We start from the raw sequence: 115,269 nt of genomic DNA on the forward strand, positions 1-115,269 counted from the left end.
TGGCTGTCGCGGGTTCCTCCCAGGGATGCCGACCCGCGAGGCGCAGGCCAAGCGAGGAATGGCAGGGCGCGAGGCTGACGCGCGACTTCGCTCCTGAGTCGAGGCCACGCCCCTCCACGTTCCCGCCACGCGGTGTCAGGCAGAGAGGGCGTTAGGAAAGGGCTGTGCAGCGAGGGCCCATGGGCATGCGCACCTGAGACAGGACAGCGTCGCAGCTCCGCACGTGCTCCAGTTCCCGCGCTCAGAGTACCAGCCAATCAGCTCTCGCTCCACTACCCGCCTTTTTCTCAGGCCACGCCCCTTTGCATTGCCCCGCCCCCTGACCATTCCCCTTGGCTAGTAGCGGGACTTGACAGGTCTCCGGAAGAGTGAGATGCCAGTACTCCCCCTGCTGGCCCTCCTGTGCCCCAGTCCCGCCCTTTCCCTTCAGCGCGGGGCTAAAGACCATGGTGTGACAGGCACCTTGCTCAGGCTGGTAATTTTGACAGCTTTCCTTGAAATAAGCCTTTGTAGACCTGAAGGAGATGCCAGTTCCTGTAAATGCAAACAAAGTAACCTTTTACGTGTCTGTGTGTGGGTCAGGTCTTGCTATGTAACCCAGGCTTGCCTAGTACTTATGATCCTCTGCCTCAGGGGCAAGAATGAAAGGAGTGCACCACCATATCAGACTACAAGCTATACTATTCGTTATTTTTAATATTATGTATATTAAATATTATGTATACATGGGCGCGTGTGGCGGGGGTGTGTGCATTTCAGTGCAGGTGTCCCCCAAGGCATCAGATCCCCCTAGAGCTTGAGTTACAGACAGCTGTGAACGGTCCAGTGTGGGTGCTGGAAGCAAATCCAGGTTCTCTGCAAGAGTGATATATGCTCTTAACTTCTGAAAAAATCTTTCCAGGCTAAATTTGTTTATCTTTATTTTTTGACATAGGGTGTCATACATAACTCAGTATGTAGGTAGACCAGGCTAGCCTCAAACTCACGAAGATCTGCCAATCTCTGCCTCCCGAGTGGTGGGATTAAAGGTGTGCACCACCACGGTCGTCCCGAACAGTACAATGTAAGTAAAGGCCCCTGCTGCCAATCCTCAAGACCTGAGACTCATAGTGGAAGGAGCGAAATCAACTCCTGAGAGTCGTCCTCTCGGCTTCACACCCACTCAGATAAAGAAAACAACATTCTCATATACACGAACACGGGGACTGTGCGGACTCTTCAGACATTTTCTAGCCCCCAGCAATGACAAGTACCTGGGGTAAACTCTCTCGGCTCACAGTACTTTCCATTCATGATGTGGACAGAGGGGCTTGATCTACAATCACCTTAACTTTAGTAATTTGGGATTATTCTTACGAGGGTTGTCCAAAATGGTCAAAAAGCATGAACTATTCACACAATACTGTGCTAGCGCCTAACCAAGGTGCGTGCATAAATCCGTAAAGACTCCTGCCCTTCTGGATGCGCTGATCTACCTGGGATATAAACCGTCTCATAGTGCCAGGGCTTTCCTCGATCCAATAACTTATTTTTCCCATTTGGGAATTAGGAGGTGGTGGTAGGTGAAAGTGGTGAGGTGCGAGATGGAGGTGAAATTCGAATGGGAGGGAAAGTCTGGGAAAACTCATTTATTGATTGATTGATTGTTTTTTGAGATAGAGTTTTTCTGTATAACAGCCCTAGTTTGAACTCGAACTCACAGAGATGCAAATGCCTTTTCTTCCAAGTACTGGGATTAAAGGCATGAGCCACACCATATAATATTTAATAACAGCATTTAATATTGTTAAATAACATATTATAAATTGTTAAATAAACCAATAATTTTTTTTTCTTTCTCAACTCTTTATCCGTCACTAACATTCCTTTGAAGTAGCCTTAATTCCCTTTTCAAGGGCCTCGAGCCAAAATGGAGACAGCTGGACTCTATTTCCCAGAGAGCCTTGCTGGTGAATTGTCTGCGCCTGCGCAGGTGTGTGTGTGTGTGTGTGTGTGTGTCTGTGTCTGTGTCTGTGTCTGTGTGTGTGCGTGCGTGCGTGTGCGTGCCCTTTGCCTCCTGGGAATTCGAGTCGTTCTATTTCTCGGCCCGCCTATTTTTTTTCCTACTCCTCCTCCAAGGTATAGTGCTGCATGTTGGGAGCTGTAGTCCATGGCCGCCCGTACTCCAATTCCCAGAGGGCTTCGGGGCGAGAACCCGGAAGGGGAGGCTGGAGAGGAGCGAGTGGGGGAAACCCGCGTAGTCGAGCGAGCTGCAGCGCGGGGAGATGGTGAGAGCCCCAAGCTGGGTCCTGCGGGTGTTCGAGAGTATGGGCGCGGGTTTCGGGGCCTAGGTTCGAGGGGAAACAAACTGAGGCTAAAGAAAGGGCTGGGCGTGGGGAGATCGCTGTGGGTGGGGATTGAGAGGAACAGGAGCCCGAGGGAGTAGAAGAATGGGGCTAGGGAGGGGTCTTGGAGATGCAGAGAGTCGAGCTTTGGAATTGACTATTAGGAGGATTCGGAGCTGGGGGAGTGAGACTCCGAGTTGGGAGTCCTGGCTGGACATCTAGGCAAGAGACCCTGAAGTGGGTAATTTCGAGAGAGGTTAGTTAGCCTGGTGTACATGGAAAGGCATGAGAGTCGGGGTTAGAAGAGTGAAGGGAGAGGCTAACCGCGGATGCAGTTAGGTTGAGTTCTCTGACAGCGAGATGGGGCTGCAAGGCAAGTTGAGGAGGTGGGAGGTAGAAGTCAATGAGGGTGAAGGTTAGCTTTTAGGACCAGGAGGCGTTGTAGGGTGCGTGAGTTTACTAACGTGGCTGTCTATATCGTGCCTTAATCTAACCAGAAACTCCCGATGAACTAGACAATCACGTAACTCTGGGCTGATATGGCCAGAAAGGGTCCGTCGAGACTACCTTTAGCATCCTTCCAGCCCCGGTGGCATCAAATAGTGGCTTGTGTGGGCCATCCAGCCTTCAGATTCATTATTCTGCCCCTCCTTTGTGACCTAGGCAAGTCTCTCTGTAAACCTCTGTGCCCTTATCTCATGATGAGAACAAACAGGCCACTGTGAAGATAGCTAAAGGGAGGCTCCGTAAAAATCGATACTTTTGGTAGGAAAGTTAAGTCCCAGCCTCAGAGCTATCGGTGGGAAGCTCCTGTCAGGAATGTTGACTGGGTTAGAGTTGCTTCCTAATAGAATCCCTACTTTTCAGTTCAGCCCTCAGACATTTTCTCAAAACCTGACACCTCCATCCCTACCTCTTACTGCCAATTTTTCCAAAATACCTGATCTTGGTTTTAGCTGTTTGTACTAACTTAAATGTAGGTGCTCCGTTTTATAGAAAAGAAGCAGGGGCAGAGAGTTTAAGCAACTTTCTTGTTGTCGGCCAGCATTAAACGGTAAATCTAGAATTACTGTCCAGGTCAAAATCTGCTTTGGTTGCTTTAATCCAGTCCCCTCTGCTTATAGTGAAGTAAGATATGGAGAATAGAGACACCGGCCAGAGCAGCAGTCAGACAGAATTGAATCCTTTTGTGTGACCTGGGGCAAATCTTAGGACTATGCAGCTATTAAATGAGATCCATAAGCTAGGTAGGCTGGAGAGTTTAGGGAGCTAATGTTTGGGAAGTGCTTAGAGTTCACAGTACACATTTGTTGTTGTCTTGAGACTCACTATGTAGCTCAGGCTGGCCTGTATTGATTTTCTTGCCTCAGCATCCAGAATGCTGGGATTACCACCCCAGCCCAGATACTATTTGTTGTTGTTTTGAGGGTCTCATGTATTCCAGGCTAGCCTCAAACTCTCTGTGTAGCTGAGGATGGACCTGAACTTCTGATCCTCCTGCCCTACGTCCTAATTTCTGGGATTATAGGTGTGTACCACCATGCCTGATTTATGCTGTATTAGGGATCCAGCCCAAGACTTTGTGCACGTTAGACAATCGCTCTACCAACTGAGCTGCATCACTGGTCCATGTTTTTGTTTTTAAAACAAATGGGAAACATCAGATAAAGAAAATAGATGAGGGACTGGATGGTGGTGGCGTTCGCACTCGGGAAGCAGAGACAGGTGGATCTCTGTGAGCTCGAGGCCAGCCTGGTCTACAGAGTGAGTTGCAGGACAGCCGGGGCTGTTACACAGAGAAACCCTGTCTCAAAAACAAAACAAAAGAAAACAAGAAAACAAACCAAAAAGAAGAAGATAGAGGAATCAGTGAGGGAGCATTGGGTATGTTGTCTCTTTGCTCTCAAGTTGCCCCCTCCCCCTTATCTGATTTTTCTAGTTCCACCTATTCCTGGGTTTCTAAGTCTAAGCAAGACTCCCAGAAAGGTGCTCAGAAACTCAATCTGTCTCCAGCTAAATATTAATAATTCACTTGCCCAGTCTGGCCCAATTCCCAAGTCTTCCAGTGAGTTAGAAATACTGCTGACAACTGAGTTAGGGTTTTGCTTGATTTGACTTGATTTTTTCTTTTCTTTTTTTTTTTTTTTAATTTATTTATTATGTATATAGTGTTCTGGGCACCAGATCTCATTATAGATGGGTGTGAGCCATCATGTGGTTGCTGGGAATTGAACTCAGGACCTCCGGAACAGCAGTCAGTTCTCTTAACCTCTGAGCCATCTCTCCAGCCCCGAATTTTTATTTTCTTATTGTCATTGTTGATGGTGGTATGTGTGTGCTTCTAACATTTTAGTCGTGGCAGGAAAGGGGCTTCCCTAAAGACTTTAGCAACTTTGTAATTCACTTTGAAACAATTTGGGTTTTTTTATTTTTTAATCTTTATTTTTTTATTTATGTGTATGTTATAGGGGACAGTGTACTTGTGCCCCAGAAGAGGGCAGATGGATGCTCAGGAGCTAGAGTTACAGGTGATTGTGGGCTGCCTAATGTGGATGCTGGGAATTGAACCCACAACCTCAGAAGAGGAGCAAGCGCTGTTCAGCTGTCTTAGCAGCCCAAGCATGGGTCATTTGCTTGGGGCCTTTAGTTTATAAACTCAGTGACTGATAGTCAAGCCTACAGCTAAAAGCTCTGGTGTCTGCTGGAGCCAAATGGCATGCCATGACTTTGGCTGAGCTTCATTCCCACTCTTGGTCTCAGTTTTCTTTTTGTTTCTTTCTTTTTTTGAGACAGGGTCTCTCTATGTAGCCTTAGCTGTTCTGAAACTTCATTTAGACCAGGCTGGTCTCAAACTCACAGAGATCCACCTGTCTCTGCCTCCCAAGAGTGGGGATTAAAGGCATGGTTCACCATACCTGGTCTCCATTTTTTTTAATATGTAAAATGGGACCACACTTAGCCCATGATATTCCCCTAAGGAACTAACAATAAGGCCCTGTGTTTAAAATGCCTGTTGCATTTTGCTCTCAACAAGTATGACAACTTGGGGTTTTCATTCTTTCAAGAAAATACATTTCTGCTCGTTGTGATGGCACAACTGATGTGGAAGTGGGAAGAGCTGAAGTTGGAGGCTAGCCTGGGCTACATATGATCTAGAAAGGAAGGAAGGAAAAGGGAGGTAGGAGGGGAGAGGATGATTGCCATCTGAAAAAGATGGGAGTTCATTTAAAAATTTTTGTCTATACTTATAGTGTGTACTATGGGAAGTGGAAGTCAGTGGGCATGGGTTTTCTCCTTCTACTGAGTGCATTCCGAGGATAGAAGTCAGGTTGGTCAGCTTGGCGGCAAGGGCCTATACCCATGAATTACCTTGCTAACTTGGGATTCACTCCGTAAGTGGCCAGCTCCTCCACCAGGTGCCAGAGGATGTAGGCAGCCTGGCCTCTGCCCTCCAGATCTCCCTGTTTTCATAGTGCCGGGGCGCTGTTCTCAGCACCGGGGCTCTGTGCTCCATGTGCAGTTTTCAGGCTTCAGTTCCTCTGATGCTGTCAGTGTCGCCCCGTCTCGTGCTGTCGCCCCGTCTCGTGCTGTCGCCCCGTCTCGTGCTGTCGCCCCATCTCGTGCCTGGCCCTTGCAGCGCTGTCATGCCCTACGGGATGTGTGTCCTCCCCACCCACCCAAACCCTACCCTGAGAACTTTTGGCATTGTCTCTCTGCTCTTTTATTTTTCAAGACAGGGTTTCTCTGTGTAGCTCTGACTGTCCTGGAACTCAACTGTAGACCAGGCTGGACTTGAACCCACAGAGATTCACCTGCCTCTGCCTCCCGAGTGCTGGGATTAAAGGCGTGCGCCACCACCACTTTTTCTTAAATTATCTGAACACCTATTGGTTTGGGGTAAAGCGAACATCTCTCACTTGTTCCTGTCCCTGTGTGTTACAGCTGGGTGAGCTGACACTTTTCCCCCCATACCCTCCATTTGTTTGTCTTAGAAAAACAAGTGACATTTCCAAATTATTTTGCCTCCCCCACCCCTTTGTTTCCATTTGTTTCGTGAGGTACATTCTAACTTCATAGCTTCACTGCTCTGAGACTCAGTATGTAAGTACACCAAGCTAGCCCAGGACTCAGAGAGATCTGCTTACCTCTGCTGACTGAGTGTTGAGATTGTATGTGTTTTCTGAAATAGGGTCTCATTATGTAGCATAGGCTGGCCCCAAACTTTTGGTCATCCTGTCCCAGCCACTACTGTGCTAGAATTATAAGTCTGTGCTGCCACACATAGTGATTGCTTTTTTTATTTCTTCTTCTAAGATAGGATCTAATGTAGTTCAGGCTGGGGCTGAACTCACTGTGTAGTGAGGATGACATTGATTCTCCTGCCTCTGCGTCCCAGGAGCAGGGATCAGAGACTCCAGGTACCATGCTCTTTTGGCTTAAAAAAAAAAAAAAAAAAAAAAAAAACTTACATTGAATTTCAGCCTGTGCCTGTCTGAGGCTTTCTCATAGCACATTTGTGTGTATCTGTGTGTTTGTGTACGTGTATGTGCCAGCAAGCATATCTCTGTATCTGCAGTGGCGGGGTTACAAATGTATCCCACCATGCCCTACTTTTTACATGATGGTAGGGATGAAGTCCAGGTCCTTATGTGGTGTGGGAAGTTCTTCTGTCTATGTTTTGCTTTTATTCGTTAATGAATAAAGCTGTTTCAGCCAGTGGCTTAGCAGAATAGGGCAAGGTGGGAATTTCAAGCAGATAGAAGAGAGAGTAGGCAGAGTGAGCGAGAAGCCATGTAGCCGCCACAGGAGACAGAGGCTTGCGCCGTAGCCTGTTGAAACTTTGCCGGTAGGCCACTACCTCGTGGTGATGCACAGATTAATGGAGATGGGTTAGTTCAGGATATAAGAGCTAGCTAAAAATACGCTTAAGCTATTGGCCAAACAGTATTGCAAACAATATAGTTTCTGTGTGACTATTATGAGTCAGGGCAGTTGGGAAACGAACTAGCAGCCTCTGCCAACACTCATGCCTGTCTGTCAAGCACTTTATAGACTAAGCTGCCATTATTTATTTGTACTTAAGTGTTTTGCATGTTGACCTGCATTTGTGTATGTCTGTACCATGTCTAGGCAGTGCTTGCAGAGGTCAGAAGAGGGCGTCCAGTCTGCTGGAACTGGAGTTAAAAATGGTTGTGAGCTGCCTTTGTGGGTGCTGGGAATTGAACCTTGGTCCTCTGCATGAGCAACCAGTGCTCTTAACCTCAAAGCCAGCTCTCCCACCCCGACCTTTTCCTGACTTTTTTTTTAAAAAAGCTTATTTTCACTTTATGTGCATTGGTATTTGCTGCATTTATGTCTGTGTGAGGGTGTCAGATAGTGGAGTCACAGACAGCTGTGAGCTGCCATGTGGGTGCTGGGAAATGAACCCAGATCCTCGGGAAGAGCAGTCAGTGCTCTTAACCACTAAACCATCTCTCCAGCCCCCCTTCCCTGTTGTTTTAAGGCAGGGTTTTACTCTGTGTCCTGTTTGGCCTTGAGCTCTCCAGGATCTTCTTGCCTTGGCTTCCAGAATGTTGAGTTTTCAGGCATCCAGTATCACATCTGCCTCTAAAGTCACTGTCACCTTTGTTTTGTTCCACTTGTGACGGCATGTTACTGGCTGCGGTGGCAAAGCCGTCTTCCTCCTCAGAGCGCAGCTTTGCTGGTTTGCTTGTGGTATGTCCCTTCATGCGGAAGAGGATATGGCCTCCTCACAGCCTCACTCACTGCTCAATTTGAGATCAGAAGCTCACCCTCCATCCAGCCCAGCCCCCTCCCTCGCCTGTGCGTTTATTTCTACCTGGAAACTGCCATTGTGTTTATTTTCCCTTTATCCAATCAGTATGTCAGCCCCTTGAGGACAGAAATTTCTGTCTCCTGTTCCTTGTGTCTCCAGTGCCTGGAACTACACCTGTCACAGTGTAGGTTTCTTTTGGACAGGATCTCACTGTATAGCTCTGGCTCGCCTGGATTCACTGTGTGGATCAAGCTAGCCTCAAACTCACAGAGATATGCCTGCCTCTGTCTGGCCCACAGTGCCAGGATTAAAGAATGCACCACCACACCTGGCTACAATATGTTTTTGTTGTTGTTTTGTTTGTTTTGAGGTAGGGTTTCTGTGTATAACAACTCTAGCTGTAGACCAGGCTGACCTCAAACTCACAAAGATCCATTTGCCTCTGCCTCCCAAGTGCTGGGATTATAATGTGTATAGATGTTTTACCTTTGTGTATGCCTGCACACTATATGTGTGTTGTGCCCTGAGAGGCCAGAAGAGGACACTGGATCCTCTGGAACTGGAATTGCAGGCAGTTATGAACTACCAAGTGAGTGCTAGGGACTAAACCTGGGTTCTCTGCAAGAGCAACCAGTGCTCTTAACCACGGAGCCACCTCTCTCTGTTAAATGAATAAGCAAGGCTCAGGATCCTGCAGTAAGGGGCAAGTTTCCTGGTTTATTTTTTGTGATTCCTGGAGATCAGTTTCATTTCAGAATGTGAACTAAAGAGGACCGCTCTGGTATGATTATATATATACACTTGTGATCCCAGCAGTGAGGTGGCTGAGGCAGGGGGATTGCTTGGAGTTCCAACACAGCCTGAACTCTCATAGTGACTTTCAGGCTAGCTTGGGTTGCAGAGGGAGGCTCTGTCTCAAAACCAATAAGAAATATTTTATGTATATGAGTGGATTTTTGGGTTTTTTGTTTGTTTTTTGGGGGGTTGGTTTTTTTGTCTGCATATGTGCATGTGCACTGTGCATGTGCCTGGTGCCTACAGAGACCAGAAGAGGGCACCAGACCCTCAGGAATTGGACCCAAGGACAGTTGTGAGCCATCCATGTGTGTGTTGGGAACTGAGCCTGGATCCTTTTCAAGAGCAGCCAATGCTCTTAACTGCTGAGCCATTTCTCCAGGACCCTGCTTTACTTATTTATTTCTATTCTGGGGATGGAATTCAGGATCGTTTGTCTGCTAGGTAAACATTCTAGCACTGAGCCGCACATTGGTAGATTCTAGGCATGTGCTGTACTGCTGAGCTGCACCCTCGCCTTCTTTAGGAGGCAGGTTGCCCCAGTAGTTGCCCAGCCTGGCTTTGAACTTGTGATCCTCCTTTCTCAGCCTCCCAGAGAGCTGGAATTATAGATGGGGCCATCGGGCTGGCTTCGAAGTTGTTTCTGACTAATAATCTTCAGGGCAGAGCTAGCCAAACCTTCCGGCATCTAGAGATCCTGGAAGCAGACAGAAACCAGGTTAGGTGGCCTCCCTGTGTCCCTGTTTCCCCACCTAAAGGACACCAAAAAAGCTGGTTAGCCCTCCACACCTCAAGTCTTAACATTGTAGGACTAGACTGAGGATGGTGTGGTAGCTGAACCTCAGAGGGAGAGAGGAGAGCTGACACGCAGGCCAAAAGCAGGAGGGGGGAGGGGCGTGGGTAAGCAGCTTGTAGACCCTGAGGCCTCCAGTGAGCTACTCACAGATCCAGGATAGCTACAAGAAGAGATCCCAGTCACAGGCTGGAAGGGAGAGAGCCTCTCATCTGCCCAGCCCACTGCCATCGAGCAGTGACGGGGACAGGTGTTAGAAGCAGGATGGTGAGGAAGAGGTCAAGGATAGCCTGGGAAGGCCCCTGAGGGGGGGGGATGGGATTTTTCAGGGTAGCTGGTTGGAGTGGCCAGCTATTCAGATGTCTCCAGGAGTAGACACGTAAAAGCTGGCCAGCAATCAGGCTGTCCACTCATCCAGACAATGCATTGCACATGGTAACCTGGGCGGTCAGTGAAATGCACAGCTGCAGTCAACCACCCTGAGGTAAGGACCTAGAACCTGTGTTCCTTGCTTGTTCCCAGGGGCTGGCACGTGATGCCATGCTTCAAGGCAAGCACTAGGGAAAGAAAGCTGCATGCCAGCCAAGCCAGCCAAGCCAGCTATGGTAGTGCATGTCTGTCATTCCAGTCTTGAGGAAGCTGAGGCAGGAGCACCTCCAGTTTGAGATGAGCTTGTGCTATGTAATGAAACAAAGGGAAACGCCAGCCCTTACGCTTTCATTTTAATAAGGAGAGGCGGACAGCACACTTTATAAACGAAGTGTTTAGTACCGTGGATAGTGACAGACAGGAAGGAGAAAAGCCAATGAGGATTGAGTTTGTGTTCTGTTGGACAGAAGCTGTGGACTTGGATCAAAGACTTCCCAGAGGTGACTTCTGAGCCAGTCCTGAAGGAGGTAAAGGGTGACAGGGAACAGTGAGTGTGGTGACCTGGAGGACTGAGTGATACCATCCGTGCCCAGGGAGTGTGAGCAATCTGAAGAGCAGAGGCTGCTGCCCACTTTGTCTGCCTGAGTTTTCTTCCTAGTCTTTGACACAATAGGAAAATAAGACACGGATGGGCTGGGCTCAAGAGGCAGCTCAACATTAAGAGCACTTGTTCTTGCAGAGGACCTGAGTTTGGTTTCCAGCACCCACGTCAGGTGGTCCATAGCCGTCTGTAACTCTAGCTCTAGGAGATCTGACACCCTCTTTTGACCTCCTTGGGCACCCTTACCTGTGCACATACCCACATACTGACACACATATGCAGATTTTAAAATAGGTCTTAGATCCATTTTAAAAAGAAAGAGAAAGAAAGAAAGAAAGAAAGAAAGAAAGAAAGAAAGAAAGAAAGAAAGAGAACGAACACAGTGTGGGGAGATGGCTTAGCGGGTAAAATGCCTGCTCTGCAAGCCTGAGGACCTGGGTTCAGATCCCCAGCACCCACCTAAGAAGCCAGGCACAGCTATGTGCATCTGTGACCACAATACTGGAAGGATGGCAGGCAGAGACATTTTTACTCGAGTCTCATTGTCGACCTAATAAAGCTACGACTGATCTTGGGTTTCAGTGAGAGATCCTGCCTCAAAAACCATGTGCGGCCCATGGTGATGGTGGTGCATGCCTTTAATCCCAGCAGTCAAGAAGCAGGAGAATCTCTGAGTTCGAGGACAGCCAGTCTACACAGAGAAACCTAGTTTCGGGGTGGGGGAAAAGACATATGCTGAGTGATCAAGACACCTGATGTTGATCTCTGTCCCCCACACACACTCATGTGCATTTCCAAGCACACTTACACACTCCCACACAAACACATTCATATGCCATACACAGACCCCAAATAAAGACGTAAAAATGAGACACACTGGTTGTGCAGCACGCTTGGGCTTCCAGTGCTCAAGAGGCTGAGGCCAGGCTGACTACAGAGTGAGACCCTAGAGAGAGAAGATGGGGGGAATAAATGAGTTCGTTTTAAGTGCTGTGCCACTAACTGCATAAAGTGGATGTCTTTCCCCTTCCCTCTGAGCTATTTCTTGTGAGCCCAGTGTCATCCCTGTATCCTGTGCATCCAGGGCCAGCCTGGAGGAGGACCTCTGTGCATGTCAAGGGCAAGGTTTTGCAGAGAACTCTGTGTATCAGGGTATGGGAATGTGCATTCTCTAATTATTGGGGGGCACTTAATAAGGGTGCAGAGTGTGTGGCTGTCCTATCAGCTTCACTTTCTCAGGCAATCTCCTGTGACAGGCATGTTTGTGGTTTCCATTAAAATTGTGGATTATAGGGTTGGAGAAATGGTTTAGCTGCCCTTCCAGAGGACCTAAGTTCCCAACACATCAGGTGGCTCAGAGTGCCTGTAACTCCAGCGCCCTCAACTGGACTATGGATGCCTGCACTCAGATGCACATACACAGTCACACACACTTAAAAGTAGTAAAAATAAATCCTTAAAGTTGGAGATTTGTGAAGCTCGTGGCTCTTGTAAAAAAAAAAAAAAGCCATAATGTCCTTACCCGCTAAACATCTCTCCAGCCACTTGCACTGCCCTGAAAGCCATCTTTGGGTTTGTCTTGAATCAGCTTGGCATAGGCCAGAAACAACGCAAGGTGTCTGTAATTTTAAGATAACTTAAAAGTCATTATTGTGTGACTTCCTGTTGTTTTCCTGTAGTGAGTGTAGAGGTTTGAAGAGCCTCGTAGGAGACTGGACAGGTTCCCAAGCCTTAGCCTTGATTGTCAAGTTAGTGACTATGGGGAGCAGTGACCAGTCCAGGGTTAGCCTTTGTTCTTTGATTTTGAATTTGGCTTTTGAAACAAGGTCTGATGGGGGGGGGGGGGGCTGAACTCCTGGTTCCCCTAGCTTTATTTCCTAAATGCTAGCTTTCCCCCACCCTTTTTAATATGTGTTTTGCCTGCATGCGTGTCTGTGGACTGCATGCATGCAGTGCCTGCAGCGGTCAAAAGAGGATGCCACGTCTAGAACTGAACTTAGAGGCTGCCCTGCGGGTGCTGGAACCAAACCCAAGTCCTCTGCAACAGCAGCCAGTGCTCTTAACCGCTGAGCCATCCCTCCAGCCCCTCGTTTGTCTGTTTGTGGATTTGAGGGAAATTTGTTGTTGCTGTTGTTTTGCTTATTCTTCCGTTTTTGTATGATTTTATTTTTATTTTACGACAGTGTGACACTATATAGCCCAGGATGGCTTAAAAAAAAACTTCCTGCCTCAGCCTCCCAGACTATTGGAACTACAGAGGTGTGGTGTGTCACCCCCGACTTGCCTGTTTGTTTTAAAGACTAGGTGACTAAGGCTCCGGGTGTCCCACCGAGAAACCTTTCCATCGCCACAACTGTTAAGCAAAGCCAGGTTCTCGGATCTTTCTCCCCTACGCTTCTTTCTGCCCGAGTCAGCGAGTCCCCGGCCCTGTGGCCCTTTAAATCTCTAGCGTCCGTCAGGGCTCCTGTTTCAAGGGAACGTTGGATAGTTCTCCTCGCCTTGAGTGTGGCAGTCGGTGTCCCCGCCGGATTCTCCATCCGGCAGTTCTGGACTATGGGAATTGGTCCCTACTCCCTTACTTCGGGCTGTTTCCATCCTGCCCGCCCCCTCCCGTCACCTCACGCCTACTCCTGTTTTCCAAGTCGGGCCCCTTCGCCATTGCCTTCCTTATATGGGCACGGCTCTGAACCGTGGCCGCTCATTGGCTGGGGCCGTCACGCGCGCGTCTGTCAACAAAGGGGCGGGGCGGGGCGCGTCGCGCGCCAGCCCGCGCGAGGGGGTGGGCCCGCGGGGCTCCGGTGCGCATGCTTGTGGGCAGCCATTCTCCCTGCCGCCTGGAGGAGGCGCTGCGGTAAGCGCGCCGGGGGGCGTGTCCGGTTTTTTTTGGGGGGGGGGAGGTCGCCTGAGGGGGTCGGAGGATTCAGTCGAGGAGGAGGCCGGTCCAGAACTTGGGGGCACCTTTTTGCATTGAAACGTTTAATTGAGTGCTTGGGAAAGTTGAGGGGGTGGAGGGGATGCTTTAGGGGTCCCGGGAGCTAAAGAAACACCTTGGGCTGGGGTTATTTTGTAACGTCGTAGGCTTGGTTGTGTTTTAGAGGTGTCCTTTGGGGTTCGGGGGCCAGAATGCCTGGGCTTGAGTCCTTCCTCTCCGTGTGACCTAGGACAGGAGGGCGCTTTCCTTTCTGTGGCCCGTCGGCAAGCGGGAGCTGCGAAGACTGCGCGCTCCCGGGTTCCGCAGAGCAGCGATGTCGGAGCAGTGCCTGGGAGCCTGCTGGAGCGTGCGGGACACGCGACTGCTGTTGTACCACTCGGTTTCATTAGGGACTGCTGACATTTATTTGATTTGGGGTTCGTTTTAAATAGGGTATTTTTATGTCTGAGTTCTTTCAAGGTTCGGGAGCTCTTGGGGAATGAAGGGGTAGAATAAGGATCGGAGTCGGGAATGAGCGGAGGATGTCAGGAGACCCGAATCACCTGTGAGATTCGGGTATTGCTGTGTGTCTTCGATGTCTGAAAAGTTATTTGTGATTTGGCTTCTCTGTGCTGGAGGGCGTTTTGATTTATTATTTTGGTTTTTTTTTTAAAGTTTTATATGTATTGTATTGCCTGTGTGTGTATCTGTGTCCCACATATGTGTCTGTTGCCGGCGGAGAACAGATGGATCCTCTGGAACAGGAGTTACACAGAGCCACTCTGTGGGTGCTGGGAACCACACTTGGGTTCTCTGCAAGAGCAGCAAGTGCTTTTAACTGCTGAGCCATCTCTTCAACTCTCATTCTTATTTATTTATGGGCCAGGGTCTCTAAGTAGCCCTGGCTAGCCTAGGACTAGATACGTAGACCAGGATGGTTTTGAACTCAGAGATCCACAAGCTTTTACTTCCCGAGTACTGTGATTAAAGGCCGGCACCTTGCACCACTTAGATTTGGGGGTGGGAGGAACAGGATTTTTTTTATATAATACTGCAAACCCAGAATCTATCCTCCAGTCTCATGCCCCAGCCTCCCAAGTGCTGGGATTACAGACATGTGCCACCAGGCTTGGTAAGGTCTTGAGGAGGGGGTTGAAATTTTAAAATAAAATTTGAAAAAGAATACTTGGGGGTAGGACATGAAGATTCTGGAAATGAGGGAGAGGTTGGGTAAGGGGTCTTAAGGTTGGGGTTCTGTTACTGATGACAGTATTTGGAGCCGAGTTTTGAATGGCATCTGCAGGTCCCTAATATAATAGTGTGTCAGATTTGCCTAGATTTAGAGCGGGCAGTCCATCCTACAGCATCAGCTAATTCTTTTCTTTTTTGGGGGGGGGTGGGATTGGATTTTTTTTTAAATGTATACAGTGTTCTGCACTGCATGTATGCCTGCGTGCCCTAAGAGGGAACCAGATCTCATTATAGATGGTTGTGAGCTACCAGGTGGTTGCTGGGAATTGAACTCAGGACCTCTGGAAGAACAACCAGTGCTCTTAACCTCTGAGCCATCTCTCCAGCCCAGCTCTTTCTATAAAAGACCAGGTAATGAATTATTTCAGGCCATACAATCATTGATGCAGTTCTGCTCTTGTAGAATGAAAGCAGCCATCATTTGTTTCCATAGAATTTAATTTACAAAGATAGGCAGTGGGCTGGGCTTAATTCTTGGCTTGTAATTTGCTTACCTTTCTGTTTCATTGGCATGTTCAAGTTTATTTTGTGAAGGGATTTTTTTTCTTTTTGTTTTCTTTTCCTTTTGTTTATTTCTTTTTTGGACAAGGTCTGGCTATGTAGCCCAGACTGGCCTGGAATTCTCTATCTTGTTGCCTCAGCCTCCCCAGTTCTGGGATCATAGGCACCCATCATCTCCCCAGATCTGGGATTATAGGCACTCAACACCATGCCCTGGTGGAGGGTTGTTTTCATGTTGCCATGTCTGGAAGGAGATGGGCCAAAGATGCAGGAGACTAAGCGTCTGCTACCTACTGGTAGTAGAAAGTGGGACAGAAAGTGCTGCCATCAGACTCATTAACAAAACTGCCTCCAGATTAGCTGATGTGTGCAAAGTCTTGCAGAACAAAAAGAAAAATCATTATTAAAGGTGCTCTCAGCAGATGCTGCAGCCTAGGCCTGTGATCCCGGAACCTGGGAGGCTAGGAGCCTGACAGCTGGGGCTAAAGAGTGAGATCCTGTCTCAAAGAATAATCTCAAAAAAGATGAGTATAGTGCCTGCATCACACTTGTATTCCCAGAATGAAACAGGAAGATTGGATTGCTGAGTTTAAGACGAGCCTGGGCTATAGGAGACCAAGTCTCAAAAAGAACCGTCGTCATACTTAAGAACCTTATGACCCAAAACAAGTGGAGAGTAAATTTCTTAAGGGTTTGTCTGGTTCTGGCTTCAGATTTTCCTCCCTTGCCTAATCATCTTACCCCTCTGTGTGTACTCTGGCTTCTGTGGACAAGGCTGGGAATGTCTGCCTTTTCTGGAACTGGCCGCTAGAGGTACAAGTGTAAGGAGGAGCTTGGTTGGTCTGCCTGGTACTTTCACTGAAGGTTAAGGCCAGGCCAGGTCACGCCTTTAATTTCAGCATTTGGGAGGCAGAGGCAGGTGGATCTCTTGAGTTCCAAGCCAGCCTGGTCTACAGAGTTACTTTCAGGACACCAAGGCTACAAAGAGAAACGCTGTCTCAAAAAAACAAATATAGCCGGGCGGTGGTGGCGCACGCCTTTAATCCCAGCACTCGGGAGGCAGAGGCAGGCGGATCTCTGGGAGTTCGAGACCAGCCTGGTCTACAGAGCTAGTTCCAGGACAGGCTCCAAAGCCACAGAGAAACCCTGTCTCGAAAAACCAAAAAAAAAAAAAAAAAAAAACAAAAAAAAAACAAATATATAAAGGTTTGGCTGCATCCCTCTGCTTACCTGATTCGTGACTGGGCTAGGATTTTATTTTCTTGGCCATGCTAGAGACAAAATCCTGACTGGTAGAGAGGCTGCCTCGAGCCATAGCCCTAACCCTTACTAGGTAAAGTCAGGCAAGTGTTGTTGCTGTACCATAGAACCATGCTCCTAGCCCTTTACTGGGGGATTCCAGGCAGTGGCTCTTACCAGCCATGCCTCTAGCCAAAGAAGAGAGTTTGAGAGTATGTGTGTGTGTGTCTGTCTGTCCGTTTAAGATGGGACTCATGTAGCCCAGGATGGCCTTCCACTCCTGACCTTACTCCTCCCTTGCTGGGATTCAGCTTGCACACTGTACTGTCTGCGACATACAGTTCTCAGTGCTCTAATTTGATTTGTCCTTTGTGCAGAAGTGAAGATTGGGTGGTCTTGGGAAGAAAGGCAGTAACCTCAGTGCTCCGTTGTTGGTTGTTTTTATACTTTTTACTCTTGGGGGCCTGCCGCCCAGCTCCAGACAAATACATAGAGGCTTATTCTTACGAATGCCCAGCTTTAGCTTGACTTGTTTCTAGCCAGCTTTTTAAACTTGAATTATCCCAGTTACCTTTTGCCTCTGGGCTTTTACCTCTCTCTATTTCTGTGTACCTTTTTGTTGTTGTTGTTTTTGTTTTTTGAGACAGGGTTTCTCTGTAGCTTGGAGCCTGTCCTGGAACTAGCTCTTATAGACCAGGCTGGCCTCGAACTCACAAAGATCTGCCTGCCTCTGCCTCCTGAGGGCTGGGATTAAAGGCGTGCGCCACCACCGCCCAGCGCCTGTGTACCTCTCTTTATCTTGCTCTGTGACTTGCTTGTGTAGGTGGGTGGCTGACCCCTGGAGTCCTCTTCTCCTTGTTTTTCTCTTACTACCTGATCTTTTTTCTTTCCAAGATTTCTCCTATTTATTCTCTCTGTTCACCAGCCCCACCTGTCTTTCTCCTGCCTTGCTCTTTACTAGACCAATATTCCACAACAGTGTTTCAACCTTCTATGTCTCCAGGTGGCATGTGGAGCTCCCTACTACCAACGTCCTGAGATTGAGTGACTACCTGCTATTTGCCATCATCTCCCAGCATGGACAGGGGCAGCCTCCTGCCCTTCCAGCTCTGGTGCCCACGGCCCTTTGGCACATATTCCCAGAACCAGCCACGCCCACCTTCCACAGCCCTCAAGCCGCCAGCCTGCTCTGACACAAGCAGTGGAACTGAGCCTGACCACGGACCTGCACACTCAGAGAACACACCACCTACCTTGGCTGCAGAAGCCCCCACCTCCCAGCATGCTCCACTTCTCTCTTCAACAGCTGCTGGCGATGAGGGTCGAGTCCTGCTGGACACGTGGTATGTAATCAAGCCTGGAAACACAAAGGAAAAGGTGGCCTTCTTTGTGGCCCACCAGTGTGGTGGAGGTAGCCGGGCTAGCTCTATGAAGGTCAAAGGGCACTGGGGCAGTGATAGTTCCAAAGCCAAGAGGAGGAGGCGCTGCCTTGAGCCCACCAAGGCTCCTCCAGACCCAGGGGGCAGAAGAGGAGCCCCTGCCACTGAGGGGGCCCCCACGACATCCGGAGATGATGTAGACCTGCTCTCCGTAGCGGAAATGGTGGCCCTGGTCGAACAGAGAGCTGCCTTGGCCCTACAGAGTTACCCACGCCCCACCACCCCAGCTCCGGTGGTCTTTGTGTCAGCTGAGCAGGGGGGACCAGCCAAGGGGTTAGGGTCAGAAAGACGATCTGGTGGTGGTGACTGTAGCCGAGTTGCTGAGGCAGTGGCCCACTTTGAGGCCCAGCGGGACAGCCCTCCAACCAAGGGTCTCCGCAAGGAGGAGCGGCCAGGTCCTGGGCCTGGTGAGGTGCGGATCGCTTTCCGCATCTCCAATGGCCGAGAGCCCTGTTCGCCAGATGGCAATGTACCTACTTGGAGTGGAGGCCAGCCTGGTAGTCCCTACCCTGGTAGTCCTGGTCCTGGGGCTCGAGCCAAAGACAAAATCACCTGTGACTTGTACCAGCTTATCAGCCCCTCCAGGGATGCCCTTCCCAGCAACATGGAGTTCCTCCTGGCCAGGGCAGACGAAGCCAGTGAAGGTGAGACACCAACCCCGGCCAGGCCTGAGGATACCCCCCCAGCCCCTCCTCCACCCCCTGCCAGGGACTGTGGAGCATCAGGGTTCCATGTGGATGTGGTAGTGACAGGTGTGGTGGATGAGTGCATCTTCTTTGGCAAAGATGGCACCAAGAACGTAAAGGAAGAGACTGTCTGCCTGACAGTGAGCCCTGAGGAGCCACCCCCACCTGGCCAGCTCTTTTTCCTCCAGTCCCGGGGTCCAGAAGGGCCGCCTGAGCCTCCCCCAGCTGATACACCAAGCACAGTGCCAGGTCCCGACGATTCAGAGGGCACAACGGACACTTCCCTGTGCCGCCTGTACCGGCACGTGTCGCATGACTTCCTGGAGATTCGCTTCAAGATCCAGCGACTTCTGGAGCCACGGCAGTACATGCTGCTGCTGCCTGAGCATGTGCTAGTCAAAATCTTCAGCTTCCTGCCCACCCGAGCCCTGGCAGCCCTTAAGTGTACCTGCCACCACTTCAAGGGCATCATCGAGGCTTTTGGTGTGCGTGCCACGGACTCACGCTGGAACCGGGACCCACTCTATCGTGATGACCCTTGTAAGCAGTGCCGCAAGAGATATGAGAAGGGCGACGTGTCACTCTGCCGCTGGCACCCCAAACCCTACCACCATGACCTGCCTTACGGACGTTCCTACTGGATGTGCTGCCGCAGAGCCGATCGCGAGACACCAGGCTGTCGCTTGGGCCTGCACGACAACAACTGGGTGCTGCCGTGCAGTGGAGTGGGAGGGGGCCGAGCTGGCCGGGAAGAGGGAAGGTGAAGCCTGGGGAGGAGGGGACACCTGCTATACCTAACCCCTTCCCGCTTTGCTGGGAGCTGGGGACCAGGACGGAGTCACCAGCCAACACGTACCAGTCCATCCAGTGTTGATCTCCTGCTAGAACTGGGACCAGGTTTGGGGGTCAGTGGGTAAATACCCTGGCTGACCCCTGTTGGTTTTCTACTCTTCAGAGCCAGGGCCATGGACCCTCAGAGAGGGTTGTGTTTTTTGTTTTTTATCAGCATCTCAATTGCGCCTCCATCAAGCCCCAACCCCATCCCTGAGTCTCTCCACCCCAGGGACCCACCAGCAGGGAGCAGATGGCAGCTAATTTTGGTACCACCTGAGGCATTCCTCAAGCTGGCCCTCCCCATTATGTGCCTCCCCAAGTTCTTTGCTCACCCAAAGGGCTGCAGTCTCTAAGGTTGACACCTCCAGGCCATTAGCTCACAACTGAAGTCAGCACTTTTTGGAGGCAGGTAGCCCACCATTTCTAGATGTTTTCCTCATTAAATAAAAAAAAAATGATTTCTTCTGAACTACCAGTCTCTCCCTCCCCCACCCCAGGGAAAGTGGGTGAGATCCCCTCAAGTATAGAGATCCCTCTTTAAGCTCTTGTCACTGACTCCCCAGTAAAGCTGTGAAGCCCCTTGCCTCAGAGGGCAAGGACAGTGGGTCTGAATTCCAGGTGATCTTCCTTCCACATGGGGTACTCAGTGAGGCATTTGGGTCTCTACACCGTCCTCCCCACACCTTTTGCTTGGGTAGGCCTTGATTTTTAGGCAGTTTGGTCCAAGATCTTTTTTTTAATTTATTTTTCTATTGGTTTTTCGAGACAGGGTTTACTGTGTAGTCCTGGCTATGCTGGAACAAACTCTGTAGACCAGGCTGGCCTCAGACTCAGATCTGCCTGCCTCTGCCTTTTGAGTGCTGGGATTAAAGGCCTGGGCCACCCACCACCCGGCAATTCAAGATCTTTTTGTTTGAGGTTTTTCCTCTTTTGGGGGTTTTTATTTTGTTTGTTTTCTCTTTCATTGTGGTTCTGAAAGCTTCTAGTGTGTGGCATCTGACCGATTTTGAATTGGTCCTTTCTATAAAATCAATATTTATAAAGCAGGGCCAGACTGGTCTGTGTGATGTTAAGGGAGGGGATTTGGTAACAGAGACATCCATAGGTCTGTGCTTGGCAGGGTGGGAAGGAGAGGAGTAGGGGTCCCCACCTCAGTCCCTCTGCCTGGGAGTATTTAACACTCCTGTCACCTCTCACTTAGTATTTTTAAGCATCTCGAAATAGTAGTGGCTTAAACAAGATCATTTTTACTTCTCTCAAGAGTCCAGTGTTGGGTAAGTACGTGACCCTCATCATTCCATGGTGCTTCAGCAGTGACCCTCATCGCTGTGGTCTATGACTGCAGGAATTCCTGCTGTCCCTATTGTGCAGGAAGGGAAGTCCCCTTTGTGGTGGAGCTGCTACACGGGGTGTGAATACTTCTTATTCATCAGAACGCCACAGCTCCTTATCTTTATATACAGATATGCCAGGGATGCAGTTCAAGTTAAAAACAAGGTTTTTCCATTCTCTATTTTTTGCATGTGTGTGAGATGTGTGGCTAGTTCTTTTGGAACATTTGTTTAATGATGCAAAGATATGTTGCATTCTTTTATGTTGCATTTGTTTAACTTTGAAGCTATATTGCTATGCCTGTTTAAAACACCCGATTGGTCTAATAAAGAGCTGAATGGCCAATAGCAAGGCAAGAGAGGGATAGGTGGGGCTTCCAGGCAGAGAGAATAGGAGAAAAAGAAAGAGAAAGGGCAAGGAGCCAGAAAAGAAGAACAGTATGCCAGGGGCCAGCCACACAACCACGAAGTAAAAAGGAAAGAAAGGTATATAGAATGTATATAGAAAGATAAAAGCCCAGAGGCAAAATGTAAAAGAGAAGTGGGTTAATTTAAGAAAAGCTGGCTAGAAATAAGCCAAGCTAATGCCAGGCATTCATAAGTAAGAATAAGTCTCTTGTATTTATTTAGGAGCTGGGTGGCAGGTCCCCAAAGAGTTCTTTATTAGACCAATCAGGTGTTATAGGCAGGCAGAGTAACACGGCTTCACAGAGTCAAACACAACATAAAAGAATGCAACAAATATTCCACAGCATAAACAAGTGTAACACATCTTAAACTAATTTTCCACATCAGGACAGGTGTACACATGGTACAGCACACATGTGCAGGTCTCTCCTTCCACTGTAGGTTCCAGGGATCAAGCTGAGGTCATCAGGCTCATACACCAAGTACTTCTACCCACTGAAGCCTTTTCACAGGCCCATAAAATTCATTTCACGTCACCTCATGTGCATAATCTGGTGCTGTGTGTGTGTGTGCTGCTGAGGATGGAGCCCAGAACCACACATGCTAGGTAAGTGCTCAACCACTGAGCCACACCCCATCCCCTCACTGGGGGATTCTAGGCAGGGGCTCTACCACTGAGCCACACCCCAGCCCCTCACTGGGGACTCTAGGCAGGGGCTCTACCACTGAGCCACACCCCCAGCCCCTCAACTGGGGGATTCTAGCAGGGGCTCTACCACTGAGCCACACCCCCAGCCCCTCACTGGGGGATTCTGGGAGGTGCTGTAGGCGCTAAGCTATATTTTCAACCCATTTTGAGATAGTGTCTCACTAAATTGCCAATCCGACTTAAGCAGACTGTGTCATCACACTTGGCTCTAATGTCCTGAGTTATGGTTCAGGTTCCCATGAAGTCTGCAGTTCACCAGGAAAACCAATGACACCCTCATTAACACTCCATCTTACTGAGATAAAAGGGTGGCTTCGCAAGTTCTAGGTGACTGAGCTGCCCTTCAACCTGGTTCCCACCACCTACAGTTTTCCTCAGGCACGTTTGCTAAGCAACTAACTCTGCATTCACCAAACTGGCCTTAAGGTGCTCTAAATACAGTTGATGAGATTCCCACAAATGTTTATTACATTTCTGTGTTTTGGGTTTTGGTGGTTTATTGAGGCGGTTTTTCTGTAGATAAGGCTGGCCTTGAACTCAGAGGTCCAGCTGTCTCTGCCTCCAGAGTGGTGAGATTAAAGGTGAGTGAACTCCAAGACACACACTCTGTTGTTATTCTTGTCCCAGCCCCTCTGATTGGTCCTGGTTCATTGGGTTTGGGGCGGATCTTGGAAGCCTGTTTATTTACATGGACTTGGTAAACCACTCTTGACTGGCTAGGGCGAGGAAGAAACAAACCTGTTAAACCGGGCGATGGTGGCGCACGCCTTTAATCCCAGCACTCGGGAGGCAGAGGCAGGCGGATCTCTGTGAGTTCGAGACCAGCCTGGTCTACAGAGCTAGTTCCAGGACAGGCTCCAAAGCCACAGAGAAACCGTCTCGAAAAACCAAAAAAAGAAAAAAAGAAAAGAAAAGAAACCTGTTATACTAGCACTCAGGACTCAGTAGGAAGGTTGTGAGTTTTTGGCCATCCTAGACTGCACAGTTCCAGGGAAGTCAGGGCTATACAGTTAGACCTTTTCTTAAAAATAGTGCTGGGTATGGTGACTTGTACTTTTAATCCCAGTGGAGGTGGAGGCAGGCAGATCTATTGATCTATTGTGCCTTCATGGCAAGCTTGTTCTACAAAAGGAAACGGTGCTCTGGGGTTGACTGGATTTAGGGGGTGTAGTCTGTTCAATCCATTCCCAGTCTCAAACCCAGTATTCCCAAAATATCATCTGAGGCAACTTCATTTGAAATACCTCCTCATAAAGGGGTTCCACTGTGAGATACTTCGAGAACCACTTCATTCTCTCTAAGCCAGGAAGATCTCACCTTCTGAGTGAGGAAACTCATAGAATGTCATTTCCCAGTGGGAACTGTGGCCTTTCTTCCCCCTTAACTCCTGGGTCAAGCAGAACGTGGAGCTCTAAGCTCAGTCCCATGAGTCTTCATTGCTGTCCTCAGGCCCATGCCCCATAGGAGAGTCAGAACAGAACTGGGTCCATGCAGTAGCAAGGCTGCCATTCTGACAAATGAGCTGACATAAAACATTAGCCACACAGGATTCATTTGGTTGGTGGTGCTGGTCCAGGTGCCAGCCCATGACACATTATTTGGTTCCTGGGAACTTCCAGACGAGTCCATTTACTTCAGGACAGAAGCCAAAACTGTTTCTTTGACTGTATCATACCCTCAGTGTTCCTAGCATGTCCTTGAAATGCAGTGACTTGAGATGGTTGTAGCAGACAGCTGAGGTGAGTCTGGCTACCCTGCACTGCTCAAGGTGCCCCTGTCATGTCCCCAGCTCGGTGTAAGATCCTTCCAAGGTATCAATCTGCAGGCTAGAGTCCCAGGTACTCAGCCAGAAACACAGCGAGGATGCGGCTCAGGTTGTGCACAGTGGGCGGGTGAAGGTTGGCCTCGGTGTCAGCAGGTGTGTGCCACACAGCAGGGAAGGGCGTGGCGATGAGGTGGAGCACGGGGACCCCTGGAGGGGACAGGAGATTTAGCCACCAGCTGCAACCCACAGCTGCTACAGAGCATCCCCCTCAACCCACAGACACGGAAGATAGGGCTAGCCCTTTAAAACCTCTCAACCAGCCAGGTGGTGGTGGCATACGCCTTTATCCCAGCACTCGGAAGGCAGAAACGGGCGGATCTCTGAGTTCAAGACCAGCCTGGTCTACAAGAGCTAGTTCCAGGACAGACTCCAAAGCTACAGAGAAACCCTCTCTTGAAAAACCAAATAAATAAACCTCTCAACCTGCTGGGTAGTATGCCTTTAATCCCAGCACTTGGGTGGCAGAGGCAGGCCTCGTCTACAAGAGCTAGTTCCAGAACAGACTCCAAAGCTATGAGAAACCTTGTCTTGAGAAACAAAAAACAAACAAAAAACTTCTCAACCCTCGACCTTGGGCATGCTAAGCAAGTGCTCCACCCCTGAGTTACATCCTCAAGTCCCAAAGAATGATTTGAAATGTGAGAGAGAATACGTATTGTTTAAGAAAATAATTAGAGCCAGACGTGGTGGTGCACATCTTTAATCTCAGCACTTGGGAGGCAGAAGCAGGTGGGTCTCTGTGAATTCAAGGTCAGCCTGGTCTACAAAGTGAGTTCCAGGACAGTCAGCTTCCTAGTGAGACCCTGTCTTTATTTATTTTTTGTTTGGTTGATTTTGGTTTTTTTGTTGTTGCTGTTGCTTTAATTATTTATTTGTATTTTATGTACATTGGTGATTTGCCTGCATGCATGTCTAAGTGAAGGTGTTAGAATCCCTAAGCAGGAGTTACAGACAGTTGTGAGCTATGGACAGGGTGCTGGGAATTGAATCCAGGACCTCTGGAAGAGCAGCCAGTGCTCTTAACCACTGAGCCATCTCTCTAACCCTTTTTTGTTTCTTTTTTTTTTTTTTTTTTTTTTTTTTTTTGGTTTTTCGAGATAGGGTTTCTCTGTGGCTTTGGAGCCTGTCCTGGAACTAGCTCTTGTAGACCAGGCTGGTCTCGAACTCACAGAGATCCGCCTACCTCTGCCTCCCAAGTGCTGGGATTAAAGGTGTGCGCCACCACCGCCCGGCCCCTTTTTTGTTTCTTGAAACGGGGTTTCTCTATGTATATCTGGCTATCCTGGAGCTAGTTCTGTAGAACCAGGCTGGCCTCAAACTCACAGAGATTCACCTGCCTCTGCCTCCTGAGCACAGGATTAAAGGTGTGTGCCACTACCCAGTGAACCTCTCCTATATTTCATTGGGATCCTGATCTTTGTATATTTCCCTGTGTAAGCACAGAAACAGGTGATCTGAGGCCCATTGGACACGCAGTTCCTCCCTCCCTACACCTACCTGTAGAAGCACTCACTGAAGGAATCAGTGAAGAAATGGAATAATGCAAGAGGCAGCACGGTGGCTTGCTGTGCACTGGGCTCAGCTCTGAGTCAAACCTTGATGTGTATTTGCATATTCGTGCCCCCCATTCTCCCCACTTTACAGATGAAGAAATCAAGGCTGACCACTTGCCAGCAGGCCCTAGCCCTGGGGAGGAGGCTTCCTTGTAGCCCTGGCCCCAGAAAGTACCTCTGCGGAGGAAAGGGATGTGGTCATCTTCCACAGGGCCAGGGGGCTCTCCCGGTTGGAAGTACATCACTTCCTGTGGATGAGACTGCAGCAGGTTCAGACGGTGAAGGCGCTTCTCTGGAGGGGCAGGATTGGAGAGCAAGAGTAGTCAACAGTCAGAGATATCACCCCAAAACCAGTGTATATATGTGTGCACCACGTGCATGCAGTGCCTCTGGAGGCCAAAGAGGTCATCAGATCCTCCAGAACTGGAGTTACACTTGGGAGTTCCCATGTGGGTGCTGGGACCCAGGTCCTCTGGATAGGCACATGCTGTCAACTGGTGAGCCACATCTCCAGCACCATGTTTCTTTCATGGCAATTCCCTGCTCCTAGTCTCATTTATTCCTTCTGTCTCGGAAGTAGACGCCTCTATTTCTTCATTTCTTCTTTGTCTATGTGTGATTGGGAGGGTGTGCGTGTAGAGGTCAGAGGACAACTCTGTGGAGTCAGTTTTCTTCCTCCACCTTTACACGGCTTCTGGGAACTGATTCTGGCTGCCAGCTTTTGAGGCAAGCACCTTTACCCATTGAGCCATGTTGCTGACCCCAATGTCCCTAGTTTTTTAATTATTTATTCATTTTGACATTTTTGTAGAGAGAGGCTTTCACGTACCTGTGCTGGCCTCAAACTCTGTGTGCAGCTGAGGATGACCCTTTATCCTCCGGCCCTACAGCTACCTCCCAAGTGCTGCATGCACCACCAACATAGGCTGATACAGACTTGCCTAGAATTCGCAATCCTCTTGCCCCAGCCTTCCAAGTGCTGGGATATAGGTGGACACCACCAGGCAGCTTCTTCTAACATGGAACTCACTATGTAGCCCAAGATAGCCTTCAACTTGCAGTCTCCTTGCTTCAGCTTCCTGAGTATTGAGATTTCAGGCATGCACCGCCATGAGGACCAGTTCACAACTATGCTCGTCAGCATTATCACCATACTTATTTTATATCTAAGAAATAGAGGTTTGCCGGGCAGTGGTGCGCATGCCTTTAATCCTAGCACTTGGATGGCAGAGGCAGGAGGATCGAGAGATGAAGTGTCTTGCCCAGGCAGACTCTGGGTTTGAAACCAGGCTAGTCTCACAGTCTCACACACGAGTTCTACCGCCACAGTCACTACACTCAACTTTCACAGATAAGTTTGTTTCTGCCCTCATTTCTCAGCCCAGGGCTAGGGAGGGAAGACTGAATGAGTACACAGAGGTCAGGTGCTCGGCCTACCCCGGCCTTGGCCTACCCTCCTTACCAATGCTCCTTAGTCGTTGGAACCAGCGGGCTGTGCGGGGGAAGTGACTGAAGAAGATTGGACTGGGTGCTCCCAGAAGATCAAGAAGGACAAAGAGTTCCTGGGGGAAGGAGTCCAGGACTGGAGGCTGCTGAATCTGTCCGATGCTACTGACCCTACCCTCCTTCCCCACTCCCTGCCTCCTCCTCCAGAGCCCAGAGGAATGGATCTTACAATAGCCTGGATCCTAGTGGGGCCAGGGCTGTGTGGTATAGACTCCATGATCTGAGCTAAGTGCCGGGAGCCATAAAGGGAGTCCCGTGGTCCCCACTCCTTCAGCGCCTCCTCCCCATCCAAGAAGAGCAGCTGCAGGGTCACTGGTGCTGCCTGTGGAAACAAGCAACCAAATCAGTGCCAACCCTTGGCATTGGTCCATCCACATGACCTGCCTATTTGCACAGCTGGGATGGGACAAATCAAGTGTTCGCGTTTATGCAGTGTGGTGACAGAAGTCACAAGTTGAATCAGGAGGGTTCAAATCCATGCTTTTAAGTGGCTGTTAGATATGGTAGCTTTGTTTGGTTTTGAGATAGTCCAATATAGCCCAAGCTGGCCTAAAATGTCTATCCCTCTTGATTCCCTATCTAGGATTACAGGTGTGCAGCATAATGGCTGTCTTTTGTTTTGTTTTTGCGCTGCTAGGGAATGGCTCTAGGGATGCCCATTTGCTGGAGATGCACTGTACCACTAAGCTACACCCCAGCCCTCTCATTACTTTTTTTTTTTTTTTTTTTTTGGTTTTTCGAGACAGGGTTTCTCTGTGGTTTTGGAGCCTGTCCTGGAACTAGCTCTTGTAGACCAGGCTGGTCTCGAACTCACAGAGATCCGCCTGCCTCTGCCTCCCAAGTGCTGGGATTAAAGGCGTGCGCCACCACGCCCGGCTCATTACTTTTTGAGATAGAGTTTCACCAAATTTCCTAGGCTACCCTTGAGATCACTCTGTAGCCCTAGCTGACCTTGAACTTCTGCTCCTCAGGCCTCCATGTCTGGAGGAGCTGGGATTACAGGCCTGTGCCACTGGTGTTAGCTCAAGTTCTTCATCTATGAATGGTGGTAATAGTCCTATTCACAGGATCACATTTGAATCCAGGTCTGTAAGAACTGAATGAATCAGCTCTTGTTGTTATTACGTAAGCCCAGTTGGGCTAGACAGGCAGACCCACCCACAAGGGAATAACTGTACAATGAAGCAAGACGGGGACCGGGACAAGATCTAGTTTCTTAGGGCCTAGAGGCTGGCTGCAGGGTGATCTGGTTCAGAGGGGCCACTGGGTCTATCAGGCAGAGGGATGTTTGCACTGAGGGTGAGTAAGTGAGAGTTGGCCTGGCAAAGAGAGAACAGTGTTCTCAGGCAAGGGGACAGCCTGGACCAGAGGGGTTTGACAGGAGACCAGAAGAGTTAGCAAGATCCACAGATTTCTGGCTTTGTTATATCACAGGAGTACTGGGGAGCCAGAGAAGGGCTTTGAGGGAGAGAGAAATATAATAAAGTTTGTGTTTTCGTTCATTCCACAGATTCTACTGATGTCCGACTTTACTCTGACTCTGGGAGACAGATCAGGAAGAAGCCAGGTCCATATGGTCACGGAAAGCGCTGTGACTATGGAAAATGGGTCGTCAGTGCCATAAGGAATGGGAGGTGACAGGAAGATATTTGGAGGTAGTCTGAAAGGTTTCTTTGTAAAAAACAAAAAAGACTGTTGGGGAGCCCTGGGGAGGGGGTTATCTGAGAAAAACATGATCTGTGCAGGGCAAACAGCAAATGCTAATGAGGTGAAAATGAAGTCTGTGGATTGAAGGGACACAGAAAGGGGTGTGGCTACAGTGGAGTGATGAAGAGACAAAAACTACTAGACCAACAAAGTGACTCTGCTTAGAGTTAGGGAAGGACGGGGAGGGGGGGGGAGGGAGGGCAAAAGTATGCATCCCGTGGACCCTCAGGACTCTGCTTAGAGTTAGGATGGGGGAGGGGGCAACAGTATGCTTCCCGTGGACCCCTCAGGACTCTGCTTAGAGTTAGAATGGGATGGGGGGATTTCTGGACACAGAAGGGCAGGATTTGCCATTTAAGACATAGAAAGATCCCTGTGGGAGGCTGGGGTTGTAGCTCAGTCGACAGAGGACTTACTGAGCATCCATGAATACCTGGGTTCAGCATAAAGAAGACATGGTGGTACATTGTTGCATTGTCTTAGTTAGAGTTTCTATTGCTGTGAAGAGACACCATGTCCACGGCAACTCTTATAAAGGAAAAACATTTCATTTAGGCTGGCTTACAGTTCAGGTTAAGTTCATTATTGTCATGGTGAGAAACATGGTGGAGTGCAGGCGGACATGGTACTGGAGAAGGAGCTGACAGTTCTACATGTTGATCGGCAGGCAGCAGAAGTAACTGTCACACTGGGAGGATCCTGAGTATAGCAAACCTCAAAGCCCACCTCCACAGTGACACACTTCCTCCAACAATGTCATACCTACTCCAAAGTCACACCTAATACTGCCGCTCTTGGGGGACCATTTTCTTTCAAACCATCACATTCCACTCCTTGACCCCCAAAGTCTTGTAGCCATAATCATATTGCAAAAATGCATTCAGTCCAATTTCAAAAGTCCATATTATAACAATCTCAAACGTATTTAAAAATCTAAAGCTCAAAGTTTCTTCTGAGATTCATGCAATCTCTTAACCGTAATCCTTCAAAATCAAAATCAAAAAGCAGATCACATACTTCCAACGTATAATGGCACAGGATATACATTACCATTCTAAAACATAGGGAAGGGAATATAGGGAAGAAATACTAGACCAAAGCAAGACCAAAACCCAGCTGGGCAAGCTCCAAACTCTGCATCACCATGTCAGATATCAAAGCGCTCTTCGGAGCTCCAGCCCTTTCAGCTTTGTTGACTGTACCATACTTTTTTCTCCCAGGCTGGTTCTACCTTCTGTTAGCAGCTCCCCTTGGCAGGTGTCCCGCAGCTCTGGCATCTCTAACATGTAGGGATCTCCAAGGCAATCAGGCTTTAATTTCACAGCTTCACACAATGGCATCTTTAGGCCTCCATGCAGGGATGCCCCTGACACATGCCTGGCCTCAGCAGCTTTCCTTGGTCCCAGAGGAAAGTTCCCTAGCACTTTTCTTCTTTTCTTGACTCTAAAGCTAGAACCATGTGGCTGAAGCTGCCAAGTTCTGCTGCTTGCTGGTGCTGGAACATGGCCGCCTTGTTCAATTACATCTTCACCAGCTTTCTGTTTCCCCTGGTTTCCTTCACTGCCTAAGCTTGGCTGTCCTAAAACTCACTCTGTAGACCAGGCTGGCCTCAAACTCCAGAGTTCTGGGATTAAAGCTGTGTGTGCACCATCACACCTGGACCTAAACTGCTCTTTAATTCCCTCTCACAAGCTAGAAACTTAACTGGGTGGCATTTTCCCCTGAGGTCCCCACTCTTGCTGTGGGATAATGCTTTTGTACGCTGTAAAGATTTGACACTTGTATTAGTTTAATAGAACACTTATTGGCCAGTAGTCAGGCAGGCATATAGGCAGGGCAACCAGACTGAGAGAATTCAGGGATAAGGAAAGGTAGCAACAGTTACCAGCCAGATGCAGAGCAAACAAGATGAGAATGCCTCACTGAGAAAAGATACCAAACCATTTCACTCCACTTATTGTATTTCTTAATCTGTTTATCTCCTTGAATACAGGAATTAGTTTCATTCCATTTCCTGGTCCCCCCTTTCTCCTCAATCTGTACATTTTGTATTTTTACTTGCTCAGCTTGCTCCTTTTCAATATAAATTTTCCTAAGAGTCAACACAAGTAACCACACAACAGAATCTATACTGGGCTGTTTTGAGATTTCCTCTGCCAGTGGAATTAATCTAAAACTCTTCACTTTAACCCTAGGCAGACTCTTTGGACAAGGGCAGAAAGCAGCCACATTCTTCACCAACATCTCACAAGAACAATCTGTAGGCACGTAGTATATTTTTCTCCTTTGAAGCTCCTGAGCCAGGCCCCACACTCGGCACCACTGTCCTCCATGCTCCTCCTAGTCTGGCTAATTAAGTGGTGCATAAAGCATCCACTGCTTTCCTAACCCAAAGTCCCCAAAACAGAGTCAGGCCTAGCATAGCAATGCCCCAGTCCTGGTGCCCCAGGGAGGAAATACCGTGGTTTGAAAAAAAAAATGGCCCCATGGGGAGTGGAGGTGTGGCTTTGTTGGGATAGGTATGGCCTTGCTGGAGGAAGTGTGTCACTGTGGGGGTGGGCTTTGAGGTCTCCTGTGCTCCAGCTACACTCACTGTAGTACATGGTTCACTTCCTGTTGCCTGCAGATCAAGATGTAGAACTCTCAGCTCCTTCTCCAGTGCCTGTCTACCTACATGCCACCATGTCACCTGCCATGATGATAAGGGACTAAGTCTCTGAAACTGTAAGCCAGTTTTCTGTAATTACAGAAAAATTAAATGTTTTTCTTTATAAGAGTTGCCATGGTCATGGTGTGTCTTCACAGCAACAGAAACCCCAACTAGGCCATGCATGTATGGCTGTAATGCCAGCACTCAGGAGGTGGAAGCAAGAGGATCAGAAATTTAAATTCATTATTGAGTTCAATGCTCGTGTGGCCTACATAAGACCTGGTAGGGGTGGGAATCCTTGTGTCTCAGTTCATATGTTGGAAAACAAAAATATCAGTGGGGGTTGGAGAAAACAAGGGTGACAGTGGGGTATGTGGCCACCTGCCACCCCACTGCTTGGAAGGGTGATGCAGAAGAATGGCTGAGTTCAAGGCTAGCTTGGGCTCCATTCTAATGAAACCCTATCTCAGATAAAATGACAAAAGCAAGGGAGGATGTGGGCTAGGGACAGGCAACCCTCCCCCACTCTCACCTGCTGCTTGACTCTGCTCAGCATCACATCGAAGGCCTGGGCTAGCTCCAGAAGCAGGGCACAGGGAACAGCTGAATCTGTGGCCCCCACAAAGGGGGGGGACCCAGGAGGGAAGAACTTAGAGTCATAATGGCAGGCAAGGGTGAGGTGCCGGGCAGCTCCCGGATCAAGTGTGGCCACCACGTTCCCGAAGTCCAGTGGCCCCAAGGGTGTTGAAGCTGTGAAAGGGTCCAGTTCCACATGCCAGCCTGCTGACAGGGATCGCAGCGTGGCCTCCAGGAACTAGTGGCAAGAGAGAGGTAGGAGGGTGGACAGGGACTGGGGAGGAGGTGGGGAGAAGGGTCTTGTGACTGGAGCCACGCAGAGCAGTCTGGGTGGCTAGAAAGTCCCACTTTGGATTAAGTTTCCCTTAACAAATGCTTCTGCTGAGGAACAACTGCGTGCCAGATGTGGGATGACCACACCTTTTCCCCCCTTCTTTTTCTTTGCTTGTTTTTCTTTTGGTTTTTTGAGACAGAGTTTCTCTGTGTAGCTGTGTCGCTATGGAGCTTGTCCTGGAACTCACTTTATACTCCAGGCTGGCCTCAAACTCACAGAGATCTGACTACTTCTGTCTGCCAAGTACCGGAATTGAAGGTGTGTACCACCACCACCCAGCTAACAAAATTTATGGCTCACTACATAGTCCAGGCTACATACTTGCTGTGTAGCTGAGGCTGGTCTATGACCCCAGATCATGCTTCTGCTTCCTGGAAGGATTATAGACCCAGGCCATCACCACAACCAGCTCAGACAGTGTTCTCTCTCCCCCCCCCTCCTTCCCTCCCTCCCTCCTTCCCTCCCTCCCTCATTCTCTCTCTCTCTCTCTCTCTCTCTCTCTTCCACCCTCTCCCTCTGGATCTGTCTGCCTCTCTCCATGGTGCTGAGGATGGACCGAGGGTTTCCTGCAAGCCGCTTACACAGCCACAACCCTACACTGATGGACACTACAGCAGTCTTCTACCAGTTGAGCCACACCCCCACCTCACAATGGAGAATTCTGAGCAAGTGCTCTCCTGTTGAGACATGCTCTGACTTCCTCTTAAAAAAACTCTCACTATGTGCCAAGTCTGTTCTAGGATCCCTATGAAGTCAACAATGTGAGTGAATGTCCCCATTCTGCAGATGAGGAAACTGAGTCCCAGAGAGGTTAAGAAAACTATGCCAACTAAGATGGATCCTAAGTACAATATCTAAAACAATGCTTCACCACCCACTCTGAAGCCAATCTTGAATTCTAACTACAATGGAATATCCCCTGGGACTCAATTTCCCCATTTGTATAGCGGAGATCATATTACTTCCGACCTCACTAGACAATACATTGCTGTACCTAATATAAAGTAAGCATTTGGTGGGAGGGAGTTGTATAGTTTGGGAACTGCCTCTTGGCTGTTCCGGGATCTTAGATGCCTGAGTTCCATTTCCTGGAAGGTTGGGGAAAGGAGTTTAAGGATTGGAAATAAGACCCTTTACCTTTCTCACTTGGAGATTGCCAGGACTACCCGGGGGTCGCACAACCAACAGGGGACGCAGGAAAGTTCCCCAGAGACGCTGCGGATCCAGCTGCCCTACCACCCTCCGCAGCTTGGCTTCTGGAAGGCTTCCAATCAGCGCGGCCTTGGTAGGGAAATGGGATGGGGAAAAGAAAAATGAAGACAACCCCATTCCCACCCTTTCCGGGGCGACGTTGCCCCCTTGGGTTCCCTGACTCTTCTTGGCGATGCATCAAAGACTTGAAGGATAGATATACCCTAGATTAGGAAAAAGTCTTCAAAGCAAATATGGTTCATCTTACTGCAGTTCTGACGGGAAAAACGAAAACCGGGTGATGGAGACTCTTCTAAATAGATGGCTTGGAGCGTAGAACTCAGATCTACCAGTGTTGCTATGCTGACCCTTCATATTCAGAAAGTGCTATTACAAAACAAGCCTGAAGCCTTAGTCTGTTGGAAAGGGACATGGGTTCAAATGATGGAAAAAGAGATAGCACCAGAGGCAAGGGCCATACAGCCACGTTAACGTGAAAGTCTATACGAAAGGAAATGGAGGAACGACGGTGTCCGGGCCCCAGCCAGACCTCACCCGCAGATCCCGGTTCCGTGACAGCTCCTGAACCCCAGGGTGCCATCCGTTCCAGACGATGTAAAAGGCCAAGCCCAGGGCCAGCGCAAACAGCAGCAGAGGCAGGAGCCGCACTCGCGGTATCAGGCGGCGCTTGGAAAGAGAGGGTGGCTGCATGAGGCCCCGATCCCCGGGTCGCTGTCGGGGCCGCCCGCGGCTCCCGAGACTCATGGCAGCTTTGCCCTGAAACCAATCCCTGGACTGTAGTTTGAGTTTAGGCCAAGATCCGCCCCTTGTAGATTACAAAAACCAATAAAAAAGGAGAGTGGCTGCGTCGTCCCGCCAGATGATTGCGATTGGTTGGACTAAACGTCGTACAAACCAAAAGGCAGCGCGGAAACCGCCCCATGGAAGAGAAACAGCCAATGAGTTGCGTCTGACTGTGCGTGATGCCACGCCCCCTACGATGTCACTCAAGAAACACATCAAGGAATTGTGGCTCAATCAGGGAGTCGATTGGTTCTCCAGAGACCACGCCCCCAAGGCCAAGAGTCGGCGGGTGTTTGGAAACGGTGCTGCGTGCCCGGTCCTCCTAGACTGTCGGACAGGGAGCTAACTCGACTCAGGCCCCCCTTTATTTCCCTCTCCTAGTCGAGCGCAGACCCCTACTGTGCTCCTCAATGGCCTCGGATCCTCTAGGCATTTTCTAAGGCGGCGCGCAGCAAATTGGTCACTATGAAGATAGGGCACGCCCATCCCCGCTGATGTGGAGTACGCAGGCGCCGACGGAAGTGAGCCGCAGGAGGCGGAAGTCCCGCCCTCCTCTCGCTCTACTCCGGAGATCTGAGCAACGCGCTGACGGCGGGAGTGATCTGCAAGCGAAACCTCCACCATGTGAGGCCGGGCGGGGCTTCGGCAGGGTCTGGAAGGTGGAAGGGGACAGTTTAGCAGATTAACGGTTGAAGTGGGGTGCTCGTAGCTGGGGGATGAGTTCCTCAAACAAAAGTAGTGTCTTTTCTCTTGAGGTGTTTGAGAACAGGCGTGGGGCCTTGGACCATCATGAGTTCCGGAGGTGGACAGCTTTGTTCCCTAACGGGCGTGGGACCCTCCTAGGTACTAAGTCTTGTGAAAATGACTGTAAGAGGAAAGCTGAGCCTGGTGGTACATGCCTAGAATCCCAGGCTGATTCTGAGGCAGGAGGTTGCGAGTTCGTGGCCAGCCTTGGGCTTCATAGCGAGACCGTTTCCAAAAGTAATAGTAATTTTAAATGGGAGTGGTCTTATGGATAAAGAGCTTGGCGGGAGTTATAGGGAATTCTCTTAAAAATAGTGAAAGGCTCTCTGAAAAACAATAGTAATGGTGAGGGATTTAACCAGGATAAATCAGACAGGTGGCTTTTCGACCTAATCGAGAGAGACCGTCAGAGTAGCTAGCTACTGAGGTTTGGTGTGTTTATTGAGCAGATGTTACATAGCCTGTTTATAGGTTAAGACACATGGTGAGTAAAAGACCCTTGCCACCAAGGGAAGAAAAAGAAATCTCAGTGGGCCTTGTAAATGGAATGGGTTAGGAAGACCATAATGAACAGGTATGTACAGCGTGTTAGATGATCGAGTGTGAAAGAAGAAGTTGAGTAACTAGCTCAAAAGGACACCCCGAAAGCGCAGTACCTGGGCTGGAGTTATAGGACATAGTACTTGGCTACTATGGGCGCTGGGTTCAGCCCTCAGCGCCACACAAACTGGGCCTAGTGGCACAGGCTGTAATCCCAGCACTCTTGAGGCAGAGATGGAGAGTCTAAGTTCCAGGCCAGCCAGGCTTACACGGTGGGATGTTGTGGGGGTCCCTGGAGAGAGATGATGGAAGTTGAGCCCATGGATAGAAATGGCCAGGTTCTGGATACGTTGTCAAGGCAGATAACAAGATTTTGAGAAAAGAATCCAGTGCCGGGCATGACAGTGAACCCCTGTAATGTCAGAGTTTGGGAGGTGGAGTCAGGAGAACTGAGAATTGAAGGTCATCCTTAGCTACATAACAAGTTGAAGGCTAGCCCGAGCTATAATGAGATCCTGTCCCCACAACAGAAATTAGTTTAATAGTAGAGGTTTAGCTTAGCCCACTGAGCGGCCGTCAGTGAAGCTGTGAGGGACACAGGTGGAAGAGGTTTGGAGGTTGATGAACTGGAGCAGGCCAACTTGGAAATATCTCACTCACCTCCAGAGAAAACTGAGCCAGGGAGGGTGTTTGGGGCCGGGTTGAGAAGACACTGGACAGTGGCTTTGACCGCTCATGCTCCCAATGTCAGCCATCTCACCCATGGCCTCTCTGTTTAGGAGTCTCCTCAATAAACCCAAGAGTGAGATGACCCCAGAGGAACTGCAGAAGCGGGAGGAGGAGGAATTCAACACAGGCCCCCTCTCGGTGCTCACACAGTCGGTCAAGAACAACACACAGGTGCTCATTAACTGTCGCAACAACAAGAAGCTCCTGGGGCGGGTGAAGGCCTTTGACAGGTGAGTGCTGGCTTAGGGAGGACGGGTCTGAGGAGCCTGAAGGAAAAGTGATACCAGCAGTAAGCTGGACATGGTGACAAATACTTAATCTCAGCATGAGTTAGAGGCCAGCCCTGAACAATCAAAAATAAAAAATCAGAAAATAGATGCCCCCCTCCCCTTTTAATTGTTATTTGAGACAGGGTTTCTCTGTGTACTCCTGGCTGTCCTTGAACTCAGAGATCCGCCTCCTGAGTGCTGGGGAAAAAGGTGTGAACCACTTCCCAACTTAAATTTGTCTTCTGTGTATATCCCATATGCTGGATTACAGGCATGGGATACGCCATCCTACCTAGTTCGTTGCTATATATATATGTACGTGTATATATATGTATACCACTACCTTATGTGTGTATATATATATGGTACATACATATATGGTAGTGAGTCACCTTATGTCCACTCATCTAGTCATATGTGTCTATCATTGTACTTTGTGTATATTTGCAAGCATTTCTGGGAGGAGCTGATCCAGTGTAAACACATGGCTACCTGGCTCCATGAGGACAGGATGGCACAGCACTGGAGTGCATGTGTTGGGAGCCTAACCCCCGCGCCCTGGGACCCCGTGGGTGTGGAGGGAACAATTGTTCTCTCCTGCTGCTTCCCTAAGTCCTTAAGAGTTGATGGCAGAAGTGCAGCCATTTTGGTTGCCTTTACTCCGCCAGGGTGATGCTTCAGAAATGCTGTATTCATTCATCAGTCTTCACATCCACCCTGTGAAATAGAGTGTCTCCATTTCAGAGAGGGGGAAACTGAGGTGGAGAGGGGTCAAGGCCTTTGTTGAAGCCTCAGTTAAGAACTGAGCTGAGCGCTGGCAGTGGTAACATGCGCCTTTAATCCCAGCACTCAGGAGACAGGCAGGCGGATCTCTGTGAATTCGAGGACAGACAAGGCTACAGAGAGAAACCCTGTCTCAAAAAAAGAATGGACAGCCGGGCGGTGGTGGCGCACGCCTTTAATCCCAGCACTAGGGAGGCAGAGGCAGGCGGATCTCTGTAAGTTCGAGGCCAGCCTGGTCTACAAAGGGAGTTCCAGGAAAGGCTCCAAAGCTACAGAGAAACCCTGTCTCGAAAAACCAAAAAAAAAAAAAAAAAGAATGGACAGAGATGGCACCGGTAGCCTGCCCCATCCTCACCCTGGAGCATAGATGCCTGCTGCTGGTGGGCTCACCCAGGCAGAGGTGTGCACTAAGAACGCCCCCTCTCACTCCAGCCTCTTCCCCGCCCCTACCCTACCAGGCACTGCAACATGGTGCTGGAGAATGTGAAGGAGATGTGGACTGAGGTCCCCAAGAGCGGCAAGGGCAAGAAGAAGTCCAAGCCTGTCAACAAGGACCGCTACATCTCCAAGATGTTCCTGCGCGGGGACTCAGTCATCGTGGTGCTACGGAACCCGCTCATCGCCGGCAAGTAGAGTAGAGGCCTCTTTCTTCCATGAGAGCCTGCTCCCTGCCCTGCCGAGCCCTGCCCAATGGGATGGAAATAAAACCCTGTGTTTTTTGTTGTTTTGTTTTCAATGGTCTTGTCTGCCTTTGGGTTTCGTGAACTGGGGAGACTCTGGGGTGGAGAGAGAGTCAGGCTGTCATGGGCTGGGCACGAGGACAGAACCGTGAGTAGGTGAGGCACGTCTCTGCCCCACCTGTGAAGGAGACAGTTTAGGCAGAAATGACCTTAATTTATCTTTTGTGTATTGTGGGCAGAGGGTCTCTAGTAAATTTGGAGGGAATGCAGTGGGAAAGGGTGGCCCTTTATTTTAAGAGGATTATGGAAGAACCCTGACTTGTTCTAGGCTGTACACAGGGCCCTCTGTTCTGTCTCTATCTCTGTCCCCACTCCTTCCAGGTAATTTCAAAACAAGGTAGATGCAGGAGATCATAGGCCTGAGTTCGGGATAGCTTTCCTTCTTTAAAATACATATGAAACATGTACAGGTGTGTTGCTTGCATATATGTCTGTGCCTGGTGCCCTCAGGCCAGAAAAGGAAGGTTGGATCCTAGGAAGTAGAGTTACAGGTGGTGGTGAGCAGCCATGTTGGTGCTGGGAACCAAACCTGGGTCCTCTGCAGGAGCAGCCAGTGCTTTAGACTGCTTACCATCTCCAGCTACCTATCTGCCCTTGTGAGCCCTGTGCGGGACTGGGAAGCCTGTAGCAGGGAAGACCTGTGGTGCTTGGTCCATAAAGATCTGTGTTCATTGAGTGGCTGCCAGAAAGAACAGTCTTGGTGTATGCACAGGAGGACGATAGGTGGCCTCTGGCACTGCTCTGAAACAGAGCCTCTCATTGAGCAGAATTAGGCTGGCAGCCAGCAAGCTCCAGCATCCGTCTGCACCCCATGCTGTGGGTGTGTGTATCAGTTTTGAACTCAGGTCCTCATTTTATACAAGTGCTCTCCAGTTCTTCCATTCACTTTTTGTTATGAGACAGGGACCTTCTCAGGAAGTTTCCCAGGCTGGTCTTTTTTTTTTTTTTTTAATTTACTTATTTATTTATTTGTTTGTTTGTTTGTTTATTTATTTATTATGTATACAGTGTCTGCATGTATACCTGCAGGCCAGAAGAGGGCACCAGACCTCATATTGATTGTAGTGAGCTACCATGTGGTTGCTGGGAACCTAACTCAGGGACTTCTGGAAGACCAGCCAGTGCTCATAACCGCTGAGCCATCTCTCCAGCCCCCCAGGCTGGTCTTTTTTTTTTTTTTTTTTTTCTATTTTCTTTTTCAGGCTGGTCTTAAAGTTGCAATCATCCTGCCATAGTCTTCCAAGCAGCCAGGATAACAGGCCTGTGTCACCAGACTACAGAGGTTGTTCAGGTGAGACCGCTGAGATTCAGAAAGGGCATTGACCTGCCCCAGAGTCACCCAGCTAGAGAACAATCACGCTGCATCAAGAAGGCAGCTGGGGCTGGTAAAATGACTCAGTAACTACTGAGCTTAGTGCTCAGCACCCACTCCTGGCAACTGCCCATAACTGCAGGGCCCGGGGATCCAACACCCTTTCTGGCTTCCTTGGGCACCTACACATAAATACACATAGATTAAAAATAGATCTTTATGGGAAGTAGAAAAAGACAAGATCTCCTGAGTAAATTGGGAGCATGGAGACCTTGGGGTTGAAGGGGAGGGGAGATGCAGGGAGGGGAACAGAAAGATGTAGAGCTCAATAAAAATAAAGAAAAAAGCAATTTAATATAAAGAAAATAGATCTTTATGCCAGGTTGGTGGCTCATGCCTTTAATCCCAGCATTTCGGAGGTACGGGCAGGCAGAACTCTAGGTTCAAGGCCAGCCTGGTCTACATAGTGAGTCCCAGGACACCCAGAGCTACACAGAGGAACCCTGTCAAAACACAAAAGATCTTTATGGCCTATCATAGTGGCATATGCCTTTAATCCCAGCTCTTGAAGGGGGCAGTGCAGAGAATTCTCCGCGAGTTCAAGGCCAACTTGGTCTACATAGTTCTAAGACAACCAGGACTACAGTGTGACCATGTCTCAAAAAAAAAAGACCAACAAAACTGCCTAATAAACAGTATAGTACACTAAGATGAAGGCAGGCATGGTGGTGCATGCCTATGATTCTCACAGCTTGAGAGACTGAGACAGAATTGCTACAAGTTCAAGGCCAGCAGAGCTCTACATGGTGAAGTCCAGGTGAGCCAGGCATAGTGAGACCATCTTAAAAAGAAAAGGCTCTGTTGGAAGTGCATTCAGAAAGGAGCTAGCCTGGGCTCCCCCTCCACCTTCTCCCACCTGATGGGCACCCATGATGCTTTGGCCAGTGAAGGTGGCACCTGATCTCCCATGCTCCTCAAGGCGCTCTAGGGCTGAGGAGAAGCAGGATCAGCGAGGAGAGAGCTCTGCTCCAGGAGCACTGCTCCCCACTTGGCTCCTTCCAGTTTGTGCTGAGAACCTGGGATTGGTGCCTCCAGACCCACAAAGGGCACTTAGTGTCTCAGCTGGCCTTCCTGTGGAGTCCCCCACCATCATCGCAACAACCTCCTTCGCACGGGAAGCAGGCGATGGTGTCGGGAGGAGACAGCTAGGCACTCTGCATGGTGACCTAAAGAGCTGCGGAGGGAGCTGGGTATGACTGCTGGGCCTTTGCACCCGAGTGTTCTTGTCACCCAGGACTAAATTGAGAGACCCTGTCTCAAAACAAAATAATAAAAGTCATGCGGCCAAGCTGGTGGGCAATCTTGGTCCACACAGCTGCCCTGAAGCCTCCTTCTTTCACCCAGGAACAGTTGGATCAAGCCTTGAGGCCACAGGCGCAGCTGCAGTCCTGCCCTGTTGCTCTGAGCGCTACTTAGCAGACATGGGAAACTGCTAACCTGCCTCTCAGACAGCAAAGGTGTCAGTTCTGGGCATCTGGCTGCCCAAATCGCATGTTGTGGTGGGAGCATGTGTGTGCGTGTTCACATGTGAATGGGTCCATGTGCACACAGTTGTATGTATGGAAACCCAGGCTCCCGTGGGAAGCTTCCTCAGTCACTACCACATATGTGGGTGCTAAGAGTCGAAGCTCAGTCCTTGGACTTGCATGGCTAGCACTTCACCCACTGAGCCGTCTCCCCTGGCCCTTTCTGTTTTTGACAAGGTCTTGTTACATAGCCTAGGCTGGCTTTAGAGTGCTCCTGCCTAGACTTCCTAGATGGTCGAATTACAGGTATACAAATTAGTTTTGGGGAAAGGATGTGATCTCACTTTAGCCCTAACTGCTCTGAAACAGTTGTGCCTCCGCCTCTGATTGCTTTTGAGTAGTCCTTCAGGGGATGAGAGCCATAGAGGTGGTCCCAGGGACTGCCCCAGCCAGAAAGGATGGGCCTCAGGCGAGTCAAGCAGTGTGGCGTACAGGTCCCACAAAAGGGAGCAGTACAGACAAATTGGGAATTTAGCGGCAGATAATACAGTAGCCCAACTAAGAAATGCACTAGGCTGGTTCCTGCTGCTTTTGCTGTTTGTGTGAGACAAGGTCTCCATAGTTCAGATGTCCAACTTGCTTCCGTCAAGATGACCTTAACACACCCTCCTCCCAAGTTTTGGGGTTACAGGTGTCCCACGCCCTCTCCCAGCTCTGCTATTTGTGTTGCCTTCCTAGAGAAGCAGCAGGGTCACACACAGAGATTTAATTTGTACATGTGTCTTAGTTTCCAATCAAGGGCACAGTGGGAACGTGGCTCCAGTTGAACCTTATTCATCTGTGGCAGACAACGTCACATGCATACCCTGGTCATCTGCCTTTCCAGCCTGACCTTCATCTCCCACCCCATATAGAAGCAATTGATTCTCATGCTTGCTTTGCTAGGGCCTCTACCCCACCAGAAACCAAAGCCTGGGGTGTGGAATGAAGTGTCAGCGATGGGGCATGTCTTTCTGGGGACCCTGGGGAAAATACAGCACACCCTACTAATTGAGAAGGCCTGCACGTGCAGATAGACCAGCTGCAATTAGACTGCTTCCCCAACTTTCTCCCTGTCCTCTCTGGGAGGTGGTAGAGTTTGTCCAGCAGAGGTTCCATGTTTAACCCTCAGTGACCCAGGCTCCTCTTGTTCTGCTGCCAGGCTTCTCCAGATCCTAAGTTCAGCCTAACACAGGCCAAGAGCACTTCACTACACCCCCACCCCAAATAAAGAGCCCTTTGATCTCCCTCCTTTTGTCTTGGCATTCTCCTTTGATCCCTCTCCTGGGATCCATCAACAAATCCTTCTCACCCCTCTGCTGGTCCAGCCACCTGCATTCCCCTCACTGGGCTCCCAGTTTACATCCTGCCCCTGATGATCTGTTCCTGTGGAGCAGACAACTGTGTGGGAAAAGCCAAGGAGCTAGACCCTACTGCTAACTGGAGAGATGGATTCAGTTGCCCCCACCCCCATGGAGGCTGACAACCATCCTGTCGGAGGGGAGCTTCTGTTCTCCATGCGTATGTAAGTGCTGCATGCATGTGTGCACAGACATCCATGCAGGCATAAACGGTTGTACGCATAAAAAGATGAAAATCTCCGGTGCAGCTGGCATGCAATCCCAGTTTCTGCACCCCTGCCCACTTTTCAGTCTGCAGGCCCAGCATTTTCCAGTCAAGCCACGGAAGCCCTTCTCCATCCTTCCCGTTCCCAGGGCCTTTTCACATGCCATTCTGTCTTCCTGGAATCTTGTCCTCAGCTCTTCAAGTTGTCTCCACTTCTTTGAAGCATGGCTTAAAAGCGTCTCATCTTCACAAGTGGCCTCCCTGTCAGTTGTCCTAAACATCTCGATTCTTTTCATAAGTCATTCCACAACAAATATATACACGTAGGGACCTTGTCTTTCTTCTCTCGGGGTTCCCCAGTATTCCCCACACAGGAGCTGGTACACAGTAGGCACTCAATACAAGCTACACAGACACGGGAGTCCCGTTACCTAGCAGTAACTTTCCAAGACCTCATCTCCAGGCATGTGCAGCGACCCAGAGGGCAAGGAGCCGCCAATGGGGACCTCCCGGGGTGCAGAACGCAAGGGCAGGGCCGGAGGGCCAATCTCCACTTGCGGACGGGGGTGCTCATCGCGGAGACTGAGATGCAGGAGGCAGTGACGCCAACCTCGGCGGATCTCCAACTGCACCTGCAACGCAGGACGCTCAGGACGCCACCGTTCCCGGAGCGGCCGCCAGGGGGTGCGGGTGGGCCGGCCTCTCCTACCTCTTTGTTGATGAAGCAGTAGAGCAGGCTCACCAGAAAGCCCTGTCAGAATAGGAGAGATCAGATCGCTGCTGTGCACTTGATCCCAGCCGCCCTGATCAAGGTACCGAGTACACTTGCTCACTGGCTCCCAGCTCCCTGCATTGGTCTGCCCAGGGGCTGAGAACTGGGCCCAGCAGTTGAGGGTCCTGAGTATGGAAACCGATTCCCTGCTTTCTACATTTGGGGCAAGCTACTTAACCACTCTGTGCCTCGATTTCTTCGCCATGAAAAATGAAGGTGGTGGTTGTCAGAATTGAGGTATTTATGTGTAAAAAGATGTAGTGCAGCCGGGCGGTGTAGTGCACTCGCAGGCCAGGTGAATCTGAGTTTGAGGCCAGTCTGGTCTATAGAATGAGTTTCAGGATAGGAAGATATAGTGCTTAGCAATAATAATGAATTAGTTAATTAATTAATTTGGACTGATTAGTTAATTAATTAATTTGGACTGTAGAGATGGCTCAGCCATTAAGAGTTCTTGCTGCTCTTCCAGAGGATCCAGGGTCAATTCCCAGCATCCCACATGATGACCCTTAAACATCTGAAATTAATCAGCCACCCCCTTCTGGCCTCTGTGGGTACTGCATGCACATGGTGCACAGACACGTGTAGTTAAAACATCAATACACAATAAATATATAAATATATTTTAACTAATTAATTATGGGGCTTGAGGTTTGCTCGGTAATGGAGCACATGCTTAGCCAGCTGGAGACAATGCAGGTTTGAGCCCCATACTAGCTTAAATTAATTTTCAAGCCAATTATGAACATAGGCTGTTAGGGTGGCTGGAGAGATGGCTCAGTGGTTAAGAGCATTGACTGCACTTCCAAAGTTCTTGAGTTCAATTCCCAGCACCCATTTATAATGGGATCTGAAGCCCTCTTCTGGCACGCAGGTGTACATGCAAATAGAGCCCTCATACACAAAATATACGAATAAATAAAATCTTTTTAAAACTCCTTCTTTAAAAAGATATTTCTTATGCCAGGTAGTGGTGGTGCACACCTTTAATCCCAGCACTTGGGAGGCAGAGGCAGGTGGATCTTTGAGTTTGAGGCCAGCCTGGTCTACAGAGTGAGTTCCAGGATGGTCTTGAAAAACCAGGCTGGCCTCGAACTCACAGAGATCCACCTGCCTCTGCCTCCCGAGTGCTGGGATTAAAGGCTTGTGCCACCACCGCCCAGCCCAAAAAGATAATCCTTATGATATTCTACAATTCTATCAAAATCTAATTCAAATCACATACCTCCTCTTCCAGGAGAAAAGAAAAACAAACGCTTAGGGAATTGGCCCCTCTTGATTCTGCTCTGCAGCTGGAGTCACCTCACCTCTGTCCATCACACTAGCTGCCCTCTGGCCTCAGGGATGCCCAAGATGTGTGACTGGCTGTGTTTCCCACAGAAGGGGGGACTAGCGTTTGTGGTTGTAGCTCAGTACATAAGTGTCCATCTGCTCTTGCTTCCTTTAGTGGATGCACATCCCCCCAAGGGAGACTGGTACTGTGCCCACTTTCGAGAGGAGAAGACTGGGGCTCAGTGGGTCTATCAGGGTAGGGTAGCATTAAAATTGGCCTCCCATCTGGAACGACCTACTTTCTTAAATCCTGTACTTTAGGCTTGTCTCACTCTAGCCCCATCCAAAGGTGAAGAAAGCCTTGAAGTCAGAAAGTGCCAACTAACTAACTCTGCCCCAGCCCAGTCCACCCCACAGCCCTTGCTCCTCACCCCCGTCCCCACTTCCTTACCTCTGCCCCAGCCCAGGATAACCCTAGTTAGGTGTTTTCTGTCCTATGCTTACATGATGAAAGCCTGAATGAATGCATGAGTAAATGAATGGATGGATGGATGGATGGATGGATGAATGAATGAAATACCATGGGTGCATTCCAATCAGTAGCTGCTCAGGTGGATGATAGTAGCGCTATGCCCTGGTGGAAAGAAAGGCCCCAGTTGGGAGGGAGGAACCCATGCACCCTGTCTGAGCACCTGAAAGGAACTTAGGAAGATTTCAAAGGCCAGTTTGGCAAGGCGCAGGGCGCCTTCAGCCTGTTCCTCCATCACGGGAGCAAACACCACCTCGTGGACACCCAGCAGGGGCACCAGCGTCAGCGTGGACCGAGCCAGCCTGGGAAGAGAAGCTGTGGTAGTCTTCACAACCCTATCCCTGAATCTGGCCTCGTTTGCCTCCCCACTAGGGCCCTCACCTTAGTCGGTAGTCGGGGCACCGCATCTGCCGTGTCCTCAGCTTTGACAAGAGGATGCCAAGGATGCGGATGAAGATGAGGAAATTGATCTGTGAGGAGAGAGAGACTGAGCCAGAAGCCATTAGAGGTTGGCCTTCCGCTTCCCCAGAATGGGAAATCCCTGAACACAGCCTGGAGTGGGCGATACTGGCCCTACCAAGATGGTTATTAGGATGGGGGTGCGAATGATCCACCAAATGGCTTTGACTTCGTTGCGCTCCCAGCACCTGGAGGAGGCAGGGTAGAACTGAGATACACAAATCTCCCCACCCCCAGCCACATCTAATCAGGCCGGGTCCCTAACCAGGCCCTGCCCACCCTCTTTAAGGCCCACCCACATTTCTTTAAGACCCATCCCACCCTGCTTTTCAGGAGACCTCCTAAGTCACCTTCCCCAGCACCTAGCCTCTTTAGACCCCGCCCACATTCTCCACCTGGTCCCGTTTCCACCCTCCCCGCCCTGATCCCACGTAGCTCCGCCCACAACCCAGACCCCGCCCCTAGGCCCTGCAACTCACCGCGTGTTCTCCAACAGGTACCTGACGATCACCCAAGGAATGACGAAAAGCACGGGGGCCCCTGTGCAGACCCCGATCCCCGCCCCCCACCCCGCCGCAGCTGTCAGCGTGCACACGAGCCCCTTTCCAGGCCCAAGACCCGCGGAATTCTTCAACGAGGGGGTGGGAGGGGAAGGCAACGCGGATCGGTGGGACAATGGGGGAGGCGAGATGCACTAGGCTGGAAAGAGGGTTGGAGGGCACGGAGTTAGGGCTCACCCCAGCCAAGAAGCAGGTAGCAGCGGAAGTTGCCCTTTTCTGAGCCTCCTACGATCACCAGCAGATGGTGTAGGTACACACCCTCCACCAGCAGCCAGGTGTAGTTGGCACCCACGCAGTACTGGGTCACGATCTGGGCTGTGCGGCAGGCAGCCAGAGCCTAGGGAGCCATCAGACAAGAGAAGTCAAGGCAAAGAGGTATCCCCAACTCTTTTACCAGCAGCCTCATCTCTATTTTATTGTTTGTGTGTATTCCTTCGTGTATGTGGTAGTAGGCCTTGAACCCAGGGATTCCTGGTTGTTAGGCAGGGGCTCGACCACTGAGCTAACCCCAACCCCTCACTGGGGGATTCTAGGCAGGGGCTCTACAACTGGGTTACATTCATTACTCTTCTCTTTGAGTCAGGATCTCAATACATTGTCCAGGCTGTCCTTAAACTTGCTCTGTAACCCAATAGGGCCTTAAAATGTCAATTCTACTCAGATTCCCACATTCCTAGGACTACAAGAGCTTCTGACCAGACAGGGCTCATCTCCATCTCTTTCTTGCTTTCAAATGTTTTCCTATGGGTCCCCAGCAGATGGTTTATCTCACCTTATTCACTTTCTGTTAAAGACTCTCCCACACCGACACCCTAAACAACTGGCATTGTCTAGTTCATCTCCACAGTGGAGTACCCATAGAATCCCAATAAATAGCCTTTGCCGCACTAGCTCCTAAGAACTGAACTCCTGGGGCTGGAGAGATGGCTCAGAGGTTAAGAGCATTGCCTGCTCTTCCAAAGGTCCTGAGTTCAATTCCCAGCAACCACATGGTGGCTCACAACCATCTGTAATGGGGTCTGGTGCCCTCTTTGGGCCTGCAGGCATACACATAGACAGAATATTGTATACATAATAAATAAATAAATATATAAAAAAAAAAAAAAGAACTGAACTCCTGCATTTAAGAGCACTGGCTGCTCTTCCAGAGGACCCGGGTTCAGTTCCCAGTACCTACAGTGCAGCTCACAACTATCTATAACTCCAGTTCCAGGGGATCTGACACCCTCTTCCGGCCTCTGGGGGCACCAGACATGCTCTTGGTGTGCACACATACACACACACATTTACATATAATACATATATTTAGGCAAACAGTCACATACATAAAATAAAAATAAAAAATTTAAATGCTGGGCTATGTGACCACAGGCGCACGAAGAGCAGAACCCTTTCAGGAGTGGGTTCTCTTTGTCCACCACGTGGGTTCTGGGGATTGAACTCGAGTCATCAAGCTTGCTCTCCAGTGCCTTTATGCACTGAGCCATCTAGATGTGCTTTTTTTGTTGCTGTTACTTAATGTATAGAGGTGTTTGCCTGCATGCGTGCATGTCTATGCATCGCATGAGGGTCAGAAGAGAGCACAGATCCCCTAGAACTGGAGTTAGATGGTTGTGAGCTGCCATGTGGGTGTTGGGAATCAAACCAGGGTCCTCTGCATGAGAGGTCTGTGTGCTCTACCACTGTGCCATTTCTCCAGTCCTGGATGGATGACGCTCAGTCTTTCATTTCATTTTCCCGGCACTGGGCTCACCTCCAAGACCCTCACATTTCTTTAAAAAAATATTTTTTAAAAATATTTATTTATTTATTATGTATACAATATTCTTTGTGCATGTATGCCTGAAGGCCAGAAGAGGGCACCAGATCTCATTACAGATGGTTGTGAGCCACCATGTGCTTGCTGGGAATTAAACTCAGGACCTTAGGAAGAGCAGGCAATGCTCTTAACCGCGGAGCCATCTCTCCAGCCCCCTAAAAAATTATTAAGTCCTATTTTTATACATCTGTTGACAGCCCTGAGTTTCACCTCCCTATTCAGGAACAAATTGGTACCTTCCAAATCCCCCTCATTGGATTTTTGGTTTTGGTTTTTTTTTTGAGACAGGGTTTCTCTGTAGCTTTGGAGCCTGTCCTGGAACTAGCTCTTGTAGACCAGACTGGCCTCGAACTCACAGAGATCCGCCCGCCTCCCGAGTGCTGAGTGCTGGGATTAAAGGCCTGCGCACCACCACCGCCGGCTTCTCCCCATTGTTTTTTTTCCTCCCATCCTGCTCCCATACCCTCGGCACACAGTGATGAGGAAAGGTACGCTCGCAGACGGGAAACGTCTTGGTCCCCCCAGGAAGGAGGAGATGGAGTACCTGGCTCCACAGGGTAAGAGTCTGATCCTCTGTGTAGCGGCCCAGTGCAGGCAGCAGCCGGTCTCGGGTGAGGATGGCCGCTGCCCGCAGCATGAAGGACGTGAACAAGTTCATGTGGATGTAATTACGAGTGCAGTGTAGCCGCCTGGAGGATTGGAGAGACGAAAGGGCTGAGAGTCCCTGCAGAGCTGTCCTCAGTCATCCAGAGGCCCTTTCACCATCCCCTAGCCCTTCCCCTAGAGCCACCCCCTCTCCCAACTTAGTGTGTAAACTGAGGCCCACCACACCCAGGCTGGGGGCGCACCTGAACAAGCTTAAGATGAGGAGGGCTAGCACGAGCGTGGCCAGGGACAGGGAGTAGCCGACTGTATACACGACCTGCAGGCGCTCCAGGATCAGCCTTTGGTCCTGGTGGGGACATGGAAGGCCAGAGAAGTTATGACTCTTCCAGCTGGTCTAGAGTAGAAGGCAGGGCTGCCCAGCAGGCTCCCCACCCCTGGCCATAGCCTGTTCCCTATGGGAAAGTGCCGCTTTGTTCTCTGTCCTTTCAAAGTGAAGCATCCTGATTTTCTCCTTGAAGCACCACTTGTGCTATTTTTTTTTTTTTAAACAGGGTTTCTCTGTAGCTTTGGAACCTGTCTTGGATCTCACTCTGTTTAGACCAGGCTGGCCTCAAACTCACAGAGATCCGCCTGCCTCTGCCTCCCGAGTTGGATTTTCATTACTAACAACCCAGAGTTCTACTCTGTAGAAAGAGGTGTCAAGTTGGGCCTGAAGCTCCCGAGGTCTTTTTGGTTTGCAGCTCTCCCCAGACACCCTAACCTGAATCCTTCATCTCTTCTCACCTGAAAGGCCCCATTCGTCTCTGGACTCTCACACTGGGTGTGATCTCTCCATGACCCCCACTGGCCATCACTGCCACACTGACGGAAGACGTAGCCTGAAGCCACTATGGGAACATAAGGGATGGGATCAGAGAAAGGGGCATGGAGTGGTTCACCACAGTAATCTTGACAACTGGGAGGTCGAGGCAGGAGGATTGCCATGAGTTCAAGACCAGCCTGGGCTCTGGAGTTGGCTCTGCAGGTAGAGTTGTTGGTAGAGCCTGGGACCACAAGGTGAAAGGATTACTGTAAATTGATCTCTTTTTTATTTTATTTTATTTTATGTGCATTGCCATGAGTTTTTCAGATCCTCTGGAACTGGAGTTACAGACAGTTGTGAGTTGCCATGTGAGTGCTGGGAACTGAACCTGGGTCCTCTAGAAGAGCAGCCAGTGCTCTCAACCATCATCTCTCCAGCCCTAAAGTTGATCTCTTATCGTCATACCTCTTAGCATGTGCATCCACCATACACACAATAAATTAAGACAGGAAAAATTAAGTGTGTGACAGAGCCCAGAGGACACAGACATTAGGAAACACCAGGTTTGACAGACAGGGTCACGAACGGGAGCAGGAGGGGTTGGGTGAGCTGCCCGGCACCTCACCGTGGCGATACCAGGGCAGATACCAGGGGCAGGGCACCTGGGCAGTGGTGTTGGCGGCCGTGTAGTCCCAGCAGACGTACGTGTCGAAGGACCCGTTACAGACCACGCCTGAGGGAGAGGGCGACAGAGCCAGAGGCTAGAGTAGAGGGCGGTCCTAATTTTTCTTTCTTACACACCTCCAGGATGCTATCCCCTTAGAGGCCACAAGCTCCTCTCACCAGACCTCAAACCCTTGCCTGCTCCCAGTCCCGTTGCAGGCTCCTTCCACCAAATAAAGCCCAAGCCCTTATCATGATTATTTCATCTAGAAAGTTCAGTTATCAAGCTCCACCCAGACCCAGTCCATTGGAGTGCAGGGCCCCGCCCACGACCCTTCCTACTTCCCCTCCCTGGAACTGGCTCTGTAGACCCAAGCTGGCCTCGAACTCACAGAGATCCTCCTGCCTCTGCCTCCCTAGTGCTGGGATTAGGATTCTTTTATTAAACTGAATCCAACCCGGGTCATCACCGCTTACCCGAGCCAATCCCCACCCCACACATCCTCGAAATCGCCCAGATTTTTCTCTTCAGCCGCCAGCTCCTTCTCTCAGCCCCCCCCCCCCCCCAGCCCTCTAGTCACACCTGAGGGAGGATCTGCAGCCTCCAGGGCCTCCTGGCACTCCCTGCCGTAGAGCTCCCAGCGCTGGTACAGCTCCCCCGTCTGTCTCTCAGAGTCTGTCTAAGAGGAAAGGGAAGGGAGGAAACCCCCCTCGACGAGGACAACCCCCTTCCAGGCAGCATGCTCGGTTGGGAAGGGTCAAAAGCACTCATTTTTAGAGATCTGGAGGGGCCGTCCAGTGTTAGAAATCTTTTAGATAAAAAATAAATAAATAAATAAATAAAATAAAAAAAAAGAAAGAAATCTTTCAGATGGTATCGGGGTGCCTAGAAAACCGCCAATGGATCTGATATGGAAGACGGCAAACTTTTCAGAGAATCAGAGGAGGGCGGTGGGTGGACCCCACGGGAGGACTTGTGAGGGAAAGTATGAGCAGAAACTACCAGACTGCAGCTTGGGGACGGGCAGCCTCAAAACTCTCCTTGTGATAGGGGAAGGCTTAAAACCCTCCCGGACCACCGGTGTCTCTCTAGCTCCTCACCTCCGCCTTCTGGAGTGGCAGTCCCCACAGACACAGCAGCAGAAGCCGAAGCCTCAGGGGCATCCTTGAAGGGTGATGGAGACTCCGGCCACTCGGAGGTGGTTGGGTTGGAGGGTCCCGGCGCAGAATCAACACTTCAGCTTCAGCCAGCGTTCACCTGCCAGATGCACATAGAGTCTGAGGCCACCCCCATTTCCGCACGTGAGGATTTGGGGTGGGGCAGTACTAGGCGCGGCCTGCAGTGGTTAAGTGGGGCTGGGATCAGCTAAGCGATTCCCAGGTCCTCCTAAGTGTTGCTGAGGCAGCCAAGGTAGAAGGGAGGGGTGTTTGCTGAGGGGCCTGTTGCCCTAGAGCCGTGACCGGCAGAAACGTCGGTGTCACCCAGAGGCTAGACAGGAGAGACTCGGGAACGTGGGACCTTCTGGCGGGTGTGGGGATGGGAGGGATAGAAACCATCAGTCAAATCTAGAAGGGAACTTGAAACGACCTTTTGAGTTCCCATCCTCCCAGTGCAAAGCGTTTTTAAAATTAGATAGAAACCCATCTTCTAAAACTTTCTTGGCTTTGGATATATAAAGCCCAGAGTCAAAGAGACAACGTTTTCCCAGCATCCAAATACTGAGACATTAGATTGGGTTTCTGACTTTAGCGTGCTAAACGCTCTCTGAAAATTTTTCAACCGCAACCATTACCCACCCCCACAATGCGAAAGTGGGGTTTCAAGAGGGAATCTCAGACCTCTAGAAGAGAGAGAGAGAGAGAGAGAGAGAGAGAGAGAGAGAGAGAGAGAGAGAGACTCAGGGACAATGAGAAGCGCAGGAGAACGGAGAGCAAGTAGCAAAAAATTACAGAAAAAAAAATGTGGGCTGGGAGACAGAAAGAAGTGAGTGGGGACAGAGAACAGGGAAAGAGTAGAAATAAGCCCATCAGAGAGGCAGAAAGAGACAAAGGTAGAGATAGAGAAACAGAGGCAGGGAGAAATAGACCCAGGGCAGGGTCTTGATGAGGACCCCTTACCTGTGTCCAGTCCCTGCTCCCAATCTCCTGCCCTGCCTCGCCAGCCTGAGCTCTGCAAGAGGTGACGGGCGCCCAGTAGCCTGGGGTGTTGGAGGGGGGCGGGGCCAGGGCGGAACAGGGAACGGGAACGGGGAGCTCCAGGGAAGAGTGGGAACTGGGGAGCAGGCACGTTTATCACAGCCACTCTGTGTCACGTAGGAGCAGCCACACAGTTATGGTCCGCCGACTCCCGCCCCCCCCCCCCCACCGCCCCACTCCAGCCACAGAACACACTATCCCATTCAGCCATTCACACAGTCTCTCACAGGATTCCAAACGCGGAGCAGGAGAACGGCAGAGACTCGGAGTGTGACTCTGTGAGTAACAAGTTCACTCACAGCTACATAAGCGGGACACGCTGAGAGAGCCAGCCTTTCGGGCCGTGGACATTTCACAGATATGCATCCAATAGTCCTAACACCATGGTCTTTCTGTTGTCATTCTTTGGTGGACGGATATGTGTGTACATGTTCATGTGTAAGGGTGTGAGGGCCAGAGGACAACCTCTGACGTCATTCCTGGGTGCTGTCTACTTTGTTTTGGTTTTTCAAGACAGGGTTTCTCTGCGTAGCCGTGGCTGTCCTGGAACTCACTCTGTAGACCAGGCTGGCTTCGAACTCACAGAGATCCTCCTGCCTTTGCCTCCAGAGTACTGGGATTAAAGGGGTGTGCCATCACATCTGGCAGGTGCTGCCTACTTTGTATGTATGCATATATATATATGTGTGTGTGTGTGTGTGCCCAAATGTCCTCACAAATGTGGATGCCAGAAATCAACCTCTGGTGCCCTTTTCAGGTGCTGCCCACCCTTCTTTCTGAAAAAAAAATGCACATATACATACACATACATACATATACATATGTATGTATGTGTATATATATATGAGACACACACACACACACACACACACATATATATATATATATATATATATATATATATATATATATATATGAGACAGGTTTGCCTGGCAGTGGTGGCGCATGCCTTTAATCCCAGCACTCGGGAGGCAGAGGCAGGAGGATCTCTGTGAGTTCGAGGCCAGCCTGGTCTACAGAGCAAGTTCCAGGACAGGCTACAAAGCCACAGAGAAACCCTATCTTGAAAAAAAAAATATGAGACAGGGTATCACTGTTAGACCTGGCTGGCCTGGAACTCACTCTGTAGACCAGGCTGGCCTTGAACTCACAGAGATCTGCCTGTCTCTGCGTCTCCAGCACTGGGATTACAAACACACTACCCAGCTTTACTTGCTGCTGAGAATCAAACTCAGGCTCTATGTTAAGGTGCATCGCAAGCACTTTACCAGCTGAGCTATCCATGGCCCCAATCCTTAACTCGTTAGCTTTGTTTTAATTTTATGTGTATCTTGCTTGCATAGATGCTTGTGTACCACATTCATGCAGTACCCAAGGAGGCCAGCACTTTCCAGCCCTGTTTTCTTTGTTTGCTCTTCCTTCCTTCCTTCCTTCCTTCCTTCCTTCCTTCCTTCCTTCCTTCCTCCCTCCCTCCCTCCCTCCCTCCCTCCCTCCCTTCCTTCCTTCCTCTTTTCCTTCCTCTTTCTGTCTCTCTTTCCTTTCTTTATCTCTCTCTTTTTCTTTCTTTCTTTTCTTACTTTTTTTTTTTTTGGTTTTACAAGACAGAGTTTCTCTGTATAACAGCCCTAATGTCCAGAAACCCACTCTGTAAGCCAGACTGGCCTAGAATGCACAGATCCGCCTGCCTCTCCCTCCCAAGTGCTGGGATTAAGGCGTGTGCTGCCGCCACCCTGCTGTTTGCTGTTTCTTAATAAAACAGAGTCTTACTATATAAACCAGGTGTCCTCCAACTTTGGATCCTCCTGCCTCAGTCTTTCAAGTGCTGAGATTCAGATTTAAATTGCAAAGGCGTGTGCAACCACGTCTGGCTCCCGGGAACACTATCAATAAATAGCACAGACACCACACTCAATAGAGCGCGTCATGTCAGATTTGTGGCCACTAGTCTGTATCCCCCAGGAGGACAGGAACTGGACAGCTGAGACATTACCCAGAGCAGGACCTCAAGCAATGAGTGTTCAGGACACAAATGTGTGTGTGTGTGTGTGTGGTGATTCACACAGCCGTTCAGTCATCTCTCAAACCAAGCTGTAAGTCACACACAGTGTCACACACATCCACAAACACTGTCACCCTGTGACACAGATTACAGCATCCCAGAGTCTACACCACTGTTCTGGCCACACTCACAAACCTCAGACATCCCATGTAGGTTCCGGGGATGGAATTCACGTCATCAGGCTTGATGGCCGGCAACTTTATTCACTGAACCATCTTGCTGGCCCATGTCACCTTTTTCATTTTTTTTTTTATTTTGTGAGAAAGGATGCTATATGGTCCAGGCTAACCTTGAACTCATCTTCCTTCTGCCTCCTATTGCCAGATGCTAGACTTTCACCTGGGGGTCACCACTTCCAGCTGGTCACACAGCCAGTCATACCTGCCCACACACTATGATTCCCACTGCCATACATTAACACGAAGTCTTATGTGGTCCCATGGTTACAAGAACCTACATATCACCCATGTTTTTACAATCTCTACTTCTGGGATCTTCCTTCACCCCAGATACAGGGAACATCTGTCCGTGGAGCGTAGGATGGGGAGACTTGGAACCAACTATGAGAACTCGGTGTCTACATCTCCCCCAATACACACCACCAGTTCAGGCTGCTCTCTTGGGATCTGTGTGATAAGTAGGACAGAGGCAAGCCTGCCCATTTTGCAGAGGACAAGCTGAGGCCCAGAGGCCCCAGGAAGGGCAGGGGGTGGCCTGAGGTCCACATCAGAAGCAGGGAGCAGGGAGCATGGGGAGGGTGAGGGTCCCTACCGCCTGGCCCCTGGGGGCCTCTGTGCTCTCTGCTCCACATTCCTGGCGCCATGTGGATCCTGGGAAAGTATCTGTTCCTGAAGTGGAGCGTGAAGAGGGTCTGAGATTGACGAGTACCTCGTGGACAGCTGGGGCTGGGAGATCCTCTCGGGCTTCAAGAGAGCGAGGGCATGAAGGTCACTGGACTGGAGAGAGAGGAAGGAGTGGGACTGGGGTGCTCAGAGGGGCAGTAAAAGAGCCCAAGTCCCAGAAAGATAAGGAGGGGAAAGATAAGAGGCCAGATGGTGGTGCACACCTTTAATCTCAGCACTCGGGAGGCAGAGGCAGGCAGATCTCTGGGAGTTCATGCCAGCCTGGTCTACAGAGTGAGTTCCAAGACAGTTAGGGCTACACAGAGAAACTCTGTCTCGAATTCCCCCAAAAAGAAGAAGAAAAGGAAGAGGAGGAGGAGAGAGATGAAGGATGGGGAGAAAAAGAGCTTGGTGTGCAGATTGGGGCAAGAAATCCTGAGTTTGAGGTCAGCCTGTACTCCGTAATGAGACAGAATTTCAGAGAGAGAAGGGGAGAGAGAAAGGATGGAGGAGGGGAGGGAGAGGAAGAGGAGGAGGGAGAGAATGTGGAAGAAGAGGAAGACGGGAAGGGAGAAGGGAGGAAGAGAGATGGGACAGAGTGAGCCTGAAAGATGGTCTTGAGGGGGCAGAGACCCCTCCTCCACACCCTCCTTGAGAAGCTATAGTAAGGTGCCCACATTCCTGTTAGTCACCCCTTCCCCCATGATCCTGTAAGTAACACTAACGAAACTCACTGAATCACGGCAAAGAAACCCACAGCAACACGCAAGCAGAGGGAAGATGGTCAGAAACAGGAAAGACGTGAGTCAGGAGACAGGGTGAATACAACCAAAACACATTATATGGACATGCATATATATATATATATGTGTGTGTGTGTGTGTGTGTATACACATAGCTCAGTGAGACCCACTGTGTATGATTAACATCTGCTAATAAAAATCTTAAAAGGGGCTTGTGAGATGGCTCAGTGGGTAAGTGTGCTTGCATGCTGGCCACCAAAGCTGACAGACGACCTGAGTTCAATCCCTGGACCCCATATGGTAGGAGAGGATGAACCCACTCCCTTAGCTTGTCCTCTGACCCCCACTCGTACACAGTGGCAGATCCACAATGGCACACAGACACAAACAGATAAACAAACACAAATAAATATATGTATATTCAATTTCCAAAGATGTTCCTGAAGACAGAGAGGCGTCCTCATGCCCTCCCCCCATTGTCCACTCTAAGTGAACACAGGGCAGGCATGTAGGACAGGAGGGAGAGGAAGGGACATCTGTTTAGGACCTTGACTGGCTCCTGCCCAGCCCTATCCTCTGTCTAGGGTCCTTGGCAATCTCTCCTGAGCTACTCAGCTGCTCCCAGGCTGCACCATGCTGCAGCAGCCCACCCTTCACCGCCCGCCCCCCCCCCAGGAGACTCAGGCCCTGACTACACTCTGCTTGCTTCTCCAGCATACTTGGCTCTTCCGGTCTCTAAATATAGCCTGTCTCTCCCAGCGGCCAGCCTATCTTCTCTCTGCTGGTCCTCCCCACTCTTCTTTCTGTGCTTGCTCTCTCTCCCTCCCTCTCTCTTCTTCTCCTTCTCTCTTCTCCCTCTCTCCTCTAAATCCCACCTGTCTAGGGGAGCATGACAGAGCATCAATGCCAGCACTCTGGAGGCTGAGGCTAGGGGAGCCCTGTGAGTTCAAGGCCAGCCTGATCTGCATAGCAAGTGCCAGGTCAGCTAGGGCATCATGGGGAGACCCTGTCAAAAGGACCAAACAAAGCCCCTGGATCTCTCCTTTCTCATTTTCTCTAAGCCCACATTCAGGGTTTCTCTCTTTTTGAATGTAGGTACTTTTCTCTCATACGTCTCTTCAGTCTCTCTCTCGACTTCTCGGGTTTTTTCTATCAGTCTTCCTCTTGCTTTGAATCAGTCTCTTTTTTGCTTGTCTTCTTATTGTATTTATTATTGCTATTATTGTTGCTGTTCTGGTCCTTGTGCATGCTAGACTAGTACTCTAACAGCGAACCACACCCCAGCCCCTCACTGGGGGATTCTAGGCAGGGGCTCTACCACTGAGCCACACCCTCAGCTTCTCACTGAGGGATTCTAAGCAAGGACTTTCCAATTAAGTTATAACTCTTTTTTTTTTTTTTTTTTTTTTTTTTTTGGTTTTTCGAGACAGGGTTTCTCTGTGGTTTTGGAGCCTGTCCTGGAACTATTGTAGACCAGGCTGGTCTCGAACTCACAGAGATCCGCCTGCCTCTGCCTCCCGAGTGCTGGGATTAAAGGCATGCGCCACCACCGCCCAGCTAAGTTATAACTCTTATCTCCCACCACCCCAACATACTTATAGCCCAAGATGACCTCAAAATCACCTCAGTCCTCAGCCCCCTCTCCTGGTACTGAGATTCCAGGCATTAGCTATCACAATTCATTCGTCTGCTTTAAAATCTGCTTTATTTAATTTTGCATCCTGGGAATGCAGCCCAGGGTCCCATAAAAGCAAAGCAAGCTCTCTGCTTCTAAGCTCCACCCTGGGCCTATTCTTGTCTTCTAACTTCCCTGAGTCTCTCCTTCCCTTCCTGCCTTGTCTCTGGGTGTTTGCTTCCCTCCATTGTTCCTGGTCCTGGCTTTCCTGGCTCAGAGCAGTGACCAAATAGTGCCCCAACTTTGGAAGTGACAGTAGGGGAAACTGGAAAGCCTGTCTTCTCCCCACGGGGCTGCCCAGCCAAGCAGAGCTGGAGGGCATCAGGCAGGAGCCTGGGGTGCTGGCAGATGGTGCAGGGGAAATGAGGCAGAGAGATATGGAGAGAGGAGGCGCCCCGTGGGGCCTGAGGCCAGGAATGGGAGGGAGAGATGACCCCTGAGGTTGAAGACTACAGAGGTATGGGACTTGAAGGATAGAGAGTTAGTGAGAAGCAGAGAATGTAATAGGGGCACGAAGACACTCTCAGGGAAACATGGTCACTCACTTGAGGTGCCTCAGAGAGAAGAGAGGCCAGGAGGCCAGAGTCAGAAAGAGGGTTTCACAGTGACAGAGAGCTAGAACCTGGGATTCTAACTCGGCCGCACACAAGGGATCCCTGGAGGAAGGAATTCATGGCAGGAAAAATGGAAGACAGAAGAGACCCAGAGAGACAATATCAAGAGCTTTGGGATGTGACTCAGTGGATAGCGTGCTTGCCTAGCGTTGGTGAAGCCCTGGATTCGATCCCCACCAACAAGCAAACCAGCTAGTGCAGATAATCCCAACTCCACAGGGGTAGGGTGAGGGTGGAGCCGGGAGGGTCAGAAGTTCAAGGTCATCTTTGACCACTTAGAGTGTTCAAAGACAGCCTGGCCAACACTTTTTCAGTCTCAAGAAAAAGTCAAGCTCTTTTACCGGGACCCGTCAACATGGGCCGCGTCCGCACCAAGACCGTGAAGAAGGCGGCCCGGGTCATCATCGAGAAGTACTACACGCGCCTGGGCAATGACTTCCACACCAACAAGCGCGTGTGCGAGGAGATCGCTATCATCCCCAGCAAGAAACTCCGCAACAAGGTAGCCGGCTATGACATGCATCTGATGAAGAGGATTCAGAGAGGCCCTGTCAGGGGTATCTCTATCAAACTGCAGGAGGAAGAGCGAGAAAGGAGGGATAATTACGTTCCTGAGGTCTCAGCCCTGGATCAGGAGATCATTGAGGTGGATCCTGACACCAAGGAGATGCTGAAGCTTCTGGACTTCGGCAGTCTCTCCAACCTGCAGGTCACTCAGCCTACAGTGGGGATGAATTTCAAAACACCGCGTGGAGCCGTTTGAGTCTGTTCTGTCATTTTCAATAAATCTGAAAATAAAAAAAGAAAAAAAAAAAAAAGAAAAAGTCAAGGGTTGACTGAATTTCAAAGAGATAGGATATCAGAAACAGGAAACCAGGGAGATGGGGACCAGGCCAGACAGAAACTCAGAGGGAGGGCACCCACCGAGAGGGAAGGACAAAGAGACAGAAATATGACAGCATCCAGAGAGGGACGACAAGGAGAGACAGAGTCCAAAATGACAAGACTGCATCAATGCCCCAAAGTCAAAATCCGAGGGAGTTGAGGCAGATGCAGTCAGCTCCCCTTAGCCTCTTCCGGTCCTGGGGGTTGCCGGTATCCATAGTGACCGGCCCAGATCCCCAATACAAATATTGTCCAGGCCAGAAGCAGCCGCAGGGCTGTGTTGACATAATGTCGCACTGGGTAGGGTGGGGGCCCTAGAGGCCAGAATGGCGGGCAGAGAAGAGCGGCTCTCAACTGAGGCTTTGTAGATAGATAAAGCCAGCCTCTCTTCACTTCCAAATCCCCCAGTAAACTTCTCTTCACCCCACCCCAGAGGCTGAGTCCAACTATCCCGTACTGCCCCCTGGTGGCGGTGGTCGAGGCTGGGCGGTCCCTACAAGCATGGACGTGGAAACCTCGGCTGAGGGTGTAGTCCAGATCAAACTTCTCAGAAGATGAGGCAGGAGGATTTGTAGACACTATATTCCACATTCTAGATGAAGACGCCCAGAGAGGGGAAGCAATTTGCCTCAGGAAAAGAGCTCATGTACATTGCCAGAGAGTGCACCTGACGGCCAGTTTCAAAATGTAATTTCCAGACTGTGAGAAAGCACATGCTCACCTGGAGAAGAAATTAAAAAAAATAAAAATAAAAATAAACATTCTATCTATCCCACCCGCCTCCTCCAGCGCAGCGACCTCCTCCGAAGCCTGTCAAGGTCCTTGACGTCTCCCTGCGAAAGTACTTAGGAGAGAACAAACTCCTTTAGCTGTACCCAGACCCAGCACACGGAACACTTCACACCCAAATGGCCATCCAAACTGCTCTTCTCTTCTGGGAAATGGATCTCCCTCCCTCTGCCATAACCTACCAACCTCAGTTCCAGGCCTTACTCCATTCTCTATGCCCAGGATTTGCTCCCCTCCCCCACAACATGGAGCCCAAAATTCAAACTCTCCTAGGCCCCCAAAGTGCCCTTTCAAGAGGGCCCTACCCATTAACACAGTATTATTCCGTTGTGTTTTGTTGTTTTTGTTGTTTTTAAAGTTTCTATTGCGTTTATTTATTTAGGTTTTTTTCAAGAAAGGGTTTCAAGAAGTCTTGGCTGTCCTGGAACTCACTCGGTAGAGCAGGCCGGCCTCAAACTCAGAGATCCGCCTGCCTCTGCCTCCCAAGTGCTGGGATTAAAGGTGTGCGCCTCCATCGCCCAACTTATTGATTATTCTTAATTATGTGTGTATGTGTTTAAGCATGTGTTCCAAAAGTCCAAAGGTGTCAGACCCTTATAGACCTGGGCTTAGCAGGGGGTTCTGAGGCAGCTCACACTCAGGTCCTCTAGGAGAGCAACAATTGCTCTTGACCTCTGAGCCATTTCTGTAGCCCCTCATTATCTTTGGCTTTCTCCTAAGACTAAGTCAAAGGTAAAAATCTTCCTTAACAGATTTTTTTTTCTGTCCAGAAATCATTCAACTATGGGCACAAAAACCTCCTTTTTGTCACTTGTGTCTCTTATCACTCTCAAAGAGAAGGTCCTTGGTGCACAGACTTTAAGCCAGGCTGGCCCTCCCTTCCTAGGTATCTCCCTAGCACTTACCAGGACCGGAAATTGTCTTGCCAGCTCTGAGGCTGCTTCTTCAAGGTGTAAAATGGAGATGATCGTGACCAATGGGTGAGAGCTGACAGGTGACTGCATGGCACCTGCTGGCCGTTATATACTCAATGTGTGGTGTATAGTTAGTACTAAGGATGTGTGTGTGTGCATGTGTGTGTGCATGTGCGTGTGTATGTGTGTATGCATGTGTGCGTGTGTGTGCGTGTGTGTGTGTGCGTGTGCATGTGTGGTGTTGGGAATCAAACCCAGGGCATCAAACTTGCTAGGCAAGGCAGGGTCTTTACCACTGAGCCACACCCCAGCCCCTCACTGGGGGATTTTATGCTGTTGCTGTGTGGATTAGTCATGCCTCCAGCCCTTAGTCTTTAGAGGCAGTCTCTTTATGTAGCCTGGGCTCATCTTGGACTTGTGATCCTCCTCCAGAGCGCTGGGGTCATAGGTGTGTGCCATCATACCCGACACTCAGGAAGCATGTTGAATGAGGGGAGGAGGTTGGCATGACTATATACATCACCTGAAACTGAGGCTCAGGCTCATACAATCGGAATGTGGCAGACATGTACCCAAATATGAATAAACCTGGTTCCTAAAGCTTGCTGTGTGCCCAGAAGTGAATCCCCTTCTGCTCTCAGCCTTTCTCCTCTTCGCGGCGTCTGGGCTCCACTAGTAAAGGACCTTGCTGTTGAGCTTGAGGACCTTGCCCGATGACCTGAGTTCAGTTCTGACTCCCACAATTTGTTCTCCAACACCCACACGTGTACATGCACACAAGTGAATAAGTGTACAAATCAAGAACAAAAATATTGTCTGGAGGTTGGATCTTGTGGTATATGCCTGGAATCTCAACACTGGAGTGGTTGGTGGTTGGAGACAGGAATATGAGACTCATTAGAGCTTGTAGAAACTCGAACTCAACAGAGAGCCACCTGCCTTTTCCTCCCGAGGGCTGGTATTAAAGGCGTGCATCACCACCACTAGCCAGGCTGAGCTCCCAATCCCCCCTCCCCGTCTTAAAACAAAACAAAACCAGAAGTGAAGGGGCAGCTCAGGCCTGTAACCCCCAGAATTTGGGAAGTGGAGACAGGAGAATAAAGATAAAGAGTTCAAAACTGGCCTACATGAGGCTACACAAGACCCTGACTCAAAAAAGCCACAAAAGCCGGGCATGGTTAGGAGGGTTTTGCCAGTAAACACTTGAGAAGCTGGAGTGGAGGCAAGCCTGGGCTACCTACATAAGGCGGCAGCCTGTCCTCGCTCATATATACAAAACAACCAAACAATGCAAATTGAACCCCGTGGTCTGGGTCATGACTTGGAAAAGGCGATCCCATCTTCTTTAAATCTATTGTAAGGTTTTGTACCCCCTCCTCTCCTAGCTCCACAGTTTCAGAGACTGCTCTGACTGACACCGCCAGCTGGTCCCGGACTTTCCAACTGGGTCTCTGTCAAAATACGGACTGGATAAATCCTTGGTGGGAGACTACGACTGTAGGGGCGGAGCTAAGGGCCTCGGTGGCTGAAGTGGAAAGGAAAGTTCGGGTGGGGCTATTCGACTTGAGGGGAGGGAATCTAAATTCTGGGGCGGAGCTAACCCTACCAGAGAGTCTGGTCCAAGTTTCTGGTCCTTGGATGTTCAGGGGGTGTGGCTAATTGTTCTAGGGGCGGGAATAGAACTTTAGCTGCTTCTTGATTTGGGGGTGGAGCTAATAGCCCTTGGGGGCGGGTCTAGATCTAATAAACAAGGAATGAGGACCTGGCTAGGATACAAGCTCAGGTTATAGGATAACCTGTCATATTTGAGGTTTCAATGTCGGCTCTGGCCGTGCGAGGGGACTTATGGGAAATCAGATAAAAGATTTCAGGGAGGCTTTCGGGAATAGAGGAGTGTCTTCTTTTACCCCATCCTCCTTCCAGAACTGGGGGCGACACTTCGGGATGAAAAGCTGGAAAGACCCTGCCCCTTCAAGCCCACCCGCATCGCTATTGGCGGAGGAGCCTGCGCGACAGACTCTTATTGGCTCCTAACGGGAGAGGAGGGGGAGTGTAGAGAGAATACACTCCGGTTGTGGGAGGGGCCAGACAGTACCTAGGGGGACCCGGACGCAGCCAATCCTGACCTGAAGACTGTTGGGGGGGCTGACAGAGCAGTCTCTCGACCCCCTTTCTGGGCATCCTAGGGGATGACCCCAATGCCAGGCTCAGAGCCGGCCTCCTGATGCTGGGTGGGCCGAGCTGGGGATGCTGGAACGAAGGGCGTTGCTATGGCAACGGGAGGCAGGGCCTGGGGGGGGGGACCGGGCCCGAGCTGGGGCTGTGGGGGCCGGCGGTGGCTGTGGCGGGGCAATGGCGGAGCGCGGCCCGGCCTTCTGCGGCCTCTACGACACGTCCTCGCTGCTGCAATACTGCAACGGTGAGAGCCCCCTTCTCAGTTCAGACCTTGGCCCCACCCAGGGTTGGACCTACGGCTTTCTTCCCCAACCCTTTTTTTCCAAATCTTTATCTCCTCCCTTGTGGGAAATTCCTCCTTTCTCCCTGTCAACAGGATCCTGACCCCATAACAAGGTCCTCCATCTCCAAAGCCAGGATCCTGCTCCTCCCACCCCCACCCCAACATACACCTGCTCCGAAGGTAGCTAGACAGACAGAAGGGGAAAGGTCCTGGAGGTGCCTGTGTCGGGAAGGAGAGTAGGCCTGCGGTGGGGAATCAGCTGAACCTGGAACTCTTTCTGCTCCTCAACCTTCTGGGACCCTCTGTGTTGGGGCATAGCAGGGGGAAACGCTGACTTGAGGGCTGGCCATGGGACCAGTAAAGCGCCAGAGGACTCTGTCCACTATTTCCTCCATCGTCAGTGCTGCCCCTCCCACCCATGAAGAATCCTTTTTCCCTAGACAAATGCGTATGCCACCTGAAGGGCCATTTTGGTGTTAGGGGAGCTGGGCTGCAGGAGTGGGGAAATGAGAGAAGTGAAAAGTGGGTGCTGGTCTCTGGGCCAGGGCAACAACCAAGAGCTTGAGTCATGGGGTGGGACCATCAGACCAAGAAAGGCCTCAGATCCAAGCTGGCCACTCAGGGTCACTGTGCCCCCATGTCAATCATCTCGGAGTTTGGAGGTCACCCCTCCCCCCTAGGAACACACCCTTGGCTAGGGACCCCTAGAGTTGGCAGAGGATCTAGAATGTTCATTTCACCCCCTTCTGCCATCTAAAGGTTAAGGATGACAGGGTCTCTGAGGCGGGATCAAGTTTGGATTCTGCCTCTGATAGAAAAAGAAAAACTGTGTCCTGAACAAGTGACTGGGACGTTCCGGGCTTTAGTTCCGCTGCAGAAGCAGAGACCACTAAAGTGATCAGAGCGGAGGGTGTGGGTGGGAACAGTAGCTACCTTGTTTAATGGTTCATCTTATCTGGGATTTCTGTGGGAAACACGGTAAGTGCAGAGCCCAGCTCTCATGTATTTTCAGTTGTAATACTATTTATGGTAGGTAGAAAATGGGCTCAACATAAGGTCCTTCGATGGCTCCCCCTTCCTGACTGTGTGTATGGCCCTTAGCTTATCTCTTATTCCACCTTTTTCAGTTTCTTTCTTTGCAAGGATGGCCACGGGACCCTAGGACTTCCTGATAGGGGTTTCAAGTCTCTGCAGGCCCTCTCACTCCGACCTGGAGGGCCCCCTCACCCATCTTCCTTCCAAAGGTCCAGACACAGGACCTACGAAGCACTGGGTGGGTGGGGGTAGGGGACAGAGTGGCAAGGCCAGGCAGGCGATTGGACCACGGAAGGAGTAGGAGGGGAGGATCAGGAGTCTGCAGTGCGGGAGTCCAACGGACAGGCTGGCCTAAGGGACACAGGACTCAGGATGGCAAGTGCGACCTCCGAGCCGGGTTACTGTTCCTGCTACCACCTTTACTTGGAAGGGGCTGGAAGCTAGGATCTCCTAGATTCTCTCAGTAATGAGTCTGAGTAGGAGTGGTCCAGGAGGGAGGCAGAAGAGGGCCGCCAGCCTAGAATCCCCCCTCCCTGGTGGGAGGAAGGACGGGAGGGGTGAATGATGAGAGAGTCATTTAAACTGCAGCAATGGGTTGAATAGGAGAAGGAGAACTAAATCTGGGTAGGGGTACAGAGGTAACATAAAGTGGGGGAGGGGTTGGAGGACAGAAACTCTGGGCTGGGGAAAGAGATCGTGTGTCATCTCTGCCCTGCAATCCCCATGTCTGCCGCCAGGGGTCACAGAAGGTCTGTCTTTACGGCTTTTTGGAGGGTCGAACTCCTTGGAGAGGGGAGAAAAGGGAAGAGGTGAACACCGCAGGACCTTTTGGCTTGAAAGTCTTGGATACAGCGAGATAATGTTGGTACCCGTGACAGAATATTGATATTCGTCAGAGAACGTCGGGGGCGCGTTCTAGAACGTTGTCACGGGGAGTGGGTTGATGTCATCTTAAAGTGCTGATATGACTTAAAGATATTTAGCATCTTAGTCACAGAATCTCAAAACCAAAGTGAGGCCCTGGGATTGGTGAACTCTGCCTGAGGAAAAGGGACTTCCCCCAAGGTCGCATGGCCAGGGCACTGTGGCAGAGAGAGGAGGTGGGGATTTCCTTCCTCCTTGCCGGAATCCTCTTCGTGGGCCCATCTCCAAGCATCCCCATCGAATCCAGGTTGCAGGAAAGTCAGAGAGCTTGGCTGGTCCTGACTGTCTCTGAAAAACGGAACGGACGCTCTTGGTCCTTGAAGGCCCCCACACCATCTTCCCCCGGGTGGTCCCCTGCAACCCATATCTTCTCGACTTTCTAGATGATAATCTGTCCGGCACCAGTGGCATGGAGGTGGACGACCGCGTGTCGGCGCTGGAGCAGCGGCTGCAGCTGCAAGAAGACGAGCTGGCGGTCCTAAAGGCGGCGCTGGCGGACGCGCTGCGTCGCCTGCGGGCGTGCGAAGAACAAGGCGCGGCGCTGCGCGCGAGGGGCACCCCGAAGGGCAGGGCGCCCCCGCGTTTGGGCACCACCGCCTCGGGTATCCTGGTCGGGGTGGAGGGTGTGACGAGGAGGGCTGGAGGCACGACCTCACGCTCATCATCTTCCGTGCTCTAACCCCATCACTCCAGTGTGTCAACTCCTGAAAGGCCTTCCCACCAGGACTCCCCTCAATGGCTCCGGACCCCCGCGACGCGTGGGTGGCTATGCCACCTCTCCATCTTCCCCCAAGAAGGAGGCAAGCTCTGGGCGCAGGTAAGGCAAGAAAAGCAGGGCCCTGGCCTCCTCTCAGACTTTGCTGGAGAACGCTGCACAATCATCGCGGGCTCTGCCCTCATCACTCTGGTCTTTTCCGCAGCAGTCGCCGCTACTTGTCGCCTGAGCGCCTGGCCTCTGTGCGTCGCGAGGATCCCCGTAGTCGAACCACATCTTCCAGCAGTAACTGTAGCGCCAAAAAAGAAGGGTAAGTTCAAAGGTGGGGCCTCAACTTAAGACAAGCAAGAGAATGAGTGCATGGGGAATTAACGTCAGGCCACAATGTTATAACCTAGAGTGGGGTAAGCCTGTTCACAAGGTGGGAGCTCAGTACTGGGGTAGCCTGGTCAAAAAGGAAAGCCTGGAGGGGTGGAACTAATATTGGGAGCCCAGTCAGCATTGGAAAACGGAACTGGAACCTAAGAAGGCCTGCACGGTCTAAGGGTTGATAGAGGAAGCTAGGGAGGAGCCAGGCGCATGGGTGTGGCTATTAAGATAAAAAAAAGTTCCCTTTGATTCTCAGGGTGGAGTCAGGGCTCAAGACTCAGAGTTTCTGTGGGGAGTGTAAAAATCAGAGGTAGGGGCGTGGTTGGAATTTGGGTGTGTTAGTGGAATTAGCGTGGTAGAATCGAAATCTAGAGTGGGGGACAGAAGGGAACCCTACTTGGGTAGAAGCTACTTGGTATAAGTGGGTGTGGGTTAGGATTGGGCGGGGCTGTAAGTAGGCGTGGCCCAACCTTATGGAAGTGACTTGGAGAACTTGGGGATAGCTTGGAGCGGGTCCTGCGAAATTGATGGAATCAGAATGCCTAATGACCCCCCCCAAAAAAAAGAGGTGGGACAGCTATCCGTTATTAATTAAGAGGGAAGCCGGGAGTGGCCATGGTTTAAGCTTGTAAATTACAGCAGAAGCTGAGGCAAGGGGAGTGCCCGAGTTCAAAGCCAGACTGGGTTACACGATTACATTGTGCGTTCAGTCCAGCCTGGATTACAGTGAAACCCAGTCTCAAATTTACAAATAAATAAATAAATAAATAAATAAATAAATAAATAAATAAATAAATAAATATAGAAAGAAAGAAAGAAAGAAAGAAAGAAAGAAAGAAAGAAAGAAAGAAATTTCAAGAGGGGGTCATGACTCTGATCCCAGGACTTGGTAAGAGGAGACGGGAGGAAAGGAGTTCATAGTCATACTCGGCTACTTACCGAATTTGAGGCCAGCCTGGGCTACTTGAGACTCTCTCTTAATAGAGACAGACACGGACAAAATCAGAGCCAGTCCAGGACTAACGGGTGGGTGGGCGTGGTGGTCAGGTAGCTAGGGGCGGAGTCAAGGTGTAAGGGTGGAACCATGCCACAGCAGGAGTGGCCAGGACTTGAGAGTAGACTATGGCAAGTCTGAAACAGGTCTCAAATCGTCTGAAATAATAATAAACACGCCCTGGGTCAGACACTTGCGTATATTAGCCACTATCAACCTCTCAATCGCCCTGGGAAGTGTGGTTTTTCTATTCCCGTTTTTTGAAACGAGGAAACCGTTGTTTTAGAGGTTGGGCAACTAGTTCATACTTCTAGAAAGAGGGGAGATCTGAGCTCAGGCAAGCGCGTCTCTGAGTCTATGTGGTCAATCTTCACCCACCCTTCACCCTATCCAAAGGGCTTGGTGTCTGGACTCCGTGGGCCGGGCTATTAGACCGGGTGGCACCTGGCGCCTGCAGGGGTCCGCTGTGGGGGGCGGGGCAGGGGCGGTGGCGCCGGCGCCTCCCAGGGCCGGAAGCGGCGGGGCCGGTCCCAGCTCCACCTCCGACCCGAAACTCCGCCAGCCGCCGCCATGAGTAGTTTTGGAACTGGGTGAGACCCTCTCGTAGCCCCCCCCCCTCCTGTCCTTTCTCTCTTCTGGCAGAGGAGGTGGAGACACGCCCCTTCCTCTGAACATTTCATTGCTTTCCTGACTGCTTGAAGTTTGGGGTACTGGGGGAGAGAGGCGAGGGACGCTGGGAGCATTTTGCCCCTTGGGAGGGAGGGTCTCTAGTGACTCCAGTCTTCCAGGATCGCGAGCCTGCCGCTTCGTACTTTGTGACCCTTGGCGGTCTCTGCCTCTCTGGGCCTGTGTCTTAGGCTCTTCAAGCTCTAACGAGCAAAGCACAGGGCCTGCAGAGAGGTAGCGCTCCGCTCCTGACTCGCCTGGTTATTCGTTGGAGACCCGCAGAGCCAAGGGGTTTGAGGGGTGCTTCCTCTCCTATCTTATCTGCTTGCTAAAACACCCATTTTCTTCCCTCCCCTCTCTCTCTTTTTCCCCTGCATCTTTTCCTGACAGGAAAACCAAAGAAGTTATCTTCAGCATGGGTGAGTGGGGAGGGTGGGCGTGGTTTCACTGACTGTAGCCTGCCAAAGACCTGGGGTCCTGGCTACTGAGCCTTTGCCTATCTGGCTTCATTTTATCCACCAGTTAAAAAGAAAAAGAAAGAGAGAGAAAGGAAGAGAGAAAGGGGTGGGAAAAGGGGGCAGAGGGAGGGAGGTGTGGTCAAAGCCAGGAACCCAGCATTTGGGAGGCTGAAGGCGTTTTGGAGTTGAAGGACGGCTAGCTCGGGATACATAAAGAGATCCTGTCTATATACAATGAACTGGCTGTGGCGGCTCACACTTGTAATCCCAGCACTTGGGAATCTGAGTCACAAGGATCACCTTGAGTTCCATGCCAGCCTGGGCTACACAGAGAATTCCAGGCCAGCTGTAGAGACCCTGTCTCAAATAACAATAACGACCTTAGTAACATTACTAGGAGACAGGCCTAGGGGCTGGGTGGAACCTGACCTCTGAGGCTGTTTTGGCAGAGGAGGGGTCTGTGAAGATGTTTCTGAGAGGCCGCCCGGTGCCCATGCTGATCCCAGACGAGGTGGCACCCGCCTATAACCTGGACACCCGCTCTGAGCTGCCCTCCAGCCGCCTAAGGCTAGACTGGGTGTATCCTTTGGCTATGCTGTCTGCCCTCTTGGAAGATGGTAAATCTCAGTGAGGGACTTTCGGGAGAGAGGGGCCTGAGGCAGGGGTCTCTCAGGCCCGTTTGGGGGAGGTGGGGATCAGCTCAGGGAGTCCAGAGAAAGAAACAGAGTGGCTGCAATGACTTCTGTGAGTTACTCATCCAGGGAATATTTGGCACTTGCTTGTGAGATAGGTTGTTGAACTCCCTGTTAGTCAAGGACGATCCTTAGCACTTGATCTTCCCTGCCTGCACCTTCCAAGACCTGGGACTGCAGGGTAAGAGCGCATCACCCCACCCGGCTCTTGGGTATCAATCAGATAGTTGTCAGCCACCAGGATCTGTTTCCCTGTGGATGGTCTTCACAGAACTCAGCTTAGGAGTGGAGAGTTGGGGGCTGGGGCACATTGGGTAGCCCCGGCTGTCCTAGAACTCTCTCTGTAGACCAGGCCAGCCTTGAACTCACAGAGATCCTCCTGCCTCTGCCTCCTGAGTGCTGGGATTAAAGGCGTGTGCCATCACCGCTCAGCTATAAAAAATATTTCTATGAGAAGCTTTCAGTGGTGGAGGGCTGTCATATCAGGGAGTCACAGTTCTCAAAAAAAAAAAAAAAAAAAAAAACATTTGGGCTGAGAATCCAACACCCAGGAACCAGCCAGAGAAGAATTAAAGGAAAAACCTTCCGGACTAAGGATGCTATGGTATAATGACTGGGCGGCTGCAGTGAGTTTGAACTGCTTGGGAAACAGAAAACAGCCTTAGGGGGTGAACTGGAACTGTCTGTCCTTCTTCTGGCTGACTGTGACCGTGGAGAAGTCACCTTCCTCCCTGTGCCTCAGTTGGTTGTTTCCTCTGAAAACTGTATTTTTGACCCAGGACTGTGGGATTATGGGTAATAGGCAGGGCTTGGGAGGCTGCATTTTAGATGGTTTGTTGGATAATGCTCTTGTTTCACAAGCATGAGGATTGGAGTTCTGATTCTCTGCACACTCATAAATGCCGGGTGGGCATGGTGGTAGCCTGTGATCATGAGGTAGAGTCATGATTGCAGGGGCAAGCAAGCTAGCTAGCTGGAACTAAACTCTGGATTCAGTTAGCGTCCCTGCCTGAATGAAAATGAGAGTGACTGAGGAAAACATCCAAAGTTAAATCAGACAGCCACAGATGTACACACACACTTATGCAAATATGTGTGCATACAACACACATATACAGGCAAGAACATTTTTTAGAGATGCTGGCTCTATAGTTCAAGAACCACGCATAGAGATGGATAGAATTCAGGTAAGTGCTATACAAGCTACTGAGCCACGCCCCAGCCCCTCACTGGGGGATTCTAGGCAGGGGCTCTACCACTGAGCCACACCCCAGCCCCTCACTGGGGGATTCTAGGCAGGGGCTCTACCACTCAGCCATACTCCAGCCTCTCACTGGGGATTCTAGGCAGGGGCTCTACCACTGAGCCACACCCCAGCCCCTCACTGGGGGATTCTAGGCAGGGGCTCTACCACTCAGCCATACTCCAGCCTCTCACTGGGGGATCCTAGGCAGGGGCTCTACTACTGAGCCACACTCCCAGTTCCTCACTGGGGGATTCTAGGCAGGGGCTCCACCTCCTAGTCTCTCACTCATGGAGTTAAGGTAAGGTAGTTTATCTCTAGGTAAGTTTATCTCTTGCCTTAGCCTTCTAAGTGCTAAAATTACAAGTGTAATTCCCACAACCAGCTCTCTTTTCTCATAAGGCACTGTTACTAGGTTTAGGGCCTATGCATATCATGTAGGATCCTGAGATCCTAATCACATTTGTAAAAATCCATATTTCATCCATAATTGCCACAGTTGATGGGGAGGGTCAAGTTGGGGACCTAGCAAAGCGTGGTGACTTTAGACTGTAATTGCAACCCTGCGGAAGTTGAGGCAGCAGGATTGCTGCCAGCTGAAAGGCTGATCTGTGCTACTTTGTAGTATAGTGTTTACAAGCAAACAGGGCTGTGGAGAGAGCTCAGTTAGAAAGTGCTTGGTGTGCAAGCGTGGAGACTCGAGTTCCATCCTCAGCACCATAGAAAGATGAGACATGCTTGTGCTACAGTCCCAGCACTGGGTGGGGTAGACACAGGAAGATTCCCTGGGGCTTGCTGGCCAGCCAGTCTAGCTGAATCTGTGAACTCCAGGTCCAGCAAAAGACACTTGTGTCAAATGAAGGTGAAAAAATGAATAAAAAGGTGGGAAGCAGCTGGGGAGCACACCCAACCTCTAACCTCGACAGCTGGGGAGCACACCCAACCTCTAACCTCGACAGCTGGGGAGCACACCCAACTTCTAACCTTGACAGCTGGGGAGCACACCCAACCTCTAGCCTCTACAGCTGGGGAGCACACCCAACTTCTAGCCTCTGCAGTTGGGGAGCACACCCAGCCTCTAGCCTCGACAGCTGGGGAGCACACCCAACCTCTAGCCTCTGCAGTTGGGGAGCACACCCAACCTCTAGCCTCTGCAGTTGGGGAGCACACCCAGCCTCTAGCCTCGACAGCTGGGGAGCACACCCAACCTCTAGCCTCGACAGCTTTCTACGGTTGTGAATGTAAGCTCATATACAAACACACAAACGGGAACTTATATTTTGGGAATACTATGGTTCACCCTGCAGAGGTGGGGTGGAGACAGGAAAACATTCCAGTGGCCTTATGACTCCCGTTAAGCCAAGAGGTACGGAACAGGTTCCTTAACCCAGCCCTGGGCGTCTGCAGCTATGGCTATCGAGGCCGGGACTGCAGAGCTAACCTTTACCTCCTGCCCACCGGGGAGGTGGTGTACTTTGTGGCTTCCGTGGCTGTGCTGTACAGTGTGGAAGAGCAGAGACAACGACACTACCTGGGGCACAACGACGACATCAAATGGTGAGTTAGGGAAGAACCCAGGCTTGGGCGTTGATCCAATCTGTACCTCCTGGGGCTCTTTCCACATGGCTGCCAACATGGAGTGTGGAGCAGTGCCAACTCTGCACAGTGAGAGCACCTGCTACCCCGGGTGGAAACTAGTGGGGAAATAAGCGTATATAGTGTTTATCTTTTTTTTCTTAATGTGCATTGGTGTTTTGTCTGCATGTATGTCTGTGTGAGGGTGTCAGATCCCCTGGGACATTAAAGTTACAGACAGTTGTGAGATGCCATGTGGGTGCTGGGAATTGAACCCAGGTCCTCTGGAAGAGCTGCCGGTGCCCTGAACCACTGAGTCATCTCTCCAGTCACTATGGTGTTTTTTTTGTTTTGTTTTGTTTTTTTAAGTGTGTACGTGTGTGTATGTGCCTGTTTGTACGTATACCATGTTTGTGTAATGTCCCCATAGTTTATCCGTAATTACAACAGGTTATCAGCTGCCCAGTGTGGGTGCTAGGAGCCAAATCCAGGTCCTCTGGGAGAACAGCAAGTTCCCTTCCACTGAGTTCTCTCTCTAGCACACGAGCTTTTATTTTCTTTTTTGTGGCAGGGTCTCTACTTAGCCCAGGCTGGCCTGGAACCTACGGTGCAGCCAAAGCTGGCCTTGAACTCATGACTCTCCTGCCTCAGCCTCCTGAGTGCCGGGATTGTATAACATATCTGAGAGTTGTCAGTATCAGATAGACTGATGCCCTCACCCATTTTTCCAAGTTTTTGCTTCTTTGAAGAAAGTGACCCAGCATTTCAGGTATTTCCGTGTTGGGATTTAATGTTTTTGTAGCCACTGTTTTTAGGACATGCCTGAGCTGGGTGGAGTCAGGAAGGTCAGAAGTTCAACGTCATTCTCAGCTGTGCAGCCAGTTGGCAGCCTGGGCTTCATCAGACACTGTTTCAATAAACAAATGAAAGAATTTTTTCTTTCTTTTTTTCTTTTTTTGGTTTTCCAGACAGGGTTTCTCTGTGTAGTCCTGGTTGTCCTGGAACTCACTCTGTAGGCCAGGCTGGCCTCAAACTCACAGAGATCCTCCTGCTCCTGCCTCCTGAGTGCTGGGATTAAAGACTTGTGCCACCATGTCTGGTAAACATTTTTACAATTCATGTTTGTCGAGCGAACAGTTTAACCTGCTGAGGAAGGCTCACTGCCCCTGTGAGTTTTTCCCTCCCCATTGCTGAATGTTCTTCCTCTGTTTCTCTGCCCCCAGTCTGGCTGTCCACCCGGATATGGTCACCATTGCCACAGGACAGGTGGCAGGCACCACAAAGGAAGGCAAGGTATCTGTGGGGAGTAGGCACTGAACAGAGGGACTAATGGAAACTAGCCCCCCCCCCAAAGTAACTGCGCTTCTCTTTTCTGCAGCCTCTGCCACCCCATGTGCGTGTCTGGGACTCAGTTTCCCTGTCTACCCTACATGTCCTGGGCCTGGGGGTGTTTGACAGAGCTGTGTGCTGTGTGGCTTTCTCCAAATCCGTAAGTCTTTGGCCTACTTCCTTCAGAAAGTACTTTCCTATGGGGGGAGATTATACATCATTATGACATCACAATGAGGTCATACACTCCTTCAAGTTCCAGGCCTTGGGGCCTCAGGCCTGTGACCCAGAGCCCAGCACGTGGCACAGTACACCGGAATCACAGCACACCCTTCTTCTCCATTGGCTGACTCCCGTTGGGTTATTTTTGCCTGAGCATTCTGGAAAGTTCCTTATCTCTCAAGGTTTCAATCCCAGCACTGAGGGCCTTGCACCATCCACTTCCCCCATCAAAGCAGAAGTTAAAATAATCTTCCTGGAATTTGTGGAGCACTTCGGTGTTGATACAACTGCCCTCCTCTTCCATTCCCGTGATTGATTGGGTTTTTTTTTTTTTGAATGATAATTTTATTTGAAAGTGTTGCAGGTGGATTGGGAAAAACAAAAATTCTACTCCCCAAAGATAGTTTAATAAACACTGGGTTTGTGGGGTACATGTTCATGATCCCCACAGTGTAGAGAACAAGGCAGGAGGAGCCTTGGCTATATGAGACTTTGTCTCAAAACCACAGCTCAGTTGGGTGTGGTGGGATATGCCTTTAATATTGGCCTTCTTAGGAGGCAGAAACTGAAGGATCGCTGTGAGTTCAGGCGAACCTTGATTATATATCCAGTTCCAGGCTAGCCAGGCTGCACAGTGAAACCCTGTCTCAAAACACAACAACAAAACATCAGGCTAATCTATTTCTTTTTATTATTATCATTTTATTAAAATTATTTTGAGACAGGGTCTCACTATTGTAGCTCTGGCTGCTCTGAAACTCATTGTGTAGACCAGGCTGGCCTTGAACTCACAGAGATCCGCCTGCCTCCCAAGTGCCTGGCTTTGTATTTTTTAAAGGATTTATTTTTGGTTGTTCTCATCTATGTGTGGGTACCTGCATCCATATCCAGGAAACAGCACAGATGCCCTGGAGCGGGAGTTACAGGCTGTTGTGAGCCATCTAACATGGGTGCTGGGAATCGAACCTGGGTCCTCTGGAAGAGCAGCAAGCACTTTTAACCACTGCACGTCTCTCTAACCCCCGGTTTTGCTTTTATTTTTATTTATTTTTTTTTTTTGGTTTTTCGAGACAGGGTTTCTCTGTGGTTTTGGAGCCTGTCCTGGAACTAGCTCTTGTAGACCAGGCTGGTCTCGAACTCACAGAGATCCACCTGCCTCTGCCTCCCAAGTGCTGGGATTAAAGGCGTGCGCCACCACCGCCCGGCTTGCTTTTATTTTTAAAGTTAGCATGTAAAATAATGAGCCCGTTCTGATATTTTTCAATGTCTCTGTCACTGTGCCTAGCCCACGCTCATTCACCGAGGACCTGCGGCTATCCTTCCCCAAATCAACTTACATTCTCTTTTCTTAAACACTTATTTATCTATTGCGGGTGTGCTGGCACATGTACATACACACAGTGCCCCAGCATTCCTGTGGAGATCAAGAAAAACTGCTGGGAATTTCTTCTCTTCTCCTGCCATGAGGGTCGTCCCAGGGGTGGAACTTAGGTAGGCTTGGCGGCTGGCACCATTACCCACTGAGCCAGCTCGCCAGCCCCACCCATCCAAGTCCACGGCCAACTTTGATAATGGCTGGATTTCATGTAAAAGCCATTCCAGGGATGGGGGTGTGGTCCAGCAGCAGAGCACTTGCCAAGCCTGCACACTGCCCTAATTCCATTTCCAGCACCAAATGGGGAGGGGAAGAAAAAGCAATGGGAAGACTTGTTTCAGCATCCCTCATTCTGTGATAGTGCAGAGTAGATGGGGTCAACAAGAATTCTAAGTGTGGGAGCTGGAGAGATGTCTCAGTGGTTAAGAGCACTGACTGCTCTTCCAAAGTCTTTAGTTCAACTCCAAGCAACTACATAATGGCTCACAACCATCTGTAATGGGATCAGATTCCTTCTTCTGGTGGGCATGAAAACAGAAGACTCATATACATAAAATAAATGAATACCTAAATCTTTTTTTAAAAAAGAAAAATTTAAATGTATTTATTCATTTTGTGTTTGTGGCACATACATGTGCACCGCATGTGTGGAGGTCAGAAGACAGCTCACAGAAGCCAGTTCTCTTCTTCCATCATATGAGTCCTGGGGATTGAACTCAGATCGTAAGGTTTGGCAGCAAACACTCTTACTTACTGAGCCATCTCACCAGCTCACATCCTGCACAATCAAGTGAGACCCTTTGTCAAGCAAAGATGGATGAGGACTAGGTCTCATTAGTAGAGCCCCTGCCTTGTGTATGGCAGGTTCCATCCCCACTATCACACAAAATAAGATATATTATTTTGGATTTTTCAAGACAGGGTCTCTGTAGCTCTGGCTGTCCTAGAACTCACTCTGTAGACTATTTCTGGCCTTGAACTTAGAGATCCACCTGCCTCTGCCTCCTGAGTGCTGTGCCACCACCACCCAGCTAAAATATTGTTCTTATGTAGGGTAAAAATACTTTACTAGTATTGTCTTACTTTTATTTCTGGGTACTGTGATAAAATAGCCTGAGCAAAGCCACTTAACAGACAAAGGGAAGGTGAGGAACTAGGAGCTCGAAGCAGCTGGCGTTGCTCCCACAGTCCGCAGTGGAGAGCAGTGAGTTCAAATATGCACCCATGCTGGTGCCCAGCTCACTTTTTCCACAGTTCAGATTCCCCTGCCTACGGAATGGTGCTGCCCACAGTGGGCGGTTCCTCCTATCTCAAGATAACCCAGGTAATGCCCCTCAAACATGCCAGGAGACCAGCCTGATCCAGACAGCTCCTCATTGAGACTGCCTTCCCGGATGACTCTATCAACACTGATCAACACAAATGTGCTTTCTATGTCATGCTTGTGAAGGTCTTTGCACAGGCAGCTGGGTGAATGAGCCGGAGTGGGGTGGGGGGAAGGTATCCTAACCCACCCCTCTGTCTTCCACAGAATGGGGGCAACCTGCTCTGTGCAGTGGACGAATCCAATGATCATGTGCTCTCCGTGTGGGACTGGGCCAAGGAGAGCAAGGTGGTGGATAGCAAGGTGAGAAGGCTTGCCTTTCATGTCCCCTCAGGACATGCTGGGCCATACGGTTGGGAATCTGCAACCAGACTCATCTTAAATGGGGGCTTTGGTGTCATCTGTTGGATGACTGTGCCGACGGCACCTGCTCTGTGAGCGTTGGGTCCTTCCGGTGGAAAATGAGGTCAACAGTGGTGTCCTCCTCACAGGAGGTGGAAGACTGGGCATCATGGATGGGGCTCAGCACAAAGTTAGCTGTGGTATGAATCCCAGAATACAGGGGGAAGCTGATCATGAGTTGGAGTCTAGTCTGGGCTACATAACAAGACCCTGTCACAAGAAAAAGAGAGCTAACCAGGCATAGTGGCTCATGCCTTTAATCCCAGCACTTGGGAGGCAGGTGGATTTCTGTGAGTGCAAGAAAACATGGTCTACATAGTGAGTTCCAGCCCAGCCAGGGCTACGTGGTGAGCCTCAGTCTCAAGGGGGGGGGTGGGGGGGGGAGACATGATCAGGAGATAAGATATTTGCCTATAATCACATGCCTGCGCTGAGATGGGGGCCCCTCTTTCGGAAGGATGAGGGATAAGGGGTAAGAGATGGTGTCAGGAATTAGACTTGTGACCTGGGTTCTAGACACTGCTGTAATGCAGCCTTAGCAAGTGTTTATTCCCTGAACCTCATCTACGAGGGAAGCACTGAGGGGCCTCGCCTCCCAGAGGACCATGGGATGAAATGAGTTTTATAAGTGCTCAGCCTCGTGTGTAACACAGACTAGAGGCTCCCAAAGGGCCTGCTGGTATACTCCCTGTTCCTGCAAGCGGGCTCACAGGGCAGTCCTATGGGATGGGTAAGGCGTGGTAGTCCTGGTGGCTTTTAAGTCCTCATTCAGAATCTGTCCTGACCTCCTCAAAGTGCTCCAATGAGGCCGTGCTGGTGGCCACCTTCCACCCCACTGATCCCAGCCTGCTCATCACCTGTGGCAAGTCCCACATATACTTCTGGAGCATAGAAGGAGGAAGCCTGAGCAAGAGGCAGGGCTTGTTTGAGGTGAGTGCCGGGGATTGGTGGAGGGCCAGGCAGGAATACCCAGTGGGATAGACAGTCTGGAGGGCTCCAGGGGTAGCCGTGTGGGTGGAGGGCTCCAGGGGTAGCCGTGTGGGTGGAGGGCTCCAGGGGTAGCCGTGTGGGTGGAGGGCTCCAGGGGTAGCCGTGTGGGTGGAGGGCTCCAGGGGTAGCCGTGTGGGTGGAGGGCTCCAGGGGTAGCCGTGTGGGTGGAGGGCTCCAGGGGTAGCCGTGTGGGTGGAGGGCTCCAGGGGTAGCCGTGTGGGTGGAGGGCTCCAGGGGTAGCCGTGTGGGTGGAGGGCTCCAGGGGTAGCCGTGTGGGGACACTGCCAAGCCTGAGTTTCTTCACCCCTCTGAGAGGGGATCCTGGTGAGCTTTGGTGTGTGAGGGTCCAGTGGCTGAGAGCACAGATGCTCTAATGGAGATGCCCGCATGACTGGGGAGTCAGAGAGGAACTGCAGGGAGAGGGGACTCGGCGGATAAAGTGTTTACCATGAGTACATGGTTCTGGAGTCCCCAACCAAGTGAGCATGGTGGCGTACCTACAGCCCTTGGGAGGGGACAGAGAGGACTCCCAGGGCAAGTTAGCTAGCTAGAGTAGCTGAACCTGTTAACTCCAGGTTCAGCGAGAGCTCCTGCTTCAATAGAAATACATGGAGAGCAATCGAGAAAGACATCTGACACCAACTCCACATGTGCACACGTGCACACACATGTGAGCACACGCACACAGTACAAGCCAGGTAGGATGGCATGTGTTTATAATCCCAGCGCTGGGGAGATGAAAACTGGCGGATCCTTGGCCCACTGGTCTGCCAACATCGCCTACTTGGCAAGCCCTGGAATTCCAGTGAGAGACCATGTCTCAAAAAGAAGGTGAGGGGAGCCAGGTTTGATGGATCTCTGGGTCGTCAAACATGCAAAGTCTTCTGGTGGAGACTCAAGTTCCCAGCATCCATATCAGGAAGCTCCCAGGAATCCAGCGCCCGCTTCTGCAGGCACCTGTACTCACTGGCATGTGCCCACACACGTGCGCGTGTGCACACACACACAATTTTTAGATAATTAAAATAAAAATCTAAAGAAAAACAAAGTTACATAGGCAAGATGGTTCAGCAGTTAAAAGTGCTCGCCCCAAAGCCTGACAATCCCTGGAACATACATCACAGGAGAAAACTGACTCCCACCGTTGTCCTGTGACCTCCACAAGTACATGCTGGCACGAGTGTGTCCATACATACACCCATATACCAAATAATCATATAGAATAAATAAAAAGCATAATGAGATTTTTTTTTCAAAACCAAATCAGCATACCAGGTGTGATGTCAACACTCCTTTAAACCCTGCATCCCGGCAACTGGAGGCAGAGGCAGTTAGATCTGTATGAGTTCAAGGCCGTCCAAGACTACATAGTACAACTCTGTGCATAAAAAACAAACAAACAAACAAACAAACAAACAAAAATAAATAAATAAATAAATAAATAAATAAATAAATAAATAAATGGGCAAACTGGAGCAATGACTCAGAGGTTAAGAGCACTGACTGCTCTTCCAGAGAACCTGGGTTCAATTCCCAGCACCCACATGGCAGCTCACAACTGTCTGTAACTCCAAGATCTGACACCTTTATACAGACATGCATGCAGACAAAACACCAATGCAAATTGTAAAATAAAAATAAATAAATTATTTAAAACAAAAAAGAAAAAGAGCCAGGCGGTGGTGGTGTACATTTTTGATCCCAACACTTGGGAAGCAGAGGCAAGTAAATCTCTGTGAGTTCAAGACCTGGACTACAGAGTGAGTTCCAGGATAGGCTGCAAAGCTACAGAGAAACCCTGTCTTGAACAACTAATAATGATAATAATAATAATAGAAGCAAAAAGCAAGGTGAATGGCTCCCAAGGACCAACAACATTGTTGCCCTCTGGCCTCCGTATGAATATGCGTGTATACTCACCCAGACGTGTCCGGTGACACTGACACCTCCCCTTCTCTCTTTCTGCACTGTAGAAACACGAGAAACCAAAGTATGTGCTGTGTGTCACCTTCTTGGAAGGTGGCGATGTGGTCACTGGAGACTCTGGGGGGAACATCTACGTCTGGGGTAAAGGTCAGTGTCAGTACGCTAGTTTGGGTTCTCACCACTGTCTTTTCCAGCACCCTTGGCTGAATCTCCCTTTCTTTTTTTAATATTTATTTATTTACTTATTATGTATACAATATTCGGTCTGTGTGTGTTTGCAGACCAGAAGAGGGCAGCAGACCTCGTTACAGATGGTTGTGAGCCACCATGTGGTTGCCGGGAATTGAACTCATGACCTTTGGAAGAGCAGGCAATGCTCTTAACCACTGACCCATCTCTCCAGCCCGAATCTCCCTTTCTTTAACCACCCTGTGTGGCACGAATGTCAGTAGAGAGTAAATTTCTCCTTCTTTTCTATGTTTGTGTGTGTGTGCATGTGTGTGCAAGTGTGTGTGGAGGCTTGAGATGGCTGTCAGGAATCATCCTTAGCCACCCTTCTACCGTATTCATTGAGGCAGGTTTCTCAATCAAACCCAGAGCTCATCGATATAACCGGTCTCACTAGGAAGCTTACTCTAGGATCCTCTGTCTCACTCCTCCAAGACTGGGCATTTGTATAGGCTCCGGGCATCTGAATTCTGGTTATAAAACTTGCATGGCCAGTACTATAACCATAGAGCTATCATTCTAGCCCCACTCTAGGTTAAATTCTCTTTTCTTCTTCTTTTTAAAATTATTTATTTGGGGGCTAGAGAGGTGGCTCAGTGGTTAAGAGCACATACCGGAGCCAGGAGGCACCACAGTGGCACATGTCTTTAATCCCAGCACTCCGGAGGCAGAGGCAGGCAGAGCTCTGTGAGTTAGAGGCCAGCCTGGGCTACAAAGTGAGTTCTAGGACAGCCAGAACTGTTACACAGAGCCTGATTTAAAAACCAAAAGAGAAAAACAACACATCCTGCTCTTCCACAGGACATAAGTTTAATACCCAGCACCACATCAGGTGACTAGCAATCACCTGTAACTCTTGCTCTGGGGGATCCAACTCCTCTGGCTTCTGCAGCCATTTGCACTCATGTATTCATGCCTAAGCACGCATGTGCACACACACACAGAGTTAAAAAATAAATCTAAAAATACTTAATTATGTATATGAGTGTTGTGCCTGCCTGTATATGTGTGCACCATGTGCATGCAGTACTCATCAAGGCCAGAAGAGGGCATCAGATCCTCTGGAACTGGAGTTATGGATAGTTGTAAGCCACCGTGTTGGTACTGGGAACCGAACCCAGGTTCTCTGCAAAAGCTACAAGTGCTCTTAATCTCTGAGCCACCTCTCCAGCTCTTAAGATAAATTCTTTCTGGGCGATGGTGGTGCATGCCTTTAATCCCAGCACTCGGGAGGCAGAGGCAGGCGGATCTCTGAGATTTCGAGACCAGCCTGGTCTACAAGAGCTAGTTCCAGGACAGGCTCCAAAGCTACAGAGAAACCCTGCCTCGAAAAACTAAAAAAAATAAAATAAAATAAATTCTTATTTTGTAGTTCCATCATCCTTGGCAAGGCTCAGCTCAGGTGTCCCCAACTCTGTAAAGCCATTATTGATTCCCAAAGTCTTATTCTCTGCTGGTTTCATAGTAACGGCAAAGGCCCAAGTATAAATGTGTGAAATGACTCAGCCACAGCCAGTGTGTTGTGTGAATAATTGGACAGAAGGCTGGGTGGATTTATGTGTATGAATGGAAAAGTGGGTAAGAGGATGGATGGATAGGTGGGTGGATTTGTGAATGGGTAGATGGGTGATGGACAGGTGGGTGAATGGGTGAGTAAATGAGGGATTAGGGAACAGGGGTGGATGCATGGATACACGCAAGAATGGATACACTGATGCACGGGTGTGTATGTGGGTGAATGAATGGATGTACAACAGATGTCCTCGCCTGGGCACCGAGTCATACCAGACCCCTATAGTCCCCTCAGCAGCCCTTAATCCCTCCTACTGTACCTATTTTTGCAAGAGAAGGTTCTTCCTTTTGCTTGGACAACTTTTCCATCCATTTGTCCAAGGCGATGTCAGCTCATCCCTTAGATCCTTAATGAACCATCCCTTTATCCATCCAACTTCTCACTCAGCAGGCTGGAAACCCCATGCAGGATTTCACATGGTCCTGGTGTCCCAGCATGGTGCCAGCCACCTTGTGTCTTCACTGACTGGTGATGGCAAGTCTGTCTCTGCCATTGACGTGTGAGCCCTCTAACAGTGTGATGTGAGATTGTCTTGGTCCTGCTGTGTTCCCAGATGAAACTCAGCCCAGTGCTGCTAAAATTTTGTTGGTGGAATGGGTGGATGATGAGCGAAGAGACAGCGGATAGATAGTGGGTGGAAAATGAGTGGATGTTTAAGTGGAGGGAAGGACTGACTGACAGATGGGTAGTTTGATGAAAGAAGTGAGTGAATGGATGAATGATAGTAAGAGTGGATGAAATGTTAGATCAGGAGATGGATGAATAGGTGGGTGGATTTGTGAATGTGTAGATGGATGATGGACAGGTGGGAAGTGGATTAATGGAGAGACAGAAGGAGGCATGGATGGATGGGTTGAATGAGTGGGAAGATGGATGGATGGATGGATGGATGGATGGATGGATGGATGGATGGATCAATAGATAGATAGATGAGTGAATGGGTGGTGGGTAGAAGGAAGGAAGGATTGGCTGCTGGATCATTAAATAGAAAAGTGTAGATAAATGTATGGGAGGCAGATGGACAGGAGGAAGTGAGAAAGTACTGATGGATTAGGAGATGGATGATGGATGAGGAGACAGATGAATCTGGCAGGAGAACTAATATGTGATGAATGGGGAGACGGACGGGTAGCCGACCATTAGATAGTGAGGACGCCGTGGAGAGGTATGTGAGTGGATAAACCACAGGATGGATGGGTGAGAATTCAGATGATTCAGTGGGTAGAGGTTAAAGTCCATGGATGGTGGTCAGTGGGCGGAAGAACCAAAAGAAAGACAGAAAGATGAGTGAGCAGGTGGCTGCTGGCCTCAAAGCTTTAGGTAAGGGTTCAAGAGAAGAACAGCCTTCCCATGCCAACTCCCATGCCCGATCCCCCCACAGGTGGAAACCGCATCACCCAGGAGGTACTGGGAGCCCATGATGGCGGCGTGTTTGGGCTCTGCGCCCTGCGGGACGGGACGCTGGTGTCTGGAGGGGGCCGTGATCGTCGGGTGGTCCTATGGGGTTCGGACTACAGCAAGGTGCAGGAGGTGGAGGTGAGGATGTGGCTGATGGCGGACGGCTTCGTAGGATTGTGGCAAACCACACATGCCATGCCACTCCACCTCACATGTATCCTATACACACATCTACCCAACTCAGGTCCCGGAGGACTTTGGCCCTGTACGCACTATAGCAGAGGGCCGGGGAGACACGCTGTACGTGGGGACCACCCGGAACTCCATCTTGCTTGGCTCGGTGCACACTGGCTTTTCACTGCTTGTCCAGGTGAGCGACTCTCCAGTTCTGTTCCCACCCCTAAATGTACCTCTTACATCCTCACTGCCAACACTGTCATCACTGTTGCCCCTTGTCTCCATTTCGTCCCCTTCCTCTTCACATCCCTGCCTCATCCCTTTCTCCTTGGCCTGGGAAACCCCATATCCCTTCCCTTCCATTGTCTTGTTTCACCTTGGACCCAGAACTCCCCAGAAGGGTTACCTGCCTTCTAGAATGGGTCCCTAGCACCCCTGCTCCCAACTAGATTGCCTCTTGCTGATCTGATTGGGGATAGCATCCTCTCACCTGGTTGGTAAGTGTTCTTGCAGATTGTCATATTGTTGTGCTAGTCCTACAGCCCTCAGGGGTCCAACTCTTAGAAAGCTTTCCCATGGGCCTGACTTTATTAATCCTCTCTCCCCTCTCCTCCTCCTTTCTCCCCTTCTCCTCTTTCCCCCTCCTCCTCTCTCCCCCTCCTCCTTTTTCTTTTCCTCCTCATTTTCCTTTTCTTTATGTTTTTTTTTTGTTGTGTTTTTATTTTTAATCTTTGGAATTTGGATTTCATGGAGCCCAGGCTGCTCCCCAAACTCACAACAGAACCAAGGCTGCCCTTGAACCCCTGACCCTCCTACCACTACCTCCCAAACACTTGGATTACGGGTGTACACCGCCATACTGGGCTGCAATTTCTTCTTGTAACTCAGATGCCCACTCATCCCTCCCTGCTATGCCATACTCGGTTAGAAACCCACCTAGTAGGAGGCAGTATAGCTTAGTAGTTTGGAACTCAGAGTCTGGGACTTGGCTACCTGTAAAGAAACCACAACCCTGTCGCTCATAACTATGTGATACCTGACCCGTGAATCACTGCTGAGTGCCGCAGAGATGGGAAAGTGACTGCGTGAGGATTTGCGAGGATCCCGGGTCACTTCACCATAGCATATCATTGAGACTGCTGTCTGAGGCAGAGGAGCTACTCACAGTAGTGAGTCCTAGTGACTCTAGCTCAGTGGTCCCCTTCCCTTACCTGATCCTTGCTGTTTTTTTTTCCTCTGCACGTCTAGCTGACATCTGTGCTGCTGCATTTATATGCTGCTCTGGCCTTGGTTTGGCTGGGGAGGTGGCTCAGCCTGTAAGGTACTTGCCTAGCAAGGATGTAGACCTGAGTTTCATCTGCAGAACCTGTACTGAAAGCTTGGTGTGGTAATGTGTGCATGTAATCCCAGCATGGAGGAGGCAGAGGCAGAAGGAGCCCTTCTCAAAGGAGGTGGACAAATTCCCAAGGATGACTGTACCCCAAAAGATAGAGGAAAGCAGCAGGATTTCTTTTTATTGTTGTTGTTATTAACGTGTGTGGATGTTTGTCTGCATGTGTTTGTGCCCCACATGTGTGTAGTGCTTGCATTGGCCAGAAGGGGGGCATCAGATCCCTTGGAGCTGGAGCTACAGGTGGTGTGGGCTGTCATGTAGATGCTAAGAATAGAACCAGGGTCCCCTGAACAGCCAGTACTCTTAACCACTGAGCCCTCCCTCCAGCCCCAGAATTTTTCCATCATTGATTTGTGGGTTGGGTCTCACTGAGTATCTGTGCTGGCCTAGTAGTTGCTGTATAACAAGAGTAGCTTTGAACATCTGGCAGTCTTCCTACTGGGCTTACAAGTGTGTGCCACCACATCTGGCTTGAATAGCAGGATTTTCCTGGAGCAGTAAAAGACCCTTAACAACAGCCTCTATGAATATTTATTTATATGTATTTGTTGTTTTGAGACAGGATCTTCCTTCCTTCCTTCCTTTCTTCCTTCCTTCCTCCTTCCTTCCTTCCTTTTTTTAAAAATATTTATTTATTTATAATGTATACAATATTCTGTCTGTGTGTATGCCTGCAGGTCAGAAGAGGGCACCAGACCCCATTACAGATGGTTGTGAGCCACCATGTGGTTGCTGGAAATTGAACTCAGGACCTTTAGAAGAGCAGGCAATGCTCTTAACCACTGAGCCATCTCTCCAGCCCCCCTTTCTTTTTTTTTTTTTTTTTTTTGCTTTTTCGAGACAGGGTTTCTCTGTGGTTTTGGAGCCTGTCCTGGAACTAGCTCTTGTAGACCAGGCTGGTCTCGAACTCACAGAGATCCGCCTGCCTCTGCCTCCCAAGTGCTGGGATTAAAGGCGTGCGCCACCACCGCCCGGCTTCTTTTTTTTTTTTTTGAGAGTGTTTCAAGATAGAGTTTCATTGGGTAGCCCTGGCTGTCCTTTGCTTTGTAGATGAGGCTAGCCTCGAATTCATGAGATCCTCCTGGCTGTGATGCCCAAGTGCTGGGATTAAAAGCATGCACTGCCAACACTGCCTGACTTGAGACAGGATCTTTCTATATAGCCCAGGCTGGCTTCAAAGTCAATCTTGCCTCAAGCTTCCTAGCTGCTCAGATGTACAAGTGTGAGCCAGCATTCCCAACTGTATTATTTATATATTAGTAATATGTGTTAATGTAGCATAATTGTGATTGATTTATAATATCAAATCACAATATCAATTTTGCCTATGGCTATAGTTATTAACAACATACTGATATTTTCGGGGTTAATAATTACTGGTCACTTTTATTTTCTGAGGACCTTCTTTAAGCTAGCCTGTTTGCCACTGAGTGCCAGGTTTCTGTTATGGTGCCTGGTTTGTGTATAGCACTTTCTAGTCATGTTCTGAGGGAGCACAGCAGTGTTCTGAGGGAGCAGAGCAGTGTTTTGAGGGAGTACAGCAGTGCTCTGGGGAACATGGGGTAACTGGCCACATTTTAGAGAGCATGAAACTGAGGCTCCAAGCCGGGCATAATGGCATATACCTGTATTCTCAGCAGTCAGAAGACTACACAATAGGAGGATTTCTGTGAGTTCCAGCCTGGTCTTGACAAGAAAGGGAAGCCCTGTCTCAAAATCTAATAGGGCTAGGAAGATGGCTTAGTTGGTAAAGTGCTTGCTGTATAAACTTGAGGATGTGAGTTTGGTTTCTCCAGAGCCAACATGTGAAGGCTGGGCACGGGAACATGCCTAAAATTCAAGAACTGGAGAGGCCAAGGCAGACTGGTCCTCGGGGCTTGCTAGCCCACCTGCCTATCCAAGTTGGTGTGTTCTAGGTTTTGAGGATGACCCTGTTTGAAAAGTAATAGAGTAGAGGCCATTAGGTGGCTCAGTGGGTAAGAGCGCTTGCCACCAAGCCTAACAACCTGGCTTCGATCCCTAGAAACTTCATGGTGGAAGGAGAGTCTTAACTCTCAAGGTGTTGTGCAGGCCTTGACAATACTCTGACACCCACAAAGTAAATAAAGCATAGATAAAGGAGCGAGAGATAAAGATACTTAACACCCACTTCTGGCCTCTACACTCAGGTTACACATGTGCACACACACACACACAAACAACACTGAGGTTCCAAGGTGAGGTCAACTGGCTGGGTGACTGGTTCCCCTGTGTCCTCCGTGTGACCTTAGATGTCCCTGCTCTGTGACTCAAGACAAAGTCCACTAGGTTTTCCCAGATCCTTAAGGCTGAAGTCTGGGAGGTGTCTAATCAGGGTGGATGGAACCTGTGTGGCCACTGAGGGCACATTCTGAGCCACTCTCCCCTCCCTTCCATTCTACAAAGGGGAAAACAAAGGTTTTGGGGGAAGGGACAGGATTTGCTTCAAGACATGGGGTAGCCAGAGTCAGCCCCCATCACAGGAGAACATGCCTGCACAGAAGGGGCTTGCCGGGTCCTGGATGCAGATCCAGCACTTCTCTTTCTTTCTTTCTTTCTTTCTTTCTTTCTTTCTTTCTTTCTTTCTTTCTCTCTCTCTCTCTCTCTCTCTCTCTCTCTCTCTCTCTCTCTCTCTCTCTCTCTCTCTCTCCCTTCCTTCCTTCCTTCCTTCCTTCCTTCCTTCCTTCCTTTCTTTTTTTTCTTCTTTTTGGTTTTTCAAGACAAAGTTTTTCTGTGTAGCCGTGGCTGTCCTGGAACTTGTTCTGTAGACCAGGCTGTCCTCGAATTCACAGAGATCCGCCTGCCTCTGCCTCCCGAGTGCTGGGATTAAAGGTGTGCGCCACCACCGCCCAGCTAGTGCAGCATTTCTTTCTGGCATCAGAGCTGGCTAGGGAAAAGACCAGCTTTGCCGCCTCCTTCCTGTCATCTTCTTTCTCTCCCTCCTGCAGGGACACGTGGAAGAGCTGTGGGGCCTGGCCACGCATCCTAGCCGGGCGCAGTTTGTGACCTGTGGGCAGGATAAGCTGGTGCACCTGTGGAGTTCAGAGGCCCACCAACCCCTGTGGAGCAGGACCATTGAGGTAATGGGATGGGAATGCAGAAATTGCTGCTTTTCAGACCTCGAGGCTCAGCACATCAGATGGACGCTACACATGATCTCTCTCTCTCTCTTTTTTTTTTTTTTTGGTTTTTCGAGACAGGGTTTCTCTGTGGTTTTGGAGCCTGTCCTGGAACTAGCTCTGTAGACCAAGCTGGTCTCGAACTCACAGAGATCCGCCTGCCTCTGCCTCCAAGTGCTGGGATTAAAGGCGAGCGCCACCACCGCCCGGCTTACACATGATCTCTTTAAGAAGGGTATTTTACCAGGCAGTGGTGGTGCACACCTTTAATCCCAGCACTCAGGAGGCAGAGGTACTCAGATCTCTGAGTTCAAAGGCCAGCCTGGTCTACAGAATGAGTTCCAAGACAATAGGGACTACACAGAGAAACCCTGTCTCAAAAAACAAAAACAAGCCGGGCGGTGGTGGCGCACGCCTTTAATCCCAGCACTTGGGAGGCAGAGGCAGGTGGATCTCTGTGAGTTCGAGACCAGCCTGGTCTACAAGAGCTAGTTCCAGGACAGGCTCCAAAACCACAGAGAAACCCTGTCTCGAAAAACCAAAAAAAAAAAAAAAAAAAAAAAAAGGCATCTTGCCAGGCAGTTCTTATGTTAGCATGCTCAAGAAATGGGAATGGCCTCTGGTGGTTTGGTGGTTTCTGGAAGGCTTGGGAGAGCAGAGAGGACCTCAGGCCATGCTAGTTGATTCTGAGGCTAGGGAGTACCTGGTCTTTGGGACCCCACCCTTTTTCTCTTCCTTCCCAGGACCCTGCCCGTTCGGCTGGCTTCCACCCCAGCGGCTCTGTCCTGGCAGTGGGCACAGTGACCGGCAGGTACTGCTGAACAGACCAGATCTTTACCAGTTTCTTTTTCTCTTGCCCTAAAGCCCTTAGAGCCCCTCACATTCTAAACCCACTGCTTCAGTCCTAAGGACCTGCCTGTAGCCCCGCCCCTTGCAGCCGGTGTATCCCCGTGTGGGGCTCTGCCCGCCTATTTGAAATGGCATGGACTTCTAAGTGGCAGGAGGACAGAGAAGAGGAAAATGTTGTTCAGCTCTGCCCATCCTAGCCTGACCCCCTGACTCCCCACTCCTCACTGTCTGGCTCCATCCAAGGTAGCCTGGCCCCGCCCCTCAATCCTGCCCTGCCTTATCAACAACAGCTCACCGCTCCCCCCCCCCCCCCCCCCGCAACTCCCTTCAAGGTGGTTGCTACTGGACACAGACACCCATGACCTGGTGGCTATCCACACAGATGGCAATGAGCAGATCTCCGTGGTCAGCTTTTCCCCAGGTAGGCCTGGGATCCTGGTGAGTCAGGGTCGTTGGGACCAAGGTTCAGAAATGCAGACTGGGGGGTGAAAGGCTACAGTTCTCCCCCCCCATGGGAGGGGCTAGTCATGGAGGGAGGCGGAGCCTGGGACTGTGGAGGAGGGGATGCGTCTGGGAGAGAAGGGGGCAGAGTCTGGGTGCCTCCTCATAGCCCCTCCCCCTCCCCAGACGGGGCGTACCTGGCTGTGGGCTCCCACGACAACTTGGTGTACGTGTACACGGTGGACCAGGGTGGCCGCAAGGTCAGCCGCCTGGGCAAGTGCTCGGTGAGTGGGCAGTGGTCCCCAGCCCGCGCCACCACCCCAACCAGTGGGGTGCAAAATTAACCATTTTTCTACCCCAAGGGAACCACAGCTTAAGAACTCAGCTGATTTTTTTTCTTACCCTGACTATGTCAAGGCGTCTCAGATGGCCCCCATCCTCATCTATTACTGTGTTCAAAGTCGCCCCTTTGTGAAGCCCAACCCTCACTTTCCAAGCCCCGCCCTCATTTGTATCCCCGCCCCTGCACCTAAACCTCTCCCTCCATCCAAAGAGCACCTCTGCGCAGCTACGCCCGCCACGTTCAAACCCCACCCCCTGTGTAGAGTTTTCCCCATTGTCTGAGCCCTTTTTGTCAGCCCCACCCATCATGGTCTGGCCCCGCCCTTAGTAGTCTGGCCCCGCCCCTACTCTCAGAAGGCCTTTGTATCCTCTCCCCCCCCCCCAGCCAAACGTGTTCTCACTCTGTTTATTTTGCCTCCTAATCCTGACTTAATCCATCCCCTCTCCCTGACTCAACCCTCTCCTTTGCTCTAAGTGACCCTTGCGTCCCCTGCAGGGCCATTCCAGTTTTATCACCCACCTGGATTGGGCCCAGGACAGCACCTGCTTTGTCACCAACTCCGGAGACTACGAGATTCTGTACTGTGAGTTCTCTGACAGTGGACAGTGGCCAGATTTCTTTCTTTTGCCGTTTCATTTACATAGGATTTACATACAGCTCCTGTTTCCTTGAACTAATCTGAGCTGATCTGATTTGGAAATTAGCAATCTCTAGCTTATGATTTCTTTCCCAGTGCATCCTATTTCCCTTCTGCTTTAACAATGAACAGAAGATTTTTATGTAGACGGTACCCAGCTCAGGTTTTGGCATGTCAGCGCCAAAAATCCAGCCTTCAGCTGGTCCAAACAGGCAGAAATAAGCTCAGGGACCTTTGACCCCTCTGTCTTGGACCTCAGCGCTAGTTTATCTGGGAAACAGATTGGTTATGGCAGATCTTCAGCCCTGAACATCTCTTCTGATTGTCTACGCCAGGGGATGCCGCCACCTGTAAGCAGATCACCAGTGCAGATGCCGTGAGAAATGTGGAATGGGCTACCGCTACTTGTGTGTTGGGGTTTGGGGTGTTCGGTAAGTTCTGGAATGAGGAAGGTCCCACTGAGTACTGGAGCTCTGAGAAACCCTTACTGTCTGGATGGTACTCTCGAGGAAGGGCAGAGCGAAATGACCACTGAGGTCCCTCAGAGCTGTAATGTAATGAGACCGAATGCATAGGGCGCCTGGCTCCAAGGGCTCCATGCTGAAGCTCCCTCAGGTCCGCAAGCCATCACCCAGACAGCAGGAGCACCATTTGCCTGCAGGGGCAGTGCTGCAATAACACACAGTGCTGCAATAGCACAGTGATGATGGTCCCAGCTCTGCTCTTCTGCAGCTCACAGTGCAATGAAGAAGACAGCCGCGCCTGAGATAGAGTGGCTGTACAGGGACTGGCTGGGGGACACATTTGATGGCACTGCAGAGGGAGTATTGGCCCAAGCCTTTGAAGTTAGGAGGATCTATCTCCTGGAGGGAGAGCCAATTGAGCTGAGACCTGGAGGGTCAAGCCACACCCCCAGCCCCTCACTAGGATTCTAGGCAGGGGCTCTACCACTGAGCCACACCCCAACCCCTCACTGGGGATTCTAGGCAGGGGCTCTACCACTGAGTCACACCCCCAGCCCCTCACTGGGGATTCTAGGCAGGGGCTCTACCACTGAGCCACACCCAAGCCCCTCACTGGAGGATTCTAGGCAGGGGCTCTACCACTGAGCCACACCCCCAGCCCCTCACTGGGGGATTCTAGGCAGGTGCCCTACCCCTGAGCCACATCCCCAACTTTTTTCTTTTTTTAACTTTTTGAGACAAGTTTCAATAAGTTGTCCAGGGAGGTCTTTAACTTCTTCCTTTTGCTTCCCATAGCTGAATTTACAGGCCTGTGCCACCATGCCCAGTAGTCGGGCATCTTTCATCCCTTCCCTTGTCATGTCTACAGGGATCTGGCCCGAGGGGGCAGATGGCACAGACATCAACGCTGTGGCCCGCTCTCATGATGGGAAGCTGCTGGCTTCTGCTGATGACTTTGGCAAAGTGCACCTGTTTGTCTATCCCTGCTGTCAGCCCAGAGTAAGTCCCTCTGGGGCCTGAGGGTGGGAGCTGGCACTATTCATCCTTTGTGGGGATGAGAGCTCAGACTTGCTTGAAAGTCCTATATAACCAAGGGTGACCTCAAATTCCCACCAATTCTCCTGCTTCTTTCTCCTGGAGCTACGATTAAAGATGTTTATGTGTTGCCAGAGGTAGAGCCCAGGTTTCCTGGACCTCTCGGCTCCTCCCTAGTCTTCTGGTGTTCATCTTTTCACGTTCTTTAGGCAACTCATTCCTCTCTGGGCCTCAGTTTCCCGTATCTGTAGGAATGTCTTAACTGCACAGGGTCCTTCATAGGGTTCTGAGCCACAGTCTGTATCTCTAAGGTTTCTGAGTATTTTCTCTGGACAAATGATCACCTACTGTGTGCCTGGGCAAACAAAATCTCTGAGGTTCCTGTGCATGCACGAGCACACCCTTAATCCTAGCACTCGGGAGGCAGAGGCAGGTGGATCTCTATGAGTTCAAGGCTAGCCTGGTCTACAGAGCAAGTTCCAGGACAATTAAGGCTACACAGAGAAACCCTGTCTCAAAACAAAGCAAAACAAGACACCATGAGGCTATTGCCCTAGACTCTAGGGCTAGGGTTTGGGTTCCCAGCACCAGTGATTCCCATACAGGCCGAGAACAAGGACCAGCTTCTACAAAACCAAATGCCCGGAGCTGCTAGGGACTGCTCCTGCTACAAATACCCTTTTCTCTTACTGAAGCAGAGTTAGGATTTAATGAAGATATTTTAATGTAATTTAAGCATGAGGGAGACACTCGAAAGATACATCTGAGAACATGAATTTGGCCTTCTGGCTTTCCTTTCTTCTTCTTCTTCTTCTTCTTCTTCTTCTTCTTCTTCTTCTTCTTCTTCTTCTTCTTCTTCTTCTTCTCCTTCTCCTTCTCCTTCTCCTTCTCCTTCTCCTTCTCCTTCTCCTCCTCCTCCTCCTCCTCCTCCTCCTCCTTCTCCTTCTCCTCTTCCTCCTCCTCTTCCTCCTCCTCCACCTCTTCCTCCTCTTCTTCTTTTTCTTCTTCTTCGTCTTCTTTTTTGTTTTTGTTTTGCTTTGTAGACCAGGCTGGCCTCAACAGAGATATGCCTGGCTCTACCTCCCAAGTGCTAGGATTAAAGGTGTGTTCCACCATCACCCGGATACTTCTGGGCTCTTCAAATAGACGAAAGTAAGCCATACCTGACTGTGGACATGCATTCCTCATAGAGACTCATCATATCTCACTTTTAATGGAACTGATTCGGTACAGGCAGGTTATATCATCCTTTATCTATCTTCAGTGCTGGGGATAAAAACAAGGGCATCATGCATATGATGCAAAGGCTACCCCTGAGCTACACCCCAGCCCCTCACTGGGGATTCTAGGCAGGGGCTCTACCCCTGAGCTACACCCCAGCCCCTCACTGGGGATTCTAGGCAGGGGCTCTACCACTGAGTCACGCCCATGTACAAACTCGTACTCTAACACACATGTATTTGTGATTAAAAATTAAGCCAAGAGGTGATGGCACAAACATTTAATCTTAGCACTCAGGAGGCAGAGGCAGGCAGATCTCTCTGAGTTTGAGACCAGCCTGGTGTATAGAGCAAGTTTCAGGACAGCCAGGGGTACATGGAGAAACCCTGTCTTGCAAAGCAAACAAAAATTAAAAGGAAGCAAGGGGATTGTGAGCTTTAGGACTTCCTGAAGTATAGAGTAAAAACTTGTAGCTCACACACACAAAAATGTTAATGGCTTTGAAGAAGAAAATGACAGTGGCCTCCAGGTGGCATTTTTCATCTGACCTCTTCCTTTCACCTGTTCCCTTCTAACAGGCCCTCAGCCACAAATACGGTGGACACAGCAGTCATGTGACCAATGTGGCCTTCTTGTGGGACGACAGCATGGCCCTGACCACTGGAGGCAAAGACACAAGTGTGCTCCAGTGGCGTGTAGTCTGAAACAAGGGTGTGGGGCCAGGGTAGAGTCCTGTGCCAGGACTGAGTTCTATTTTTGGGAGATGTCTATTGCGGAGTAGAGTAATATATACCCAGAGTACGTCTATAGAGAGCGGCTTATGGGGGTGGGCGGGTGAGTGGACAGACAGGAGTCTCTATTTATCTGGGTGGGAAGAGTGGGTCACCATGCCTTGGGGAAGCCATTGGTATTTGGTTTGGGTGGGTTTTTTTTTTAAGTTTATTATTTTATATTAACCAGAAATACAGACTTATGCACTGAGCTGTCTGGAGTCTTGGTCTGTGTATTTGGTATGTGTGGGAATTGAAAGGTGTGTGTGTGTGTGTGTCTATTGTATAGATTAGAGGTCAAAATCAGGTGTTGTCCTCAATTGCTCTCCACTATATTGTTTGGTTTTCTGAGACAGGGTTTCTCTGTGTATCCCTGACTGTCCTGGAACTCTCTCTATAGACCAGGCTGGCCTCGAACTCATAGAGATCCATCTGCCTCTGCCTCCTGAGTGCTAGAATTAAAGGCATGCGCCCCATGCCTGGCATGTTTGTTTTTGAAACAGGGTCTCACTGTGCAGCCCTGGAACTCACTATGTAGAAAAGACTGGACTTGAACTCAGTGAGATCATTGGTGGAAGAAGAGAACCAACTCCTGAAAGTTGCCCTCTGACCTCCACACAGGCACCCTGACACACACTCATGAGCATGCTTCACTTCCACACACACACAAGGCATGAATGAATAAAGAAGTGTGATAAATGAGAATACATTATTTACAAATAAAAGGGCTGGGAGTGGTGGTACATGGTGTGGTGAGTCCGGACCAGTCAGGGCTACACATTGAGATCCTGTCTCAAAAACAAGCAGAAGACGAAGAAGGAGAGGGGGAAAAGAAGAGAGGGGGAGAGAAGGAAGGAAGGAAGTCAGTCTGTATTTCTTTCTAAGTCTCAACAATGAGGTGATATCTTGGGAGGGAGGGAGGAACACAGGACATCATAAAATGATGGCTTACGAAGGCCTCCTCTTTTAAAAAGTCTTTTAGATTTATTTATTATTTATATAAACAGTACTCCATCTGCATGTATGCTGCAGGCCAGAAGAGGGCACCAGATCTCATTACAGATCTGGTATTTGAGCTATCATGTGCTTGCTGAGAATTGAACTCAAGACCTCTGGAAGAACAGTCAAAGTGTTCTTAACCTCTAAGCCATCTCTCCAGGCCCTTAAACTTTTTCTCTTTCAAGACAGAGTCTCCCTGTGTAGCTCTGGCTGGCTTGGAACTTCCTATGTAAACTAGGCCTGCCTCGAACTCACAGAGATCTGCTTCTGATTTCCAAATGTTGGGATTATAAGTATACACCACCATGTCTGGGAGCAGCAGAGAAATATACCCAATTGGTCTGGAGCATCGCCCAGTCAAAGGCTGGTCAAGAATAAAATGCTCCTTACGTTAATCAAACAAGTAAATGAATTCCATGAACAGCATTTATAAATGGTGTGTATGTATGTGTGTATGAGTATATATATGTGTGTGCGTGTGTGTGGATATGTGTATATGTGTGTGCATGAGTGTATGTGTGTGAGCAAATATGTATATGCCTTGCGTTAGTAGTATGTCTGTGCGTGAATGCATATGTATATATGTATACATGTGTGTGACTCATGAGTGTATATATGTGTATTGTGTAATTGAGTGCATATGTATGTGAGCACGTGTGTGTGCATGAGTGTATTTGTGTGTGAATGTGTATGTGTGTATGTATGTATACATGAGTATATATATGTGTGTGTGTGTGTGTGAGCGCATGGTTTTGGATACACTGGTAACCAAGACAACCTCAGCCCTACCTCATGGGAAGGAAGGTTTGAGCGGGAAGGCACGCCTGTCTCAGAAGATGCTGACTCTGACTAGAGAGAAGGTGATGCACGTGGAGGACTCACAGAAAGGGGCGAGAGACAGACCTTAACACAGAAAGATGAAGAAGGAAACGTCCCAGTGGAAGCTCGGACATGTGTTGTCTCCTCCCAATAAACTCAAATAAAGCCTTCTTGGAGTTCCAGCCACCTGCTGGCTCCTGTCATGGGCCTTGAGGACTCGGGGCAGATCTGTGTCTGTTTCACTGACTTTGAAGCCTGGGTGGGAAGGGACAAGATTGCCAGTCACTTTTACTATCTCATTGCCCAGTGCTGATGTAGAAGCAGGAACCTGGGCACTGAATGACAGTGAGGGTGTGTTTGAATAGCTGAGTGTGTCTATTGAGTTCAGACTCTGGGCAGGGCCTGGGGAGATGGTTTGGTCTGTAAGGTGCTCCCTGAAGGTCCTGACGATCCTCTGAGCAGGGCAACAGCAGTCTTGGGGAGTTCACTTACATCCCTTTGCAAAAGCTCATCCCTGCTGGGCTTTTTAGGCTGCTTAATCCCTCATGCAGGAATCGTGGCCCTCCCCCAGTACCCAGCCATTCCCTACCTGTTGTTACCTGCAACAACTCCATCCTCACCGCAAGTGGGGGCAGGAGAGGCTACACAGGGAGGCTCCATCTGCAGGAGAGCCCTCATCCCTACAGGGTAAACACTTGCTGGTGTAGCCTGTGGAGCACCCACACCCATTATGACCTCTAGCCTGTGCCCTTTGGGACACCCCAAGTCTCACTGGTTCCCCATAGGAACTTTGGTAGAATGTACCTTGGTTTGTCTTGGGGCCTTGGGAGGAGGGGTAAACCTTGCTTATGTCTTCTCCCAGGAAGGAGTTTTTTTTTTTTTTTTTTGAGACAGAGTTTCTCTGTGGCTTTGGAGCCTGTCCTGGAACTAGCTCTGCAGACCAGGCTGGTCTCGAACTCACAGAGATCCGCCTGCCTCTGCCTCCCGAGTGCTGGGATTAAAGGCGTGCGCCACCATCGCCCGCCAGGAAGGAGTTTTAGCAACACCACGAAAGCATGAGGTCCCAAGTTCAGATCCCGGGCACCCGTGTGAAGAGCTGGAAGGTGAAGGCAGAAATCCCAGGGTGGCTGGGGGTGAACCTGAACTTTTTTTCTTTTTCTTTCCTTTTTTAAATTTTATTTATTTATTTATTTATTTTGGTTTTTCGAGACAGGGTTTCTCTGTAGCTTTGGAGCCTGTCCTGGAACTCCCTTTGTAGACCAGGCTGGCCTCGAACTCACAGAGATCCGCCTGCCTCTGCCTCCCGAGTGCTGGGATTAAAGGCGTGCGCCACCACCGCCCGGCATTATTTTGGTTTTTTTGAGACAGAGTCTCTGTGTAGTCCTGTCAGTCCTGGAACTAGCTCTGTAGACCAGGCTGGCCTGGAACTCAGAGATCTGCCAGCCTCGGGCCCATGAGTGCCAAGGATTAAACGTGTGAGCCACCACTGCCCGGTAAGCTTCTAGGCTTTTAAAGGACTGTTTTCTGGCATTCTTGGGTCAAACCCTTCTTTCCTCTCGTAGTCGTCCTGCCGTTCGGTGCCCCCCCCCCCCCCCCCCCGCCACACACACACACACACACGTTGACTCCTATACTCCTAGTAGTTCTAGGCAGGTGATACCTGCTAACAACCGCTTTTCCTTGAGGGCTCTTGATGCTTCGTTGACCCCTTGTGGTCTTCTTTGGATCTGCATGTGAAGCTATGCCTTGAAAAGTCAGTTGGAAAATTGCTGGTGATTCTCCACGCATCCCTTCAGAGTCACTCTTGGCGTTCATCTCCCTGAACTGGGTCGTGAGCGACTGCCTCGTGCATGGCCTCTACCCAGCGACTGCCTTTTGCCTTTTATTATGCCTCCCAGTCCAAGAGTAGGGGGAGAGAAAGTTTCCATTCCGCGGTCTGCATTTGCACCCCAAAGGCTCGCCACAGGTCCTCTGCAGTTTCTAGCTGTCTTTCTAGAAACTTTCCTGTAAATGCTCCCAACGAAGCTCAGAGAAGAGTTGTGTTTTGCCTGCCACGAGTTGGAATGATGATTTAAGACAAATTTAGGGTGCACCAGAAGAGGAGGGACCCTACCCCCACCAGGGGGCACTCTGACCTGCTCTTTAGAAAATGACAATGGCGGCTCACACTTGTAAATCGCAGTACTCTAGGATAGAGGCAGGAAGATCAGGAAGAAGATCCGTAGCTGCGTGTGAGGTTCGAGGCCCCCTGGGCTGTGTGAAACCACGCCTCATCTCTTAGGGTTTATATAGGGTAGCCATGACTCTTGCTTGGACCTGTTCTTTTAACTGGCCAGTATTGTGAGCAAGGTCTCTGCTTGGTGATTAACCCTCTATTTCCTACGTCCTTCAAGTTCCTGAAAGAAGGACTACGGTTCAGAGAGATAAATGAGGTCACCTGCCCAAGGCCACACAGCAGTAGCACAACAGCCCCCCCCTTTTATTTTAAGTTATTTGATTTGTATGAAACTGTAGAATGGGAGAAAAGTCATCCGTGGTGATGAAGGAAGAGGATACCGAGGAGATGGCTGTCAGTCGAGATGGCTGTCAGTCAAGCGTTGCTGTGCAAGCATGGAGACCTGGTGTGGGACTGGAGAGGTGGCCCAGTGGGTAAGAGCACTGGCTGTTGAAGCACAATTAATAAAAACTCAGAGACAGATATTGGGGTTCAACCTGAAGGTCAGAAAAGCAAAGCAGCCAGTCACTGGCTCTTACCTCAACCTCAGTCGGAAAATAGTGATCCTGCTTCCAGGAATCCTCAGAATGAGACTGTGTCTGAGAGCTGTCTCCACCCATCTTGTATTCCTCTCTAGTTCTGGGATTAAGGGTGTGCACCACTACTGCCTGGTGGTTACTGGGAATCAAGGTGTATGTCTGTCCTTGCTGCCTGGTCTGTAAGGCTGGCCAGTGTGGCTGTTTTACTTTCCCGATCCCCAGGCAAACTTGATTTATTAAAAGACAAATGAAATGCCACTGTTACAGGCTGCACTCCCAGAGGACACAGGTTCAGTTTCCAACACCTATACTGCTGGTCACAATTGTCAGTAACTCTAATTCCAGAAGATCCAAGCCCTCTTCCGGCTTCTACAGGCACTGCAGGTACATAGTGTATAAGGACAAAACACCCACATACATTTTAAAAAAAAAGCAGCCCAAGAGTGGTGGCACACACCTTTAATCCCTAGCACTTAGGAGGCAGAGGCAGGCAGATCTCTGAATTTGATGCCAACCTGGTCTACAGAGCAAGTTCTAGGACAGTGAGGGCTACACAAAGAAACCCTGTCTCAAAAAAACAAAAAACAAAATAAATAAACAAAAAAAACTTTGTATATTACAGCTGTTGAGATGACTTTGTAAGCAAAGTCATTTGCCAAGCCTGAAAACCTGAGTTTGACTCCTTGAACCCACATGAAGGTGGAAGGAGGGGCTGGGGGTGTGGCTTAGAGGTAGAGCCCCTGCCTAGAATCCCCCAGTGAGGGGCTGGGGTGTGGCTCAGTGGTAGAGCCCCTGCCTAGAATCCCCCAGTGAGGGCCTGGGGTGTGGCTCAGTGGTAGAGCCCCTGCCTAGAATCCCCCAGTGAGGGGCTGGGGTGTGGCTCAGTGGTAGAGCCCCTGCCTAGAATCCCTCAGAGAGGGGCTGGGGTGTGGCTAAGTGGTAGAGCCCCTGCCTAGAATCCCCCAGTATGGGACTGGGAGGGAGGCTCAATGACAGAGCCCCTGCCTAGGGTGCATAAGGCCATTGGTCCCATCTTCTACATCACTCAAGATAAAATATGTAAATTAGAATTGATAAACATTACTACTGTTTTTTGGAGGGCTGTATGCCAGGTGGACCAGAAGTCCTTTCGTCTATAATAAACTCTCAGGACTGATCTGTGCAGGAAGTGATGACCATGATAAAAGGGGCAAGGCAATTCTTTGGAGCACTTACACACTCAACTGAAAATAATGGGGAGTTCAGTCCTAGGCAACAGACAACACAAGAGCAGCCTGCCTCTTCCCAGCCAGGCTGAGAAGGTCAAAGAAGACCATAAAGTGCAGTCTCAGCCAAGTGAGAGGCTGAGGTGAACTGTGGGGGACATTGAGCTTCTAGAGCACAGGCTGGGGTACCCTGGACAGCCCAGTAGAAACATTTTAAATATACAATCTCATTATTTGGCCTCAAACTCTCTACTATCCTCCTGCCTCAGCCTCTCTAGGGCTGGGGGATTACAGGCATGCACCACTTGCTCAGAATGACACCGTCGTCCAGATTTGACCTTATATTCTCTGTGACGTGACACGCCGGAAGGTGCCTCACCACTTTGACTGCAGAGGAAACTGAGACCAGGCCTATGATCTAACCCACACCCCCACACCCCTCCCCAAGGCTCCTTCCATTTGTGGCCCTGATGTCTGAGGTGGACACTTAACAGATTGTCATTTAAGCTTTTGCATTTTTACATTTCTTTATCTGAGGCGGCTTGACCCGTGACAGTGTGGAGGTCAGAGGAGAGCTTTTCAGGAGCCATTTCTCCTTCATTTGGGTCCAGGGAACTGAGTTCAGAGTTACCTCCAAGTGCCTCCATCTGCTGAGATATCTCACGGCTCCCATAACAGACCCCTTTGTCCTCAGTCCTTAGAGGGACACAGAGAAGGTTATGAACTGAGGCCGGCAAAGACGGGAATGTCAGGAAGGAGGGTCCCAAACCAAGCTTCCCTTCCCAGAAGCAGGTTTACATTGAAAGTGTGGAGCTGGAGAGAGGGTAACTAAGGGATTAATGGGATGCAACCTTGAAGCAGCAGGTGAGATTGCCAGGGCTGAGTTCTTTATGAGGGTGGGGGAGCTCGGTGGGGTGCTGGGGAACGGCAGTGGAGGGGTTAACGGGGGGGGCGGGCCCGGCTGGGGCGGGGCCTGGGCTCCCGATTCCAGCCCGGGGCCAGGGGTTGTCGCCGTCTCCTGCCCCGCGGGGGCGCCCGCCGGGTCCCGCGCTGCGCAGAGACCGGACCAGGTCGCGGACGCCGGTCGCCCAGCTCAGCCGTCGCACAGGTGGGTGCTGCCCCTCCATTTCTATTCTTCCCCTTCCCAGGTTCAAGACTTCTGGGTGGCCGCTCCGATGCCTCAGTCTCCCCGCCACTCGGTTCCGCAGAGCTTATCTTTCCTACATCTCCTTCCTCTCCTCTCCTCCTCTCTCTCTCTCTCTCTCTCTCTCTCTCTCTCTCTCTCTCTCTCTCTCTCTCTCTCTCTCTCTCTCTCTCTCTCTCTCTCTTTCTCTCTCTCTCTCTCTCTCTCTCACACACACACAGAGAGAGAGAGAGAGAGAGAGAGAGAGAGAGAGAATTTTCGGAGCTCACTTTCTTGCCCACATTGACCACAAGCTCACTGCAATCCTCCTGCTTCAGCTTTCAGAGTAAACCGGGATTATATGTGTGGGTCACCACACCCGTTCCACCCGCTGGCATTTGTGGGACAACCCCAGGCTAACAGGTTTTCCTTGAACTGGCCATCCTCCTGCCTCAACCCACTAAATGTTGAGGCTGTAGGTAGGTGTTCTTCAGCAACAATCCAGGAGGCTCTACTTCCTTGGAGTCTCCCTGCCTGTTTCTGAGTACCTTCTGCCCCAACCCTGGCCTTCGCACCCCCGTTTATGTGGGACCCCTCCTTCTCTCCGCGCATCCCAAACTCTTTATCCATCGCATTTCTGTGAGACCCCTTCCCCTACCGGACTCTCTGATCTTGTTGCTCGCTGGTGCTCTCACGCTCCTGTGGCGGCTCCAGCCTCCCTTGTCTATCTGTCGTCTCTCCCTGAATCCTACGACATCGAGGAACTTATTTCCTTCAGGTAGTGAGGCCCTTTAGGATTGGGGTAGGGGTCAGTGTGATTGCAATCCAAGGCAAAGAGACTTTGAGTGACACCAGGACCCCAGTGTCCTCTTTGTAGTCACCCCGTGGCTTCTGAGGTCACACCTACCCCACCCTCCGGTTTCAGGAATTCCTGGCTGGGGGGGAGTTAGACTCCCTCCGCTACTTCCTCCCTTCCAGGACTTGGCTGGGTCTCTGTTAACCCCTTCCTGCTTTGCCTCGCTCCCCTTCCCTGGGACTGAACTCTGTACCCCACCCCTCAAATAGGGAAAAGGAAGGATCCAAACTCTTTGTGTTTGTGTGTGAGAGAGAGACAAGCTGGATGTGCATTGGAGGCACTGGTGTAAAAGATGGTGAACACTCCTGCAGTCTTTCTAGAGCCCCTAATGAGCCGCACCCCCCCCCAACCTACCTAAAGGGCTCCCTACCATCCGGGTCTCTGAGGCTGGACTTGTCTTCAGGTTTGGGCACCACTGGGATCCTCCTGGGAATCCATAGGTGAGACAGGTGGAGGAAGGGTTCCCAAACTCAGATCACCCAGGAGCCCTGGGACCTGGAGTGTGGCACCTGCCAGTTACCCTAGCACTAGAGACAGAGGATAAGAGTTTTGGGCGACCCGGCTATATGACACCTTGTCTCAAAAAAAAAAAAAAAAATCTTGTAGCGCACATGTAACCCAGGCTGGGGTGGGGGAACCTTGGTCTGAGTCCAGTCTGGGCCGAATGAGACCCTGCCTTCCAGTCTTTGAATGGTGGGACCTAGGATGCTGAGACCCTTTGAGACAAGCACAACCTACTGGTTCGTGGTATTCATGGCTGGATGCTACAAACGACATGTGGGAACCATGTAGGCCATGCCCTTCCATTTTACAAGCGAGGAAACTGAGGCCCTAGAGCAGAAGTGAGTTATTGCCAGCCCCGAGGGTTGGGACTCTTGTCCAGCAGTAGCCCATAGCCGGAGACCTGGGTTCCCTTGGCCATATCTGGATACCTGGATTCTTGGGCTAACGGTAAACCAGATTAATTCGGGCAATGAGGTCCTCCACTGAGTGAGAAGGGAGTGGCGCCAGATTTGGGTCTGGGTGGCTGGTGGCGGAAAAGGTATTTCTGAGGGTTTGCAGGTGGAAAGGGAAAGGGACCAGAGGTGGCCTGCTAGGCTTGGGGGAGGAGTTTCGGGGGTAAAGAGACAAACCAAGGGGATTAACTCCACCCCTGTCTCCTGACACCCCCCCCTCCAAGCCCACTCACGGTTCAACCAGGACAGGGCCTATAATTTGGTTTGTGTCTAGACAAATAATAACTCAGCTGGTGCGAAAAGGGAGGGACGAGGCCAGGCCGTGAACAAGGGGTCAGAAGCAGCATGGTTTCCTAGACTCCCTCGCTGAGGTGGGAGAATATGGTTTGGGGGGGGGGCGTTGAAGGTGGTGATCAGCCATCCTGACCCCACGCCCGGCCTCTGTGAACTTTCAGCTGCCCGATCTCAGAATTCATTTTTTTTAAGTCAGAGTAGAAACAGGGAGAAAAGAGGAAGTGGGGTTCACCTATTTACAACGCGTTCCCATTTCTGCAAAGAGTGAAAAGGGAAACGTGTATTCATTTGCTGGAAAAAAGATAAAAATCACTCAGAGTTTAATAATAGATTATGAAAGTCATAGCGTGTGTTTTATTTTTTTTAATTTTTTTTTTTTTTTTTTTTTGAAATCATAGAGGGTTCTAACAATAGAACTTCAGAATCTTGGGCCGGGAGGCGCCTGGAATATTGGAAACTGACAAGGGTGCGTGCTGGCAAAAGCGAGGATAATAATAACAGAAAGCAAAGAACCAAGGCTCTAGAATGTTAGAACATTCGACCCCAAACAGGGCTGGCCATAAAAACCTCGGGACTTGAGAACCTTTGGATTCTAGAATGTCAGCAGGGTAGTTCTAACAGTTCCACATTCCTGCTGGTTGGTGTGGGCGTAGCAGCCAGGGTAGGGGTGGGAGAGAGACAGATGCTCCTTAATAGAAATGGGGAAACTGAGGCCCAGCCAGGACATGGAGAGGCCTGACTGCACCCCCGTCACCGTTTCCGCCTGCTGCCAAGGCACCAGGTGGGCAGCGAGACACGCTGATCATATTTCAGCTTTAATGAGTAGACCGGAGCTGGCTGGTCCCCCAGGGCCTCCAGAATGGGGGAGATTGGGAGCCCATGGTGGAGGGAAAGAGGGGGAGCCAGCCCAGTGGCTTCGGAAACAAAAGTGGTGGGTGGGCTAAGGAGTGGTGATGGGGAGGCTCCTATCATTTCTTTCTCTTGGCTTTTCAACTCTCCATGTCTTTGAATCTTGCAGGATTGGGGGGCAGAGGTGTCTTGTGAGACCAGGGATTTTTTTCTGATTTTAGTAGCTGAGGTCTGCTGGGGCTTGGGGTTCAAGCTAACCTTTCCCATCCTCCACAAATATTGTGTCATGCTTGAACTTATCCTTCCTGCAGGAACCTGAGCTTGGGGGTGGGGGCGACTGTAAAATTTGGTCATGCACCTCCCTAATAAAGACTCACTAAGGTTAAGATAACATTGACTCCAACTGGGGCTGGGCAAGAGGTGAAGGGGCCACTTCAGCCACAGTGAGTCAGTGTGTGTGTGTGTGTGTGTGTGTGTGTGTGTGTGTGCGCGCGCGCGCGCGCGTGCGTGCATGCAAGGTGAGTTCTAATTTGGGATCTAGCAGAGGATATTGGTGTCTTCACCCACACCCACACTCAGTTTTGAGGTCTGAACCCAATGCTTACTGTTTGCACTAGACTGCAGAGCCAGCCAGCCCCTAGCACCCACCTGCCACTATTCAACTCTGCGGCCACAGGCACACAGGGCATTCTGGGCTTTTAGTGGGTGCTATGGATTTGAACTCAGGTCCTCTTGCTTTCACAATGAATGGTCTTACCCACTAGCCATCTCCCCAGCCTCCACAGTCACTTTTATAAAGGTCCCTTTTTGGTGTGGTGGCGCACACCTTAAATTCCAGCCCTCAGGAGGCAGAGGCAAGTGGATCTCTGAGTTCGAGGCCAGCCTGGTCTACAGCGTGAGTTCCAGGACAGCCAGGGCTACACAGAGAAACCCTGTCTCAAAAATAAGATTAAATAAATAAATAAATAAATAAATAACAACAGCAGCAAAAAACCCAAATTCTCATTTTTGACAGATATCCAAAGGGGTCTGAAGCCCCTAGAAAGACAGGAGAATGGGAATGAGAGGAAAAAAATAGAGAGGGAGACACCTTTTAGCTCAAAGGAAAAAACAGCTGGAACTCAGTTTCCCCATATGCACCAGGAAGAAAGAGCTCACCACTTGAGCCTGTACCGTGGACTTCTAAGAATCAAGGTTCTGTGATGACTTGGGGGTCGGGGGGTTACGGTGGCCAGATGTCGGGCAGGGAAGAAGAAAGGTCGGGCTGTCTGTCTGTCTGTCCGTGCCTTTCTGCCCAATGCCTAGCTTCCCTATGACTCAGGTAGGCTGAGGACAGGGTGGATACCAGACTCTGTTCCCTGGGAGGAAATTGGCAATGGGAAGTTCATTTCCGTTGCCTGCCAGGAATGTTTGTTGCTGTGTACCCGTTCCAGTCTCAGCAGGGACCTGGGGCTGTGGGGGGGGAGGGTGTTGAGGGGACATGCAGCTCTCCGTCACAGGCTTTTATGTGGGTGCTGAGAATCTGCATGCAGGTATCACCTTGCACTCTGAGTCACATCCCTAGTCCACTAATTTCTTTCTCTTTACCTTTTGAGACAGGGTCTCATTTATCCCAGGATTCATCCCAGGGCTCTGTGCATGCTAGGTAAATATTTCACCAGCTGAGCTATATGCCTAGACCTCTTTCTTTTGGGGGTCATGGGGATTGAACTCAGGACTTCATGCATGCTAGAGAAACACTGTACTGTTGAGCCACACCCCAGCATCTACTGTGAGACTCTGGGCAAGCGTTCTAAAATTGCACTATATCCCCAGTCCCAAATACTGCACGTTTTACTGACAATAATTTATTTTTTTCAAAGATGTCCTTGTGTGATGTGGTTAGGATAAAGACCGTACCTGACTTCTGCAGAAATTAGGACTTCTAGAGGCAAAGGATCCCCTTGATGTCACAAGAGGAAGGAGGGAGAGATGAAAAGAGAGATGGAGAGAAGGGGAGAGAGAGGAGAGGAGAGACGAAAAGAGAGATAGAGAGGGAGGCAGAGAGAGAAGAGAGGAAGAGGGAGGGGAAGGGAGAGATGAAAAGAGAGATAGAGAGAGGGAAAGGAAGAGGGAGAGGAAGATAGAGGGGGGAGAGAGAGACAGACAAGAGAGAGAGGGACAGACGAGACAGAGACAGAGCTGGAAAGGTTTAGTGAAGACTTGGCTTGGGACAGGGTGGTGGTGGCACACGCCTTTAATCCCAGCGCTCAAGAGGCAGAGGAAGGCGAATCTCTGAGTTTGAGGCCAGACTGGTCTACAGAGTAAATTTCAGGACAGCCAGGGCTACACAGAAAAACCCTGTCTTCAAAAAACAAAACAACAACAGTAACGACTTGGCCTGGGTGGGAGGTTTTGATTGACAGTGGACTGGGCTGGTTCCCATTTGTTTACCCAGGAACAAGCCCTTCCCATTCCATCTCCAAAGGGCCCAGAAGTTTCCACCTCTGGGGTGGAGATGGTAGATGTCTAGGGACCCCTACAGGGGACTGGCTTTAGGGATCAGGACACAGCCTGACCTTTTCAAGTCAATTAGGAGGCAGATGGGTCCTGCCCTTTAATCTCCCAGCATGCAACTTCTTCCCCATGGGTCTCCCCAGGACTTGTCGATGCCTGGGGTACAGTGAAGAAGGAGGAGAGGGCGAGCCATGGTGGGAGGAGGGCTGGCCAGGGTGGCATGCTCTCTCCCGACTTCTGGAATGACTTGTTGAGCACGACCGCGTGCAAGGCCACGTGACACTCAAGGTCCCTGTCCCCCAAGATACAGTGCTGTGAAGGGATAGATGGTGGTGAGGGTGGAGGAGACTCGTGAAGGGGTGAAGAAGTCCTGGACCAGTCAGGAAGAGAGTGCGGAGAGGTCTGTGGTGAAGGAAGTTCATTGGCTTGGAGAATGCTAAAGGGAGAAGCAGGTAAGGCAGCTCAGGCTAACTGGGAAAAGTCTCCTTCCTTACCTGTACCAAGCACCAAGAGTTTCCGTTTTTTCCCTTAAGTCCATTCATTTATATGGCAGGTAGAACCTAGGACCGTGCACATACCAAAATGCTCGACCTTCACTGAGCATGCCCTCAGCCCCTCACTGGGATTCTAGGCAGGGGTTCTACCTCTGAGCCACACCCTCAGCCCCTCACTAGGGGGTTCTAGGCAGGGGCTCTATCAATCACTGAGATACTCCCCCAGCCTCTTGGAAGCCTTTGGAGGTTCATGAAGAAAAGAACAAGAGCAGATTCCTTTAGCAACATCTTCCTGGCCAGCTTGGGAAATGAACTGAGGGAGGGAGAGTGGCAGAACAGATGCTGTCCCAGGCTCCTGAGCAGCAAGGGCAGCATAGAGCCAGCAAGAGTTTAGAGAGCCAGGCATGGATCAGGGTCCATCTGAAGGTAAAGCAGGACAGACTTTCCTTGGGAAAAAGAAAGACGTAGACTTCTGGGAATTTGCTGTGTGACTCCAGGCTCATTCCTTGTCCTCAGTGGACTACAGTGTCCTCCTCTGTCCAGTAGATTTAACCAGCTTCTCTCTGCTCTCTCTCTATCTCTCTGTCCTCCCCTCCCCGCCCCTCCCCACCTCTTTAGAGGACCGGAGACAGGTGTTATGTGCCAAGGAAAATGCGTGGAGGAGAAATTCTAAAATCCAATTCACTCCTTTCACCATGTGGGTATGGGGATAAAGCTAAGATTGTCAGACTTGGTCGCCAGCGCCTTCCCTGACATAGTCATCACACTGGCTCCTCAAATGGTGGTTTTCAAGTGTGTCCTCAGATTTTTTCGATGTGACTTTCCATTATTCCACGCAGACCACATGGACTTGCTCCTTTCACTATCTTAGATCGGATTTTCATGTATGATCTCATTTTTATGGCTTTCTCTCCTTTTTCTTCATGACAGGGTTTCTCTGTGTAGTCCTGGCTGTCCTGGAACTCACTCTGTGACCAGGCTGAGCTCAAACTCAGAGATCTGCCTGCCTCTACTTCCCGAGTTCAAAAATGCTTTTAAAGCTGGGCCAGACCGTCAAAGTCTGGCTGTCGCTCCCTAGTGGTCTAGTGGTTAGGATTCGGCGCTCTCACCGCCTTGGCCCTGGTTTGATTCCCAGTCAGGGAAGCTTCTCTACTTCCTCTCTGCAACTCGCCCCCTTCTGCTGGGCGGTGGTGGCGCACACCTTTAATCCCAGCACTTGGGAGGCAGAGGCAGGCGGATCTTTGTGAGTTCGAGACTTGCCTGGTCTACAAGAGCTAGTTCCAGGACAGGCTCCAAAACCACAGAGAAACCCTGTCTCGAAAAACCAAAAACTAACTAAATAAATAAATAAATAAAGCTGGGCCAGGTGGTGCTCGCCTCTAGTCCCAGCACTCAGGCCAGCCTGGGCTAAACAGCAAGACCCAATTTCAAACAATCCAACAAGCCAGCCGACAGATGGGTAGAGGCGTTAGCTGGGATTCCCGGGGCCAGGCTAGCAGTCCCAGGTCTGTGCAAACTGAGCAAGGCAGTGCACTCCTATGAGCTGAACGCTGTGGAGGAGGCTGGAGGATCAAGGAGTTCAAGGTCATCCCCAGTGATGTAGCAAGTTCAAGGCAGTGGTGGAATTTAATCCCAGCACTCAAGAGGCAGAGGCAGGCGAACCTCTGTGAGTTTGAGGCCAGACCTGGGCTACAGAGCAAGTTCCAGGACAGGCTCCCCAAACTTGTAGTGAAACCCTGTCTCAAAAAACCTGAGAAAGAGAGAGAGGGAGGAGAGAGAGACTCAGAGAGAGAGACAGAAAAAAACTAATGTACAGACCATCAGGGGCTTAGTGCATGAATGTTCTCTGCTCTAAACTTGTAGAGCATCCCAGAAAAAAAAAAAAAAGGGAAGGTAGTGGATGGATCCAAGGTCCTCACTGGGACCATGGGAAAGGAGAGGGCTGTGAGGGCCCTGCTGACGTTAGCCCCAGGCTTCTCCTGGTTTCACGATCCTGACCTTTCCAGAGTCTACAGCCCCTGCTCTGTCCCACTGTCAACCCCTCTTTGTGTCTAGGGGACTCTAGAAACTGAAAGGCAGGCTGGGAAAAGAACTGAGTGTCCCACCTTGAGCATCAGGACCTTGGACAGGTCTGGAAGGCGCCTCTGGCATCAACTTGTCAAGTTCTCTCCCCCCCTCTGCTCTCGCTCTCCCTCCATCCCTCCCCCCCTCTGCTCTCACTCTCTCCCTCCCTCCATCTCTCCTCCCCTGCTCTTCCTTCTCCCTCCCTCCATCCCTCCCCCCTGCTCTTCCTTCTCCCTCCCTCCCTCCCCCCCCCTCTGCTCTCTCTCCCTCCCTCCATACCCCCAACCCCCACCCCGTGTCCACATGTGTGCTATGCTACACATGTGGGCTTCAGAGAACAACCTGCAGACTTGGACTCAAACTCAGGTCGCAAGGTCTGGCAGCTCCTTTACCCGCCGAGCCATCTCCACACACCTCACCCCCCACTGCTCTTCTGAGACAGGTTTTCATGGCTTCAGATGAATGTGTGGGGAGGATAACTGAACTCCTGACCCTCCTGCCTCTACCTCCTGACTGCTGGGATCTAAGGCACGGGACAATGTGCTCAGCATGTTAGGTCTTTAATATGTGTTTGAGAAGCCCCACTGTTGTCTGACACACACACCCCCAGTCCCATGCTCTTAGGAATCTATTCCTTAGGGTGGTACTCCAGCAGTTTTTGTTGGGGCATCCCCTTTCTCTTCCACAGGAATAATGGGACGGTATGGGGGAGGCCAGTATGGACGAACATGCCTGCTTCCCCACTGTTTTCTCTCCCCACAGGCCTACCCAGCTCAGCTCTCCATGTGGTCGTGAATGGGACAACTCCATCTCCATCCCTTGAACTCCTCCAGCAGCAACTCTTCCGAGTTCTTCTACCCACAGTCCTCCTGTACTCCACAGCTTACTCATCTTCCTGTTTCCAGCATCCCTTCCCACAGTCCCCAGCCTTAGCAAGTCCTTCCTCTTTGTCCATCCCCAGAGGACACTGTGGTGACTTTACATAGTTCTCTGCTTCCTGCTGGCGTCCTAGCAGATGCAGTACTCCAAGCTGCATCTTCCCAACTCAATGCTCTCCTGTATTATTTCCTGAGTCTTCTAGAACATTCCATCCCATTGGTACTTAATCGTGCCCATGCTTACTCCCTAAGACCTCAGTGAGCATGATACCTGTGGTGTCTTCAACTCCTCCATAAACACCGCCTTCATCTGTTTTTTTTTCCTGCGCTCCCATCTTTATGTCTGATTGCTTGCACAGACACTCCCATTGACATTAGAGCCACTTCTTGTCCAACCTTCATCCTGTCCTCTCGAGTTGTCCTTTTGCTTAGCCTTCCACAAAACAAACCTGGAACTCTGCCCTCGTGAACCATCTCCTATGATGTTCCCCTGAGCCTCCAAAGAGGGGGCTCAGGGGGCCCGATGGCCTCCCGCCCCCCGTGGCCCTGTAGCCCCAGCGGGCCAGGGGAAGAACCTAGGAAGCCCCAGCGCCCAGGATGGGCAACCGCACGTGGGAGGGCTGCCACGTGGACTCTCGAGTGGATCACCTCTTCCCGCCATCCCTCTACATCTTTGTCATCGGGGTGGGGCTGCCCACCAACTGCCTGGCTTTGTGGGCGGCCTACCGCCAGGTGCGCCAGCGCAATGAGCTAGGCGTGTACCTGATGAACCTGAGCATCGCAGACCTGCTCTACATCTGCACGCTGCCGTTGTGGGTCGACTACTTCCTCCACCACGACAACTGGATCCATGGCCCCGGCTCCTGCAAGCTCTTCGGCTTCATCTTCTACAGCAACATCTACATCAGCATTGCCTTCCTGTGCTGCATCTCGGTGGACCGCTACCTGGCTGTGGCCCATCCGCTGCGCTTTGCGCGTTTGCGTCGGGTCAAGACAGCAGTGGCTGTGAGCTCCGTGGTTTGGGCCACCGAGCTGGGCGCCAACTCTGCACCGCTCTTCCACGATGAGCTCTTTCGAGATCGCTACAACCACACCTTCTGCTTCGAGAAGTTCCCCATGGAGAGCTGGGTGGCCTGGATGAATCTGTACCGTGTCTTCGTGGGCTTTCTTTTCCCCTGGGCACTCATGTTGCTGTGCTACCGCGGCATCCTGCGGGCCGTGCAGAGCAGTGTGTCCACGGAGCGCCAGGAGAAGGTCAAGATCAAGCGTCTGGCTCTGAGCCTCATCGCCATCGTGTTGGTGTGCTTTGCACCCTACCATGCCCTCCTGCTGTCTCGAAGCGCTGTCTACCTGGGTCGGCCCTGGGACTGTGGCTTCGAGGAGCGAGTCTTCTCCGCCTACCACAGCTCCCTGGCCTTCACCAGCCTCAATTGTGTGGCCGACCCCATCCTCTACTGCCTGGTCAATGAGGGAGCCCGCAGTGACGTGGCCAAGGCCCTGCACAACCTCCTGCGTTTCCTGGCCAGCGACAAGCCCCAGGAAATGGCCAATGCTTCCCTCACCCTGGAGACACCCTTGACCTCCAAGAGGAGCACCACCGGCAAGGCTTCCGGAGCTGTCTGGGCAGTGCCTCCGACTGCCCAAGGGGACCAGGTGCCGCTGAAGGTGCTGCTGCCACCAGCACAGTGAGCTCCATCCTCATGTCCCGCCCCTCTCTGCTGAATGCAAATGTATGTAAATATGACCGTGTGAATCTTCATAAAACAAGGGGAAAAAGTGGTTTTTGTGTCTTTCTCAGTCATCTTCCACCATGATCCCCAATGATTCACTTTAACTGGCATGGAGAGTTTAGGATGAGGTGATAAGCCAACTGTTTCTAACAGACAAAGACAGAAGAGCCTGGCTGATGGTACAGACTTGTACCCCTACTACCTACTTGGTAGGCTGAGGAAGGAGGACTTGGAAGTTCACGATGTACTTGGACCACAAAGTGAGACCCTGTCTTGAAAGACTAAGCACAACAAAGCCTGGGAATGTAGTCTAGCCACAAGTGTCTAGCTAGAATCCCCCAGTGAGGGGCTGGGGTGTAGCTCAGTGGTAGAGCCCCTGCCTAGAATCCCCCAGTGAGGGGCTGGGGTGTGACTCAGTGGTAGAGCCCCTGCCTAGAATCCCCCAGTGAGGGGCTGGCAGTGTAGCTCAGTGGTAGAGCTCCTGCCTAGAATTCATGCTAGTGAGAGTAATTCTTTCCTGTGTTTTAGAGAAAGAGTATGGTTATTTTTTTATCCCAGTCTGGATTGAGCTCATGGTCCTTTCTCAGCTTCTCAAGTGTTAATCTTACAGGAGTGAATTGCTGTGGAGCAGAGAGTTTCTGAGATTGACACAAACTGCATTCTCTCAGTCTGAGACCTTGCAGGACAAGGGGTGTCAAAAGCAGATGAGGGCATCTGGGCAGACTGCCTGGAGGAGTAGTAAGCAGGACTGGCTTAGAGAGGAGGCTCAGGATGAGGACAAAGTGAGCACAGCGAGACAACTTTATTTACATTTATTTATTTATTGCAGGATGAGGGTTCTGCCACATCATTCCATGGCAGTCAGAGGACAACTTACAAGTGTTGGTTCTCTCTTTCCATGTGGAAGCCAGGAACTCAAACTCGGGTCCCCAGGCTTGGATAACAGCTTTCACCTGCTCAGTCATCTGCTGGCCCCTGCTTTCCCCCTCATTTATTTTGGTACTAGGGCTCCTCCCATCGAGTGCTCCTCGGCTGAGCCACACACTCTCTTCCCTTAGTCCTGATAAGTCCAGGCAGGTTCTGGGCTCTCTTTGTAGCCCATCCAGGCCTTGAACATATGATCCTCCTGCCTCAGTTTCTTGAATAGCTGGGATGATGGGCCTTCACCACCAGGACCAGGTTGGGTTTGTTTGTTTTGGTTTTTAGACAGATCTCACTGTGTAAATCTGGCTGGCCTAGAACTTGCTATGTAGAGCAGAATGGCCTAGAACTCACAGAGATCCCTCTGCCTGTCTTGTGAGTGCCAGGATTAAACAGTGTGGGCCACCACACCACTGGGACTAGTTTTTAGGATTTATTTTGAAGGAGGACTTTGTGGAAAAAACACAAAGGTCTAAAGGATTATGTAACTTGAGCCCCTGGCCCATTCTGGGAAAAGGGTGCCCAAGGGGCCTGGGCGGAAAGGGCCTCTGGGAACCAGCCCAGGCCCTGGTCCAGGACAGTCACTCAAGAGGCTAGAAAGCAAAGGGAGGAAGGTCTTACGGTGAGTCAGTGCTGGGGCCACCCTGGGCTCCCTGTTCCTCCCATATCTGTGTCTATTCCCACGCCCCAGGGTGGCCAGGGCTGCCTGACTTAGCTTATGGTGTCCCTTCCTCTTTGTGGCTTAATGGGTCATCCAGACGGCTGTGGCAGTTGCTCCACCAAGCAGGAGGGGGAAAGGAAGGGCCCAGCTCTGATTAGCCCTCAGGCTAATCATATGATGTAGAAATAGGCCCCTAAGATGGGAAGATCTCACACACACACACACACACACACACACACATGCATCCTCATCCCAGAGTCCCATAGAATCCTTTTCAGAGAACAGAAGAGGGGCTTGGAGAGAGGAATGGGGGTAAAAAAGCACTTAGTAAAGAGGAGTGGAGTGATGGGGTTTAGAAGGCACCAATCTGAGAAGATGGAGCTATCTCTGCATGGTGGTGCAGGCCTGGAATCCCAGGACTCTCCAAGCCAGTGCAAGAGGATTATAAATTTAAGGCCAGACTAAACTATGTAGCAAAACTGTTTTTTTTTTTGTTGTTTGTTTGTTTTATTTTGTTTTGTTTTTTGAAACAGGGTTTCTCTGTGTAGCTCTGGCTGTCCTGGAACTCACTCTGTAGACCAGGTTGACCTCAAATTCAGAGATCTGCCTGCCTCTGACTCCTGAGTGCTGGGATTAAACAGGTGCGCCACCACTTCCTGGCAGAGACTGTCTTCTCAACAGCAGACAACAAAACAAAATGTACTGAACACCTACTTTGTTCTGGAAGCTGTTCTGAATTGAGGACTCATCTAGAAAAGAAGAATTACATATAAATTTAGAAGTTTGCTCACCGGGCCGTGGTGGGGCACGCCTGTAATCCCAGCACTCGGGAGGCAGAGGCAGGCAGATCTCTGTGAGTTCGAGGCCAGCCTGATCTAGAAGAGCTAGTTCCAGGACAGGAACCAAAAGCTACAGAGAAACCCTGTCTCGAAAAAATTAAAAAAAAAAAAAAAAAAAGAAGAAGAAGAAGAAGAAGTTTGCTAAAGCCTTCTCGGGGATCCTAGACTCCTTAGTAGGCCCTTCAGCAAAAGGGATTAGGAGATGGCCCTGAGCCAAGAGGTGGTGGCATGCCTTTAATCCCGGCCCTCAGGAGGCAGCCAGATCTCTGAGTTTGAGGTCAGCCTGGCCCACACAGTGAGTTCTAGGCCAGCCAGGGCTATACAGAGAAAGCCTGTCTCGATAAAACAAAACCAAATCAAACCAAAACAAAAAGAGGACCCTGGGCTGGGACTCAAGGAGCCCCGTGTCATTACCCTGATTACCATGGAAGCCTGGACCTCAGTTGGGGAGTCTGTGGAATGAGACGAGGGGGCTCTGAGAGAGGACTCAGTGGGTAAAAGCATGTACTGCTCTCCCAGGGGAACCCAATTCCATTCCCAGCTCCATATCAGGTAGCTCACAAACACCTCAAACACTAGCTCCAGGGCTCCAGTGCCCTCTGCTGTCCTCCATGGGCACTGCACTCATGTGCACATTCCCCCCCCCCACACACAAATACACACAATTAAAAATGAAAATGAGTGGGAAGATGTTGTCCAAAGTAGATGATGAACCTCATCCAACTGCACATTTTCAGAAAGGGTCCTGGAAGAGCTGTTCTTCATAATCTGGACATTCATCATAATTTAGACATCTGGGTGGCACATGCTCTCCCCTCTGATGTCTAGTCCTGCTTGTCAACTTGACTATAACTAATGAATCTAGAAACGAAGGGCACATTTGTGATCTGGATCTTGAGGCAAGAAAACACACACCTAGACCTCAGGGCTAGAAGACACAGACCTTTAATCCGGGCCACACCTTCTCCTGGAAGGGGACATAAGGACAATGGAAGAAGGAAGGGCTCGTCTTTCACCTGCTTGCCCCTGCCTCATCAGCCCACCCATTCCTCCTTCGGGGTCCCTGCAGAGCAGCTGAGACACCCAGCCTCATGGGACTGAGCAGCTATTAGATTCTTGGACTTTCCATTAACGACTAGCCATTGTTGGACTGCAGCCTGTAAGTCATTCCAATACATTTAAATTCCCATTATCTACTCATTCCACAAATTCTGTGACTCTAGAGAGCCCTGGCTGGTACACCCCCTTCTTTCTGTCCAGTAGTGGGCATCAGACCCAGGGTCTTTCTTGCAAAAGCTAGACAAGCACTTTGCCAAATCCAGTTATACCCAGTCCCTTTGACGTACATCATATTTATTTTTGTACATTTTGAGTCAGGACTCCCTGAGTCGCCCAGGCTGACCTAGAACATTCCATCCTCCTGCTTCAGCCTCCCGAGTGTTGCCATGACAGTGTAACACCAGGCCCAGCTGCCATTAATATAGATAAAGCCTTGGTCCCCTGCTGCAGGAAGTTGAACAAAGACACCAAGGGAGAGGGCCAGGGTCCCCTGGCTATGTCCCCAGTGTTTCCCTCTTGCTAGCTACCACCCTTCTGCTCCTATGCCTCCTGTCCCTTCTGGTCCCCAACTACCCATCCTCACGCCACCATCCAGGAATTTCTCTCAATTCAGTCCTGACTTTGTTTATATGATTTTGCTCCCTGCTGGGTAAGGGAGGACAGTCTGGGACATGTCCTTAAAGTTCCTTCCTGAGACAGCTCCCTGGGGACTCTTACCCTCCGCAGCAGGAAGCAGGGCTGCTTGAGAACCAATGGCAGCAGCCAATACTGCAGGCTGAGGAGCCCTGTGTCACCCGGCTGGAACTAGAGACTAAGACTAATGCGCACACGGCGGGGAGGGCGTCTGTGGGACTTGCACTTCCAACACCTCCATATGTCACTTCTTGTGCTTTACACTCAAGGATTCACACACCAAGCTGGGGACACAGCCCACCTTGCTCAGAATCACCCAGTGACAGGTTTGAGGTGACTCAGCAGTAGAGTCCTTAACTAGAATCCTCTAGTGAGGATCTAGGCCTCTTCAGTGTTGGAGCAAGTGGTCTAGCACGGGAAATGTTTTGGGATCCATCTTCAACTATGAAAACAAAGGAAGATCGGGAGTTCCAAGGCCAGCCTGGGCTATACAGTGAGTTCGGAGTTAGGCTAGGCTACCTGAAACATAGCTTTTTTTTTTTTTTAATTTATTTTTATGTTCATTGGTGTTTTGCCTGCATGTACTTCAGGGTGTCAGAAGCCCTGGATCTGGAGTTAGACAGGTGTGAGCTGTCACGTGGGTGCTGGGACTTGAACCTGGCTCCTCTGGAGGAGCAGTCAGTGCTCTTGACCACTGAGTCATCTCTACAGTCCCT

General features: G+C 50.3%; 7 protein-coding genes across 10 annotated transcripts; 5 read left to right on the forward strand and 2 right to left on the reverse strand.

The window, feature by feature from the left end:
• Positions 1 to 2,172: 2,172 nt before the first annotated feature.
• On the forward strand, positions 2,173 to 21,916 carry Fbxo46 (F-box protein 46). 3 transcript variants are annotated; one of them, XM_057754440.1, is made up of 2 exons: positions 2,173 to 2,267; positions 17,564 to 21,916. In XM_057754440.1, the coding sequence occupies exon 2, from the start codon at positions 17,638 to 17,640 to the stop codon at positions 19,447 to 19,449; it is 1,812 nt and encodes a 603-aa protein (XP_057610423.1). In that variant the 5' UTR covers positions 2,173 to 2,267; positions 17,564 to 17,637; the 3' UTR covers positions 19,450 to 21,916. The 3 variants fall into 3 exon arrangements, with proteins under 3 accessions (XP_057610423.1, XP_057610424.1, XP_057610425.1); XM_057754441.1 differs by lacking the exon at positions 2,173 to 2,267 and adding an exon at positions 9,719 to 10,172; XM_057754442.1 differs by lacking the exon at positions 2,173 to 2,267 and adding an exon at positions 15,063 to 15,171.
• Positions 21,917 to 22,719: 803 nt separating this feature from the next.
• Qpctl (glutaminyl-peptide cyclotransferase like) lies at positions 22,720 to 34,096 on the reverse strand. 2 transcript variants are annotated; one of them, XM_057754444.1, is made up of 7 exons: positions 33,865 to 34,096; positions 33,256 to 33,399; positions 31,741 to 32,022; positions 27,021 to 27,173; positions 26,808 to 26,907; positions 25,521 to 25,637; positions 22,720 to 23,939 (listed from the first exon to the last, which is right to left on the reverse strand). In XM_057754444.1, exons 1-7 carry the CDS (start codon positions 34,072 to 34,074, stop codon positions 23,794 to 23,796), a joined length of 1,152 nt encoding a protein of 383 aa, XP_057610427.1. In that variant the 5' UTR covers positions 34,075 to 34,096; the 3' UTR covers positions 22,720 to 23,793. The 2 variants fall into 2 exon arrangements, with proteins under 2 accessions (XP_057610427.1, XP_057610426.1); XM_057754443.1 differs by lacking the exon at positions 22,720 to 23,939 and having other exon boundaries at positions 24,993 to 25,637.
• A 534-nt stretch (positions 34,097 to 34,630) lies between these two features.
• Positions 34,631 to 37,901, forward strand: Snrpd2 (small nuclear ribonucleoprotein D2 polypeptide). The gene is made up of 3 exons (XM_057761947.1): positions 34,631 to 34,737; positions 36,177 to 36,356; positions 37,637 to 37,901. Coding segments are annotated over exons 1-3 (357 nt in total). The 5' UTR covers positions 34,631 to 34,735; the 3' UTR covers positions 37,812 to 37,901.
• Positions 37,902 to 42,554: 4,653 nt separating this feature from the next.
• Positions 42,555 to 51,007, reverse strand: Gipr (gastric inhibitory polypeptide receptor). The gene is made up of 13 exons (XM_057762799.1): positions 50,945 to 51,007; positions 50,427 to 50,523; positions 49,806 to 49,913; positions 49,162 to 49,265; positions 48,621 to 48,724; positions 48,317 to 48,461; positions 46,131 to 46,290; positions 45,873 to 45,933; positions 45,512 to 45,581; positions 45,316 to 45,404; positions 45,098 to 45,236; positions 43,071 to 43,112; positions 42,555 to 42,993 (listed from the first exon to the last, which is right to left on the reverse strand). The coding sequence occupies exons 1-13, from the start codon at positions 51,005 to 51,007 to the stop codon at positions 42,793 to 42,795; spliced, it is 1,383 nt and encodes a 460-aa protein (XP_057618782.1). The 3' UTR covers positions 42,555 to 42,792.
• Positions 51,008 to 58,311: 7,304 nt separating this feature from the next.
• On the forward strand, positions 58,312 to 58,767 carry LOC130870121 (40S ribosomal protein S17-like). The gene has a single exon (XM_057762707.1). It carries the CDS (start codon positions 58,328 to 58,330, stop codon positions 58,733 to 58,735), a length of 408 nt encoding a protein of 135 aa, XP_057618690.1. The 5' UTR covers positions 58,312 to 58,327; the 3' UTR covers positions 58,736 to 58,767.
• Positions 58,768 to 62,627: 3,860 nt separating this feature from the next.
• On the forward strand, positions 62,628 to 93,055 carry Eml2 (EMAP like 2). The gene is given in 23 exon segments (XM_057759322.1): positions 62,628 to 62,854; positions 62,856 to 62,979; positions 65,361 to 65,579; positions 65,671 to 65,794; positions 65,898 to 66,002; positions 68,112 to 68,140; positions 68,629 to 68,758; positions 71,522 to 71,671; positions 72,913 to 72,982; positions 73,068 to 73,178; positions 76,147 to 76,242; positions 77,137 to 77,271; positions 79,305 to 79,404; positions 82,440 to 82,594; positions 82,701 to 82,826; positions 86,993 to 87,124; positions 87,907 to 87,974; positions 88,345 to 88,433; positions 88,640 to 88,737; positions 89,292 to 89,379; positions 89,769 to 89,864; positions 90,766 to 90,896; positions 92,732 to 93,055. Coding segments are annotated over 23 exon segments (2,526 nt in total). The 5' UTR covers positions 62,628 to 62,830; the 3' UTR covers positions 92,858 to 93,055.
• Positions 93,056 to 99,701: 6,646 nt separating this feature from the next.
• Positions 99,702 to 110,489, forward strand: Gpr4 (G protein-coupled receptor 4). Its single transcript, XM_057762267.1, has 2 exons — positions 99,702 to 99,808; positions 108,595 to 110,489. The coding sequence occupies exon 2, from the start codon at positions 109,308 to 109,310 to the stop codon at positions 110,397 to 110,399; it is 1,092 nt and encodes a 363-aa protein (XP_057618250.1). The 5' UTR covers positions 99,702 to 99,808; positions 108,595 to 109,307; the 3' UTR covers positions 110,400 to 110,489.
• The last annotated feature ends 4,780 nt before the right edge of the window (positions 110,490 to 115,269 follow it).

Source organism: Chionomys nivalis, chromosome 2 (assembly GCF_950005125.1).
Source record: "Chionomys nivalis chromosome 2, mChiNiv1.1, whole genome shotgun sequence".
Classification (NCBI taxonomy): domain Eukaryota; kingdom Metazoa; phylum Chordata; class Mammalia; order Rodentia; family Cricetidae; genus Chionomys; species Chionomys nivalis.

What these genes read in the sequence shown, in the direction of transcription:
- Gpr4 (XM_057762267.1), top strand. Translation starts at nt 109,308, where the DNA reads ATGGGCAACCGCACGTGGGAGGGCTGCCACGTGGACTCTCGAGTGGAT.
- Gipr (XM_057762799.1), bottom strand. Translation starts at nt 51,007, where the DNA reads ATGCCCCTGAGGCTTCGGCTTCTGCTGCTGTGTCTGTGGGGACTGCCA. An exon ending in GGCTGCAGATCCTCCCTCAG is followed by an intron (nt 49,914 to 50,426) that starts GTGTGACTAGAG and finishes CCTCTCCCTCAG; the next exon opens with GCGTGGTCTGTAACGGGTCC. An exon ending in ACTGCTTCATCAACAAAGAG is followed by an intron (nt 42,994 to 43,070) that starts GTAGGAGAGGCC and finishes CCTGCGTTGCAG; the next exon opens with GTGCAGTTGGAGATCCGCCG.
- Snrpd2 (XM_057761947.1), top strand. An exon ending in CGGGTGAAGGCCTTTGACAG is followed by an intron (nt 36,357 to 37,636) that starts GTGAGTGCTGGC and finishes CTACCCTACCAG; the next exon opens with GCACTGCAACATGGTGCTGG.
- Fbxo46 (XM_057754440.1), top strand. Translation starts at nt 17,638, where the DNA reads ATGGACAGGGGCAGCCTCCTGCCCTTCCAGCTCTGGTGCCCACGGCCC.
- LOC130870121 (XM_057762707.1), top strand. Translation starts at nt 58,328, where the DNA reads ATGGGCCGCGTCCGCACCAAGACCGTGAAGAAGGCGGCCCGGGTCATC.
- Qpctl (XM_057754443.1), bottom strand. Translation starts at nt 34,074, where the DNA reads ATGAGTCTCGGGAGCCGCGGGCGGCCCCGACAGCGACCCGGGGATCGG. An exon ending in GCAATCTCCAAGTGAGAAAG is followed by an intron (nt 32,023 to 33,255) that starts GTAAAGGGTCTT and finishes TCTTGCCACTAG; the next exon opens with TTCCTGGAGGCCACGCTGCG. An exon ending in CCAACGACTAAGGAGCATTG is followed by an intron (nt 25,638 to 26,807) that starts GTAAGGAGGGTA and finishes CTGCCCCTCCAG; the next exon opens with AGAAGCGCCTTCACCGTCTG.